The sequence below is a fragment of the Girardinichthys multiradiatus genome, chromosome Y (genome assembly GCF_021462225.1).
Source record: "Girardinichthys multiradiatus isolate DD_20200921_A chromosome Y, DD_fGirMul_XY1, whole genome shotgun sequence".
Taxonomy (NCBI): domain Eukaryota; kingdom Metazoa; phylum Chordata; class Actinopteri; order Cyprinodontiformes; family Goodeidae; genus Girardinichthys; species Girardinichthys multiradiatus.
In genome coordinates, this window is record NC_061818.1 from 9,941,357 (window position 1) to 10,085,535 (window position 144,179).

Consider the following 144,179-nt stretch of genomic DNA (forward strand, 5'->3'; position numbering starts at 1 on the left):
TAGCAACTGACTGCTGGAGATGGCCACCAGCCCCTGCGATCCTGCACAGAGACAGGGATTGGACAATGAAACTGAAACACCTGTCATTTTAGTGTGGGAGGTTTCATGGCTAAATTGGACCAGCCTGGTAGCCAGTCTTCATTGATTGCACATTGCACCAGTAAGAGCTGAGTGTGAAGGTTCAATTAGCAGGGTAAGAGCACAGTTTTGCTCAAAATATTGAAATGCACACAACATTATGGGTGACATACCAGAGTTCAAAAGAGGACAAATTGTTGGTGCACGTCTTGCTGGCGCATCTGTGACCAAGACAGCAAGTCTTTGTGATGTATCAAGAGCCACAGTATCCAGGGTAATGTCAGCATACCACCAAGAAGGACGAACCACATCCAACAGGATTAACTGTGGACGCAAGAGGAAGCTGTCTGAAAGGGATGTTCGGGTGCTAACCCGGATTGTATCCAAAAAATATAAAACCACGGCTGCCCAAATCACGGCAGAATTAAATGTGCACCTCAACTCTCCTGTTTCCACCAGAACTGTCCGTCGGGAGCTCCACAGGGTCAATATACACGGCCAGGCCGCTATAGCCAAACCTTTGGTCACTCATGCCAATGCCAAACGTCGGTTTCAATGGTGCAAGGAGCGCAAATTTTGGGCTGTGGACAATGTGAAACATGTATTGTTCTCTGATGAGTCCACCTTTACTGTTTTCCCCACATCCGGGAGAGTTACGGTGTGGAGAAGCCCCAAAGAAGCGTACCACCCAGACTGTTGCATGCCCAGAGTGAAGCATGGGGGTGGATCAGTGATGGTTTGGGCTGCCATATCATGGCCTTCCCTTGGCCCAATACTTGTGCTAGATGGGCGTGTCACTGCCAAGGACTACTGAACTATTCTTGAGGACCATGTGCATCCAATGGTTCAAACATTGTATCCTGAAGGTGGTGCCGTGTATCAGGATGACAATGCACCAATACACACAGCAAGACTGGTGAAAGATTGGTTTGATGAACATGAAAGTGAAGTTGAACATCTCCCATGGCCTGCACAGTCACCAGATCTAAATATCATTGAGCCACTTTGGGGTGTTTTGGAGGAGCGAGTCAGGAAACGTTTTTCTCCACCAGTATCACGTAGTGACCTGGCCACTATCCTGCAAGAAGAATGGCTTAAAATCCCTCTGACCACTGTGCAGGACTCGTATATGTCATTCCCAAGACGAATTGACGCTGTATTGGCCGCAAAAGGAGGCCCTACATCATACTAATAAGTTATTGAGGTCTAAAACCAGGTGTTTCAGTTTCATTGTCCAACCCCTGTACATGTTTTGCAACAATTTTTGTCAATATTAAGGGCGTGTAAATGCAAGTACAGATGATTTAGTTTTGTATTTAAACTGCTACAAATATTGCATAAACAGCATTTAAAGCTAATAGTTTTTTTTATTTAAACGACCGCTTCAATGTGTTATTTTGATTTTAGCTCTTATTGGCTATTTATCCGGAGTGTGTTTATTTTTTTGTTTTTAACTTATTTATTACTATCGGCAATACAAGTTTGCAGCAGTGACGCGGAGCCGGTGTGCTCTGTGCAGCAGAATAAGCACCCCTCTCCGAAATTCTCGGGCGCGTGGGTGTTTCTGAGTGGCTTCTCGCTGATTTCTTTGCCGTCATTGATTAAGAATGACGAGTTTCGTGTGAACCGGGATTGGGAGGGGGCTGTGGTCAAACCCACGGCGACCTAAACAGCCCCAGGAGGAGAGAAGAGGAGAGAGGGTAGAGAAGAGTTGTGTTCGCAGCAGCAGCCACAGCTAAAGCCTGTATGGGCTAGTCCGTTAGCTAGCTTAGCTTAGTCCGTTGCGCCTCTCCTGCCGCTGATAACTCCGGCTCGCTTGCTCCGCGTTTTCCTCTCCGTCCCACCCGGTCTAGCCTGCTCCCCACCAACCGCTTCGAATATGATGAAGTTCAGGTTTCGTCGGCAGGGCACCGACCCGCAGAGAGAGAAGATAAAACAGGAGCTCTTCGCTTTTAACAAGGTAAAGTAACGGGACAAGGAGGGGAGGGAGACGGGGGTTCCTCATCTTCTGCAGCTCCACCAAAAAACAACTACATGGGTCTGTTTTATTAGAAACGGGGTGCAGTTTAGATGGAGATTACCCTGCAGCATCTAACCTGGCTGCTCGTCTGTGTTGCTGGCAGTGTACATGGATTCCCACACAGAGGGACATCGCTGCTTCTGATTGATGGGGCTGATTGCAGACCGGACTCGGACGGGCTTTGTTGATGAGTGTTTAAGGGGTGTTTGGCCTCCCATCAAAGTGAACAACAGAAACAGTACAAAACTTTTTTTTTTTTTTAGCTAATATTCTTTAAATTATACACTTGTTTTTTTTGGTCACTAATCAGGATTATACGAGATTATAGATTAAAGGGGACAAATCTAAACCATAAGCAATTTCAGCAGTTTGATCCAGAAATAATATTATATTTTAATGATTTAATCTAAATTTGGAGACCCCCCCCCCCCCCCCCACACACACACACACACACTCACACAACACCCACAAAAAGCTGTCCACCAATTCTTGTAAACTCATACAGACATAATCTGGTGTGAGTCTCAGGGGAAACGTATGAAACTTTATATTGAAAGTTGATATTACCTGAAGTTGATCTTATTTTGTTAAAGAAACTATCTCATGAAGCAACATTAAAACACAGTTGTGTAATATAGTGTTGATTTTACTGCTGAATTGCCAAAAATACTCAAAAAGCTCACAGCTGAAGGGGAATAAAGCTGATTCTGCTTTGTGTGTTTGGGTCGATGACTTCACAAGAGCCACAAGAATCAGCTGCCCTTACTAAACATTTCATTGTATGAGCAACTTTTGACAGATTTCGACATGGATAATGAAGCCTTTGGGTTCAGCCCTAAATGACTAAGGCAGAGTTTGACTCGTATGTCGTCAAGCCTATGGACAGTCAAGCCGAAGCAAACCGTGATGTTGATGATGATCATCTTGACAATTTTAATTGTACTGATTGGTTTCTGTGCAAATTCACCACTGGTGAAATGAGTAAATGTATTTTTTGGGTTATACCACCTTAAATTGTTGTATTTGCTAGTTTAGTGGAACAAATAACTTGGTTAACAACTTCTCTCTTTCAAACTGACAAGCGATGGGTTTTTTTCCCCGTTACGTCCTCCTTCTGTGCTGAATAGAACAAAGGCGGGTGTATGGACCAGAGCCGGGCTACTTTTGTTTCCCAAAGGACCACATAAGCCACTGGGACTGTTGTCAAGAGCCAACACAAGTATATATTTGATAATAAACTGTAAAAATAAGTTTGATCACCTTCGGGAATATTTAAACTGAATAATAAAATGCCACCCCCCCACTTACTGATAACTGAAAAATATATTTATAGCATAACCCTAGATTTTGTTCTTTGCCTGTGTCATTTGGACACAGAAAAAATGCTCTTTTAAGTTTTGTCTTAGAAATATCATGTATCAACTTATTTTTTTTTCATCCAAAAGTAAATATGCATGAATAATTTTTTTTTTTGTAGTTTGGAACCCTTAAAAGCCATTGCTAGTGATTAGGGCATTTTTGTTCTTTATAAAAAAATTAAAATGAGTTTTTTCCCTTTCATCTTAAATATGGAAAATGGTAGATTTACAATACATGAAAAAATATCTTCACCTTGTCGAAAACTGGTTTCAATACCAGTGTCTATGTTTTTTTTTTTTTTAGAAATGAGCTTTCAATGGGAACATAAAATATACAACGGACACAGATTGCTTGGTATATGGCATATTTGAAGAAAAAGCATAAAATGAACCTCGAATTAAACACCCAACTTAACATAGGAAATATAAATGGATGTTTTTACAAGACCTCTGATCAGTTATGTCTTATTTGTTGTAACCAAATGCATGAGCTCATGGAAGCTTGTTTTGTTTGGAGGGTAGATATAATCTTGACTAAATAAGAGCTTGTGGCAGAGCAAATAGAGAAAACTGATTACGACGTGCTCTATATGTAACAGATTATATCTAAAGTAAGATTGATTGATCTCACAGAAAGGTCTGGCATGTAGCTTTAACACTTAATGGTAGTGGTCTTCCCTTTTTACCAGTTTTAAGTAGGCTACATGTTCAGTCAATAAAACTTTATTTATAGAGCACTTTTCATACAGTCATGTGTGACACTTTCCTGATGTTAAAAAAAAGGAAATAACAGGCAGAAAAAACACTGGAGAGATGCACATAAAAATGATTAAATTAAGTACCGTATTTTCCGCACTATTAGGCGCACCGGATTATAAGGCGCACCTTCAATGAATGGCCTATTTTAGAACTTTTTTCATACATAAGGCGCATAAAATAGAAGCTACTGCAGTCAAACGTTTGACTGGGGTTGCGTTATGCATCCACTAGATGGAGCTGTGCTAAAGAGAATGTCAACAAAACAGTCAGATAAGTCAGTCAGTCAAACTTTATTAATACACTACAAACCAGCGTTCTGATAACTCCATTCACTCGCATGGTAAGGTCTCCTCTACATAGAATTCTATTGAATAGAACCAACCGCACGTTAGGAATGCATTGGAGTCTATGATGTTGAAGTTGAAATCAAACGTTGGTTAAAACGTGAAAGGGAACTTTTCCCTGATTCAGTAAACACGTAAAAGAAACAGTTTGATGCACTAAATCAAACGTTAGTACATTCACAATATAGTAGCGTTAACAGTTGAATTCTCTCGCTGCTGCTCTATTCCCATGTTCGACTGCGTAGCTGACAGCCTTGAGTTTGAACTCAGCATCGTAAGCGTGTCTCTTGAAAGGTGCAATTTTGGGGTCGTTATACACACACAAGTGGTGTTGGACTAGGAGTAAGCACAGTACAGGTGTTTACCGCTATTACTTTGGCGACACCCCTGACTACGGTAGCCGTAATGCTGCAAGCGGTGCGGCTTTGTAGTTTACCAGTCGTACTGAAACATTTTGACAGAGCGCCGTGTACAACCAGTATGGATCAACCAATTAACCAATTGATCCATATATAAGGCGCTCCGGATTACAAGGCGCACTGTCATTTTTTGAGAAAATTAATGGTTTTTAAGTGCGCCTTATAGTGCGGAAAATACGGTAAACAGATAAAACAAATAATTATGTTGGTAGTAACACAATGATGAATAAAAGTGAGAGAAATAAATCCATTATAGAGGATAAGGAATATTTGAAATTTGATTGTGTATATAAGCACGTTTTCTATTAGGAGAAAAGTTAAAGAAAATCTAAAAAATAATAAGTTAAACTATATAAGAGAAATAAATAGCTATAAACTTAAACCTTGTGGGCTGCTGTGGACCTGTGGTGGCCGTAAAAGTAGTTTGCAGTACTTTGTGAATTAATGACTGTGTTTGGATGTCCTGCAGCTTGGCCAACAGAATCTCTGAACGGTACTGTCCAGAGATGAGCCACATTAACAGCGTTGTAGTGGTGAACTCAGGTTAGGTGAAAGTCTTCCAGAGAACAACCCCGTGCAAACATTTCATGATGCAACACTCAGTTAATCGATACTGTCTCTCCTGAATGGATGAAGAAGTGGATTACTATTGTCATGCAAACTAAACCCATACAGTTCAGATCAGAGAGAAATCTTGTGGAGACACAATATAAATGTGCATAAGTTAATGATTTTCACATTTTCTTTCTCGTTTTTTAATATTAAAACAGTCACAGTTGGAAAGCTCCTATTCACTCCATTTGTTTTTCATCCATTTTTTTCCCCTCCTTTGGCTGCTTGCCTCAGTCTATGAAGTTTCTATTCTGCAGTCATGATTGGTTTTAAATGCGAAACTGTGAACACTACAATCTTACTTGGCAGGTAAAATAAAATTCAAATAGAAATGTGGATCCAAAGTTAGTCCTTCTAAATCCAAGGTTTTCCCTCCATTTTAAACTGAGCCTCTTTGTGGGATTCCCAAGTTAAACCCTGTGTTTCTGTTTATCGCAATGGCTGCAACCCTTTCCTTACAGTAAGGTCACAAGCTAACTTATCAGCATGTCCAGAGGAGTTATCACATTAAATAATGAGTTTGGTAGAACATTCAGGTCTCTATTTGTTCATTACAACATCAGCAATTACCCAACAACTACTGTGTACAAGCAGAAATCGTACGTCTTGTTGTTATAGTGCCTTGCACATGATTCATACCCTTTCATCTTTTCTAAATTGTTGTTGACTTTTTATTGGGATCCTAATAAGATTTTTGAAAATCTATTTACTCCATTTTCACTTTACAATTATAACGAACTTTGTGTTCATCTGTCAGATCAAATCCCTATAAAATACATAGACATTTTCCATTGTAAAGCAACAAAATGTGGAAAGGTTCAAGGCCTATGAAGGCTTTTACAAGACACTTCACATATGCATCATAAGGTGAAGATTTTACATAAACGTATGTGCACATTTATTAAATGTCTTCTTTATGTTCTGTTTTGCAAAAAAAGCTGCTACAATATTACCTTGATTTCTCTGTACCCAAAGTAAGCATTAGACATGCACAATATAACGAGTTGTAATTGCCATCGCAATATTGGTGTGTGCAATAACGCAACAGCAATGGACTGCTAGGACGCAATATTTGCATTCCTTCTTTGCATATCAGTTATTATTTGACTAGTTGGACGGACTCTAACTGCCCTTATTGCTCATGTCTACGGTCTATTTTTAGTGGTTGAGATGGCCGTGCTTACAGAGGGTGGTGGAGACATTGTACAGAGGTAAAGAAACAAAAGCATTAGCACTACAATTTTCAGCAACGCCATCACATAACGCTACATATTTCCTATACTGTTGCCGTGCAGCCCTAGCAAGCAGCACAGACTCTCCTGCTGTAGCAAGCATGTCTGAACATCAGCTTAAGACAAAAGTTCAGACTTGATTTTTCTCACATCCAGATAATCTTTGGTGCTTTAGAAAAGCTCACGTTGCAAAAAGTTTCAGAGGAATACCAGCCAATACTGACAGGACCTAAAGTACCTTTTATGTTTTATTTTAGTTAGGCAAACGGATGTCATTGCCTCTGCCCTAAAGGGCATACAAGTATCTCACAACACGCTGTAGTCCAGGCTAATCACAGTTGCCCCAGAATCAGAAGTGGATTCATGCTAAAAGGAGCTCTTGTTTATTTCAGATGCGCTGAAGATGGTTTATAGCAGCTTGATTGTGGAAACAGAATCATAATAATTTATTCAATATTAAAATGATTTTTAATGTGATAACTTGCATGAGTTTGGAAATATATTGCATTTATTGCACTTAACAGAAAGCTATTTTTAATATTAGCTTTTTGTCAGTGACATTGTTTTGGAGATTTTATTAGCACAGCTGCCCTAAACTAGTCTAACCTTTGCCTCCATTGTTTGCCATAGAAAGACACAGTGATTGGCTGATTAACCAGTTCAATTAGCTTGGTTTCTTTTTCTTACAGATTAGATGCTCATCTCATTGAGAGTTAGTTGTACCTTTCTAAATATCTTGCTGTTCTTTAAAATTCTCAGATGCATCCCATTGGACTCTCATGAATTTCTCTTGGTTCCTGCTCTGTTCATCTAAACAAGATGTCTGCAGAGACACCCGCTAAGTAAATACCTTTGATAGTGGTTGTGTGTGGGTGGTGAGGCACCTCAGTGCTGTGTAGATTCAGCTCGTCTAGATGGTGTATCGTGTTTAAAGTCCACTGACTGTTTGTTTTGCTGGAACAGCACCCTTGTTTTACTGTTCGGTACCAGCTGCTGCGACTGTCACAGAGGTGGTCTGTCTACAGGAGGCTTACTTTGATGTGACTGTGTTTGTGTGTAATCAGTCTGGCCCTTTTAAAGACGGAAAGTATCGATGCTTTTTCTTTGTGTCGCAGTTCCAAGAGGAAGACCCCGGAAAAGTCCTCTCTGAAATATGCTCACCTCTTCTCTGCAGCTCTAAATGCATTCCCAGCTGTCTGCCATGTCGTGCCAAGGGTAGAAGGGGGGAATAAAGGCTGTGAATTGATGTTAATCCCAGTTAACAAGGTCTGCAGAGCGTGGCAATAAAGTGTCGGGCTGCCATTCAGTGGCCTTTGAAAAAAGTTTTGCCTGACTTTATTAAAGGAGTCCTCCCTTTTAGACGCCTCTTCTGACTTAGAAAAAGAGCTGGATGCTTTTTAAAGAAATATAGGTTAATAAAGTGTATTGTGTTTTTGTTTGTTGTGTCATCTGGTAAACGTGTATCATTTTTCTCCCTCCCACTCCTGTCGTTTGTCTTCTTCCTCCCAGACTGTGGAGCACGGGTTCCCCAATCAGCCCAGTGCCCTGGCCTTTGACCCCAAGCTGCAGCTGATGGCTATCGGCACAAAGTCAGGAGCCATTAAAATGTATCCTTTATTACTTGTGAGTTTTTGTTTACTTATTTGGTTGTCATCGCTCCTCAGCTAGAGGCTGCCAAGGTGCTGCCAAGGTTAGGTCCCACCCTATCCACATTTTGTCATGGTAAAAAGTTTTATTTCATGTAGTAGACCATCATAATGTAGGGAATATTTGTGAAGTGGAAGGAAAAGGATCTATGGTGTCAATATTATATTGAGTCTGCAAGTGTCATTGAGGATGTCTCTTCCAGCTTTGTACAGCTGGAAACTATAATGTTTTTCCATTTTTCTTTACAAATTACTGAATACCTGAAAACAATAACTTTCTTGTCAAAGATTCTTGATTTATGTCTGGACTTTGACTAAACCATTCTAACACATGAATGTGCTTTGATCTAAACCATCCTATTGTGGTCTGGCTGTAGGTTTTATGGTTGCTGACCTGCTGAAATGTGATGATGAAATTAGCTTAAATTAGCTTTCTGCTCCTTTTCGCACAGCACAATACTACCACCACCGTGTCTTACCATGGGGATGGTGTGTTCAGGTTTACATGCATTGTTGTAAGTCTTTCATACATAGTGTTTTACATGTAAACTCATGTGACCAGAGCTCCTTCTTCCACATGCTTGTCCTCTGCAGCTGTGCCTTTGTTCTTTGTTCTGTGATGTCGTTTACAAAACACCTGTGTTTACCCTGAGTAAATTATACACAGCTGGACTGTTTGCTAATTCTGAATGAAGGTGTTTGCTCTGGATTTTATTTTGGGGTATCAGTTTAAAACGCACTGAATACAAGTGCATGTCAGACTTTTCAGATTTTTATTTATTAAAAAAATACAATGAATCCTTTTTTTCCCTCTTTGCAGTTATGCAATACATTGTGTTGGTCTATTGTATAAAAAACCATAAAACACATTAAAGGTTTTGGTTATAGTGGGACCAATGCTTTAGTTATTAAGGTCCTGTCAGTTTATAAAGTACTAATATCCTCTGTAAGTAAAGCAGAACATTTTCATTCAGAATATGAAAACTGGAATGCTATAAGATAAGTAACATTTTAGGTCATACCATGCAGGATAGTTAAACCTCTCAGGCCTGAAACCATAAACAAAAACCCCAAACAGAGTGCGGAAACTGATTTCCTTCCTTTGCTGTCAGTTTGCAGCTCTCGAACAGCCTGTCTCTTATCTCTACATCAGCTCTGCAGTGCAGTTACAGACCTGTTTTCATTTGTAAGATTCTAGCACGTTTCTTTTGATTTTATGCTATCAAGCACAAGGTCGCCTGCCGACCTATTGAGCTATAAGATGTTTGATTTATTTGCGATTTTTGCTGCTCTGGGCTCTATAGTGCTTCATTGTTTAGATTTTTATTTTAATTGTCAAGAAATGGTGATGAGTTGTGATTGTAGAAGAGCTGTTTATATAACATTGGTCTGGAGAGCTGGCCTAAATGTGATCTCTTTGGAAAGTGGCACTGTCTAAGGTGGGGTAGAAGAGGACTCATCTGTCACTCTTTACCAAAGCTGCTAAGCAGTTACATGTATTTCTTGGTTATGAATGTATAACTCTGCTCTGTTGATGTGCATATAAAAATATTTGGTAGTTTATACCGATCCGAGTCAATAAGCATTGACTGATGCCAAGTCATTCATTACAGTTAATAAAACCAATAGCTTTAAAGTTTCTTATGATTTTCACTTTCTGGGTGGCAACAGAAATTTTGTCCCAGCTGGAGTTTGTGCTGGACAGCCTCAATGTTCTGCTAGGTTAACTAGGTAAAAAATAGTGACCATAAAGTTCTGACAATGCTTCTCTTAGAACTTGCATAGCTTTCAGATTTTGTTCTAAACATATATCTGACACACCAAATGTAGCTGATGACAACCCCCTCCTTATGTTTTCATCCGTTGCAGTTTGCTGAAGTGCTAAACTAACGTTAGCATGATAGCCCTCTGCTTTGATATGTCTTATTGATAATCTTGCTTGTAGCAAAAGTGTGGAATTCAGTTTCAGTGTTTTCAACGTTTAAATACATTTGGAAAAAGAAAACAAGTGTAGAAAATATTTGTATTTCTAGGCTTTCCTTTTTTTATCCCTTTTGTCTTATTGTTGTCCTTTTTTAGTGTCCTTACTTTATCCCTTCTGACCTGTTCTTCTTTCCTTTCTTGTTCTTGTTTTTCATTCCTTCCCTCTGTTCATCCATCATAGTGGTCTACCCGACTCTTTCTTCTCTACTTGTGTCCCACCTCCAGTTCTTTGTGGCCTTCCTTTCCTTTGTTTCTTTCCTTCTTTGTTTTCTTTCTTCCTTCGTGTCCATCTATTTTTCCTATCTTTCCTTCTATGTGTTGGGCTTCCAGTTCTTTCCTTCCTTCCTTCCTTTGCTGGTTCCAAATTTAAAGCCTGCCTGCTGTATATGTATCTGCTATAAATTCATAGTGAACCTTTCTATTTTGAAACTGAATAACAAAGCAAGAACCAAGTGAAAGAGTATTGTTAGGATGAGCCATCTCTAGCACAGGACATTAACGGATTCTGATCTTTCTGAGCAACACAGAATAAGTGGGATCACTGAGTGAAGCTTCACTGGGAAAAATCTTTGGTTTGGCTTGTCAAATGCATTGCAGCAAAACTATAATTTGGCCCAGGGTTTCAGTTATGTCAGAAATGCTAACAACTCAGAAGCTCATGCACTGTGTGCGCTTGGTGATATTTTCTTACTTGTTATCTTTGTTGCAGCTAAAACTGTCAGCATTTCAGTGACACTTCCAGGGCCAGTTCTGATGTTCTGCTGTGGTTTTGTGGAAGGCTTTGTTTACTGCTCAAACGATTCACTTACTGGTTAGTGCATCAGGAGGATCCGACCAAACAAAACCCTTGAAAGTTTTGAAGTTCTTGTTTAAAGTTGTTTGGCATGAACTATATTTACATGTTTTATATTTGTCTTGTGTGCATGTAAACATTTGACATCCAGAGTAGAGGAGGAGACCTGAGTGATCACAACAAACATTAAGTTTGATCTGCATTTGCATTCATAGCATCTGTTTGTAGATTCATAGTCAGTATGGCCACATTTATTGGTGCGCGAAAGGAGGGTGCAGCCTGCCCTTGCAGATGCATCCGAGTGGAGAATCGACTACTTGAGTCTCTCTCTTTCTCCTTAAGAGAGGAGAGAGAGAGGGAGGCTGTTGGTACCAGGCACTTGCACCCCAAAGACAGATAAACAGAGGCAGTAAAGATGGGGGAGGAGGAAGGAGATATGCCTTCACTATAAAGCTACACCTATGTTAAATTAGTGCCATAAAACACAATACTGATTTCTCACCATGTCTCTAATGAGGCCACGCAGAACCTGGACATTTAAAGAAAGGACCTTTTAGTATTCAAGGAAGACATTGTAGACTATTGTAGTAAAACCATTGACTCAATTATTTCCAGAAGTCAATATAGGCGCATAACGTTTAAGCAACCTGGGTACAAATAATGTTGAGAAGATTTATTTAGAAATGGAAACAATCAACTGCAAGGTTTGGAAAAATATTCAAGGTCAAAAGTCATACAAATGTAAACTTGTATTATAACATTTAATAAAAATGGAAGTGCATTCCTTATATAAACACATACATTTATAATGATCATTTTTAAATAAAATATTAAACTCAGAATTGCATAATAAAAAATAGAACAAATTATTTAACATGTTTGACATATTTTAAATGCATATATAATTTTTTAAGTAATTATTTTATTTATTTTTATTTCTGCAGCATATCATGAATTTCATTTTATCTATCCGCCATGGGATAAAGTCTGTGGGCGGGGTTAACAACGCTAATGACAAGGTGATTGGGCTGCGGCTGTTCAGGCTAACCAATCAAATGTTGAGGTCTAGTAAATAAGTCATAATGACAGTAGTTGTTTCATGGCAGATGAAAATTTTGAATAATTCAAAACATGAACAAAAAGATTTTTTTTATCTTGGCTTAATAAATGCAAAGTTAAATTTTTAGTCATTGACTTTTAAATGTTTGTTTTTATTTCAATTATTGACATTAAGTACACCTACCCTTTCATTCCATGTATTGCAGTTTCATTTAAATGATTAAATAAAAATTATTTATTTAAAACATTTTTTGGATCAGAGAACCTTGCACCCTTATTATATATAGAAAAGTGTAGCTAAATACCTAAACATGAACTCGTGAAACAGTGTTTTTTACGCCACAGTAAAAAGAACACATCACGTTATATATGAGCCTATTACCTACATAAGGAGTTGGTGGAAAAAACCCTATCCTGCATAATTAATGGTTTATAATTTTACACCGTAAGGGATGCTGTACAATTTAACTAAAGTGCAACATGAAGGAAATATCAAATGACAAGCAGAGACTGTAACCTGTAGAAAGGTTTGCCAAGGCTTTGAGAATAATTCTCTTTTTGATGATGTGTGGACAAAGCATGTGTAAGCACAGAAAAAGGGATTAATCCAATAATATAGGCTTTAATAAAATGCTCTAAGCAAAAATACAATATTGTGGTTATAAAATTGAGCTTTTTAAGGCAGAGCACAGCACCGTTCTCCTTTGATGAACCACCAATGATCCGTCCTAAGCGCATAACTCAGACAGTGGCTCTACTTTGGGCTTTTGAGTTTTCTTTTCATAGATACAGCAATTTAATTCCCTGCAGGGAGGTTAGGATGAAGTGAAGAGTCAGATGGTTCCAGCTAGTTGTCACCAAACCCCTGCTCACTGAGGCTTTTGGTAGCCCATTGTGCTCTCTGTAATTAACGCATTGGGGCTATTATTTGGGAGGTTGATGTGTGGTTACAAAGCATGCTGTTGTGGTGAATGCTGTAATTTCCAGAGATTGTGCTGGTAAAAATAGATCCAGAGTTCCTACGCAGTCTTAAAAGGTCTGGATAATTTTTCCAGGTTGGGAGAAGTATGAAAAGATTTTCTTTTTTTCACTTTCTAAAGGACAATCGTCTAAATAGGCAGTAGTTGTATCCAAAACGTCATGTATAAATCGACATGTTTTATCTTTCATTTGCAACCACATACCTTTATTTAAACATTGTATTCATCAATATGTTGTTTGGCTTACTGACTAAATGTGTGCTTATTCAAATTAAAATTTGGTCATCTTCACTGGTGTTAGGTCTTTTGACAACTTTAAATTCACGTTAATCTAGACCTGTTGTTCTTAAACTGGGTCTAAAACACAAAACTAAGCACTTCAGCTGTTATTCTTTGGAATTGTTGCAAAGGAAATTTAGTTATAAATATTCAAAACTAGAATCTCTACAATACTTCATTCTTTATGTCATAAGTCCAAGAGTTTGAGATATCTAACTTAGTCCAAAGACCACAAAACCAGTGAAATGTCGCTATATACCGCTCTAAAAATCAAAGGCCAATTTTAGCCTCATGACGTTTCATTATTTGTGCAACCTACAGGTAAGACCTGACCCGTTTTTATGATGTTGCAACCTCTGCTATAATTTGTTTTTCTTGACAGCCACGCATATATTGTCCCAACCAGAGTTTCTGTAGGTGAACCTTAATATGCTGCTCCAAACAGCTAAGTTAAGTTAAGCTCGTCTTAACTACCTTAAGAAAACTCCTACATACTTCTGCCAAGGTTTCACCCTAGGCATGCATAGCTTTATCATCTGACTCAACGTGTATAAGCTCCAGTCTTTAATAAACTTGAGTCTTTTGTTATGCAGCGCAGTTAGCTAGAGTGCTATGCTAGCGTTAGCATGTTTACTCATTAGGCTTGAAACATTTTTCAAAGCAGTTTCTGAAAAAGTTGTCCTGCTTCATAAACGTAGTGCTTTAGATGTTGTATAATCTAATGATTAGTGCTTCAGCTGCAGGACAGCAGGGGTTATCTGAGTACAGCGTGCAAAGCAGGTCACATGACGCAGGCAGACCAGGAGCTGCAGAGACAAATACAGTCTCTCCTTCAGCATAAACTCTTTGCATAGGGTTAAATGCACTTGGGATTGATTAAAGAGAAAACCCAGATTTGTTGGATTAATAAAATAATTTGCATTGTCTATAATGCAGTGCAAGCTATCAACCTGAAAACGGGCACTTATGAAGATTTGGCCACATGGCTTGTTAGTGGTCCAGCCGACTGATCATAGAAAGTAGAACCACAGTTATTAGGATTTTCATCAACTGTTCGGTGTTACTTTTTGTCGACATTGTCTAATCTGAAAAACAGATGTTGGTTTTACCCACATATGTCAGTACTCATTCACACAGGTGTGTATTACACCTTTCCAGTGTTCAGTGCCAGTGATATGGTGGGACTCCCTGCAACGGATGCCTGTGGCATATATTGAGTTGGCCATTTTGCAGAACCAGAAAGGTGATTGAGTGAGTTGGTGGTTGTTTGGTGTGAACCTCTGTTCTGCGTCCATGTTGTTTTCCCCTTCAATCAGTTTGTTCACTTGTGTTGTGTTTCTCATCTGTTTATTTCCTTGCTTTTCCTTTCACTCTTGATGTTATTAAGTCATATTATGTCCTGAAAGGTACTGCTTTGATCACAGATTGGGGCTCAACAAAGGGAAAGGGATAACATCTTTTCTTTTTCTTTTTTTTTTCCCCCTCCTCCCTCAGTGTGTGTCTGTTGAATGGGATTGTGTGCGGGGGTAGATGGGCGATCTTAAGAATTCTGTCTCCTGTCCTGGAATGCATGTTGCACTGCCCTGGGTTAACCACCCACCCCACTTTGTGTGTGTATGCATGCATGCTTGTGTGGCTTGGGAGAGTAAGAGCTTTGTTGCTGAGTCTAGTCTTAATAAAGGGAGCATTTAAAATGGTTTCCAAGACAACCAGGGCAGTTGCCTAGGATGAGGAGTGCTTGCAGCAGGGAGTATTGCGAAACTGCACCTCAGAAAATGAGATACCAGAGAGTTTTGCTCCAAATGTCAGTTATTGCTAGAAGCACATTTTTTTAAGTTGAAAATGATCACATGATAGTTTCAGCTCTTGCTGAATCACACCGAAACTGTGACTGTAAAGCTCCAGTATTAGCTAACACAACATGAGCTTATATTTGCACCCATGCAACACAGCTTTGAGGCCTGTTCTTTAAGAATTGCTGTGGTTTTTCGGATCTTCTGTTATGTTGTTGGTTATAGACAGCAGGTTATGATCAGCATGTTTTGGCCTCATTTGCTAAATCTTTAATTTCAGTCGTCAAATTAGCTGAAATGCCTTGGGTCCAGATTGTAACCTTGTTGCTCTCCTAATCTCTATTGTCCTGTTCCCGGTTTGACTATAACTGTGGTCACCACTGTTTATTGATGTGAAACGGCTTATGTTGAAATGCAGAAACTTCCAGGGAACTGTTTGCTTTCAGACTGGGATTTGAGAACTTATGCAACGTCATTCAGACAACTAATGTTCACTGGAAAAGGGTGCAATTACCTTCCCATTTCTTTAGTTACATTTATTTCTTGTTTAATCATCCACTTAAAGTAAACAAATTGATGTTCATTGTAGAGAACAGTTGATTTCTTATGTTTTTGTTTGCACAATCCTCTTCTCATTCAGTCACACAGCGGCTGCAACGTTTGTTGCGTCTTAGCAGTTTTAAATATTTCACACATCACATTAACCTGTGTAAGATCCAAGGAAAAATTAGAGCATATGCTAAGTTAATGGTTTTATTTTGTGGTAAGTGAAGGGGACAGTGTGTTTGCAACCAACTGAATTCCCTTAGTATATGGAACTAGATGGTCTAGCGAGGTCCTTCTGATTGTTGCTGGAGCACTAAGTAGACAATTAAACTTTACTTTCATGAGGAAGCAAGAGTTAAAAAGAAACTTTATGTGGTAACAAACCTGGCCCTATGCAGAAAATGAATTGTCTCCTGAACCTAATATCTGGTCAAACTAATAACTGGTTCTTGGCAGATACAATTGCCATCAAGCTTGATCATTGGCAATAAGTCTTCTTTGTTCAGCCACACTGTAGGGTTTTCATGCATCAACTGCCTGTTTAAGTACATGCAACTCCATGTCAATCAGATATAAGTCTGTACATCCATTAGGCAACTCCAAATCCCCATCCTTATATTTTTTTTAGCCATTTAGAGGTAGACATGCCGGTGTACTTTGGATCATTGACCTACTGCATAACCCAGAAACGAATGACTGGACGTTCTACTTCAAGATTTCCTGGAGGAGACCAGAATTCATGTTGTCATCAATTAGAGGAAGTTGTCCAGTTCCTGAAGTAGCAAAGCCGTTCAAGTCTGTCACACTGCCAGCACCTTTAGCTGTATGTTCTTTGTCATGTAATACTGTGCTACTTTTATGCCAGATGTAACCAGATGCACACCTTCCAAAAAGTTCACATTTTTGACAGAAGTGAGGTCTTTAGAGTTCGGATGGTTTTCTGGGTGCTGTTGTGACCTCCTGGATGAGTTGTCCATTTGCTCCTGAAGTAATTTGGGAAAGTTCACCACTTTGTGGCTAATGGCTCTCCCTGCGGTTCCCTGGAGTCCAAAAGTCTTAGAAATAGCTTTGTAACCCTTTCCACACTGATAGATGTCAAAGGCTTTTTTTCTTATCTGTTATTGAATTTGTTTAGACCAGAACATCATGTGTTGGTTTTTGACATCTTTTAGTCTCCTTCATGTTGTCAGACAAGTTTTGTTTAAGTTATTTGAAAGGAATTCATCTGTTCAAAAAATGTGGCTATTCATAGTCATTCTGTATTTAACAACAGGGCATTCTATTTTCGCATTGGTTGGTTTGGATGGCTTATTTCCCTTGATAAATGAATTCCTTGTTTGTAAACTGCCTTTTGTATTTTTTCAGAAATATATATGTCTCGATATGTTAAAATTTGTTTGATCTGAAACATTTAATCGAGACAAATAAGCAAAAAACAGAAGAAAATCTGTAAGGGACCGATTCTTGTTCACAGCATGGTACAGGTGTATTCAGGGTTAACTAAAGTATGGCCTCCTTCTTGTTCTAATCTTCACCTCTACAGGATCTTTTCCATTAGTCCCTGCTCGACTAGGTGGGGTCGTCAAAGCAAGGAAGGCTGAAAAGTAATGTGATGTGATTTGTATGCGGCTCAAATACAACGCTACAAGGGAGGACATTTTCCCGTTTCGAGTCGCTTCGTCTAGCTCCCTCTGTATTTTCTTATCAGCCACCAAGCACAAAAATGTCTACACTTCGTCGATAGACCACGGTATTGATTGTAGTGTTTTGACTCTTGTACGAACTCGCTCTCATGACTCCACCAGTGCACTAACGTACAGCCAATCAGTGACTAGGTACTAGGTACAAGTGGTAAAAAGGGCCTAATGAAAACTAATTATGGGCATTTTTCTGATGCTGATCCTCACACTGTCCTTACAAGTAATTTTATTTCATTATATTACAAAGTTTTGGATTAGTGTAAAAATCTATATTGTGACATCGACAGAAGGAGAGGACACTGATATTATTGGATATTATTTTTCTCTTGCAATGCCAGGCTCAACGAATAAACAACAAAATGTTATTTTAAATCGTTTTTCAATACATTGCAGCATCATTGTTTTTATGATTTGCTTCACATAGTGTAGTTTGTGTAGTTTGCTTAGAAAATACTAGAAAGTGTGTTGCAATGGTTTTAAATACTTCCATCATTAACCTATTTGTGGTTACATTACTTTTGTGGTTTTACTCCCAACTCACTTTGTATAAAGTAAAACATTTTTTTTTTTTTTTGTCTCTACGAGCAGTTTTGCTCTTACATTATTTTGCTTTTACATTGTTTTGTCCATTTTTTTTCTCTCTCCCTTTCACTTGGTCCCTTCCGTAAAACGCAGAGTAGTAAGATCATATTATACATTTTTACTTTAAATTTCTTCATAAATACTGTGCGAAATAATCATTTTAATAGGAAATATGTCTGTTGGAATCAGTTTCTTTTGAAACATTTTAAACAATCTATTTGTTTACTATCATCACAGCAGCAGAAAATCCATATAGCTCCAGGGAGAGTAGAAACTGCTTAACAAATGATAAACATCATAAAACGTTCCCTGCAGCCATCTGTAGAGTTTTAATAAAAGCTGATAGAAGGTTTTGATTTAACATTCAAGTGCATCTTTTTTTAACTGCTTTAGTGTCAGTATTCACTGAGCAGCCAGAGCTTAAGTGGCAACATTAATTCAGTTCTGGAAATAAGGGGGGTTTGTTTGTGCAGTTGGTGGGTGTAGTTGTTGCCCTTAACAGACATCACTCTTTTCTGTTCCAACAAATGTGCAAAGTGAATTTGAGGGGTGGGTTTTAGTACTTTTGGAACAAATCAGGTAATCTTTTCAGACGACCAGAAACTCTTTTGGAGATTCTCTTGAAACTAAATTCTCTTTCTGTGTGTGGGCAAGTTGTAGACTAATTCTTGGATCCAGGGGGTTTGTCCTCTCTTCTTGTCCATCCCCACATTCTGCCACATTTCTGTGGTAGAGGGTGTTGGCTGAGGGTCCAAAAGGGAGACAAAGCCTTCTGTTTGTCTGTATTCAGACCGTGAAATCGTTTTATCCCCGCTAACATCCCCCCTCCCCACCCCATCACCGGGCAATTGTACTTTGTGTTTGTGTGCATTGTTTTTTTTGTTTTATATCATGACAACTTAGAGTGTCTACATGGTGATCCCTAATGATACAAAGTAATATTTTTTTGAAGTGTAAAACTGAGTTTAATAATACTTTCTGGATGGGTTGACTTCAAGGAGTGAGGATTAAGACTTCAGTATTGATGGATAAGGTCTGGGTGACGGATTAGGATATACATGGAGTGTTTGGATGGGGATAAGGTTTTAAGTCTGTGGAAGAGACTCTTTTTGTCGGTTCATGTTTTTGTGCGTTGCATGGTTCGTTGTCACGTTGGGTCCTTGCAAATTAAAATCTATAATCTTGATGCAACAAGTTGATTTTCAGGCTGGTTTAGTCGTTTTTTTTTTCTAATTTTTGATTTCTAATTGTGAAACTTTTGTTTTGTATTTTTGTTGCTTTCAATTTCTGTTAAATACTTGAAAACTAAATGACATTACGGTTGACCTAAAATGCAAGTTCTGTTTTGTGTTAAATACACAAAATTATTAAGTGATTAATTAATGTTAATTGGTGTTTTATGTTTAGTTGCTTCTTTAAATGCTGATCATATTTTTGCCCAAAGCTAAAAAATTCAGGGGTAGAATTGATCAGAGATTACTAGAGACTGGAAGAAGATCGTCAAATTTGTAAATCTAGATTGCATCAAGATAAACAAGGGAGGCGAAGTGACTTGTCAACACTAAGGACTTGGATACACCCCTTGGTGAGGGAAGGAGCTAAAATGAGACAAACTGACACGTTTAATGAAGTGTTTGAACAACCGAGGCCTAATCTTTATGAGGAAGTGCTGACATCATAGCTGGGAATCCCTCCACCAGCTGTTCACTGATACATTACGACCAGGAAGCTGTGGATTATGTGTCAAACTTCAGCTTTCAGGGTTATCTGACTGGCAGTAAAAATATCTTTACCACCATTTGTGTGTGGTATAAAAAAGATTGAAAACAGAGATGCTAGCAGTCATGGCCTTATCAGAGGTGTCACAGGGTGGTTAGATGTCAATGTTATTACATACTCCCGAATAGTTATTAGTGCCGCCCCTTTGTTCTAGTCTAATGTGTGCACGGAGCCGTGTGGATTTGTGAGTTGTGGCTATCATAGCATTGCTGCACTACAAACCAACCACGTAGAGCCATCTGGTTTCTGTCAAACTGCCTAGAGAATAAGAAGAGACTAGACTCTTTTGGTTTTTGCTTTGTTCTTATTGACACGTCGCACTTACAAGTCTGTCATTTATGGATTTAGGCTGATAGTTTGGCTAAAATGGATGAAAGGACAAACCTTTCAGAGCTATTTCTCTTGTTTTTAGGCTTTTTATTAATGCCAGACGTCAAATTGTTTGCAGTTTGTAGAAGCAGTGCCTTATTAATGTATTCATACCGTTTTTCACATTTTGTTACATTTACAACCAGAAGCTTGAATTTATGCATTAGAAAAAGACAAAGTAATGTGAAGTACATATTTGTGAAGTAAAAGGAAAAAATATTTTTTTAACAAATACAAACCTGTGGCATCCATTTATTCAGCCTCCTTGAGTAAAATACTTTATAGAACCTGCTTCAACTGCAATTACAGCTGCAGGTTTTGTGGAGCATGTCTATTAGCTTTCCACATTTACAGTCTAAAATCTTTAAACATCATTTTTCACAAATTAGCTTGAGCTCAGTCAGGTTGGATGGAGAGTGCCTGTTATATTTAGTTTTCAAGTTATGCTGTCATTTGAATTTAGGTCTGGACTTTGACTGGTCCGTTTTACTACCTTAATATGCTTGTCCTGCTTGAAAATGAACCTCCACCCCCAGTCTCAAATAGGGCTCTTAGAGGTCGTCTTTCAGAATTGTCCTGGGAAGTGACAACACTCAGGAATGCCTGTCTAACACTCTGCTCGGCCTGCAGGGGATCAGCAGTGGGTCGGAGCGAATGAGGGTGGGGCTTTAATTTAAAAGAAAAAGACGACCAAGCTGGTGGAGATGAGGTGGAAACTAAGGGGTTGCTACGAATTAGAATAGGAGCTCAGGGTTTCACCACAAAACCCTTGTGGGCCCCTGCTTTCTTTGAATAAAAAGCAGTAAGAGAGTAGTGTAAGGTAAGGGTTAAAACACTGGGGATGGCAGTAAAAGCTTTGAGTTTATGGGTATGCACATAATGGAGGGAAGTAGAGGTTGATCTCTATTCAAAGGCACAGAACAGAAGCAGATAAGTCCAAAAATGAAGCTAATTATATTATTAATAATTCTTCTTTTCCCTAAACAATTCAGAATGGATTAGAAACAGTATCAGAATTGTGGGCAGCCTTAAAATGAGTAACTTCTGCTTGCTCAGATTCTCACACCCTTATAAGCAATGGGTTTAGAAGTGTGTGTATGTACTTTAGACACACACGCACATTTCTCAAAGTGTGTAGCTTTTAATTAGCTCAGTTTTGCTTACTCTGCCGCAGCCCTTGATTGTTGTCCTTTAGTTTATAATTTCTGCTTCATTTAATACACCAAGGAAACAAGGACTGTTAAAATAGCTGTTAATTACAGACACACTCTCAAACTTGTAGACGAGGGGTTTTAGGCATGTGCGTCACCTAATGTTGATAATTGCTATGATCTTTGTTTATAGTTTTCTAGTTTCTCCTCTATTATTGCACCAAAGCACTAGTTTACAGGTTAAGATTGTAGCCTTCAGTGTGTGGGGTTTATGTTTCTAGTTTTGTTTTTAAAGGAGTATTTAAGAAGGTTCCCTGATATTTTCTACATTTTTTTGTATATAAAGTATGTTTGAAGTACCATGATATTAATGACATGCATATCAGTGTGTTTATTTCTGCAGTTGATTTCAGATTTGTGTTTTGGAACCTCAGACATGTTATACTGGGATAACATTAACATTTGTTTATTTGTTTTTTTGTTTTTGTTGAAACAAAGCCTTTAGCAAAAACAGAAAGTGAAAATAGGCTAAAAATGTTTTAAATCAGTTTTTAGGTGTTTATTGTGCAGAATATTCTCTGATCTGTGTGTTGGTGAATAAAATAAGTGAGATTTTGTGACTGGCTGGGTTAATGAGACTTGGATTGTAAAAGCACTTTAAATGGTCAGTATTGGTAGAATAGCTTTATCTAACGTTAGTCCCTTTAACATTTCAGTCTGTTTACATACTTCATGCAGCTTTCTAGCTGTAGTTTTCAAACAGAAATGACTCAAAAAGGCTAATGGATGAAGTTAGTTTCAACGCCATGACTGGCATGGCAAATTTTAAAATATTTCGAAACAGCCAATTTTGTCTTTTTTTTTTTTTGGTAAATAAGTGCAATGTGTAGCAGCCTTTTTTCAGCCAGCTGACCGGCAGTGCACAGCAACCTGTAAGCTGTGGTTTACAGAACTGTGGCATCTATGGGAACAGTTTAAAGGATATTGTAGCAGTTTTGAAACCACGGTTTTTTTAAAACCTTGCTATGCCTTCATGCAGGTAACTGGCTCTCATGCCTAATTTTATAATAATAATAATAATAATAATAATTCATATTAACAGAGATTCTAATTGTTGTCTGAACTTGTTTTCAAAAGGTCCATCAGCTCACTGATGAAGCTTTTAACACCATTGTGTGGTGACCTTCATGAAAACCAAACCTCTACTCTGCATTTTGGTTTAATTCTGTTGTTTGATTTCATTTTGTTAATGTTTCTGCCTTGTTGTAAGTACACAAATGCAGAAATGTTTCCGGAGTTCCTTGACCACAACTTTGCAGCTACGGGGCTCCTGGTGTAGAGTTCACAGGACTACATAAAGACACCACAGCCGTCACACAGATCCACTTCCTCCCTGGTCAGGTGAGGTGAAAAATTCCCTCTTGCATCCTGTAAATAGTTATTTTTCTTATGCATTATTTATTCCGTGGTATTTCTGCTTAGGGTCGCCTCCTGTCGCTGTTGGATGACAACACAATTCATCTGTGGGAACTGGTAGTCGGGCCCCACAGAGAAGTAGGGGGGGCAAAGAAAGAGGGTGGAGTCTGTCTTAAACAAGTGGATAATTACAGTCTGCCTGGAAGGCCTGGGATTGAAAGCTGCAGGTAGGATGGTGACATCTTACAACTTCTACTGGTAAATCTGTAGCCTCTTACTTAACCCATTTTTTTTTTTCTGCTTACTGTGTCAGTGCTACGCGGGTGACTGTCCTCCTCTTGCTAAAGTCGTGTGACCTGCTCTGCATCGGAACAGAAGGAGGAGGCGTTTACTTTCTGGAGTTACCCCACCTCATGTTAAAGGAGAACCAGACGCTGCTCCAGGACCAGGTCACGCAGAGGTGAGGCGAACTGAGGAATGAAGAGGAAGTTCTGTTTATAATAAAAACTCACTATAAATTTTTTATGCTTTAGGTTTATATGAAACAAAACAGTGTCAGCAACATACAAGTGTATCTCAATAAATTAGGATGTGATTGAACAGTAAGTTTAAAAAGTGGAATCTATATTTTAGATAGATTTATTACACAGTGATATAATTCAAGTGTTTAATTCTGTTTACATAATGCAAAAATATTATCATACTCAAAAGTATGTATATTGTAACGTGTACTCAATACTTGGTTGGGGCTCCTTTTGCATGAATTACTGTATCAGTGTGGTGTGGCATGGTGGCAATTAGCCTGTGGTCCTGCTGAGGTGTTCAGGAAGCCCTGGTTGCTTTTCAAATCACCTGCATTGTTGGCTCTGGTGTCTCTCATCTTCCTCTGGATAATACTCCATTGACTCTGCATGAGGTTTAGATCTGGCCAGTTTGCTGTCCAATCAAGCACAACAACACTAATTAAACCAGGTACTGGTATCTTTAGCAATGTGGGCAGGTGCCAAGTCCTGCTGAGAAATTAAATCATCTTCATAAACTCTGGACCTTAAGCAACCTGGATTCTGGATCTTCCTAGCCTTCCTCCAAACATGATTTCTTGATTTCCAAATAAAATGCTAAATTTTCTTTCATCAGAAAAGAGGACTATGGACCACTGAGCAACAATCCAGTCCTTTTTCTCCTTTGAGCTGGTAAAATTCTTTTGACATCTCTGGCTTAAAGAATGGCGTAACAAAAACAAATGCGCCTGTTGTAGCCAATGTGCTGGACACGTCTGTGAGTGGTAGGTCTTGAATCTGCAGTCACAGTCCACGCCTTGTGAATTTCCCCTAAACCCTTGAGTGGACCTTGCTTTACAATCCTCCCGAGGTTGCAGTTGTCCCTGTGGCTTGTGCATATTTTTCTACCACACTTTTTCCTTCCACTAAACTTGTCAGTCAAATGCTTGGATCCAGCACTCTAAACAGTCAGCTTTTTGGCAATGACCTTTAGTGGCTTAGCCTCCCAGTGGAGGGTATCAAAGACTGTCTGCTGGAGAACTGTCAAGTCAGCAGTCTTCCCCATGATTATGTTGACAGACCCATAACAGTTCTGAATTAAAATATATATATTTTTATTGGTCTTTTGTAATTGAATTTAAGGATTTCATTAGCTGTGAGCCATAATCAGCCAATTTCACAGAAATAATTGCTTAAAATATCATTCTGTATGTGATAAGTTATATAATAAGATTATATTTTTACTATTATATTTATATTACAGAAAAATAAATAATTATTGTAAGCTATTAATACATTGTTCCTTATTTGTCTGTCGCAGTTGGTTTCTATTAAACCCTAAACAATCCAGGTTCTTCACTCATGTTCAGCTGGCGGGTTGCCTTCCAGAGGTCCATGGTGTTCAGTGGAACACAGACAATTACTTTCTTGTTTATTTTTTTTTATTTTTTACCAAAAATTTAAAACTTTGAGGAAAAAAATTTTTTTTTAAATCCCTTGGAGTCACACGCTAACTGATGAGGGTGAGGATGAGGTCACTGAGTCAGAATTAGGTCTTGGTTTGTCATCACTTCCCTGGCAATGATTCATCTCAACTTCTCATGAAATCATTTAGGATGGCATTGTTTTTTGAAATTATTGCTGCTGTAGCCATCCCTCATTAACTTAAGCTTTCAGAGGAGAGCCAGCAGAACTGAGGCGTAATGAAGGCCTTGATAAAGCTGGGGTGTGTGTGTGTGTGTGTGTGTGTGTGCGTGCGTGTGTGTGTGTGTGTGTGAGTGCAAACGATGGGAGATTTCAGACAGTGACGCTTTGTACCAGCTGCCACAACTCAGTGTTCCGGTCGGGGAAGTGTTTCAGTTGAATATCCAAACGTGCACCTCCAGAGGGAAACAAGTGCATGTGAATCAAAACACACACACACACACACACACACACACATAGGTCTATGGTTCATCGCCAGGATTCAGCAACAGGATGCTGGATTCCCTAAAAATACTTGTGAGCAGACAGACGGAGACAATGGTATGCTTTGTTAGGAATGTTTCTGCCTCTGTGCGTCCGGAGAGGATCTTCCACAGCGAGCTCCATCACAGCAGTCAGATGTTTTGTCGGTGTGTGGGAAGGGCTGACTCTGCTTCATCGATACTGAAGAGTCCAGAAAACCTCAGAGGTTTGGTTCTCATCCCCTCTCGTCTGCTTTGTTTCCTTTTCTTCTTCTTCTATCTTTTTTCCCTTGGCTAAGGGAATCCTCTGACATCTCGAGGGTGTGTCCTGCTCTACATTCCTCTGCTGCCTCAGAGGAATGTCTAATCCACAAGGACCAACTTTGCTTCATCTTAATGTTGACGGCCTGTGTTGTAGCCTTATCTCTTACAGTTTCATGGAAATTATCCTGAGATCAAAGTGAGAGCATAAAGCTTTACTGTTCAGTTTCTGTTTTCAGCAGTTTCATGCCCTCTGTAACCTTTGTTGTTCCCCCTCATTGCATGCAGTTCTGATCAAAAGTATACATACACTTCATTGGCTTGGATGCCATACTTTGGTCTTTTAATGATTTATTTACATAGATTTGGGGCATTTAGGGATGCTGCAAATTTTCATATGGTTTGGTTTTCTATAATTCAGGGTCAAAATATTTATATAAAGATAAATAATATAAAAGTTCCAGCCCTAAATATACGTATATCCTCCCTAATATTTTTGTAGAGATACGACACACTTTTTGTGTGCCCATTATTACAACAGTCCTAGTTATATCAGGGTTATTATAATCTATACTGTAATTGATTCTATAATGAGTCAGGAAGAGGAATTGCTTGGGGCCTTTCTAGAAGCAGATTTATCCATTATAAAACCAGCTTTTTTTTATTTAATCAATCAGTAAGTCTTTATTAAAATAATGAGCTAAACGAGGGACAATATGTGTAATAAAGAGAGATGGTGTTCTGTTTGAAGGAGTTAAACGTAGCTTTTAATGATGGTGAGGAGACACTTGAGATGGACAAAAAGAAGTACTAAAGAGTGTATATTCAAAAACTTTGGTAAAAGTATTAAAGATTATATGGATAATAAATGATAAAAAGATGGATAAAACAAAAAATATGAAATAAAATATTTACAGCAATAAAACAAACAAGTGTAGTAAATAAAAGAATAAAAATTCATTAAGCAAAACTAAAAATAGGATTAAACCTCAAATACAACGAAATAGAAGGTTAAATTAAATAAAGTTGAATACTAAAGGTTTTGATTTGTATTTTGGGTCAGTGTCTTGTTGAAACGCCGGTCTAGGTTCCAACCTTCTAGCTGCACATCCTCATTATTGCTGCCACCACCATGCTTGTCAGTTGCTCACCATGACTCCTACAAACATACTCCTTATCACTGTGGCCAAATGACTCATTATCTGATCATAAAGCTGTTCTCCAAAAGACTGTTAGCATATTTAACCCGAGCTGGAAGATGCTGAAATTGGAGCTGGGGCTTTTTAAAATTTATTTATTTGTTTATCTAAGTAAGAGCGTGGCAGGACATGAACCAAGTTAAATGAACACCAGTGTTGCCGAGACGACTGATCTAATATCCTGTCAGTTATGCCAGAAACTTGTTGATGGCTACAAAAAGCATGTACCGTCCTTCAAACAGCTAAGGGACCTTTACCCAAATAAAAATATATGTGAGACTGTATGTATAATAATGGTCCTGTGTTGATTAGAGGATATTGACAAGAAATCCTAGCCTGTTACCCAATTTCCGCCTTTAAAAGTGATTGAAGTGTTCTGTTGTATAATCAGCTGAAATAAATAAACAAAAGCCCAAAATAAATGGCATTCATGCCCACAATGAGTGTACACCTATGAATGGGACTAGATGTGTTCACCGTTGTTCAAGTCTTTGGATTTTGTCATTAGGTCACGAATGTTTCCGCGCCTTCTTGGGTCAAATAGCATTTCCAAATGAACCGAGCTGTCTACAGTTGTGCACACAGGCAAAAGAAATTCATTCTTCCAGTAGTGTTTTCAACATGTGACCAAAAGGGGTCACATTCGAGCGGGTGTTTATCAATTTCAGAAATATTTAAAAAAAAGTTTCACTGGTCAACATTTAGATTCCCCCTTGATTTACTTTAGTTTTAAAATCCTCATTTTAACCTGGAAGTAATCAGAGTTCATAGTTTCCTGGGTTCCTGTCAAATCTGTTATTTATGGTGAACATTAACAGATGTTTTCTATTTCTTTTTTTTTAAAATCCTTTTTCTCCCCAGCCTGCCAGATGACTACAGATGTGGAAAATCTTTGGGACCAGTGGAATCCTTACAAGAGCATCCTCAGCAGCCAGGGAAGATTCTGATTGGCTACAGCCGTGGCTTGGTGGTCCTGTGGGATCTGAGCGCTCGTCATGCTGACCAGCTGTTCCTCGGAAAGCAGGTACTTGGAGATCAAAGCTGGGTCACATTGTCTTTTCCTGTGTATTCATGTCTGAAGGTTGTGTGTGTCCATGTGAACCTCCTTGCAGCAGCTGGAGAGCCTGGTGTGGGAGCGCTCTGGAAGCCTGTTCGTCAGTTCCCATAACGATGGAGGCTATTCTGTGTGGCCGGTTACCAGCGGCAACTCTTACACTCCCCAGCCGGTGTCCTCCACCATCCCGTATGGTGAGAAATGTGTACACACTTGTCTCATCACTGTTGTTATTGCTTCCATGATGTATGAGACTTAAAGAAGAAGAAGGTAATCTGCATCAGGAGGAAGGAGAAAGATCGATGTCAAAATATTGACAGCTGCATAATACACCATGAGCTTTAGAGTTTTACTGAGAAATGTTCATATCAAGTCATTCTTGTTGTTCTGAGATGGACTGAAAGATCTAGCTTTAAGCTTGGCTTCATGTGGTTTTAATATTTTAACATTTTAGTTTCTTTTCATATTTGGACTAAACAACACTATTTTAGTTTTAGTGAGACCGGTCATGTTCTCACAATTGGTATGTTTCTCTTACAGGTCCGTTTCCTTGTAAAGCCATCAACAAGATCCTGTGGAGGACTTCACAGACGGGGTAAGTGCTTAAAGCTTCGTTTTAGCTGATTTGTTTGTGTTTAAACTCCCTAATTTCTGACAGAAGTAAACAGTTCTTCACTTTAGGAAACACAAAGAGTGAAGAAACGGCAACATACAAGAGATGTTGCTACTTTAAAACCTGTTTTGTTGCCAGGACGTGGGGCTTTTTGTAGTCAAATCAAAATGGCTTCTAAAAAAACAATGGCTTTAAATTACGGAAAACTCCCATTTTTCCAGGATTTCTAGTATGGAAAAGTTTGGAATTTTATTTATTTTTATTTTTTTAGGCCTAGATAAGAATAGAAAAATATATTTGAACTTTTAGAATATATTTATTTCCTTTATCCCATTAACTGATAGTTGTATCCGTCCTTCTTTCCTCAAATAAAGGCCTGGAAATTAGGTAAAAATATGGAATTTTAACATAAAAATGTGTAGGAACCTTGTTCAGGTTATTTTTTATTCTTTGTTTTTGTTTTCTATTTGAGAAATAATTTTGTATATTTTTAAATATACATTTTGATTTTAATATGGATTTCTTGTAGGGATACCCCAATCTAATCCCAGTTAGGAGGCAAGGCTCTTTAAAATGACTGAAATTGGTGCCCCTGCTGTTCCTCTCCCAAGACCTGATTTTGGTTGGTTAGCTATAGTTTTTTGTCGGCTGCACCAGCGAGATGTACAGCCTGTTTGTATAACCAGTTTTCAAACATTACTGTCCGTATTTGTGCGTGAGGGCACAATTGGGTTTATGATTCCATGAAATAAAGTGCTTGGTGAACAAAATCAGAAAGCTCAAAACATTGTTGGCAAGACCGAAGGCGTGAGTTTATTAGAAGCTGCATGTGAATCAGATGTTTAGGAACAAAAGGCTTTCTTGAAAAAACTATTTTTGGGACAGAATATCTGTTGCTGTCGGATGTTTTGCTTCATGTACACATGATTTTAGTGAAGTGAAATAGTACTATGTCTTGTCAAAGGGCTGTTCTTGAAGGCCTGGGATCCATGTCAGGGGACAAAAAAAATCCTGACTGCCCCCATGTACCTCCTCCAGCCTCGAGAGTAAGTTATAGTAGAGATTATATTAAAGCAGCTCTGTACTTTTGTGTCCCATTTTTCTTCTCACCAGTTCTCCAGTGCTGTTATACAGCGGGGGCATGCCCAGAGCCAGCTACGGTGACCGGCACTGTCTAACCATCCAGCAGGACAAAGAGCACGTCACTCTGGACTTCACATCTCGAGTGATCGATTTCTTCACCATCCACAACATAGAGCTGGACAAAGGTGAGGGTCCAGCCCACATCAGAGTTATCAACTTGTTTACATACATCTCAGTAAATGAAAATACAATCGAATAGTTATTTTATTCAGTAGTTTCATTCAGAAAGTGAAGCTTTCATATTGTATAAATGTATTTACATACAAATGTTATATTTTAAGGAATTTTGTCTGTTAATGTTGATTAAAACTTCTCAGAATATTAGAATTTTATCTTAGGCTATTAAACATTTATTTCTATATTAAGACCTTGCAAAAGGAGGGTAGGGTGCAAATGTTATCTTGTAAGGAAGCTGGCTGTTCAGAGTGCTGGATCCATGCATATTAATGGAAGGTTTAGTGGAAGGAAAAGTTGTGTTTTTAAAGAAAAATGGAACACAAGCAGTTGAGATAACTGCATCCTTTAGGAACTTGTAGCAAGGCCATTGCGGAGTTTGGGGGAGCTTCTTAAGGTGTGGACTACAGCTGGTATTAATGCTGTAAGAGACACCACACACATCCAGTACAGGGGCTACAGTTGTGGCATTCCTTGTGTTAAGTCACTCCTGAACCAGAGACAACAACGGACATTTCCATTTTTGAACTGAATTGCTAGAAAAAACATACTTTTTAATAATTTAGATGCACCTCCCGTGTTTTATTCCCATTTGTTCCAAGAATCCTACGCTCTATAACCTGTTTTTCCTCTCTTCCTACTCCCAGAGTTTGATGACCCAGCTGCTTTAGTCGTGCTGTTGGAAGAAGAGCTGGTTGTGATTGATCTGCAGACCCCAGGGTGGCCCACCCTTCCCACACCTTACCTCGCTCCCCTTCACTCATCAGCCATCACCTGCTCCTGCCACATCTCCAGCGTTCCTCCTAAACTCTGGGAGAGGTTAATTAACACGGGCAAAGCACAGCGGAGCCGACTGCGCACACACATGGTGAGGGACAGCTGAAGGAGAACTTCAACCAATGAGTTAAAGGAAGATTTATCTGTTGGCAACTCACTGTAAACATCAGGGTTGGTTTTTAAACTGGTTTAAATGTTTAATCCGGATTATCAGTTGGTGGGAATCCAAGGTAAACGGCTTAACCTGACATGTTGGAACGTAGCATGATTAGCTCTCCATGTTCGTGTTCATTTTCAAGTTTCAAAGCAGATTAAAGTGCTTCCTTGCTAAGGAGAAACAGAAATTTTGTATCTGATTAAAACATAAAACCTACAAGTCTTATTAGTCGAGTTGAACTCTAAGGTTCTGATCTTAATAAGAGGAGGAAACAAACATGAACGTGTCCTTAGCTTAAAGAGCAGGTGTAAGCAGTTAGTCTTTTAGCTTGGATCAGCTGTTTGGTCGGTGGCAGATTAGATTCGTCCAGACAGACACTAACAGCTGTTGCCTTCATAAATCACTGCTCTTTGTCTGCATGAGGCAAAGCCAGAGAGGACAGTATGACAAAGGCTGCAAAAGGAGTGAGAATATGTTTACTGCTGTAGCAAAAGCATTTTTCTGTTCAGGGAAATTTAGTAAGTGAACAATTACTGCTGCTTTTTTTAGGCTTCTAATTTACCCCAACTCTTTTCTTTTTTTCTTCTGTTTGTTCAGAGCTGGCCCATATGTGGAGGGAAGAATCTGGCGCCGCCACCCAAGCAGCAAGAGCTGCTTTTGACCGGGTTTGTGCTTTAACACACTTACTAACGCTCACTTTTATTTGCAGTATAGGAAGAGCATGTTTTTCACCCCATGTCTAATATGCAAGATGTAGACCAGAATAGATGCCTGAACCGTGATCTGGATTGACATTGATCCCAGGCAGTGGAGGGGTAAACCTGCCACTGCTGCCAGTAATTAGACTTGGGCCTGTATGAGTCGGATTCTAAACAAAAAAATCTTATTGCTTTCATTATAAAAAAAAACTGAAGCGCCACTTAGTTCCTGCTGCTGCTAAAATAATACAGATTATGGATAATTATAGTTATAATTTATTTATAACATGTATTTTTTTGCTTTGATTCAGATGCATCGACTTAAGCAAAAACATAGAATAAACACTTTCTAAACTTGTAGTAGTGGTTGGGTGCATAGTGCCTTGAATAGTGTATGTTTCTGCCTTTTCTGCTCTTTATACTGAATCACAAAGTGATATTAGCTTGTTTTTTGGGCTTGCTTAACACACATGCCGCTCTTAGCTGGCTAACTGTAGTTTTTAAGTAGCATCACCTTAACTGTTGTGCTCCTTTAGTTTCCACACACCTGAATTTTCTTACAAGCAAAGAAAAAGGGCAGTTAACCTTCTTTCAGCCAGCTGACTGGCAGTGCTTAGCAGTAGGTGAAGGCGTGAACAAAACAAGGTCTGAGCAGATAGATTGTGATTTCGTCCAACGATTTGTGCTCTGACAATGGTCATTTGTGTGAAATGCAACCTGATTGAATTAAGTTACAAATGGATGCTAGAATGGATCTACATTTTACCTCTCTGTTGGAAATGAACGTTTTTTAATTGGGAAGAACAATTAAATTAAATACCTGTTTGGAATATTGAGCAATGCAGCTACAAAATCCACCGCAAGAAAAAACTCAACACAAAACCCTCAACTACACAATAATGGTAGGTAATATTTTTGTTTAAAATAATTGGAAGAAAAGAGTAATTTCCATCTTTAGATCTCGTTATTGAATATGATTTTAAAAGCCTGTCTGTTAAATATTTACTGTATGTGATTCCATAAAACTACAAGAAACAGTCATGGACAAGAAAGTGGTCTCAGTATTACCTCCATTTTTAGTCTCAGTCTCAGCCTCAACTTCCTGATGTTCTAAGCTATAGTCATCAGTGTGAACGGCACCAGTCAGCACAGTCATGACTCCACTTGATTTCTCAAATTTATTGATGTCATGTATACAGGCACGAGGACGGTACGGTGCGCTTTTGGGACGCATCGGGCGTCGCTCTCACACCGCTCTACAAGCTTGGCACGGCCAACGTCTTCCACACAGACTGCGACGAGCCTCACGACTCGAGCAACGACCACAACATGCAGCAGGAGGAGGAGGAATGGCCTCCCTTCAGGAAGGTGCGAACTCAGAGAATCACTCAAACTAAACTTATCTCTTCAGGGTTCAGACGCTGGGTTGTGTTTTTCCAGCGGTGGAAACTAATTCAGCCTTTCTGTTTTACACACACACACACACACACACACACACACAGAGAGAGAGAGAGTCCCTAAACACTACATCTGTGGCCTCATTTTTCCATCAGATGCTTTTCATGTGTTCAGATTTCAGTCAGAACCTCCCCCATTGTTCTTGGAGTTAAAATTTGCCTTTGATTGAGCTGCAGTGTGATTGTAGTGTGAATAAGCCGACTTATATTTGGAAGCAACGTTGCATGATAAGGGAGTAAAGTAAAGATTGCAGATGAGTGGTTTTACTCTTGGCAGAGTGAGTTTGGGCGTGTCAGCAGGATTAGCACATATCATCTGGGATTTCAAGTTGATATGTGAATGGAATAATACATTAATAATCAGCCCTGCACATTCTGAAAGACGGCTTTATTTATTTTCCTTATGTTCTTTACTTATTTCCTCTGTCCAACTCTGTCTCAGCATTCTCATGGTTCCTGTGGGGTCTCACGGTAACAGGGCTGCATGTTAAGGAATGTGGCTCTCATATGGGATGAAGAGACCATCCCTCTTTTCTAAGCTGTAATGAAAACCAGACCTATGATCGCTCTCTCTCTCTTGCTCTTCGTGCATGTCTGTGTGTGTGTGTGTGCGTTTGCGTCCAGGTTCTCCTGCGTTTTGTTTTGCAGAGACTCTGCTTCCATGCGAGCAGGATTCTGTTGGAATTGCTGTGAGGACGATAGGAGGGCGACGGATTAATGTGCATGTTCGCTGGGCATGTTCGAGGTGAATGTGGGGATTGTCCTGGCATTTGGTGAAGAGTAAGGGTAGAGGGACTGCTAATAAAGCGGAAGGAAGGTTCAGGTTGTACCTAAACCCAGACTGAGACGAGGCTAATGTCCAAGTTTGCATCTTTGTTAGATGGCACCAAACCACGATTTAAAGAACAAGAGCAGCTTCATGGTTACTTTTCAGGAATGAATTAAATTCCCTTTTTCATTTTGTGCAGGTGGGGTGCTTTGACCCGTACAGCGACGATCCCAGACTCGGCATCCAGAAAATCAGTCTGTGCAAGTACAGCAACAAGCTGGTGGTGGCAGGAACAGCTGGTCAGGTAAACATCCGCTTCCATGTCATCTTTACACATATTTGAACCACTAATACTGTTCCCACTGGGTAGAATAAAGTACATATAGAGCAAAAAGAAGATGGTGCCTGTTATGTTAAGATGGTCCCTTGTCATTAGAATGCCTTTTCTTTGATCACTCAGGCAATTGCTGAGCAGCAGTCAGAGGGCTTCCCTGATAATTATAAATTGTGATGGATTTCACATTGCTATACTTGTTTTGACGTATTGATTTGGATTGTTTAAAATATGCAAACATAAAGATTCAGTCTCAGGCAGTGAAAGAAATGTTCCTTCAATGAAGCTAGATCACAGCAATACATTTCCATAGGGAGGCTCATACATAATTTTTACTGTCATGTTTACCTCTAACATTTCTCAACAACAGTTAATGTTAAGTAGGCACAAGGTTCACGTTGTCTCCTTACTTTTTCTCTGCAGGTGATCGTGCTGGCCTTTAATGATGAGCCGTCAGACCACTCTGTGGACGTGTCTGTGGTTGACCTGCTGCAGGACAGGGAGGGCTTCACCTGGAAGGGCCACGACCGGCTGGAGCCGCGTCTCAAACCCGCGCCCTTCCCGCCGGGCTTTCAGCCGCAGGTGCTGGTGCAGTGCCTGCCACCTGCGTCGGTTACAGCGGTGGCGCTGCACACAGAGTGGAACCTCATCGCCTTCGGGACGAGTCACGGATTCGGCCTCTTTGACTACCACAGACGAAACACGGTGCTAGCAAGGTAAGAAACTGTCTTTGATTATGGGACAAAGCAAGGACATTTTACTCTAGTCCTTTTATCATCCTTATCCTTGTCATTTTATTTCTTATTGAGAAAATGCTTTAATTTCGTAAGGATGCCGCTACCATATGACCCGTAAATATAAAAAAAATAATAATCAGTGACTGCTCCTCACGTTCTCTTAGGTGCACGCTGCATCCAAATGACTCATTGGCGATGGAAGGCCCACTGTCCAGAGTCAAGTCCTTAAAAAAATCCCTTCGACAAAGCTTCAGACGCATCCGCAAAAGCAGGGTGTCTGGGAAGAAACGCACCATCACCACCCCTACCAGCAAGGTGAGAGACTCTGTTCTGTAACATGTAGACCAAACATGTGGACCACACAGGGCTCGGCAGACAACTAATGATGTCTATCATGTAGGTGCATGAGGCCAATGCTGCTTTGGCAGAACAGGAAGAAGTGGCTCCTGTGCAGCGGAGGATTGAGCCCCGTTCAGCAGACAACTCATTGTCAGGAGTGGTCAGATGTCTGTGCTTCGCTGACACATTTCTGCACGATGGTTGGTTTGTTTACCAATTTTGCTCACCCTAAAATATACCTTCTGTTTTTTTTTTTCTTCACATTTGGTCTACAAGTGCCTTGCAAAGGTATTCTGACCTCTTGAACCATTTTCAATGTACTTTAATGGGATTTTACTCAAATGTCTTCAATCTAAGTATGAACACATTGGTGTGTGTTTCTATGCAGCCGTTTGATACTCAGTAGAACCACCTGTCGCTGCAATTATAGCAACAAGCCTTATGGGGTTCGACCAGCTTCGCATATCTAGGCGACTGAACTAATTAATCTGTTCTTTACAAAATAGCTCAAGCTAAGTCTGAGGGAGAGTGTTTGTGAACAGCAGTTTTTCAAATCATGATACAGATTCTTAAGGAGATTTAGGTCTGGTCTTTGACTAGGCCATTCTAACACATTAATATGCTTTCATCTAGACCATTTCAGTGTAGCTCTGGCTGTATCTTTAGAGTTTTTGCCTTGGTGGAACCTCTTCTCTAGTCAAGGTTTTGCAGGCTCTAACAGGTTCCAGGATTGTCCTGTGGTTCTCTCCATTCATATTCAAACCAACTATGAGCTTCCTTGTCCCTGCTAAAGAAAAGCCCTCAGCATGATGCTGCCACTGTCATGTTTCACCATAAGAATGTGCTTTATTTTCCCCTCACATGACATTTTGCATCAAGGCTAAAATTTCTGGTTTGCTGTTTTTTTTCTCCTCTTCTTGACCTCATCATGCTGCTACCTCCATTGTTTTACAGTGGGGTGGTGTGCAGTGTTGATTTCCACTCCACATGGCATTTTTCATGTAGGCCAAAAGCTTTACCATTTTACTTTCTTCCAGATGTTCACGTTTTCCCCTTCATGGCTTGTGGCAAACTATAAACTAGGTTTCTAATGCCGTTCATTCAACACTGGCCTTTTCACCACTCATCCATGAAGACAAGACCTGTGGAGTGCAAAATCTAAATGTCCTATTGACAGATTCTCCCACCTGAGCTGTGGATCCCTGCAGCACCTCCAGAGTTACCATGAGCGTCTTGTCTGCTTTTCTGGTTATTGCACTCCTTCCCTGAAATGTCACTTTTACTCCTTTTTATTTTCAGATGATTGAACAGAGCTCTGAGATGATCAAAGTTTGGGGTATTGCTTTAATCTCCTCCACAGCGTTCTGCCTGACCAGTCTGCTGTGGTTCTTGGTCTTTAATGAAGCTGTTTGTTCACTAATGTTTTCTAACAAACCACTAAAGTCTTCACAGAACAACTGGATTTATACTGGGATGAAATTAGACAATAATTACACAAAACTAATTAGGTGACCTTTTGGAAGTAATTGGTTTCACTTGATTTCATTTAGGGGTATCAGAAATAAGGAGACAAAGTAGGAATGCAGGCTACACTTTTCAGACTTCACATATCAGCATACATGTATAATTCTCTTTCCCCTATACATATACAGGAGTTGGACCATGAAACTGAAACACCTGGTTTTAGACCACAATAATTTATTAGTATGGTGTAGGGCCTCCTTTTGCGGCCAATACAGTATCAATTCATCTTGGGAATGACATATACAAGTCCTGCACAGTGGTCAGAGGGATTTTAAGCCATTCTTCTTGCAGGATAGTGGCCAGGTCACTACGTGATACTGGTGGAGGAAAACGTTTCCTGACTCACTCCTCCAAAACACCCCAAAGTGGCTCAATAATATTTAGATCTGGTGACTGTGCCGGCCATGGGAGATGTTCAACTTCACTTTCATGTTCATCAAACCAATCTTTCACCAGTCTTGCTGTGTGTATTGGTGCATTGTCATCCTGATACACGGCACCACCTTCAGGATACAATGTTTGAACCATTGGATGCACATGGTCCTCAAGAATAGTTCAGTAGTCCTTGGCAGTGACGCGACCATCTAGCACAAGTATTGGGCCAAGGGAATGCCATGATATGGCACCCAAAACCATCACTGATCCACCCCCATGCTTCACTCTGGGCATGCAACAGTCTGGGTGGTACGCTTCTTTGGGGCTTCTCCACACCGCAACTCTCCTGGATGTGGGGAAAACAGTAAAGATGGACTCATCAGAGAACAATACATGTTTCACATTGTCCACAGCCCAAGATTTGTGCTCCTTGCACCATTGAAACCGACGTTTGGCATTGGCATGAGTGACCAAAGGTTTGGCTATAGCAGCCCGGCCGTGTTTATTGACCCTGTGGAGCTCCCGACGGACAGTTCTGGTGGAAACAGGAGAGTTGAGGTGCACATTTAATTCTGCCGTGATTTGGGCAGCCGTGGTTTTATGTTTTTTGGATACAATCCGGGTTAGCACCCGAACATCCCTTTCAGACAGCTTCCTCTTGCAACCACAGTTAATCCTGTTGGATGTGGTTCGTCCTTCTTGGTGGTTTGCTGACATTACCCTAGATACCGTGACTCTTGATACATCACAAAGACTTGCTGTCTTGGTCACAGATGCGCCAGCAAGACGTGCACCAACAATTTGTCCTCTTTTGAACTCTGGTATGTCACCCATAATGTTGTGTGCATTTCAATATTTTGAGCAAAACTGTGCTCTTACCCTGCTAATTGAACATTCACACTCTGGTCTTACTGGTGCAATGTGCAATCAATGAAGACTGGCTACCAGGCTGGTCCAACTTAGCCATGAAACCTCCCACACTAAAATGACAGGTGTTTCAGTTTCATTGTCCAACCCCTGTATCTGATTCCTTTTTATTGGTCTGGCACAAAATATCCCAAGGCACTATGTATGTGTTTATCAGCAGTTTATCACTCACAACCCTGTGTATCCTGATTAGGTACACACCATGGCCCCACGCTTTGGGCTGGCACCAACTCGGGCAGTGTGTACGCCTATGCTCTGGAGGTCCCGGGTGTTGGATCAGGCTGCGTGTGTGAGCGGGCAGGAGCAAGCGAGGGCAGCGTGTGTGTTGAGGCGGTGCTGGGTAAAGAGATTCAGCTGATGCACAGAGCTCCTGTGGTGTCTATAAGTGTTCTGGACGGACGAGGGAAACCTTTACCAGATCCGTACGAAGCTTCTCAGGACCTCGCCATCGCACCAGACATGACCAATGCTCACTCTGTCCTCATCGCCTCAGAGGAGCAGCTCAAGGTACAACTGAAAGGATGAGCTGACCTCTGGTGTATTATTTAGACGGTTACAGTTTTACAGCCTTACCGTTTTCCACCTTCAGGTGTTCTCTCTCCCTAAAGTGAGCGCTAAGACGAAGTTCAAGTTGACTGCACATGAAGGCTGCCGGGTGAGGAAAGTCACCTTAGTTCTCTTCAACTCCGCTGCTCAGGAAGACTACAGTGAACATGCGCTTGTCTGTCTCACCAACCTTGGAGACATGCACCTCTTTACTATACCCGGCCTTCGACCACAGGTAACATCGGGATGAAGCCACACCGTGCATTGACATGTACTGGTTGAGGAGGAGTCTTTATGATGTACTTCTACGTCTGTGTTGTGTGTCTTCAGGTGCGTTACGATTGCATCCGTAAAGACGACATCAGTGGCATTGCATCTTGTGTCTTCACCAAGAATGGACAGGGTGAGGGGAACATGCTCATAGAAGTGATTAATTGCTTAATAATTGGACACATTTACACCTAAGAGTCCCAGAGTCCGGGTTTATATGGCCTAAAGTTTTAATATAAAAACAAAATCCTCCTTTGACTCTGATGGATCTACTTGCAGAACATGTCAGACGCTGATTTATATGTTGTTGTTTTCCACAGGGTTCTACCTGATCTCTCCTTCAGAATATGAAAGGTTTTCCCTGTCCGCCAAGGTTCTAACAGAACCGCTGTGCTCTGTTCAGCTGGACCGACCACTAGAGTCCACCGCTACCAGGTAACACTTAAAAACGTGCACTGTGGTACTATATCTGTTGATATGCAAACCCTGTTACAAACAAATGTAGATGTTTTTTTTTATAACCCATTTTTTTATTTAACTTTTTTTGAACAAAGTTATAACACAATATTATGACGTATTTTACACACACTATGCACCACACCGACTACTCTTCAAGTACAAACCTACTCACATCTGTACATTATGTGACAGAAAGCCAATTGGTAAAGGGAGACCAAATACAATGATATTGATGAAGTTTATCCAATAGTCCATGAGACACTTTTTCATAAGATGCCAATTTACTCATTCTCAGCAACCACTCCTCATAAGGAGGGGAGTGTTTTTACCGCCAGTGTCTCAAAAGAATCCGTTTAGCTGTAGTAAGAGCCAAAATAATCCATCTTCTTTCATGAGGGGAAAAGTAAGAAATTGGGAGTCCTGTGGTTGAACCGAGCACAGACAGTTTGGGGGGGGAAATGTGAAATCTCCTATCCAGAATACTAAAAATAATCCCAGAAATGTTTTTCCACCAGTCCTGGAGTGGTGGGCAGCTCCAATAGAATATGTAGAAATGAGGCAGCTTGGCCATCACATCTCCAGCAAGTACCCATAGGTAATAAATTCCATTTCTGTAGTTGTTGTGGTGTTCGATGCCATCTGTGGACTATCTTTAATTAAATAAACCTGCTGTCTATTTCTTTATACATGGTATTAATATTAGAGAAAAGTGATTCCCATTCATCTGAACCTCCTTTGCCAGGTATTCTGCCCAATATCTTTTTGCTTTAGAAAGAGGGTCAGTTATTTGTTCTTGCAGTAAATGGTTGATTTTAGAGGCGATACCTCTGCCCAAGAAAGACCTAGATAGTAGTGCTTCTACAGGACTATCCACAGGACAGCTGAGAGGGCTTCCTAGCCATTTATATAAAGAACAGCACAACTGGACATGTCTCCAGAATTGGTTATGTGGTAGGCTATATACAGTATTTCAACAATCCAATTGACGCTAAGAAAGTGTTGGGTCTCATCATTGAATAAGTGAGATATGACAGATACCAGCTTTACGCAACTGGGCCCCATCAACTGGTGTCCCTCCAATCAAGATTTTTTTTTTTATTATTCCACAAATGTGCTAAAGGTGATTTAATAAAGTCCCAGCCACCCGCCCTGTGTAATTTACACCATATCAATTTTGAGGTTGTAATTAAAGGGTGGTTATGTTTATGGTTGGGACCAAACAACTTCAGCCCAGGAGAGATGGCGTTATTCGCTTCTGTCTCTATTTGAAACCAAGTGGGTTTATCTGATGTACTAGGCAACCATGCTTTCTGCTAGTTTACATTCCTTGCCCAGTAATACCATTTAAAGTTAGGTAGAGAGAACCCCCATCCCTTTTGAATCTTCTTGAGACTCAGGTGGTGTGGAGAATTGCCCCACAGAAAATGCCAAATTAAAGCATCTAGGTCTTTAAATTAAGAAATAAGGTGATATTGGATATCAGGTAATAGAACACAGATGCATGCGGTCATCATCTTGATACAATTGATTTTACTCCATAGTGAGAGGCATATCCTGGACCATCTACCGAAATCTATTGTTAGTGTTTTTAAGTACTGGCCCAATGTTTGCTTTAACCATATTGTTATAATGAGAGGGTATTTATATACCTAAGTATTTAAGACCTCTTGAGGACCACCGAAATTTCCACTGTGTAAACAATGTAGAGGGATGGTGTCCTGACATGGGCATCGCCTCCGATTTGTCCCAATAACAAAATATCCTGATAAGACTGTAAAATCTTCTATACATTCATACCAGGCTGTGTGAGACATACCAACATGTCATCAGCATATAATAGAATTTTATGGTGCCTATCGCCAACAGTGAAGGCTGAACATATTATAGCAAATGTGCTGTTTAGCTTCATAAAGAAGTAACGAGCTTCCTTCTTTAAAATGTAAACAGTCTGGTCTTGTAACAGCATCTGTGCTAACGGTTCATGTAAGACCCTAAAGAGAAGTTAAAAACTGTAATTATTTGGTCTTGGTTTTATACTGATAGTAAACCAGTTTGACAGAGTCAAAATCAGCTTTGCTCCAAATGCAAATAATAATAATTCATGGCAGGAAAGCTAGGGAGAAAAAAAACATATAATGCTTTTTTTTATCTTCTAATATTATAGTTCTCATAGAAAACAATAGGAAATGGCAAAATTCACAATCAGTAGGTAAGAAGTGAAAACTGAAACTAGTCACAGAAGTCTGATCAGTGCATCTCTAGAGTTAAAAGGAGCATGTCCACATAATGGTTTGTTCTGCAGTGAAGGATCAGTTTCAGCTTTTATAAACAAAAAGTTAAGGAGAAAATTCCTATAAAACTGTTGAAAGGTTTTTGTTCTGTCAACATCTACATTAAAGTAAAACCAAGCCAGTGAGTTTTGCAAAAATTGTGTCTAAAGACCAAAGCTATGAACCACTAATGGTTGCCAATATGCCTCGTGGTTGGGAGTATATGTTTACTGCTGAGCAGCTGAAGTCAGCAGGAATGGAGACAGATTCCTCTTGCAAAACAGAAATAATTGCTTTGCTCCCTTTCCAAACAATTAAAAAATTTAATTAGCATTGGCACTGTTACACAACAGTAAACAATCCTCTTTCCCAACGTTTAGAACTGTGTTGCCTGTTTTTAAATACTAGATGAATTATCTTTATTCACTTGACGCTGATTGATGAAGACTTTAAAATGTTCATTTTCAGAGTTCTGTTTGTCTAATAAAGAGTTAACTACATGGCTGAAATGTTGGATCTTTTCAGTCCAGGCTGATCACAATAACTGAGTGCATTATGCCTTGTAAACCTTTGATTTTAGTGATGTAGAGGTTCACTACAAAAATACCTTTTGTTTTTTTTTTTCAAATTTTACAAGGATTTCTGAGGAACATATCAGGATCAATAGACAGAACAGACATGTGAAAAGCAGATACTATGAGAAAATTGGTCCGTCTTTACCACACCGACACACATTTAGAAGCTGTTTAAAATAAAATGTCACCATAAGTTTTAGGAATGGAATAAAATGTTTTCCTGCTATTGATCTTGAACAGTTTTCTTATCGGACACCTTTGGTAAATGTACTAAACTTGCTGTTTTTTTTATTATGCTTCCCTTTATTTACCAACAACTTGAAACTACTTGGCTATACTCTTTGACTGTATTAGCTGCCAAACTAAATGATGTGTACTCGTGTGTCTCCACAGTGATGGTACAGCAATGCACCCGCAGGCCAACGGAACCCACAGAAACCAAACGGGTCAGGCTGAGGGTACGTCTCATCACACTCCGAAGCTTTCAGAACTCTGATCATGCCTCTCAGGGGGGCCATGTCCTGTCCGGTTTCCGTGGTAACCATTGAGCATGCCCTGGTTGCCTCTCCCGCTCTGGCAGCGAGCGCTGGTTGTTGTGGAAACGGCTCAGTTTTTCACCCTGCACTGTGTCATTATTTCGCAGTTTTTCAGCATCTTTGTGTTGATGTTGAGACGTATGTAGGAACTACATTCCCTCAGTATTACATGTCGGTGTTCATGTTTGTTTACTCAGCAGCATCAGATGTTTTCCGCAGGATAAGCTGCTCCAGCAGGGGTTAACTTCTCTACAAAGTCCTCACAGTGTGTCAGCTAAAACACGCCCAGCTGGATCAGTTGTTTCTGAGCATACAGCGAAACATTTTTTACATAAAATGTAGAAAAAGTCTAACATTAAATCAGACTAAACTTCTGTTTAGGTCTGCTATGAAGACCAAAAGTATTACTTCTGGTTGTTAAATGGCAGAATATTGAGAGGCGACATTTAGGATTCCTTTTTTTAGTTGAGCTTTAACTACCTGGGTGATGTTGTTTCAGTATTACCATACCATGTTCTTTCCTCGTGATGCCATCTATGTTGTCAAGTGCCCCAACACAACATAATTCTGTCACCTTCAGTCAGCATCTTCACAAGGTCTTTGGCTTTTGTACCGAGGTTGAGACACACATTTCAAACCAAAACACGTCCATCTCTAGGTCACAGAACCTCCTATCAGCAGCAGTATGGCTGGACAATCCCATGGTGGTATACTTGCAGTGGTTTGAACAGGTGAAGGTGGCACCTTGAGACATTAGGAAATCGTACCCAAGGACAAACGAGACAAGTGGAAGTCCATAATTCTCTTCCTTCCCTCCAGTCAAGGAAGCAGTTTGAGGCGTTATCTTAAAATACGTCCAGAGGTGTGCCTCCATTGAACACCAGTCAAAAGCTTGAAAAGCAGGAAAAGTTTTAACGTCTGTGAAAAAAAAAATTATTATTTGCCCTTTTTACTTTGTATTAAAGTTCATCTGCCTGCAGCACACCATGATCAGCAGCCCAAAAGTAAAATAAATCAATCAACACATTGTGTCTGGATTTCTCCCTCTTAGGGCGAACAGAGGAGCCTCCGTACACCCTGTCTTCTCCCATCCTGGAGACACCGCTGGACTCCCCCCTCAGCTGTGCCGACCTCACCCTCGACACCACCGGAGACCTGACTGTGGAGGACGTCAAGGATTTCCTAAAGTAAGCACGCACATCAAGCGAAGTCTCTTGTTAATGTTCTTTAGAAAGCCAAAATATTTCGGTGTCTGTTTCAGGACTGTGGATGAAGCAGAAAATAACCTGAGGAACATGAAAGAGGAAGAGGGACGCTCCACCGGAATCCTCATCAACTGAAGAGGTGAAAAGTAACTTCTTAAATATCTAAACTTGTAGATCTGCTTGGGTTGACGCCTGCATGGGATGGTGTGTTGTTTTTTTTCCCCAAAGCAGCACAGCTGTTTGTAATTGAGGCGGTCCAGCTTGTGCAAACTTCAAAGCGTAGTTCTGTCTAAGTGAAGCATTCCTTCGTTCCGTTTCCATCCAGGCAGACGCTGCGTTGTCGGCGTTTTTATTCAGAAGCTTACACATTTCTTTAGTCTTCCCTTCTTGCTGAGTTGTCTTGAGCATAAATGTAACCCTTGACCTCAGCATTTTCTGTAGAAACTGGACTCTATGGAGCTTTACTTGCCTCCCATATTTCTATCCACAAGTGTGTTTTAAGACAAGGCATAAACAAAGTAATTTGGTTTCATAGCAGGAAGTTAAGACGCAAGTTTTTGGGTAAGAAGAACTGGCCTTAAATGCGTCTTTATTTTGGCTCTCTACTGCCCTCTTGTGATTCTACTGAAGCACACACTGCAGAGGCATGCAAAATTAAATGAGCTTTTATTTTCTGGAAGTATTATTTTTTTATCACCTCACATTTTTCAAGACAAAGTCTCAACTTCCAAAAACATGTGTTCTTCAAAGTAATGATCTCGGAGATGATCTGAGGAGAAAGAAATGCAGATACTGATGTTTCACCTGAAGTGGGGCCCTGAGATGCTCATGTGTGTATAAGGGAAGAAAGAAAAGAAAAAGTTTGCCTCATCATATCGCCGCACTTAAAGCTGATAAATGTGTTAACTGTAGTTTAAACTTAAGTAAACTTTTTAAACTTGCCTTGTTGCAATCACAAACCTTAATGATATACTGGGATTTTAGGAGACAGACCAACACAAAGTGGAGGGCAAAGGATGCCTAAAGTTTTTACTTTACAAATAGAGATCTGAGAATCAGGTATCGGGTAGATCGGGTATGTTTCCATCAGCTTTGCATTTAAACTGACATATTTGCCCTTTCTTCCTTGTCAGTGGAAAATTTGTGGAAAACAGAGATTCAAGTCCTGCCTCACGTTCTTAATTGTATTTAGGTCTGCACTTTGACTGGACCCCTGTAATACATGAATAGGCTCCACTTCAGCTCTGGCTGTATGTCGTCCAGCCTCAGGTCTGCAGCTTCTAACGGGTTTTCTGCCGGTTTGTAGCTCCACCCATCTTCCCGTTAGGGATAATGTACAGTGTTGGTTTTCCACCACATGTAGCGTTTTGCATGTAGAAATCTAATTTTCTTCACCTTCTTCCACATGTTTGCTGTCCTCCTGACGTAACTTGTGGGAAACTACAGACAGGAAAAACAAAGGCTTTCTTCTTGCCACTCTTCCATAAAAGCCAGGATTCATGTAGCCCCTGACCGGTCTGCTGTCTTCATGATGCCCCTTTCACAAACCTGAGGCCTTCACTGAACAGCTGGACATTTGACACACAGGTCTTCTGAAGGCAATTAGTTGCACTTTATTTAGAAATGTTCAAGGGGGATGAATAGAAATGCACACTACACTTTTCAGACTATTATTCTAGAAAAATATATAAATCTACTTTATTGTTTTCTTTTGTGTCGGTCAGTCTTAAAATCCGGAATAAAATCCACAGAAGTTGGTAGTTGCAGCGTGACAAAATGTGAGAGTTCAAACTTTTCCATCAGTGAAACGTTGTTTGAGGATAGTAGTTGCAGTAGGTGAGGAATTACAGGCCGGTAAGATGACCGGTTGACACTTATACTGATAAGTTGGTTTTAAGCAGCTATTTTGCCATGAAAGACTTGGACCAATAGAAATGCAAGGAATCTGTTTCTTATTGTCACAAATCTGTTTATCCATCAGTGATTGCTGTTACATTTCTCTGGCTGCTGATTGTTGACATTTGTTCATTGTTTGTCTTTGGTTTCTTTGAAGAGCTTCCAGGAGCAACTCGAGTGGTTTCCACTGGATTTCAGTGCTGGACCACAAACATCTGGCAAGGAGCCACTGAGGAGCACTCTCCTTTTAACCTGGTACAAGCTGGGAAAGAAGTCTTACAGATTCCTCCTGCTAGATGAACAAATTCCTTACCTGTAACCACTTTGGAAACACGACAGTCCCCCCTGCCCACATGGAGACTCAGAAGGACCAGCGTAGCACCTGGACAGACAGTTCCTCCTTCCACCTTCTCGCTGCTCGGCCCACTGGATGTGACTCAGCTCTCTGGAGGCTTTCTCTCTCTGAGGTTACTGTATGGTTGGAACTGGACTCGGTGCTCTGTCGCTAAACGTGCCTCTGGATGTGATGGAATCGCAGTAAAACAGAAGGTTTGCGGTTTTCAGTACAGCAACAAAAAAAAGGCAAATTAAGTATTTTTTCGAAAGTTGCAGCATCTCCATTCTGGATTCCAACAAGAACAGCAGATTTTTTTCGCTATCCTGTGTCGAGGTGGTGCATTAATCTGCATTAATCATCGCGAGGATGCAAGAAGGTGCCTGGTATTGAAGGACCGAGTACTGGAACAATGTAGGTGTTTTATACAGCAAAGATTGTTGCTCTGTTGAATGTTTTTAGTTATGTGAGAAAGTATAGATATTTTAATAAATAGTTGGCTGTAGGAGAAGGAGGGAAATCCCACACTGTGATTTAATAAGGGGACCAGCTGGGAGGGGCTGGCAGTAAAAGCATCACTTTCCCCTCTTACTGATAGGAATTATTGGAAATCAGAGTTATTGCTGAAGATGTACACAGTTTCTGTTTACGTAGCAAATAAAGCTTGACTTTTTATCACCTGCTCAAAACTAGGATTTAAACAAATCGCATATTTGTTGTTCAGATAGAAAATAGAAATAAAAAGTGCATAAAGGTGAGGGAAATAAAAGTAGTTCTCTAAATCTGTAGAGGGTGCTGTTGCAAAGTAATCAGTCAGTAAAGGTGTTGTGTCCTCTGAAATGGTGCATTGTGGTTCATTTAGCCAGCGAGCAAAGCTTTGATCAGCATCGTTTTAAACGCTGTTACAGTTTTACAGTCTGTCAGCTTTAAAACCGAGTCGGAGCCCAAACAAACAAAAGGGCTCTGTGTATAACCTGGAGAACAACCTCACTGACTAACGCAGCTCAGCTGGTCGGATCATTCAGTCACTTTTGTTGCAGTTTTTTGTAAATGTTCTGAATGGGACATGTCATTAACCCTTTCATGCTACATCCAGCACACTTTAGCTTTTTAATCCCACCACTGAGACAGGTTGCTCAGTTCCATCTGTAGGAATTAAGTTGTTTAGCATTTTGGTTGATAAACAATTGTGAATGTTAATAAAATGTATTTACTCTCAGACTTTATCCTGTTTCTTTGTAATTTAACTGCTGAAATGCAAAATAAGAGCTGTACCAGTAACTATTTGTCTGAAGAGAAAGGAACCACGGTAAAAATGTTTTTCTGCTACAGACATTTGTATTGGGAGCAGAAGTGATGTCACACTGTGTGAGAGAGCAGTTGCTGCAAAGGTGGGTTTTACTCTTCGTTTAACCCCTTCCTCCCTGAATTTACTTTCACTTATATTTAAAAAGCTGATTGTGCTGTCAAGCAGATCCTAAATTAGAGATCGCTACCTTGAATACAGGTCCTTCTCAAAATATTAGCATATTGTGATAAAGTTCATTATTTTCCATAATGTCATGATGAAAATTTAACATATATTTTAGATTCATTGCACACTAACTGAAATATTTCAGGTCTTTTATTGTCTTAATACGGATGATTTTGGCATACAGCTCATGAAAACCCAAAATTCCTATCTCACAAAATTAGCATATTTCATCCGACCAATAAAAGAAAAGTGTTTTTAATACAAAAACCGTCAACCTTCAAATAATCATGTAAAGTTATGCACTCAATACTTGGTCGGGAATCCTTTTGCAGAAATGACTGCTTCAATGCGGCGTGGCATGGAGGCAATCCGCCTGTGGCACTGCTGAGGTCTTATGGAGGCCCAGGATGCTTCGATAGCGGCCTTTAGCTCATCCAGAGTGTTGAGTCTTGAGTCTCTCAACGTTCTCTTCACAATATCCCACAGATTCTCTATGGGGTTCAGGTCAGGAGAGTTGGCAGGCCAACTGAGCACAGTGATACCATGGTCAGTAAACCATTTACCAGTGGTTTTGGCACTGTGAGCAGGTGCCAGGTCATGCTGAAAAATGAAATCTTCATCTCCATAAAGCTTTTCAACAGATGGAAGCAAGAAGTGCTCCAAAATCTCCTGATAGTTAGCTGCATTGACCCTGCCCTTGATAAAACACAGTGGACCAACACCAGCAGCTGACACGGCACCCCAGACCATCACTGACTGTGGGTACTTGACACTGGACTTCTGGCATTTTGGCATTTCCTTCTCCCCAGTCTTCCTCCAGACTCTGGCACCTTGATTTCCGAATGACATGCAGAATTTGCTTTCATCCGAAAAAAGTACTTTAGACCACTGAGCAACAGTCCAGTGCTGCTTCTCTGTAGCCCAGGACTGGGGAATGCGGCACCTGTAGCCCATTTCCTGCACACGCCTGTGCACGGTGGCTCTGGATGTTTCTACTCCAGACTCAGTCCACTGCTTCCGCAGGTCCCCCAAGGTCTGGAATCGACCCTTCTCCACAATCTTCCTCAGGGTCCGGTCACCTCTTATCGTTGTGCAGCGTTTTCTGCCACACTTTTTCCTTCCCACAGACTTCCCACTGAGGTGCCTTGATACAGCACTCTGGGAACAGCCTATTTGTTCAGAAATTTCTTTCTGTGTCTTACCCTCTTGCTTGAGGGTGTCAATAGTGGCCTTCTGGACAGCAGTCAGGTCGGCAGTCTTACCCATGATTGGGGTTTTGAGTGATGAACCAGGCTGGGAGTTTTAAAGGCCTCAGGAATCTTTTGCAGGTGTTTAGAGTTAACTCGTTGATTCAGATGATTAGGTTCATAGCTCGTTTAGAGACCCTTTTAATGATATGCTAATTTTGTGAGATAGGAATTTTGGGTTTTCATGAGCTGTATGCCAAAATCATCCGTATTAAGACAATAAAAGACCTGAAATATTTCAGTTAGTGTGCAATGAATCTAAAATATATGAATGTTAAATTTTAATCATTACATTATGGAAAATAATGAATTTTATCACAATATGCTAATATTTTGAGAAGGACCTGTATAGCTCATAGTTGGCCATCCTCTGCTTTCCTCATGAGTTCCAGGATTTGAGATTCATACTCAACTCAGAATATTGTGGAACTGATCAAATTTACTGATTCTTCCAATCCTTAACATGACGCTAACAAAAAGTACAGTGAGAGACCCTATTGGTCGCTGCAGCATCTGGTACGTCTGTGTGATGTGGCCCGCTCTTCCAACCGCTCACATTTATGTGAGACATTTGATATACTTCTTATCATAAATAGTTTTAACTGACCGGTAACTTAGTGCAAAAAATTGTATTAGATTTTGAAAAAATCAAAAATATTTGGGGGCAAAAAATATTCAAGTGCAACAAATGGTGTTTAAAGTTTAAATGGAGTATTTTTTCCCCTCAAATAACCATAGGTTTACATTTCTTTAGCATCTTGGATTCACTGTAAGTGTGGCTAGCTTTAGTAGAACCGTATTCTGACAACGTTAGACGCTTTACTAAATTCAGATTTTCAAATCTACCATGATCCATGTCAATGAGAAAACAAGACTTTAAGCAGGTAACTTGATGCTAACCAAGAACCAGAAACAAAAGGTAATGTGACATTTTTATTTGATATAAAATACATAAATAAAGCATTTGCAGGAGCATGTGCGCGTATTTAGAGACACAAATATGTGTAGGATTCACTCCAACAGGCATACAAATCAAACCTCATAAAAATATAAAGTATGAGACATACTGCAGTCAACTGAGCTTCCCTGGACCAAAACCTGAACACAGGTCCCATGATCACAAACTACAGCCATCTGGAGAACTGAGCCAGAAGTCCCTCTCTACACGGAGATAAGTGTGATATGATGAATGCAAACCTGGCTGCTGTAAATATAACTAGAGAGAAGCTTCCAATAGAAGAATACAGTAAGGTCGTTTAGTTTCAGGCTCTACTGATTGCACATTGAAAGAAGAAAAAAAAATATTGTTGCCAGACATCCAGAACATTTCTTTGGCCAAGTAGATGTAAAATTAGACGTTCAAAATTAAAAGAAACTAATGAGCAACAAACAGATAAGTGGGAAATTAAAGCGAGAAAACTGACAAAACCTAATTTTTTCCCGAAGAGAAGATCAAAGACAAACGGCATAGAAATATGTAATAAGTATTAGGCTGACATTCCTCAGAAAAACAATTTTCTGTTTTTTCCCTCAAAAAAGTATAAACAAACAAAACTAGTTTGTGCCTTAAACTACTTTGATAAGCTGAATGAATGGCATCTCCCCTGAACACAAGCCACATGAAAGCACCGCAATACAACAATATGTGAGGATAAACCTTCCCTTAGTTTTTATAAATCCTCTGTACATTTTAAAAGTTATTTCTCTTATTTAACAGTAATATTCAAGCTTGTGTAAATAAAGTTCATAGAAAAAAATTGCATTACTTTGCCCTCATTCTCAAAACATCTACAGTCTCTTTCTCCACAAGATTTTAGGATATTTGGGGTAATCCTGGCTGCAAGATGGAGGGAAAGACAGGAACCTCATATTACTGATTTTAAATAAAACCACACATGGCAGCAGATTGATTCAGTGAGTGTGTGTGTTTGGCCTATGAGGGTGGAGTTTTGAAAGCTCCCCAGGCGTGGAAGCAGCGCGTGAAGCAGTGAGGCTCGTTTCCCTTCCTCACCAGGCGCAGCTTCCTCGGATGTTCAGAGTCTTTAGCGCGCATGTGCTGAATGTAGACCTGGACAGAGAGAGGTAGGAGTTTACCCACACCCATCATGAACAAAAATGTCATTCCTGTAAGTCAGGTCAAAATTCCGTATTGCTCCAGGTTTCACTTCCCAGAGTTCCTGAGTACTTTAAATTAAAAACAGAAACTGTCAAAGTTCAATGAATTACTACAGAGGGCAAAATGAAAAAAAAAGACAAGAAATAAACAAAACGACAGACAGAAAAAAGAAAAGCAGGAAGAACACAATGTAGCAAAGACACAGAAACAATGGAGAAAGAAAAAAGCAAATACATTTGGAAGGACAGAGGGAAACAAGGGAGGACACAAGCAAGCAAAGACTTGGGAAATGAAAGAAAGAAATAAAGGATACAGGAAATGCCAGGACACCAAGGCAAGACAAAAGGAATCACAGAAAAAAGGAAAATAGGATAAAAGGACAGAAGGAAGAAAACAATAAAGGACCATGGTAGGACACAAGGATGATAGGACAGAAAGAAGGAAGAAAAGAAAGACAAAGAGGGAAAGAATAATGAAAGGAACAAAAGAGGTAAGGACATTAGGAAGGAAAGACAGATGGCCAAACATGAAGGAGGGATTAGTAATAAAGTGAGAATAAAAGAAGGAAATGACCCTGGTCATAATTTTGTGCTCAACTTTGAATTTATTGGAAATTGTTTCTTACTGACACAGGTTCAAACCTTTACAAAGCAACTCAAATATATACAAATACCCTCACTAATATTTGGTTAAATGTGCCTGAAAAAGCCCACACCTTTGACAGTCATTCAGAGATGAGTGAAGAAGACAGTAACACAGAATTATAACAGAGGTTTGTTCAGTTTGTCAAAAAGCATAGTTTCTCAGTAACCTAACGATGGACATTTATCTAAATGGGGTTCCTCAAGGGTCCAGTCTCGGGCCACTTTATTTTACATCTCCTCCCACATGTAAGCTGATGACGCACAACTTTACATCTCCGTGTCACTGCATGATCGTAGTCCACTGCACTCACTGAGTCAGTGTGCCCATAATATAAATGAGAGGATGGGTCAGAATATCCACAAGCTTAATGCAGATAAGACAGAAACCAATGTGTTTGGTCCCAGAAATGTAAGGATCTTTCATACCTTTAATATTGGTATTTTAATATTTTTTTCTTTTATGCAATGCTTGTATGCCCATACTTTATTTTCTGTCTGCCTTTCCTTGAAACCTGGGCATGAAACTCTGGAAAAAAGTTGTTGAGTATCATAAAAAATAAGAATTGCTCAAACAAATAATTCAAAGCCCCAAATGAACATGATGAGTGTAAGTGAACTCATTGTAAGGGAAGTGACGGCTGCGGCTCACCTGACAGGCTTTGAGGCTGAGTTTGATCTCTACCTGGCTGGTCTGAGAGCCGACCCACATGTAAACCTGCAAGGAAAAAAGATCCAGAGAGGTGTAGAAACAGCCACAAATAATCGATGCGATGACGAACCAACATTTAGGTCTTCTACCTCCTTGCCGTTATCCAGCAGCATGATGTCATCATTGGCCAAGTCGTCCTGGCAGAAGTCGGAACATTTCTCAGACACGGAGAAATAGCCCTTCTCATTTGAGCACCTGAGTGAAGAAAGTTGTGGAACGGGTCAATAAAGCCACTGGGAGATTTATTTTATTTAGTAAAGGGGCAATGTGGAGTGACACGGGCGCTGTGCTCTCACCTGAAGAGCCGAGCATATTTCATGTATTCTGCATCTTCATCATACTGTTTCTGAGATCCAATTCCAACCCAGAAGAAGTTCTCTGGCTCCTCCCCCTCATTAATTACCTACAAGACATTTTTTATTTTTTTATTAACAAAATAAAACATTCTAATGAACAAAAACAGTTTCTTACACTGATTTTACTCCACTTATCTGGAGTTTCTGCCAATTTTTGACATGTAAATATGAAATCTCATTATTAATCTAAAAAATATTCACAGTGAACAGGATATAAAGATGGAAAAATTTTAATAAGGGAATGGATTGACAGAGGGAAGAATTGATGGTTTGTCCATGTTTAGATAAGGTTAAAACAGCTGGTTGGATTATGAGACCAATGGCTGTATGGATGGACAGACAAGCGAACAGACTGATGGATGGACAAACGCATGGATAACCTGACAAATTAATGGACTCTGGTGATTTATGGCTAATCTGATGGATGAATGGGTAGATTAGTGGAAGAATGGATGGACAGACAGACACACGGATGGACAAACAAACTGAAGATAGACTGATAGATGGACACTTTTAGACAATTGGATTGAAAATACAATTATTTCCCAAACTCCATGTTCTTATTCCACACTTCTCCAAACCTGGAAAATACTGAATCCAAATCCAAACTTTTCCAGGAACCCTTTAAAGATGAACTCTCCTAAATCCCTGAAAAGTTTAGTCTTTGTTAACTACAAAATTTAACCCTGACTGTAAATACACCTAAACTTGGATACCATATAAATACTTTAATAACTGGTGAATTACAACATCTAAAAGAGATGAGGCCTCTCTCTGACCTGCTTGCTGTAGGTGTCATCAAACATGGAGTTCATGATGTCCTCGGCCAGTTTGGCCTCGTCGGGGTCAGCGGCTCTGCCCACCCAGGTATACACGATGCCCTGGTTGTCAGTGCTCTCGAATGGTACCTGCAGGAATACGTCCCGTCAATCAAATCCCTCTTCCCATTTCATCGGGAATCTGACATCTTTTTTTTTTTATCTCCAAGCATCCAAACCTTGAGGATGAAGCAGAACTCTGAGTTGAGGTTGCCTGAATCTGTACCAATCTGGATAGTCCTGAGCAACAGATGGAGAGGAAAACAAAGTGATTTCAGAGACGTGGGGAACACAAACATTAAGATACTGAACAGGAAACCGGGTCAGTACCTGGTGCAAAGTGCGCTGCCATTGGTGCGTATGTGGTAAAGGGAGGGCTGGGAGTCAGCATTTTGTTTCCGCTTCCCTTTGTGGATAATAAACTTCCTCTTGAAGTGCGACAAGAATTTGAGGTTCTCCTGTTGCTGGGTCATGCGCACAACCTAAATCGTCAAAATAGGATGCAAGGTCAGCACAGCTTTGAACTGGAACTGACCCAATGGGGATCTGTTCCAGCAGAATGAACCAAAACCAAGCTGGGATATCAAATCCTTCTTGCCTTGAGTTTTCCTGGGAAAAGACTCTCAAACTTCTTCTGCAGGGAGAAGGTGAAGGTGAGCCAGCCCATGTTAGACGCCTGTCTGCCCTGCCAGAAGTACACCACACATTGGAAGTCCTCCTCAGGCTGTTTGTCCTCTTCGTCCGCATCCCCCTTGCCTCGTCCACCTTCGCCACCCTGTCCTTCCTTCTCCTTCGCGTCGTCCTTGTACTCCACAGGAACCCAGTATCTGAAACAGCCCAGCGAGACTAAGGTGAGGCCGCAATGAAAAGGCAGAAAGCTTCAAAGGTGTCTCGGTAACCCAGGTGTACCTGCAGAGGAAGACGTAGCAGTCCTGGGTGTAGAAGTGTCCAAACTCCTCCTCAGGAAGGCGGGTGAACTTCTTACCCTCCAAAACAAATCCCTCCATGCCGTCCAGGTCCTCGTTCCATTCTTCCATGAGCTGTTCAGCCTAGAAAGGAAGGACATAGAGCACTGTAGCAATGATCTTTCCAGAGTCAGAGCAGCAGCCTACGACAGACACAGCAGCGTGTTTACCTCAGTGAGGGGCATGGGGGGCTGCCGGGGGAGGAACAGGGCTGTGAGGTCAGCCTTCATCAGTTCCTTCTGCTCTGCGTCCTTCTTCACCTGCGAACAAACGTGCATATTAGGTCTTGTTTTACACCTCGTGGCAGCTAATACCTACAGCTCCTACAGTTTTACAGCTCCTGGCAAAAGTATTCACACCCTAATACTTGGCTATGAAGTTTCTAAAATGAGGTTTTATTTTTTCCAATTAAACCTGAAGAATGTTGTGCACTTCTATTCAGACCTCCTGAGTCGATACATAGGGTCTTTCTGCAAGTAGAGCTGCAAGGATCTTTGGTTACGTGTCCAACAGCTTCTAGAGATCAACGTTTCTGCCACGTTCTTCGAAAAACAGCTTTAGCTCAGTCAGGACAGATACAGAGAGTCTGTGAACATCTTTTTCAAGTTTTGTGGTAGATTCTAAATTGACTGCCTCCCTGTCCCTCCTGAAGACAAGCATTCCCACAGCATGATGCTTCCACCACCATGTTTCACAGTGGTTATGGTTTGTTCAGGTACATGTGCAGAGTAAGTTTTCCTCCCAGAATAGTGCTTTGCATATAAGCCAAGAAGTAAAAGTTTGTACTCATCTAAACAGAGCACCTTCTAACATGTTTTCTGTCCCCTACGTGGCATGTGGCAAACAGCAAGAGAGACTTCTTACACCAATAGCTTTCTCCTTGCCATGCATGAATAAAGGCCAGATTTGTGGTGTGCAAAACTAATAGTTGTCCTGTCAACAAATTTTCCAACCTGATGTGTACATTTCTGCTGCTCCTCCTTCTGCTGAATATCTGTTTAATGCTCTTCTTTCCTGTCCGGTCAATTTAGCTGGACAGCCATGTCTTTGCAGGTTCCTATTGTGTTATACTCTTTATTTTCAGACTCTGTGAGATGATCAAAAGCTTGGGATATTGTCTTTACAACCTACCTCTGCTTTAAACCTCTCAAAAAGTATCCCTGACGCATCTGCTGTGTTCTTTGGTCTTCGTGATGCCTTTTGTTCAATAATATTCTCCATCAAACCTCTGAGGTCAGAAATTACACGCGGGTAGATATGACTAATTTGGTGCCTTCTGAAGGCAACTGTTGCCCTGGGTTTTATTTGGCGGTATCAGAGTAGGGAGGAGTGAACACAAATGCATGCTACACTTTTTAAGGGAGCAAATGCAAAAATAAACATAAATTTATGCACAACTTAGTGTTTGTCTAGCATATAAAAAACTGGGAAAACACACTAAAGTTTGTTGTTGTAACGTAATAAAAGGTGAAAAGGTTAAAGGAGTGTAAATACTTTGCAGGCCACTGTGTTAAACTTTGAGAACAAAGCACAGGTATCTCTCACCTTGCCCTGCAGGTTATCATTCTGCTGCACAGTCTCAGCAGCCCTGGAGTAGTCCACCTTCAAAACATCATCCCAGTTCTTAAACTTGGATTTAAATACCTAATGGACAAGGAAGAAGAGAAGAGACATGTAAAGAGTCAATTCAATTTTTTGAAATAAGCATGTCTGTGGCTGCAGCACCACCATAAATCTTCACCTGACACTCTGTGCCCTCCAGGTTGCGGGTGACGGAGGAGTGTTTGGGTCTGTGCAGCATGGAGCAGAGCTCCTGACCCAGTTTTAAGGCTGCAGCTCGGACCAGTCGGGGAGACTTCCTCCCGATCCAGATGAAGACATCCGACCAGCAGTCCAGGATGTACACGCATTTTGTGTCCAGGAGAGACTGTACCTGAGGAGAGGGATAGGGAGAAAGGTGGTAAGACATGACAGAAAGAGATGAGAAAGTTTGGGATTAACTGTGTTTATTGTCCTCCTTTCCCTCTGATGATCCAGTAGATAAACCTACCAGTCTGAGCTCAGGCAGGGTGTCCAGCTTGATCTTGTGATCTTTATGTTCCACAGAGAGCTTATAGTTAACCTGAGGCAGCTCCAGATAGCCAAGACCCAGGCCCACCTGCAGGAGAGAAAGACTTTCTGTTAAATCTACATTATCCACACTAAGCAGTATTTACAAAGACAACATCTCCACTGTTGCGAGGTGATAAATTATTTACTTTGTATAGTTTAGGTCTGATAGGGGAAAAATCATCCGGCACGTGTTTCTTGATCTCTTTTGGTTGTCCTCCTAGAGCCTCCCAGAACTCTGGAGGCTCCTGGTTCTGCATCAGGGTCACTATCTCTGCCTTTCCTCTCCGTTCATTCTTGTTGATCTTTTCGGCAAACAGCCTGGAGGATTTCACCACAGACCCTTGCATTACTACATCTCCAGACCATAAGAACTTTTTTTCTTGTGCAGCATTTTCATCTGATATGGAAGGCAGCTTAGACTTGTTACCTGGCCTTTGTGGTGGCGCCAAGAGTAGCGTTGACTCCCCTCCAGATGAAGATTTCCAGCCCTGTGTCTAACAAGAACACAAAGCTGCAAAAAACAGAAGTAAGATTATAAGTTTCAATGAGAGAATCAGCTGATTCTCAGTTTGATCAGCTAGATGGAAACTCAACAATGTGCATAAGCACATGATATTTTACTATCAGCGAGGTGCTTAAACATAAAGTCAAAGGAAGCACAGATGTGAAAAGATATTTAAAAAGGTAACTATTGTCTGGCATGTTAGTCATTAAGGCTGCTGCAACAGAGACTTTGTCTGGTTCTGGTCAGTTTGCTCCTCCTAGACCAGTGTTAAAGAAATCAAATGTGTTTATGAAGGAGAAATGCACAGTGTGGGGGGGTGTGGCCTCAACACCCCTACAGGAAGCTTGGGACTGAGAAACAGCACTGATACAGGTCCTTCTCAAAATATTAGCATATTGTGATAAAGTTCATTATTTTCCATAATGTCATGATGAAAATTTAACATTCATATATTTTAGATTCATTGCACACTAACTGAAATATTTCAGGTCTTTTATTGTCTTAATACGGATGATTTTGGCATACAGCTCATAAAAACCCAAAATTCCTATCTCACAAAATTAGCATATCATTAAAAGGGTCTCTAAACGAGCTATGAACCTAATCATCTGAATCAACGAGTTAACTCTAAACACCTGCAAAAGATTCCTGAGGCCTTTAAAACTCCCAGCCTGGTTCATCACTCAAAACCCCAATCATGGGTAAGACTGCTGACCTGACTGCTGTCCAGAAGACCACTATTGACACCCTCAAGCAAGAGGGTAAGACACAGAAAGAAATTTCTGAACGAATAGGCTGTTCCCAGAGTGCTGTATCAAGGCACCTCAGTGGGAAGTCTGTGGGAAGGAAAAAGTGTGGCAGAAAACGCTGCACAACGAGAAGAGGTGACCGGACCCTGAGGAAGATTGTGGAGAAGGGCCGATTCCAGACCTTGGGGGACCTGCGGAAGCAGTGGACTGAGTCTGGAGTAGAAACATCCAGAGCCACCGTGCACAGGCGTGTGCAGGAAATGGGCTACAGGTGCCACATTCCCCAGGTCAAGCCACTTTTGAACCAGAAACAGCGGCAGAAGCGCCTGACCTGGGCTACAGAGAAGCAGCACTGGACTGTTGCTCAGTGGTCCAAAGTACTTTTTTCAGATGAAAGCAAATTCTGCATGTCATTCGGAAATCAAGGTGCCAGAGTCTGGAGGAAGACTGGGGAGAAGGAAATGCCAAAATGCCAGAAGTCCAGTGTCAAGTACCCACAGTCAGTGATGGTCTGGGGTGCCGTGTCAGCTGCTGGTGTTGGTCCACTGTGTTTTATCAAGGGCAGGGTCAATGCAGCTAGCTATCAGGAGATTTTGGAGCACTTCTTGCTTCCATCTGCTGAAAAGCTTTATGGAGATGAAGATTTCATTTTTCAGCACGACCTGGCACCTGCTCACAGTGCCAAAACCACTGGTAAATGATTTACTGACCATGGTATCACTGTGCTCAATTGGCCTGCCAACTCTCCTGACCTGAAGCCCATAGAGAATCTGTGGGATATTGTGAAGAGAACGTTGAGAGACTCAAGACCCAACACTCTGGATGAGCTAAAGGCCGCTATCGAAGCATCCTGGGCCTCCATAAGACCTCAGCTGTGCCACAGGCTGATTGCCTCCATGCCACGCCGCATTGAAGCAGTCATTTCTGCAAAAGGATTCCCGACCAAGTATTGAGTGCATAACTGTACATGATTATTTGAAGGTTGACGTTTTTTATATTAAAAACACTTTTCTTTTATTGGTCGGATGAAATATGCTAATTTTGTGAGATAGGAATTTTGGGTTTTCATGAGCTGTATGCCAAAATCATCCGTATTAAGACAATAAAAGACCTGAAATATTTCAGTTAGTGTGCAATTAATCTAAAATATATGAATGTTAAATTTTCATCATGACATTATGGAAAATAATGAACTTTATCACAATATGCTAATATTTTGAGAAGGACCTGTATAATGAAATCTGGTTGTTTAGGTCAAGGTTATGTTAAAACATATTTTTCCCCCAACTCTATTTAAAATCCATGGTGAGGTTTAACCTTCCTTTTTTTTTTATTCTAGGTTTATTTACAGCTAATTCACATGGAAAGTCTCCTGAATTTCCAGAATTCTGCCACCCTACTTGGGAATATTTTGTGTAATGTTTCCAAGCGGTCGAGGGGCCGACTTTATCAGATAACAGGAAGGCTGGACACAGTCCAGCAAAGTTTCTGTTTTATCCTGTGGAGATTTTTAAACTCTGTTATGACAAAGACTGAGGTTCACCATTACTAACGCTAACCACACTAAATCATACTAATCACTAATGTAAGATTGAAAAGCTGGTTTAAAAGATCCCCTCTTAAATCAAATTACCCTTTCACAGAGACATGGTGTCACCTAATATAAATATTAATTGTTCACGACAGGAAGGCTAAAATAAATCATATTTTCATCACTGTTATTCTAATTTCTCAAAGAGAAACCCAAATTTGTATTGGTAGATTGCAGTTTTACAAAAATCTGATCAGTGCATCTTTCGTTCAAGTAAAGTGATCTATGGGGGCAGGTCGTGTGTTAAAAATCACCGAGGGTCGAGGGAGGAGCCCTTCACGGGCACAGACTCCAGTTTGATGTTCTTCTTGCCGTAGACTCTGTACAACCTGACGTAAAGACAAGAGATTAAACATCAGAACAATGTTACAAACCAGCTCTGCACTACAGATCTGTGGTTGCCCAACTGATTCAAAGTGAGAGCAAAAAGTTGAATCAATAATTTCCAATACTTCACCCAAACTGAAGGAATAAAGAAGAAATATGGGTTTTAACCCACCTGATGGTATAATTTGAGTCCTCCACAGTGTAAAACCCACTGGCTGTTCCTCCTTCGATGTAGGAGATCTCATTGTTAAATACCTGCACACAAAACCAAAATCCTCTCAACAGCATGTAGCAGCCATGGTAACAGATATGCTGTACAGTTACTGCCGCTGCATGTTTTTATCCTGTATGTCTGGGTATTATCGTAAATTTGCTTGTATTGGCTTTCTGTTTCTACATACTGCGCTGAACTCCTCGCTCTCGTCTCCCATCTCCTCTCGAATGGTCCTGCACTCTGCTCCTAAGAAGTTTCTCAGGTTGACAGCATGGATGGCAGAGCCGGCTTTCTTGTCTAATGTTGCCTCCTGACCGATCCAGTAGAAGATGTGCCAGTTTAAGGCTCCGTTGTCATCCAAGAAGGTCTTCACATGCATTAGCAAAAACACAGGATGTCAAAACCCCAACAGAAATCATCTTCAGACTGTTTATGTTCCTTTTTAACGCAAGAATAGATGTGAACTGTTACCTTGAGGATGATGTAGCAGTCCGCCTCATAGAACTTCCCATGGAAAGCTTCATCTACCTGTAGGGGGACAAAGTTCTCTATCTGAAACACAGTTACTCCTGGAACCTGTGGAAGACAAAAAATAAAAAATAAAACATCTGATTTTAAAACATTGTCACCCAAGATTACACAACCTGCAGGTGAGAGAAGCCTTTCTTCTCACTTGCTGCTTATGTTTGAAGGCATTTTGTAAGACTGAACCCTACCTGTCCCACGTCCTCCATAAAGAACTCGGAGTAATCAAGCTGAGGCTTCTCCAGGCTCTTATCCCAGCGGCGGACTTTTAGGTCTCCGTACTTCAAGTCTCCGTTTTCCTACAAAATCCATAGTTTTTTAAGTAAGAGACATTATTTTTCAAAATAGCTCCATGTTTTAGAAAAAAAAAAAAAAAGTTTAGGTAAGTAGTCTGACTGAGGTATACATTGAGTAACAGCGGATTTAGAATATAAATAACAAACAATAGTGCTTTTAAATCATCAGTGGTATCACTCAGAACCAATTACTGTAACAGGAGAAATGTTTTTTACCTCTTCAGTTTACAGACCATAAACGACAAAATCCTACGGAGCGTTTCAAGCAAAGAAACATAAAAGGTGCATATCAGTAGTTAAGAATGTCATTGAAAAAGCTTGTTTTCTTCAGTATCCCAATTCAAAACGTGACACTTCCATACCATATTGATTCACTAGACATAGTTGTATATTTCAGGCTTAAATTTGAAATATTGTGGCCGACAAAAAAAAAATAAAAAAATCGATTAGGATACAACGTGAGACCGATGACATTCTTTTAAAGACAGACGTCTTTTTTTTCCAGGGAAAGCAGCTAAAGTACATCTGTGGGTCTTTACAGGGTATAGAAAATGGGTGGATGTAAAAAGTGTAGAAGGACAAGATTCCCACACAACAGCGATAACCATAGCTTTGTCAAAGTTACAGCTATGGTAGGATCATGAGGACAGCCGACACATCGCGTTAAGCAGCTTCTGAATCAGAGAAAACATCAACAGGAGGCTTATCTGCTCAAAGGAGAAAAAGAACAGGACTTTTTCTCAGTGGTCCAACGTCCTCTTTTCAGATAAAAGCTAATTTTGTATTATATTTGAGTCTGGAGTAGAGAGGCACAGAATCCATGCAGGTACACTGTGAAGTTTCCACAGTCAGTGAAGATCTGTGGAACCATTTTGTCTGCTGGTATTGGTCCATTTTGTTTTATCAAGTCCAATGTCAGATGCTGATTACATTTTTCAGCAGGACTTGGCATCTGCCCACACACACATACACACACATCTACCTGCTTCAATGACCACAGTGTCCCTTTGCTTCACTGATCTGCAAGCCGGCCTCGCCTGAAATCCTATATAGAGTACTGTCCAGATGAAGATGAGACACCAGAACCAACAATGCAGTTGAGCTACAGGCGACTACAAAAGCAGCCTGAGGTTATTTAACACCTCAGCAGAGCCGCAGCTTGATTTCCTCCATGCCACGCTGCGTTGATGCAGTAATTCATGCAACAGGAGCCCCAGTTTAATAGGATTTACCTTAATTTACAACTTTGCATGAGTATTGAAAGAAATTAGATTAAGATGAAGGTTCAGCTTTTCACAGACGCAGTCTTCTAACCTGTTCATCCTGCCTCTTAAACGTCGTTTTTCTTACCTCCATATTCTTTTTCTCCTGAGCGACGTCACTCATGCCTTTCAGGACCTGCTTCGCCTGATCGTCCCGCGAAGAGTCCTTCTTCCTTCTCAGCCTCATCTTCCTCGCCAGGTGATCTCTGGGGCTAGCTCCTGAACACATGTGCAAATGGATAAAAAACTGAAGCATTCAACACGCACACAGCTTTACCTTAAGTGGAGAAGACAAAAAGAGCTTAACTCAGCAAAACAAAGTCACAAACCTCCCCCTGCAGCGGCTACAATCACAGGAGAAGCTCCGGCCAGACGCAGCTGGTTCTGAAGGGAGAAGTCAATGTTGTACCACTCTGCTGCTCGGTCCACGGGCTTTGGTGGCATCACCAAGTTGGGGTTCTCCCGCACATCTAAGATCTGTGGCAAGAAACACGTATTGCTGACAGAGCACAGAGCTTTGACCTCATTATGGTACCCCTGGTAAACCTGTGTAAAATGCTCTAAAATAAATGCACCTTTTGTTGCAGAAACATGAATGAACAGTGAAACAAAGAAAAATGAAACCTTTCATTCAGGACATTTATTCAGCGGGAAAAACATAATTTTAAGATCAAGCATTTTTTTTAAATAATACTTTTTCAAGCTGATTAGTTTTTAGGAGCCTAATTAGCATTATGGACCCATGACTTCTTTCCAACATTTGTTTAATTGTTAGGTACAACAAAAATGATTCATGTTTTGTGAACTGCATGCCTTAGTTTTAATTTCATAGAAGATGAGATCACAAATATTCAGTGACCTTTACTCTGAAGCAGTCTCGGGCGCACCCAAGAAAGAGTTACATTCTTGCATTTTAAATTTAAATCAAATTGTTGTGGTCCCCGAGTGCTTTATGATTTTTGGCCTACATGGGAAAAAAGTTTAGAAACCACTCATGCATGGCATCACGGAGTCATAAAAACCTACTAGCCTCTACTAATAAACTTTATTATGGGTCTTCATTTGGACTTTCAACGGGATTATGATCCAAAATATTCAGCCAAATCAACACAGAACTGCTTCGGTATATACAAAAAGATCTAAGTCCTACAGAAAACCAGTTGGGTGAGATGAAGAGAGCATAAGAGAGGCATCTGGAGGACCTGGAGCAGGGGTCAGCAACCTTTACAACCCATGGAGACAAACCTGTCTTTGTTTTTACTACATCAAATTTGTCTGAAGCAACAAAAGCATTATGACCCTTAAGAAAAATAGCTTATTACATTTTAAAAATACAGACTAAATTAAATATGACATGACAACAAATGTGGCCCAGCTAACTAATGGAAACTTTAATCTGTAATTATACAGTTATTTCTGAATGAACAACCTGCTGCCCTAAGTTAGACACGTGTCCAAATTCATTAGCAGCTAGCTGGTCTAAATTAGCTAATCAAAGCCCACATTAATGTAACACTTAGCCAATGACCTTTTTATTTATGAAGAGGTCCTTTACATGGGTCATTTAAAAGGCACATATAACAGGGTTGTACCTCCAAGTCAGGCAAGAAGTGGATGGTTTCAGGCAGCGTTACCAGACGGTTCTTATTTAGCACCAACGTCTTCAGTTTATCACACCTAAACAACAGAAACAGAAATGGTTTTATTATTTTGGAGGGACGACAGCTTATGCCACAGGTTAAATTCCAGCTGATGTGTTTGTCTTTGTTTGCAGCGTACCTGCAGAGGCCCTCTGGGATGAGCTCCAGGTTGTTGTTAGCAGCCATAAACTCGGTGAGGTTAGCAAGTTTGCTCACACCCGGAGGAAGCCCATCAAAGTCCAGTTTGTTAGAATTTACATACAGTTTCTTGAGCTTGGACAGCTTACAGATTGCAGACTGGTTGGAGACACAAAACAAACATTTCAGGATCATTTGGTCTGTGCTTTTAATCCAGAGTAGGTCATAAAAACAAGGTTGTCGTCCTTACAGGCAGCGAGGTGAACTGGTTTCGACTCAAGTTTAGTGTCTCCAGCTGGGTCCACTGGTCGATGCACAGGGAGAGTTCAGAGATCTGGTTGCTGCTCAGGTTGAGTCTTTTCAGGCTGCTCAGGGAGTACAGGCCCTCTGGTACCCGAGTCAGGTCGTTACAGGACAGGTCAACGTCTGGTTCAATGAGAGATGATGAAGGTCAAAAAAACAGCAAACATTTCCACAACATGACCTGGAATGTTCTCCCATCTAAATGTATTTTCCCAGAACCTTTGCGGTGTTTTGTGTATCTTGACGTCTAAGAAGACTTGTTGAGCCTCAGCGTGTTAAAAAAGGCTCTCATCACCAAACTAAACGCCTTCATTTTCTGCACTAAAACTAGAACTAGATAATAGCAAAGGATATAAAATAAGGAAGCTGAAAGAGTTGTTCATACTTATCCAGATGTGGAAATTTAAAATCAAATCCCGGTCTTTTCCAGGGTATCTAGGAACCCTAGAAATAACCTCACAATGGTTACACTCTGAAACAAGTTTAAAGTCCCTTTAAAGTCTGAGGAACAAACTCCTAGGGGGAGTTTCATTTATTTTTTAGAACATAAACACTGTAAAAATGTTCTAAAATTACCATTTTCAATAAAATAAATGTTATATAACATGAGTGTTTCCTCCCTCCACTTCCACAGATGGTATACAGATATCCTGGCTTTATTTAATTAAGGTTAACTGAACTTATTGATGTATTTTAATGTGGTCACAGGAATTATTCATGAGTACATCCAAATATACCACCTCTCTACCAAGTTTCGTGGATCACATTTCTACACCGGAAATCTGATTTGGCCGTTTCTGGACCCATTCTTTAACAGGGGTAAAAATGGATCCAGAAAAGGTGGCTGCGGTGGAAACGCACCTTGTTTGTTACCGTAGTTACCTGCTAAATTAGTTAGTCCCTCCAAGCTGGTGGGCATGTTGCTCTGCGTCCTCTGGGTGTTCCTCAAGTGAAGCGTCTGTAACGCCACCATGGCTGGCAGCTGACTGCTCAGAAACACACAACAGAGCAGCTTGCAGCTTATTCTAAAGGTCCACATGCAAGTAAGAAAATGGCAGAGAAAATAGGTGTGTTGTACCGCAGCTGTGCATGCATCAGCGGGTTGTTGTTCAGAATGAGGGTCTGCAGGTGCACCAGGCGTCTCATCTGGGGCGGCAGACTGTCCAGCTTGTTGTCGCTTAGGTCCAGGTAGAGCAGGTCTGTAAGGTTGATGAAGAGCTGGTTGTGGATCGAATCGATGCCATTGTGGCTCAGATTCAACACCAGCATGTTCTTGCTGTTTTCCAGCTCCCTGGGGATCTCAGTGAGCTGATTGTAGCTCAGATCCTGTGGGGGGGGGAGGGATAACCAGAGAAATTTCCATTTGTATTAGTACATTGCTTTGGGGACAGAAACATTTAAAATAACTGAAAGGTTGTGCTGAGGTGTTTAGTGGGATGTGTGATGGTTTCGCACCAGCACAGAAAGGTCCTCGAGCTGAAAGATGTCATCTGGGACTCCGGAGTTCTTCAGGCTGTTGGCTCTGGCTACCACTGCCTACATTAAAAAACATGTAAAGGACAAATCAAAAAGAGACTCCACAGAGGCTCAAACAGAAACACACGACTGGTCTTCAGCCACATTCCTATAATAATAACGAGGTGTGTGTGTGTGTGTGTGTTTGCGTGTTAGTTACCCGCAGGTTTGGTAAGCTGGAAAGTTCTCCATGTAAGGTGGTCAGACTGTTGTGACTCACTGAAATATGTTCCTGAGGATAGAAAAATAAAGGTTGTATTTACTAATATATGGTTAATAATATAAACAAGACACCGGCCCAGTCCATAGGTTCCCCCTTGAACATGTCTCTGATCGGCTTGTCATTTAAGAAAGAAGCAATAGTCAAAGTTACTTTGGTCAATATGCCAACATGGATGTAAGTAGGTTCTTTTTTTTAAAGGAAGAGAGGGAGACTGCAGCAGATAACAGGAAGGCAAAAATATTACAGTAAAGCTGCACTGGTTTATCCTTTTGAGCTTTCAGCCTCCATCTGTTATGGGACATGCAGGATTTGGAAATGTTGGCAGGCTTTTGGAAATCTCAGTTAATGTAAACATCTACTTTCTCAAGGGAATAGACACAGACTTTTGTTTTGATAAATCTAATTTCAGATGCTAAAGAGCTTGAAACAAACTTAAAAAAAAAAAAAAAAAAAAAAAGATTATGCTTGTCAACAAAACTTTACTGCATTTTAAGATTTTTTCCAAACTCCTATTTACTCTGATTATGCTTACATAAACCGACTGACATCCTTCAATCCTTGTGGTTTTTTTATCTAACAATGGCCACCAGTGGGCTCTAGATGGACCAACCTTATCAGTTTATTATTTTACTTAGTACCCCTACAAATAGTCCTTTCTAAAATAGCCAAACTAACAGTAGTTTATTCTTACTTCCCCAACAACCCAACACCATTCCAGACCCTTTGTGAAGTGCCTTGAGACGACATGTGTTGTGAAGTGGCGCTATATAAATAAACTGAATTGAATTGACATCCATCTACTAGATGTTTGATCGGCACGCTGATATAAGACTTCATTAGAAAAAATGACCCAGTAATATAATACACTGCAAAGATTAATCACAACATTTCTTTTTAAAAATTCAAAGAGTTTAAATCTGGATCACAAATTTTACAATAATTTACAATTTTACAGCGACTTCCTCCAGTTGCTTTTTACCATCCCCGGAGAAGCAGAGGAAGTGAAGTTTAGTATTTTAGAAATAATATTCTTTTTCTAAATCTATTATGCGGCATTTGTGATTGTTTGGGGTAGAAAATCAAAATTGTATTGACAACACCTCCCTATGCTCCCTATGCAAAGCTGTGAGTAAACAATTATGTTATGGTAAACTAGGGAGATAAGGACTAAAAATACCATAGTGATATTTAATGCAATAACAATAAACAATATTAAAAATTATTCCTAACTCAAATGCATCTGTCATAGCATGCAGTAAAAGCCCCACAAACATAAATACTACCAAATAGGTTCCTTCAGTTCACCAGGTACATTAAGGAGCCAAACTGTACTGCTAAAGAGCTAGCAATCATTACATTCAATCATATTTATTGATATTTATTGATGTCCTCATGGAACCAACAATCGAAAAAAAATTGTTCAAACACAAAAAGTAAATACTGTCAGTTTCCAAATAGTACCAATTAAAGTTCCCCATTATCAAGAAAAATCATAATTCTCATCAGATCTCCAGGTCAACACACAGATCGTCTGCATACAAGGGAAGTCTTTCTTAAACTTATACACCCAAATTTCCCAATACCTTTTAATAAAATCCAATACAACCACTTGCCATCAGAAGTCTCATGGGATATGCAATAATGTTATTGAATGTCGTGATGATGACGTAACTTGGGATAAATTAAGAATTCTTTATAAAACAATATAACTGTCGCCCTGTTTTGGTTCACTGCAAACCTACGTCCCAGATAGTCAGTAGTTTATTCAGCTACATCAGTTGTTTTGGGAATGAAAAACAAAATGTTGTGGTTCCTTATGACTTTACCAGAATGTTAATGTCCTCTATTTCTGCTGCATAAAACAAACATCATCAAATATATCACTGGCATACAGAACCTAAATGCGGTTGTCTAACTAGCAATATGAGAACATCTTAACAGAATGACATGTATACATTAACTCCAAAAATCTGGCCTTTGTGAAAGACTTGCAATACATCGCTGAAAGCCTTTGTTGATAAAAAACACATGAAGTCCTGTTTGCCACAAGCCATGTAGAAGACACAGCAAATGTGGAAAAAGGCACTCTGGTAAGACGGACCAAATTTGAACTTTTAGGCCTACGTACAAAATACTATCCATGATGGAAAACTAAGTCTCCGTCGCCACAGTGAAACATGATGGTGGCTGCATTATGCTGTGGGGCGGGGATTTTCGTCAGCAAGGAAAGGGAAGCTGGTTAGAGTTGACGGGAAGATGGATGGAGCTAAATACAAGGGGATCCTGGAAGAAAACATACTGAAGTCTAAAAAAGACAGATCTTTTAGACCCAATCGGACTCAGCTTGAGCAATTTGACAAACATTGCCAAAAAACAATTTACATTTTTCAGGTTTTGTTTGCAAAATCAAATTAGAAATCATGTTTCCTTTTCCTACCACTTCCCAATTATGAACTACTTTGTGTTGGACTCTTTTTTAAAATGTTTTAATTAACCCATTTGAAGACATTGTACAGGAAGTGTTTGTAACTTGTAACGTGGACTACTTCAAGGACTACAAACACTTTTACTAAGCATTGTAATATTGCATCGATTGAGCAACATAGAAACCAATACAAACACATTGATCAGAAACCAAAATCACTAACTAGATCTGTTGAGCACTCAAGTGCTTTTCCCTAAACACAAGTGGTTAAATGTTTAATATGGTAACCCTGCAGATATGCTCCCAGTGCACATTAGGTGTAAAATAACCGCACTAAGCTATAGAAGTAAAGGCTTTCACAGAAAGAGGAAGGAGCTCCAAACCGCTTCAGCTGAGCTTTGAAGAAAGAAGGTGAAAAATAGTTGCAAGTTATGTTGTTAGTTGTCAAACTGAGCTGTCTGGAGAACGTACAGTGGGATTCTGTTAAAAATAGAAACATTAGATTTATTTTTTCATATCTTTGTGATAAAGAGCAAACACAAAAAGAAAAAAATCTATTGGACCTTGACTTGAGGTAGAAAAACAACTGAACTCTCAAACCATCGGCTCTTCCTGCTTTATTCTATACAGTTGGGGCTGCAGATCAGAAAGTTCCCAAGTTTCCCAAAAAGAGATAACATTATAAGCTAGTATACAAAAGCAATATATTGGCTGTTGATGCTGTCCATTTTATTCCTGTCTAACTGTCTTTGTAGATATGTTTGTACATTGATCTGATAGTCAGGATCACGAGTCTCTTCTACTGGTTTTGTGGGTTGGAAGCTAAAACGTTTGGAACCATCTGCTGTAGAGGAATGGTGTGATGCTGGAGGCTATTTTAGGTCACACTGGAGTGTGGGTGAGGTACAACTCGGACAAATCCCCACTCCAAAAACAGCCAACAAAAGCAAAGAAAAAAACTACACCCCCTCCCTCACAGTTATGGAACATACGGGAAGACATGGCAGCCATAGAAAATGAACACAAGCACAGGAAGAACATCCAGTTTATTGAAAAAAGGCCCAACAGGATTAAAGACAAGAATTTCTAAATCTGAGTCCATAGTGTAGGGATAGGTCCGTATTTGGTACTTCTACAGGCATTGCCCAAATTCCGTCGGTACAATCGAGTACCGATTCAAGTAAAATCAAACGGTACCTAAACGCATCATTGTGACACTGAGGGAGTGGAAGAGTGGGTGATTTTTCATGCCAGACATGAAGACAGCATTGCATGCACAAGAGCGTAATGACGTCAGTACCGCCGGTACCGTCAACAAAGCATGGCTGATAAAATTAACCCAAAAGTATGGGTCCACTTTTCAAAATGCGATGCAGATTACTCTCGCTGCAATATTTGTGTTGTGAAGTGCAAAGCCAGCAGCTGGAATACTTCTAATCTGAGGAAACACCTGGTTAAGCACAAGATTTTTCTCAAGGCTGGAGAGTGCACAATTTTCATCAGCCTCAGATCTACGGCTACAACTCCAGCATTTGGCACCGTTAGCACGCCTGCATCTGTTATCGACTCGTCGTCTGCAGCCAGCAACATGGGAGAAGAAATGTTTGAAACAACTGAGATGTTATAATACAAACAGCTGGATGTTGTTTTGATATATTCAATAAAGTTTATATATTGAGAAATTAATGTTTAACTGAAAAATTTAGAAATGTTATTATTAAACGAATTAACATTTATTACCACATAAACCCACACAAAAGTACCACAAACAGGTACCTCTCAGTACCAATACCAATTCCCAGGTACTGGATATCGGTACCGCATCGGTTCAAACGTGAAAGGTACCAATCCCTACCATAGCGTCAACCAAATCAGTTGAAAGAACTCACTAGCTTCTGGAGAGAGGCCAGCTCCTCTGGGAGGTAACAAAGTCCCGTCCTGTTCAGCTTCAGCCATCGCAGGCTGCTCATACACTTGACATGCTCAGGGAAGTATCCTCCCTGCAGGGACAGACAGAGATTCAGTACATCACACTTTCATCTTGATCAGACAGAATTAGTGAAAGCAGTAAATGAACACCCGGCTTAATCCTTGACAATGTGTTTATATTACAGAGGTCACATCTGTGTACCGTTTTAACAACAGCTACATGATTTAACCAAAAACAACCCTGCTTACCTGGGGAGTTTAGTTTTAGTTTGTAACAGAGAAGTTACAAGACATTTCAGTGGGAGAAAACCCAGATGTTCACAAACAAGAGAAGGAAAAAAGTATTTGATCCTGTCAATTTTCCAACCTTGCCTACTTACAAAGTAATAGACCGTTTGTAGTTTTGGTACCAACCTCTTAACAGAAACTTAAATCCTTTGGGTTTCTTAGGGTAGTTGTCTGTTTAAATGTTTAGCCCTGCCTGCTCTATGACCATTGTTGACTTCGTTTTTATTTACCATGCTGGAAGACCCATGCACAATCCATCTTCAGCGTTCTGTTTGAGAGAAGACAGTTTTTGGCCAAGACATTTTGGTTACATTAACCCAGTAATTGATTCCTGGTAAAACAGCCTCAAGGCACTATGTTTCCACTTTCTTGCTTGAGTGCAGGGAGGATGTTCTTTCTCTTCTTCCAAACACATTAGGTTAATACCAAAGCTCAGTTTTGTTCTTATCTGACCGCAGTACTTTCTCAAAATCATTTTGATTTTTACAACCAAACTTACACATGACATGTATATAAGCATTTAGGAACAGTTGCCGGTTGGTGTCCTGTAACTTTTGGTTGTGTCCCTGGTCCAACGCACGTCAGTCAAATGGCTGAATTGCCTCCTCAACATGCGGTCAGGTTCTACAGAATCCTGCTGCAGGACATCATGCCTCAATCACTGGAGTTTGACACCCATACCTCACAAGCACAGTGTTGTAAACAGCCTTCCAATTGTACCAAGTTGACCCATTCCCTTTCTCGTGATAATCCTCACCCTATGAGGCAAGATTTTGGATGGAGCTCCAGACTGATTGTAACTGAGAGCACATCATTCCCAGATCTGCCGAACTCCACAATATATTAGAAACAATGTTACAGACATCTGTCAGTCTGTAAAGAGCTAAAAATCCATTTCCCAAGTCTTTGGGACACAGCGCACAGCTATTATTCACCAACACATGGAACATTGGTGAACCTTCCCAGGAGTGTCTAGCCAACATTACTTCAACAGAGCACCTACTACTCATCCAGGAGATCACAAAACAATCCAGAATAACATCTAAAGCACTGGAGATCCCAGGTTCCTCAGTTGAGGTCAGCGGTAATGATTAAAAAATAAGAACTGGGCAATAGAGGGATTAATGAAAGAGTTCCAATGTGAAACTACTTCAGACCAAACAAAAAACAAAGAACTGTCACATTTACCAAAAAGCATGTTGATGGTTCCAAAGACATTTGGGATGTGGACTGTGGAAACCATTTCAGAAAAAAGATAATCAAACATGGTGGTGGCAGTGTGATAATCTGGACCTGCTTTGCTACTTGAGAACCTTAACAACTTGCTGCAATTCATGGAAACATAACTTCTTTTCTCTACCAGAAAATCCTGAAGGAGAACGTCCGACCATCAGTTTTTGACCTTAAGTTCACGCACACTTGGGTTACGAGGCTCAACAACGATCAAAAGCCCACGAACAAGTCCACCTCTTAACGACTTAAAAGAATGAAAGCTTTGGAGTGACCTAGTCAAAGTCCAGACTTGAATACAATTCAGACGCTAGGCATGACCCTAAACAGGCCGGTGCTGCTCAAAAACCCTCAAAGAAGAGTGGGTCAATATCCCTCTGCAGCAAAGTTAAAGAGTCACTGACAGTTGTTGCTGCTGAGTGTGGCAACATATTAGGCTATTACTTTTTCACGTAGGGTCAGGTTGGTTTAGCTTTTTTCTTAATAAATAAAGTTTATTTAAAACTGAATTAATCATGTTCTCCTTGTCAAATATTTAAATGTGTTTTATGATCTGAGTGTGACCAAAAAAAACAAAAAACAGAAATCTCTTCCACATTATGTTAGTATGGATCTGGTCCCTGCCAGTGTGTTTTTGACCAGATCCAACTCAAACTGAGCCGTATTTCGTTTCCCAGCAAACATAAAAACTCGTCTGTAAATACAACTAAGTTATTGGCCTCATTTGAACGTTAAAGTTGGAGGAATGAGGTGTAGAGTTATGATATTTTCGCCAATCATTTTACTTGAACAAAGGCTGACAGAACATGCCGTAGTCATGACAACAGTAGTTGATTTCAATCACTTAACACAGCTCTAACAGGTTTAGCAAACTATACGATGTTATCTGCCATAAATTGAAACCGCAGTCTTTATTTGACCTAGAGTGTGACAAAAGTAAAAATGATGTATCGGTGCGTAACAAGTGATCCTGAACCAAGACAGCTAAAGTTAGCTAAAAGTAAAGCTAAATTAGCAAGCTAACGTGATGGTGGAAGTAGCTACCTTGACCCAAACTATATTCAGTTGCTAAAAAAGAAGAAAAACTAAAAGAAATCTCTTCACAAATTATTATTTCAAAGCACATTTTCGAGAAAAACAAAGAGGCCCACAGTGGCCGACACCGGACAGCTACTTTGTCATTTTGACAACTGGCTAACGCCCAATGCTCCTAATGTTAAGCTACGCTTCTGCTTCTACCATTTGATGACGATTCTCACATTTGAATTAGCTTTAGCTAAGGCAGTGGGTAAACAGACACTAATATAAAATTGACCAAATTCAAACAAATATCCTTACTTTAAAGTCATTTCCACTGAGGTCTACCCCCCTAATAAAGGGAAGAACTCCGGTGGCAGCCATTTCTGACTAGTTGATGTTAGCTCCTCCACTCCACCCTTAACTGATATTTTGGTCCGAAAGGAAGGAGGGTTGTGGCTGTTCTTCTTTCTGGTTTTGACATTGTCTGAACACCACACATTCGAGCTCATTACTGCCCCCTTTGGTTCAGGATGTGCTCGATTCCAAATTACAGAGCAGATGTTGCCCCGTCTCCCAGTGGTGAACAGCGAACATAACGCATCCGCATGGAAAATTAAAATACAAAAAGTGTGGCATCCACCCCAGCCACCCCAATTTACAGTCGTACCCTTAAATGAAAGAAACCAAGCAACCAGTTGATTTCAGGATCCAGTTATTAAATGGGAGCATCTTGTGTGTTACTTAATCTGTGCAAAAAATACCACTGTTCTATGAAGGCCTGAAGTTTGGAGAATGTTAACATACAGCCTGATGAAGATGAAGGAACAGACCAGGTCAGGCATGAAGCTTAAACCAACCTACCAATATATGACTTTCTAACTAAACCAGGGGTACGCAACCTTTGCTCTATAAAGAACCTTTTTGCCTTTGCACCAACTAAATAAAATGTATATAGTCACAACACCTACATGATCTTTCATCAAAAGATGTATACCTGCTATAGAAAGGTTTATTTATAGTTAAATTAACCACAATCTCACATTTATTTTGGGGTTTTAGAAGAGAGAAAATCATAAAGGGTTTTCAACAAAAGAATATGCAAATTTTCTTGAATGGAACATTGCATATTTATGAAAAATTAAATGAACTAAGCACATAGTTTGCGACCCAATGATAAAGGAAATGACTAAACAAAAAAAAATATTTATTGTACCATCTGCTGAAATTGTATGAAATGATATGCAGACATAACACATAATTGCAATACTTTGCATATCTTGCATATTTACTTTTAGATTTGAAAATACACCACATTTTTATACAATTTTCGGCCAAAGTTATTATGGCCATTGTGACGAGCCAGAAGCTGCAGATTCCTGACCTAAACTTAAATGCTGGGCACGGAGAGCATTAATCATGGAAGTTGTCAAGAGGCCTATAGTACTATGGAGGAGCTGCAGAGATTCAGAGCTCCGAGGGGGCATACGGAAACCCAAACAAAAAAGACCTGTGCCCAGTTTTTCATAAACCATCTTAGTGACACAGCAATACGCTAGTGTAAACTCTCAGTCATCCAGGACATGGCAATCCTCAATTACTTACAATAAAAATATATATTTTTTTTGCATTTTTCACCATGTTTATTTTGTATCAATGAATAAAAAACATCGTGTTATGTGAAACAATGGGACAATTTTTAAAATGGGAACCTTTCTTTCTTTTTCATAAAGATTTGTGGTCTATCCTAAAGGAGATAACATTACCTCTATCCCTTCTGAGCGCTGATTTAATTAAGATTTTTTAGATAAAAGACATGCTCTGTCCTCTGATGGAATATCGATTTATTTTTTATGTACTATCATTTGACAATTTGTTGGATTTAAAATATTGTAAAGCCACAAACATGGTGGAAGTCAAACAGGAATATGTGTAATTGACCTCCATAAAGTTAGTATGTGACTTCTCTCCTTTCTCGGTAGTGTTTAGCTTTATTCTGTAACAAAAACGGAAGTCCGTGGAGTAATGACATCACCTCCTTGTTAGCTCCTCCCACTCATCAGTACCGTTTAAAGGTCTGCAGTATAGCTATCCCGCAGACTGAAAAACAGGTCATTTAGAGTTGGAATAATGGATAAAAATATACCTCTATTCAATGTTCAGCTTTATATTTATGACCTGTCAAGAGGAAAGGCTCGCAGCTTTAGTCCTATCATGTTAGGTAAGTCGGTTTTACATGAAAAATCTGATGCTGAATGGCAGAAAAGGGACAGATAATGTTGAAAAAAGCGGTTGTTGCAAATAATTGTAAATGATTTTATTGCAACTTTACAGGTCTGGGTGTTGTTTTTGCTGTTTATACCTCTGATACATAAAAAATCCTGACTGTTGGTTTGCCGTTATGAATTGCCATTCATGTAAACGCCCAGCTGGCATTTTAACATTGAGTCACTGTTGAATCAACATCAGGTCGTTATGGTAAATGGACTGAACTTATATAGCGTTTCCAGTCATACAGACCGCTCAAAGAGCTTTACACTAGCGCCACATTCACCCAATCGCACTCACTAACGCTCACACATTCATACACCGATACACAGATCGGTATGATCATCAACATATGGCAGGAGGAAGCTGGAATTGAACCCACAACCGTCTGATTGCAAGACGACTACTGAACCACAGTCGCCTCTAGTTGAGTTGGATAACTGTTGAATTTTGTTTTGATTTTGCATATTTAACCAACGTTGAAATATCAAAGTCATTTCTGTATCATGTATCATCATGTCTGGATGTTGGAACAATGTGATTTTTCAACTGACATATTTCAGCAACATTTTTAAAAGTCATGTTTGTAAAAGTAATGTTGATTAGACATACAGCTTAAAAACCGTTGATATTTCAATGCTGAATCCATGGTGAGTTAACAACACCAATTCAACTGTTTGGTGTTCAACATTGTTTTGTGGTAGAATTAATGTTTTTTCTTAAACTGGCATGATTTCAACAACATTTAAACGTTTAATGTCAGTTGAATGCTAGCTGGGCGGGTTCTTCAGAAACCGTTAAAAGGGTTCTGCTGCCTCCAGTCGTCACTAATCATCACCGTGTTGTTGCAGGTAAACAGCTGGATGGGATATGGTAAGTTTGACTTCCTAAACCCTAGAAATGCTGCCTTTTACGTCCTGGAATATAATATACTGATTCTTGAGACTCTGGCAAAATCACATACCACTAAAGAAAGCGCAAATTATTTGTAAAAATTCGTAAAGCATAGTTTGGGATACTTATCTAAGAGATTTTTTGCACAAATATAATGTTATTGTGTATTTTTATTCTTAATGTTAATCAATTATATGATTCTCTAATATGCAGGCATGTACAAAATCACAGAGTATAATCTCTATTTGATGGAAAACTGTTTCAAAATCCTTTCAAAGTATAAAATATCTTGGAAAGATAAAAGGGAAATATGAAAAATCTAAGTCAAGCTTGAAGTATGTCTTAAATGTAGCTTTGAGCAACATTTGTATTAATTTCTGGTTGCTTAAGTTTCTCCTAAGTCAACATTGTCAGATTTTTATTAAATAAAAGCAATAAAATCAGGCAAACACATGGTTAGGTACATTACCAAGGACCCTCCTCCAATCCCCCACAGCAGTGAAATGCCACATGGTTAGTGAGTTTACTGTTATAATTTTTTTAAATAAACTTAAACTGTCAATATGGCAACCATGATGTGTCCACACTGTCTAGTTTTTAAAGAAAGATTTATTTAAATTCATTGCATAAATACACTTCCCATACAAAATTAAGGATATTCAGCTTTTGGGTGAAATTTCAGGATGAACCTAAAATGCACCATAACCTTTACAGGTGAACTTGATGTGACCTTCTCTAAACATTTGAATACACATGTCAGTGTTTCAGTATTTTTTGCACAACTTGCTGTTCTCTAACAAGGAGCTTATTGGTAAACATCACAACAAGTGTTTTATCCGTTAATCAGTCAGATCAACAGTTCCTCGCCAGTGTGGGGCTAGAAACAGGATGTTCTCAGACGGAAGTGGCCGCTGAGCTTAGCATGTCGCAGAGAGTCATTAGCAGGTTGCAACAGAGATATAGAGAGACTCATAGACTCACAGAAAGGCATAGAAATTGACATCTTTTGGTCACATCCCAGACTGATGATGTCATTGTGATCAGTGCCCTGCGGAACCGGATGATGAACGCCACTTGACTCCAGTTACGTTTCAGGGAGATGAGAGGCATCCAAGTGTCACGTCAGACCATTCGAAACCTTCTACATCAGCGTGTTCTGGGTTCTAGAGGACCTGCAAGCTTCTAGTTAAATGCCCTACTTTCATGTTGTAATAAACTCTTGAATAAAAACAGGTTTTCTCAAAAATTACAAGAGCTTGACTCTCAGACAAGGTTTCTAAAAAAAATAACACCTAATGCACAATACATAGATGTTTGGGCTGACATTTAATACACTGCAAAAGAGGAGGACAACTGGCAGTAAACGCCCGTCACATTCCAACAATAACCCATGTGGCTCAGCAGAATGGACCTGAGGGACTATGACAAGAATACATACTGTTGGACATTGACCGCATTGATGGTTAGCAGAGTCATTGTGCTTATTGTCAAGATGTCCAAGTGGAGTTTTTCCACCCTCATGGGCCAAACGTCCACTTCCATCCAGAACAAGGTCATATTATTGGTGATATTATTGAGATGTTTTATATTTAAAACCTTTATTTTTCAAAATAAAAACATGCTTTTGCCAGATTCTCAAGACTCGCTAAATTAGGAGATGTAGGCCAGCAACGTGGAGAGCATTAAAAGCTGGGGCAGATTGTTCCTCCGTTATGTGACTTGGATTTACTCTGGGCCATTCCTTGCAGGCACACAGCTATAGTGGCATATGGTGAGGAGTTCTTCTACGGAGGGGATGGCATCTCCAGCTGTTCACCGGTAACTATCATTTGCTGTTGTTAACAGTGAGCTTCAGAAGGTTTCTAACCTCCCTTAAACCCGGGTCCTCATACAGGTTTGTTTGTCACAGTTTGGGTCATCTTGAACTTTTGAATTATTGATCTCACTGTAGGTATGAACAAGCCTATGAAGATCAACACACATCTGCCTTACATGAAAGACATGTTCTCTTGTCTTTTGCATTTTAAGGAATCTCTTAGAGAAATGTTACATTCATAAAGGAAAGAAAAAGCAAACAATGGATTCATAATTACCTGTTCCTTGAAACTTTCAAGTCAATTTAAAGTACTATGAATTAAAAAATGCTTCAGGTACTTTTCATTGACATAGATTTAAGGGTTGCCAGTAATTGAAGCATTTATGATTGTTCTAAACAATTTTTTTATAAATGATATTTTTCCTCCACCAAATAAACTTATTCAAATTAAAAGTTGGATTTATTTCCTTGTTTGTAGTTTGAATTATTTTTTGGACGAAAAAGCTGAAATTATTTATGCATCTCTACCCAGGAAGCGAATAAATAGGACCAGGCAACAATCTAAGGCGCTGTCTGCATGGAGTTGAATGTAGGTGTATCCTCAAAGACATTTTGTTGTTTAGGCGTTATGTCCACACAGATCTGGGTTTTTGGGAGACCCAAAATAATAATTTTTGAGACCGGGTCACATAGTGAAGTTTCAATCACCTGTTCCGTGTTTCCGTGTGTACACCCAAAACGCGTTACTTTCTAAAACAATGACACCTTAGCTTCAACCTGCATGAGCTTTTATGCCACCATGTTGCAGTGTTTACCTAACATGAGTTCTCTTTCAACATTCGTTTCGGTATCTCACTATGGGACACGCCTCCAGCGCCTGTCCCCCAGAAGCTCTATTACATTACGCCAGTCTTGACTGGCAGGCGGAAGAGACGTCCGCTCCCGTGACGTCGGCTTTTATACTGGGAGGAATCCCAGTATAAAAGCCGACGTCACGTAGGTGATCTTCAGTCTAACACCTCTTCTCGCTCCCAGAAGCACCTCTCAGACGGTCATTACAGTAACTTGAGCTAGCTTAACTGTTCACAGAGCGAGCTAACAACTCGGTCGCCGAGTGCTTCTCAATAACTGTGCTCGACTGTTCTGAGTCTTTTTCAACGCTGGTCTGTCACCAAACAGCAGCGCTGCAACTGGTCACCAAACTAGCTGCAACCTTAACGGAGCTTACGAAGTTGAGTAACTTGCACTCGTTCTCACCATGAACACAGTCAAACCACCATCTAGAACCTGCACATGTGGCAATCTCATAACTGGGGCAGATACCCACTCTGTCCGCGCTTCGTGTCTGGGGCTGCAACATGCCCAGGACGCGTTGGCGTCACCGGCGAGCTGCGAGCACTGTGCATGGCTCTCCTTTAAGTCTCGTCGGCGCAGGCTAGCACGCCAAGCATAGGTTGATCCTATGATGGGGGTAGCCAATCCCCCGCCACCGGATCTTCCTGGTACTGATGAGAGAGAGCCCACTTTGGCTGGAGCCAGTTGGGGTGATCAGCTCGACGCTGTCGTGCCACTGACTGACCCAGAGGAAGACGAGGCCACACTTCCAGTTTTCAGCACTCTTGCTAACGCTGAATCCGAATCTGAAGTGGAGTCCATCAGTCTCAGGTCTGACGACGACGAGCCTTATGCCATCCCGTCGGTTGCAAAGCCCTCGGTGGCGGATGACACCAGTCGCTGCGGTTCCCCAAACCCGACTGCAATGGACCTGCATGATGTCTGCAGAAGGGCAGCAAAGAAGCTGGGCATTGAGTGGCCGGAAACCCTCACCGAAATTACCACATCCCGATATGAGGGGAAGCGGCTTCCGAGAGCCAAATCTTCCAGCAGACAGTGGTTGCCGGTCTTTCCCGAGTGCCTCGAGGAAGCAACCCGGTCCTGGAGCAATCCTCTCACCGCCAAAAACCCCGCCCTGGGAGGGTCGGCGCTGGACTGGACAGGCATGGAGGCCGGCGGTTTTTTACATCTGCCTCCCATAGAACCTCTGCTGGCATCTCACCTGCACCCATCGCAGAAGTCAGCCATGACAGCGGCAGGACCTACCCTTCCCTTCAAAGCTGACTCTTTTCAGTCCGCTCTGAATGAGAAAGGCTACAAAGCGGTGGCTGCATCTGTTAAAGCCTTAAACGCTTCATCTCTTCTCCTCGCTTACCAAGCGGAATTACAGGAGCAGATGACTGGTACACCGATGGCCGATTTGTGGGACGAGTTGTGCGTGGTGACAGACCTATGCCTGCGTCTCCACAGAAGCGCTGTCCAAGCCTCCGGGAGAGCCATGGCCCTGATGGTCACTCAGGAGAGAGCTAGATGGCTGAACCTGTCTAGCCTGTCTCAAAGAGAGAAGAACCAGCTCCTCGACACCCCCGTGGACCCGAAGAGCTTATTCGGCCCCACCGTGGCAGCCATGCAAAAACACTGTGAGGAAAAAAAGAGGGAAGGTGAAGTGCTAAAGCTGTGTCTGCCCAGGAAAGCGCAGCCTCCTCCCCCTCCAGCACCCTGTGTGCCGTTCGCTCAAGCGGTGGCTCGACTGTAGCGGAACAGCAGATCCCTCAGCCGGTGTTGCGCAGTGTTTACATGGAAGCACCTTTAGGTCCACTGGCAAACAACACTCAGCTGTGGCGAGCGTGTGGAGCGTCAGATTGGGTGATAAAGACTGTATCCAAGGGATACAGGCTCCAATTTGTGACAGCCCCACCCCGTTTCAAGGGCATAGTACAGTCATACGCCCGGGGAGAGTCCGCTCGCGTCCTGCAAGAGGAAATAATTTCCCTGCAGCACAAAAGAGCTGTCCGGCTAGTACCGCAGGAGCAAAGCAGAGACGGGTTTTACTCCAGATACTTTCTCGTGCCGAAAAGGGTCTGCGACCGATATTGGATGTGCGGGCTCTGAACACATATCTGAGACGGTATTCGTTCAGGATGCTAACACAAGCAGCTCTGATAAAGTTTGTGCGTCAAGGAGACTGGTTTGTCTCCATAGACTTGAAAGACTCATATTTCCATATCCCTATATACCCCCCTCACAGAAAATATCTCAGATTTGCGTTTCAGGGAAAGATGTACGAGTACCTGGTACTTCCTTTTGGCCTCTCACTGAGCCCACGTGTGTTCGTGAAATGCACCGAGGCAGCCATCGCGCCTCTGAGGGAAAGGGGGATGCGTCTGGCGACGTATATAGACGATTGGCTGATTGCAGCTCAGTCTTTAGAGGAGCTCATGACGCATGCCGAGATGCTTACTTTACATCTGACAGCTCTGGGATTCACAATAAACTGGGAAAAGAGCATTTTAACCCCAGTACAATCACCTTCATTGGCCTGTCCCTGAATTCAGTCGAGTTCAGAGCGCGCCTTTCAGCAGACTGAGTAAAAGCCTTTCAGGCTTGTCTGGCACTCTTTCGCAGAGGCACACAGGTGAAATTCAGGTTATGCCTCAGACTGCTGGGTCTGATGGCATCTGCGCTGGCGGTCATCACACTTGGTCGTCTACACATGCGCCCATTTCAAAGGTGGGTGGCGTCACTCAGCTTGAGCCCCACACGCCATGCTCACCGCAGTGTCCTGGTTTCTCTCATATGTGCACGCGCGCTGAGCCCGTGGAAGTGCCCCGGTTTTCTCAACACCGGTGTTACCATGGGAACCATCCTGGTGAGGAAGGTAATTACCACAGACGCCTCGCTGACAGGTTGGGGAGCCACTCACGAGGGGATGATGGTAAACGGCGTTTGGAGTCCACAAACACAGACAGCTCACATAAATTGTCTAGAACTCCTGGCCGTGATGCTGGCACTGAGACACTTTCTTCCCTTTATCAAAGGGCACCGTGTTTTGGTCAGAATGGACAACACAACAATGGTTGCTTACATCAACAGACAGGGGGGTCTGCGCTCACGTCATTTACACGAGCTGGCATACAGACCGATAATCTGGACCAGCTCACACTTGCTGTTGCTAAGAGTGACTCACGTGCCAGGGGTAATGAACAGAGGTGCGGATGTGCTGTCAAGGGGCAATCCCCGCTACAAAGAGTGGAAACTCCACAGCGAGGTAATGTCCCAGATATGGAAGAGGTACGGCCGAGCGGAGGTCGACCTCTTTGCATCAGGGGAAAATGCTCAGTGTCCGATGTTTTTCTCACTGACAGAGCGACAGGCTCCGCTTGGACTGGATGCGCTAGCGCACAAATGGCCGCCGGTCCTACTGTACGTCTTTCCCCCGCTGGAACTGATCATTCCTACTCTCGCCAGGGTGCGAGAGGGAAAACATTCACTCATTCTGATAGCTCCCCGCTGGCCAGGGAAACACTGGCTAGCGGAGATTTTTCAGATGCTACACGGTGAGCCATGGCGGCTTCCCCTCCACAGAGATCTCCTGACGCAGGCACGCGGATAAATATTTCATCCATATCCGGAGCACATGGCCCTATGGGCCTGGCCTGTGAGGGGTTAAATCTGGCTGCCAGTGGGCTTCCCCAGAACGTTATTGACACAATTCAAAATGCAAGGGCCGTTTCCACGCGTAACGTGTATGAGGATAAATGGCAGGCATTCGTGGGTTGGTGCGCAAAACCTATGGTGAGCGTAATGCAAAGCCCTGTGTCGGACATTTTAACTTTTCTGCAGGCACTGTTGGATAAAGGATTGGCTTTTTCCACTGTGAAGGTGTACCTGGCTGCTATTTCAGCCTGTCACGTTGGCTTTGGTGACATAACAGTGGGGCAGCACCCCCTGGTGTGTCAATTCATGAAAGGTGCACGACGGCTCCGTCCAGTGTCAAGGAGCCTCACTCCTTCATGGGATTTACCTATGGTACTCGATGCGTTGTCACGTGCACCGTTCGAACCGTTGCAGCAGGTTGAGCTCAAAGTGCTTTCCTTTAAAACGGCCTTATTGATTGCTCTGGTTTCTGCTAAGCGTGTGAGTGACATTCAAGCTCTCTCAGTTAACCCGTCCTGCATGCAGTTTCTGGGTGAGTCAAGGGTTTTACTGAAACCTAATCCTGCCTTTATACCTAAGGTTGCTACGGCTCTGCCATGCCGTGCCCTTGAATTAATGGCTTTCTACCCACCACCATTCTCTTCTCAGGAGCATGAACGACTGCATACGCTCTGCCCAGTACAAGCTCCGCGGTTATATGTGAAAAAAACAGCAGATTTTTGTAAATCAGAGCAACTGTTTGTGTCGTGGGCTTCATCACATAAAGGAAGGCCTCTCACAAAGCAACGTCTTTCGCATTGGGTAGTGGGGGCTATTATTATGGCTTATGAGAGCAGAGGCCTTGCACACCCTGCAGGTCTGCGGGCTCATTCCACTCATGGTGTGGCCTCATCCTGGGCATTGTTCCAGGGTATACCTGTGGAGGAAATATGTGAGGCTGCCAACTGGGCGACCCCTCACACCTTCACTAGGTTCTATAGACTGGATGTCACCAGGCCCACACTGGCTCACACGGTTCTGGGTGTGGGTTCCACATTGCCATGAATGCAAGATGCATATGTTGGTCTTCGAGTGAGCTTATCTCGCAATACGGGAGCAGAAATATCCCATAGTGAGATACCGAAACGAATGTTGAAAGAGAACTTTAGGTTAAGCATTTAACCCAGGTTCTCTGAAACATGAGTGAGGTATCTCACCAGATCACCCTCCTTGCAGGGAGCGAGGAAGAGGTGCGCTTATTAAACTGAAGATCACCTACGTGACGTCGGCTTTTAGACTGGGAGGAAGTCCCTCCCATGGGAGCGAACGTCACTTCCGCCCACCAGTCAAGACTGGCGTAATGTAATAGAGCTTCTGAGATACCTCACTCATGTTTCAGAGAAGTAGGTGTCAGTATTGCCCTGAAGACAAATGAACTAGTATAGTGTTTTTCCTGTGAGATTTCACTTTTAAGGCATTTTTCTCTCTGTTTTCCAAGGGAGGGACCATGCTGGGGCCTCCAGATACAGTGGTGGAGCTTGGCGAGACTGAATTGACCGAGAAGATGTTTATGGACCATCTCTCCTCTCTTGGAGAGACCACATACAGGTCCTTGGGGCGTTTGTCCTCTTTTTTTTTTTTCCCCTTGTACTGAAGCTCTTCTTGTTTCAGCAATGGCTTCAACATCAGGACACAGAGCACAGCAAATACAAATTGCACTTTTTTGTTTCTTTGTTCAGAGGTGACAGGTGTCGTCTGTTTGAGCACAACTGCAACACTTTTACTAACGAGGTGGCTCAGTTCCTGACTGGCAGGACCATACCGTCTTACATCACAGACCTTCCATCAGAGGTCCTCTCCACGTGAGTGAAAAACTCTGTTTCCTTAGTGTGTCTACAGGACTCGAAACGTCTCCTGCAGGGTTGAATAAATGTAATTGCACTGTAAAATGTAAAAAAAAAAAGTGTTTATTCATCTGCAAATTGTTTAAACTAAATTGAAAACTGAAACTTTGAAACCACCTCATTTTCCAACACTATAAAAAAAATATATATATTCTTACAATATTTTTTCTGCAGCTTGCTAACCAGAGCGAGTTTAACAAAAGCATCCCAGAAGGTGTGTTTTGACATCAAGAACCATTTCTGGGTTCCAGGGTAGCTATAGACATGTTTCAACTGCACAACACTTTTCCAGGGATTAGGGTCATTTTCTGGAAGAGATCTTTAGCCTCCATTGGTTTCACTGCAGGGATCAAATCAGATTACCAGGGTAGAATTAGGTAGTGCTTTTAAATCTACCCTGATTAACTGTGGTGTTTTATTGTTGGAGAACGCTAAAAAAATCTTTTACTGCTTGAATAGTCCAGTTTTATTTTAGTCATCTCCGTTTAAATTCCCTTACAGTTCAGATTTTCTTTTCACTTAAAACGAACAACATGGGTATTTGGTATTGTTGCTTAACAAAAGCCAACATTTAAACCAGCTCAACAAACATGATTTAAACATGCTAAATGTTAGTTTTAATGTGCTTACACTCAAAGTGTAAATAAATTACACACTCATGTCTGCTTTCATCGCCTGTGGGGGTGGAGAGAGAAAACACCAAAGTCAAACAAATTTGTAGAGATTTATATTGGTATTATTAGAAAATGTTGCAGTTTTTTTATTCCGAGAAACATAATTAAACCCGTTACAACAGTCAATGAACGGTGATCAGTAGCAGATTTTAGGTTTGAAAGAAACAAAACAGGGGCTTGCACCATGGAGCAGTATTTGCACCATGAAGGTAACCGGCTCGAATCTTGGCCCGAGCCCTTTCTGGTTTTGGAGATTTGCACCTGTGACCCTGCAAGGTTAAGAGGGGGTAGATAATCGATGGATGGAAGAAAGAAACTAAATTAACAGCTGTGTGTGTGTGGTCAATGGTCCTTTGGTACTCATAGTGCAGCATCTGTGAATGTTACACATTTTCACATTTCTGTCTGCTTTCCTCAGCTTCAAAACAGTAAACAGGGAGTTAACGTTTCCAAAATGTGTTTAAAGTTTCTCAGTTACACTTTTCAAAGGAGTGACTTGCTTTAAATAATCATGTGTAATTTCTGTGTTACAGTTAACTGTTTCAAAAAAAGATTGGAGACTTAATTTAAGTTTTGAACTGTAAACGCTATGGTGCAATCTGAGATTAATGCTGCATTGCAGTGGCGTCCAGCTGTGGTCCTCTGTTTACTTCTCAGCATTCAAGCAAATTCTACAGGAATCTGCTAATGTCCCGTTGGGTTGAATCAGCCATGTGACATCCAGAACATGTAGCACAATGGGCCCCGAACACCAAGGACGGGGACCTATGGTGTATTGGACTGATCTTGATTTTTACCTCCTGGTTTGAAAACCTTTCCAAAGCATCGACACTCCTGCTGTAGGAGGAGTGACGCTTTTCAGCATCGGCGGACTTAATTGACATGAACAGAAAACGTTTGCGACCCACATTCAAATCGCATAAAAGAAAAGGTCAGAGTAAAAAAGAATTTTCTAGGAAGTTAGATTCTGAGAAAAAGGTTCTAGGTCACACAGCTGAAACACTCTGGAGGTCTGTAATTTCTCCAGATCTTAAGCTGCCGAAAGTGGAGTTGATGCCTTTGTTCAGACTATATCAATAATGGTCGTTTTAGCTGTAAAAGCCTTTTTGTTCCTGCAGTTGAAGACTCCACCAAGAGAGAAAAAAGGAAGCCTATTAAATACGCTCTTATAAATGAGATCTAGAAGTGTAGCTCCCATCTGTTGGCTATTATAAGATACATTTAGAACGAGAATCAATGTCTAATGCATTACAGAGGAGATGGACCCCCCGCCCCCCCAAGGTAGGAGTTTAAAGTGAACATTCATGATAGCATGGAGATGCATTAGGTAGACATAATGTGGGTTTTTAATGACAAAATTCCAATCTTTTCCAGAGCTGTAAGTACTTTTTCGAGTAGCTTTGAAGTATAAATTGAGAAATTCCGAAAATACAGAAAGTTTATTGCAGGTTTTGGTAAAATTGGTCAAACTGTAAATATTTAACCTGCTAAGATCTATAGATGGGTTTTTTTTTCATTTTTTTTTTTCAAACGAGATAGTTCATGCCCTGTTTCTGTACTAAAGAGTCTACAGTGGTGACCCACAATCATTTGCAGATTTTTTTTTATGTTTGCAGTTTTTTTGTTGTTTTTAGTTTATTGCCAAATGTCAAAATAAAATCTCTCTGTCCCATCTCCAGACCTTTCGGACAAATCCTTCGACCGATCCTTGACTCCATGCAAATCGCCCCTCCAGGAAGTAATATCATTAACGGTGGAATAAATATCTGACCGGATGGAGCTGCTTTAGGTTCTCCAGGTCTTTTAATTCTCTGTTTTCTGTCTTTTATTTCTCATTCTTTCCATAAAATAAATGACCACTGAGTTTAGAGGGAAATTTTTTCACATCTCATGAGAATTTGCATTGTTTTGATGACTTGACAGTAAATGCAGAACTTTTTTCCAGCACTGTGAGAAAGATTTCTTGTTTTAGCTTTTTTTTCCCACACACTTCATTGTATCAGATCATCAAACATCAGACAAAGATTACCAAAAAAAGCTATCAAATAATTCCTCGCAGGATTGTTTCATTTTAGACACAGTAGAAGGTTTTTACGCATCAACTGCCTGTTTAAGGTCACATCACAGCATTTCAATCAACTTTAAACCTGGATTTTGAACAGGCCACTTCAAGCTTTCATTTTGGCTTTTTTTTTTTCCAATTAAATTAAATTTTATTCAGGTTATCCTTGTCTGATACTAAAATTTGTTTAATGGTCTGAAACATTTAAGTGAAACTACAAAGATAAAAACAGCAGAAATCTGTAAGGGGGTAAATTCTCCATGGCGCTGTATGTTTTAAAATGAAAAAATATATTTATCCAGTTACTGTAGAGAGCAGATTTACACTTGATTAATTAGATATTTACTCTCAGTATAAATAAAGAATAATATATTAAAATCTTCAGACTTCATCATTGGTCAATCAACCAAAAGCTCTGCACTTTTTGCACTGAAACACAGATTCAATATTCTTTTTTCCATTAAAAGTCGAGTCTTACTTTGTTCATCACTGGAGATTGTTCTAGGAATGATTTAATTTATTATATTTGATAAACTCTGTGTCCGTTGGTGGAATAGAAGAGAATCACATTTTTATATCTGCACCTTGTTATTGTTCCAGTCAGCATTTCTTCTGTGTTTTCTTTTTGTCTCCAGTATTTGTTTCTTCATACAACGATCTGTTTTGATTTACATTTTTCTGACGCACCACAATGTGCAACCCAACAACAGTTTACTTTAAGTTTTCAGTGTCCTTAAGCACAGACAATAATCACTAGCAGAGGGGATTAGAGAATTAGACAAAAACAATCTTTCTGACTTCTTTAAAGCAGCGTCCTGCTCTCTCAACACTAACCTGCTTCAATAATTTAACAGCCACCAGAGTGTGTTTAAAATATAGCGCACCTCTGTGCCTTCACCCCCCTCTGCCTAACTATAGTCTAGACCCTAAAATGGTTCTCATATATATAAATAAATAGGCTGTAAGAATATTAATTACACATCTAGTGCACAAAGCAACACTTCCTGTAATCTTATTGTATTAAACATTAAATGCATCACAGGACATGGGATTTACTGCTTTTCATACATCACAGCACCCCCCACTCTTATAAATACCCTGGGTGAAGATGTGTAAAAAGATTTGAAATAAATTAATCTCTTACTGCAGAAATTTATTCTCATACTGAAAAGGGTTAGAAAAATCAACATCCTGTTGTTTTTAAATGTGATCTATAAATAACCCAGTGTTGATCCAGGTTCAGTTTTCTGGCAGAAGTCACCATATTTTCATTTAAACTCTCCAGACCCACAGTGCCACACATCCTCCACTGCCCTTAACAGTTGCCATCTATTGTTCGTGTGCACATTCAGTCGTTTCACGCCGAACCCACCAGGGGTATTTGTTTTAATTTAGTTTTAATTATAATCCTATTTGAATCCCAGCTGAAGTGCTTAGCAAACTCCACATCTTTACATTTGTAATGGTAGGACAGGTGCGCCTCCAAAGTAACTGATTAGGATGTAGATGGTACCTGATGGTAGTTATGGAGACGTGGTTACGCTGAAATGCCACTCTATTATTTCCCTTACCATCCTCCTTACTGTCTGTTGTGGCAGTTCTTCATCTAAGCTTCATTATTACACTTCTAGTTTTTTTTTTAATCTTAATTATTGCTCAGAGAATACATAAACTAATTTACTTGACTTTTTAAGTCAACACATACCTGCCTTTTTTAAATGTGTTCTCTTGTGTTTCCTTTTTTGAAGAGAAATCGGCCTCTGGGTCATGTCATGTTTTTATACTGTAGGGGAATAAGATGTCATGCTAATGAAAGTTCGTGTATTGTAATCAATGAAAGATGAATTTATTTTCAGTCTTTTTACACAACCTTAGTAGGGGCCGTGTACATTCATTAGATAAAAGACCTTAGGCTCTTTTACAGAGTTTTTCTGCTTCAACATATCAGACGATGAGCACAATAACAAAAAACAAGAATATCCAAGTGTCTAAACCAGCATTAAACTTAATCATATTCTTGTGCAATAAATAAATCCTGGACACTCTCTGCTTTCCCATCAGTCCCTGGGATTGGCTATTCCAAGTCTTGCTGTCATGCATCAGGACATGAATGCTCCAAGCGTAGCACTCAGGAGAACCTAAAAGCTCACCTACTTCTTTCCAGCTTAGTGACACACTAACCCGACCGCTGAAATGTACCACTGCACAGGTTGCCCTTTATTGCTCCGATGTACGTTGTTGCTTGCTGCTAGTCTTCATGTGAAAACAGCAGATTGCACCAGATATTTATAGGTATTGTTTATCAGTTTATTTAAGAAAACAGTGTTATATATTTCTGCACTTTGTATTGTTTGTATATTTGTTGTCATTTCTTTGTAAATCTACCAATAATTAAAAATCATTGAAACTCTTTGTGGCGTTTCTCCTCAAATGCTTATTCAGGACAAGTACTATGACAAATAAAGATATTCCTTTTAAATTGGACAATGATACATACACTCACTGGCCACTTTATTAGGTACACCTTGCTAGTACCGGGTTGGACCCCCTTTTGACAACAGAACTGCCTTAATTGTTCGTGGCATGGATTCGACAAGGTACTGGAAACATTCCTCAGAGAGTTTGGTCCATACTGACATGATAGCATCACACAGATGCTGCAGATTTGTTGGCTGCACATCCATGATGCAAATCTCCTGTTCCTCCACATCCCAAAGGTGCTCTATTGGATTGAGATCTGGTGACTGTGGAGGCCATCCGAGTACAGTGAACTCATCGTCATGTTCAAGAAACCAGTCTGAGATGATTCGTGCTTTATGACATGGCGCGTTATTCTGCTGGAAGTAACCATCAGAAGATGGGTACACTGTGGTCATAAAGGGATGGACATGGTCAGCAACAATACTCAGGTAGGCTGTGGCGTTGACACGATGCTCAATTGGTACTAAGGGGCCCAAAGTGTGCCAAGAAAACATCCCCCACACCATTACACCACCAGCCTGAACCGTCGATACACGGCAGGATGGATCCATGCTTTCATGTTGTTGATGCCATATTCTGACCCTACCATCTGAATGTCGCAGCAGAAATCAAGACTCATCAGACCAGGCAACGTTTTTCCAATCTTCTATAATGTTATTTTGGTGAGCCTGTGTGAACTGTAGCCTCAGTTTCCTGTTCTTAGCCGACAGGAGTGGTACCCGTTGTGGTCTTCTGCTGCTGTAGCCCATCCGCCCCAAGGTTCGATGTGTTGTGTGTTCAGAGATGCTCTTCTGCATGCTTTGGTTGTAACGAGTGGTTATTTGAGTTACTGTTGCCTTTCTATCTGCTTGAACTAGTCTGGCCATTCTCCTCTGACCTCTGGGATCAACAAGACATTTGCGCCAACAGAACTGCCGCTCACTGGATATTTTCTCATTTTCGGACCAATCTCTGTAAACCCTAGAGATGGTAGTGCGTGAAAGTCCCAGTAGATCAGCAGTTTCTGAAATACTCAGACCAGCCCGTCTGGCACTAACAACCATGCCACGTTCAAAGTCACTTAAAACACTTTCTTCCCCATTCTGATGCTCGGTTTGAACTGCAGCAGATTGTCTTGACCATGTCTACATGTCTAAATGCATTGATTTGCTGCCATGTGATTGGCTGATTAGAAATTAGAAATTGATGGGCAGTTGGACTGGTGTACCTAATAAAGTGGCCGGTGAGTGTATGTTTCTATCTTATGAACTACTAAGCATTTCCATCCTTCCTTGATGGCAGCAACTATCATCAAGTGTTTGCAAATGAGTCTTTTACATCACACTCTTCCCACCCTAATTTGCACAATTGTTTTATTTTTGGCCACAGCAAATATTTTATTTTAAATATATACATGAACAGCCAGTTTAAGGCCATGGTACAACATTTCAATGTGATTTGAGTCAGGACCCTGACTAGGCAACTCATACTGCTTCCTTTTTTGGTTTCTAAATTGTTCAGAAGACCTGCTGTGCTTAAGCTTGAGATGATGGCCACTCTTAATCCTTCATTTTTTAGTCGTCATCTGACTGATAAATTTGTACAATAACACAATTTTCATCCAAATTTATAACCTCTCTGCAAACTATGTCAGAGAGATTCATGTAGGAAAGCTGAACTCTATTTTAGGTTATTCAGCTTCACTCTAACTGTTGTTAGATGCGTACTTAATGCTGACATTATATCAGAAGTTGTTTCAACAAGGTTTTAGGTTCAGGGTTTGCACACTAATGCAGGCTGGTATTATTTTATTATTTCCATTTCTTCTCCCAACGGAACTACTGTTACATTAAGTGGAAGAAAAAGTGAAATTATTTATCATGTTCCCATTTTGTATTGAAACCTGGCATTTTAGCAGGAGCTAGAGAAAGCCCACTTTGGTCCTCCTTTTCTGCTTCTGCTCCTTCAAAATGAAGAATTAAAACATCATATTGCTGTCTACTTAATTTACGCCCTGTTTAAAGAAGCTGGACTCCCAATTTATTGCTATACATCAGTAATGGGACAGTCACTGTAAGGAAATATTGAAGAAGACCTGAACAGAGTTACAATAGTCACAGAATGGAAAAGGTTGTACAACATTTGTCCATTTAGATAAAGTGTAGGGAAATGGAAAAAAAGACTTTCCAGCCCATGTGTTTTGTTTGTTTCATCTGTCCACCAGGTGGCAGCGTTCATCTTTTGTTCGGTTACAATCAATCCAAACTGCTGCGAGGTGTTCCACAAAATACAGATTTTAAAAATAATATCACTGAATATATTTTTCTGACAGGATAAATAGACAATCATAAGAGTTATCTTATTAATGGATATCTCTTTCACAAAACACTTTATTTTGCTTGGGAAATTCAGTGAAACATCCCCTTCCCCTCTACTGTCCGTCCAACCTCTTCTTGACAGGAGCCTAACTCTGAAATGTGAGGAGCTGCGCACAGGAAAGTTTCCCTCTTGACACCTTTTGTTTCTATGGTTCACAGGGGGGTTGTGATTCTGCAGGGAATCGGGAAGATTTGATAAAGCTGGGTGTTTCCTGCATTAGTTTAGGTGTCACTCCTGTGAAAGTGGAAACCAGCTTGCTCCCCTCCATCTCCTTATAGGTAAAAGTCACCCCTATGTGTCACTGAAGCATGTGTCTCCACAGCAGGAGGGTTTTCTCAGAGAGGTGCTCCAATGCTAACAGCTCTGACCCGGTCTGACAGTTCTCTTTAAGTAGGAGAATGGTAACATTTGTCAAATGCTGCAAGGACATTCATAATTTTCCTTCTAAATGAGCTGATTCAACTTCTCAGCCATATGGAGCAAGAACAATGTAGGCCTTTGTGAATTTATTTTCTTCTTTCGTTGGCAGGATCATCTGAAGGATAGGATCAAATCATCTGCCTGGTCAAGAGTTTTTTGCCACGATGGGAATAAAATTCATTTGTGAAATAAATTTGTGTTTAGATTATTATTTGATTATTATTATGATAGAACAATTAAAATGTTTATTTCATTGTTTTGCTTTGTTTTAATGCCTAAATTATGCAAGTAGATTGAGCTGAGGCTATCCGTTACTCTAACTTTATTTCAGTGAGTGGTTTGAGCACCAATAGTCTGGTAACATGAACTTATTCCATTTTATCTGTTTTCCTTTCCTCCTATCTCACTAACCTGCATAAAATATGTCCACATGGTGCTTATAAACATGCTAAATAGTGTCTATGTTATCCCAGCTGCTAAAGTTAAAGCTCTGCTATTGCTAAGACTTTAGCCACCATTAATTCTGCTGTGTTTACTATGCAGTTCACTCTGTTTGCGCTGTAATCATCTGTAGCACGCTGCCAGCACCATACACAGATTAATATTTGCATATCTGGTATTTAAAGGTACATGTGAGACTAAAAGGGGTTGATAAAACGTGTTGCACCCACTACTTTAATGTTAGATTAGCTGTTAATCCCACATCCCAGAAGACCAGTGCATGTATTCACTCCTTCATCTATTCTTCTATAATACCACACCTCACCAGGCAGGTATTCATAAAACAATAACTAACAGAGACTGAGAGCTATTTAGCTATTGTTTCCTGTAAATTAGATAAAGATTAGTAACTTTTTAAATAATTGCCTTTGGCACTTATTAATAGTTTTTCATAGCCAAATCAACCTATTGTTGCACTACACTTGCAAAACAAAATACAACTGCAACTTTTTTCATATCTTGCATTCTCATGCAACATAATCGGGCCATGACCTTTATTGATTTTAGATTTGTTTCACATGACCTTCCTTGTTTGCTGATATGCTTTGCAGTGTGAGACTTAGAAGCATGGACTGTATGGGCTGTACCATATGCTGGCCATGCTAGCCATGAGGTAAAGTCCATATTTGATCACCCAGGAATCTATCTAGATTGTTATGAGGCTAAGCAGTGCCATCAGGCAAATTTTTAAATTCAAAGTCTTTACTAAAGCATGTGGTAATTACATCAGATAACACACAACAAACATAACAGCTAACGGCAAACTCAGATGGCGCATTGATAAACACCCAAATTCCTCTGAGAGAAGAGGGGGGGCTATCCCCAGTGCTCAATGGGCAAGAGGTAAGGTTCATGCTGGACAGGTCACCAGTTCATCACAGGTTAACAGAGAGACACACGAATTCCTCTTAACCAACAAACTCATCAGTTCTCTATAGCTGTTTTATGCTGTTCAACATTTAGGAAGGTGAAATATTTCCAAGATGAACTTTTATAAACTCATCGTCCGATTTATTAGATACATAGTCAATTGCTTGTAAACACAAATGGCAAATCTGCCAATCGAATGGCAGCAACTTAATGCATTTAGGTATCTAAACATGCTGAAGATGACTTGCTAGAGTTCAAAAGAACTATCCGAATGGGGAGGAAAGGGGACTTGAGGGACTTTCACTTGGCAGAGTTGTTGGCACCAAAAGGGCTGGTCTGAGTATTTCAGAAACAGCTGATCTACTGGGATATCAACACCCAACCATCTCAGGTTTACAAAGAATGATAGATAAAAGAGAACATTTAAGTTTTATTTGTTTAAATCCGGTACAGTGCATATTAATAAACAAATACACAGTATTTCTAAATACAGACCAAATTACACCAGGGGAAACACAACTGACAGAGCATGACAAAGTTGTTGAAGCCCAGAATGGCAATAAAAGTGATCATATTGAACATTTAATAAATATATGTCAATACCTGTTGCACTTTTAATGGATTATTGACAAACTAATGCCCAAAGAGTTATTGCAAATATAAAACATTATTAGGACGGCTAGGTCCAAAAACATTTTGCACATATTAAACATGACTGAAATGCTTCTGGCCAAAGTTCTATTGCACATGCTCAACATTATCCATGATCACAAGACTGGTGAGCTCAGCCCCCCCTTTAACTGTCCATCAAAATGTAGTGCTGTCTTCAAAATGTAGTGCTTTCCCTTATAGTTGAAATACTATCTTTAATGTTAAATACTTTTTAAAGATTTTCTTTGACACTAGTGGCCTTTATTTTTGTTATTTGAAAGCAGGCAGACAGGAAGTGAGGTGAGTAGAGGAGAAAGACATCACGGGTGATCACAGGAAGACAGCACAGGTCTCCGGGGTCAGGACTCGAACCCAAAACAGCTGCACCGAGGACTGAAGCCTCCATATATGGATTCCGCGCTCTCCCAATTTGCCACAAGCCACGCCCCACACCCCAATGCAACATACTTTCACCTTGATCTTTCTTTCTAACATCCCTAACTTCTAACTATTGGCGTCACTCTGACTATCCCTCCAGCTGAGAGAGAAGCTGAGGCAGCAGAACCACGGAGCAGAAACGCCAGTGGTCCAAAGAAGCAAACAGACTCCTCTGATCCACCATTGGTCCTACCCTTACTGTTTAATCATTGATCTTCGTGTCCAGTTTGGGATTATTCTCCCAGAAGTTGTCCTTTCAAAATTAATGTTAGATATAAAATTCTAAATCAAATGAAAGGGCCTTTCTCTAAACTCCAGAGAGATACCAAGAAAACTTTTGATTAAAGTTAAACCTTTATTCAGGTTTGATAATATCTTGAACAGTCTGTTCTTATTCATAAAACCTCCATCTTCTAAGTTTTAGCAGTAAAAGGGTAGAAATTGAAATAGACCTTAATGTGATTAATAATGTCCATAATACCTGATTACATGTAATTAATATGATTGGTTAATAAAATATCTGGTTTATTAAATAAGATTGTATATGAATAATTAACAGATTAATGTGCAATTATTGAAAGTTCCCATGCCATTTTATGAAAGGAATAATTAAGACTATGCAGGATGTGGTAGAAGTTGACTTTGAGGTGACTGTTGCTTTCATGTTAAAGTCTAAATTTGAAGCTTAACATGTTGAAACCAGTCAGTTTGTTTGAATTGCATAACCCTACTAAATTATCCAGAGCTAATCCAGATTTCTCTGCACACATTTTGTCAAGGCAGAGAAACATATTTGTTCAAATATTCCATATAAACACACATCTTCTCAGAGTAACAGGCTTTTTCTTGTGCTGTCACAATGGTTGTCTCTACATCTAATTAGGTTCACTCTCAGAGGAGTCTGGCTAAATGTTCGAAGCTACATCAGTAAGTGTGATGATTATTCTTGTCCAGTCATGCTTGCTCCGACATGGATTTATCTCTGCTGCGTCAGTTTGAATGAGTATCAATTTGTTGCGGTAGGCTTTTTGCGCTTTATCTCTTCCTTTCTCTCGACAGCTCATCTCCATTTAGATCTTTTCCGTTCCTATATAAATCTCCTGCGCCATTCAGCCTCTCTTGCCTCAGTCTTGGCAAGCAAGCTCCTGTTTTTTTTACTTTCCTTTCATTTCTGCTTTCCCCTTGCATATCCTGCCATTCCTTTCCTCTATTTGACTGATTTGCTCTCTTCTGTTTCAAGCGTTCTTGATTACCTACTGTTTTTGATATAAGCTGGAACTCTCTTGCTTTTCAAACCTCCTCAAATTTATTTCTCAAATAAATAAAATTCAAAATTGTTTTTTGATGCAAAAGGGGAAATCCCATGTTGTTAATTATATTATGCAAGTTTCTTAAAAGAGTTGCTGTAAATGCAGATGGCTGTAGGCAGGATCTTCTGTAGCGATCAGTATTACAGTGTATCTGAAAAAGCCTCTGGCTGAAGACACTCTGTTGTTGTATGACTCTCAAAGAGATCACACTCTCCACAACAGACTTATAGAAGATATGCAGCATCTTGCTGCAAACATCGAAGGACCTAAGCCCCGTTAAGAAATACAGACTGCTCTGTCCCTTCTTGTAGATGGCTTCACAGTTGCCTCTCCACTGTAGTCTGTTGTCCAGGTGAATACCGAGGTTTATACTCCACCACTTTCGTTTCCTCTCACATGATGGAAATCGTTTTTGACTTATTCCTGTTCCTTCTGAAATCTACAATCATCTCCTTTGTTTTAGTCACGTTCAAAATGAGATGATTGTTTCCACACCATGCCACAAAGCGGTCCACCACCTTCCTGTACTCAGCTTCTTGTCCATCTCTGATCCACCCTACGACTGCAGAATCATCCGAGTATTTCTGCAGATGACAGGAGTCTGTCTTGTACTGGAAGTCTGAGGTGTACAGAGTGAAAAGGAATGGTGAGAGTACAGTCCCCTGTGGTGCTCCTGTGCTGCTGACTACCTGGTTAGACTCACAACCCTTCAGTCTCACAAACTGTGGTCTGTTTGTCAGGTAGTCTTTGATCCAGGAGATTGTTGAGGCCTCCACCTGAGTCTCCCGGAGTTCCTAACCAAGAAAATCAGGTTGAATTGTGTTAAATGCACTGGAGAAATCAAAGAACATGATCCTCAAATTGCCGCTGGCTTTGTCCAGATGACAGTGGGTTTGTTGAAGCAGGTGCATGATGGCATCTTCAACTCCAACTCCACAGCAATAAGCAAACTGAAGGGGGTCCTGATGGTTTACTGTTTGCTTATTCAGGTGGGCCAACAGGAGTCTTTCTAGGACCTTTATGATGTGCGATGTCAGGGCAACAGCTCTGTAGTCATAGAAGACTAATTGATGAGTTTTCTTTGGTACCAGAACAAGACAGGAGGTCTTCTTCAACAATGGAACCTTCTTCTGGCTAAGGTTGAAGAGGTGCAGCAGAATCCCTCAGAGCTACTCTGCACAGGCCTTCAGGACTCTAGGGCTGACATTATCTGGACCTGCAGCCTTGTTCCGGTTCAGTCTCTCCAGCTACCTTTTCACCTGACTTCTGGAGACACAAATTTCATGTAAAAATGCCCGACCAGATATTCCAGCAGAATTTATACAATGTATCATTTGATCTAAGGAAGGGTGGATAAATATATCTATAAACCTGAACATGATCTGAAGATTCCCAAAGATCACTGTGGTCTACAAAGATCCAAAGAGCAGAAACCTAAACGGGAAGGATTAAATTGGGTTTTATTCTTACTAAAAGGTGTAACTTAAATAAGATAAAAGCATTAAAAACCTTTAAAACAAGCTACAAACCAATGACTGGTCCATTAAAAAATTATTACGATAAAATATCCAAACAGCCAAATGTGTGAAAAAGATTATTAAGTCTATAATGAGAAAAAGCTGATTAACAAACTTATAGTTATAAAGTTTAGGTATGTGTTCATGTTCTTGCTAATTTATTCTGAAAAAAGTGATTGAAACAACACCTTTAACTAAACACTGAACCTCACAAGGTGTTTGATTAATTCAGTTTTTTTTATTCTATTCTCTATTCTATTTGTACATATACTATTATAATCACAGATTAATTTGCTTTAATGTTTCAGCAAAGAAAAATAAATGCCATGGTGATGTTATGCTTTCTTTTTTCATCCAGCTCTGATGCTGATCATCCACCCCTTTCCTTGAACACTTCTACATGTCTTTCTGCATTTTTTGACATCCCAACTTGTCATCTCCCTTCACAGGCAACCCGAGACGAACCACCAGCTGTCCGGGTCAATGGTATCTATGCACAGCTCGTCTCATTTGGGACAAGTGTCACGTCCTTGCATAAATACACAGGTGCATAGGCATGTGAACTGTCTTCAAGAACGTCTGCCACGTTACTCATCATTCCCACATGCATGACCTTCCCTTGGCTTGTGCCATCTGGATGATGTGTGTGTACACTGAAGAGGATATGTATGTACCTGAAAGTACCTGAAGTGTTATTTTTTGTGCACTAGTACAATGCTTGACCTCAAGCTGTTTAAATTTTTGGTTAATCAAATGTTTACTTTAAATGTGCAATACCTTATTTATTACTTAATTTAGCTTTTTTTCTTTTTTCTTTTTGCAATATAGTTTACCTAAAAATAGGATGCAAACATTCATGAAGAGGTTATGCTTTTTTCTGGGTTATCTTCTCCATGCCTTCAACAAACGTTTTCATAAAAACTGTCTAGGACATATCCTGTTTGTAACACATTGTTTCTTTTTATTTCACAGCTTTCATAAAGACTGCTATATTCTTTTAGCAAGGGTCCTGGTAGGCAATTCTGTTACCATGTCCTCTGTTTGACATGGGTGTTGTTCAGTGGATCTGAAAAGATTTCTTTGTGTGGATAAAAACTGTGAGAACAACTTTCAGACCTTGTAGAAAGGTGTGACACGCCGAGCACTGAATGCATGACGAGGAGTGCACACAGTAGACTTAGCTGCAAAGAGGCTTTGTTTGTTAAGAAAAGAAGTTTGCTGACAGTAGAAATTGTTCTGTTAGAAGATGATGTGCACCTCCGGGTAATAATAGACACAGGACCAAAGTGGAAAACTGGAACAGAGATAAAAGCTATTATGACATAGTTCTTAGTTGCTAATCGCAACTGTTGAACATTTCCTGTGAAATAAATCTGATTTAAGAAAAGATTTTGTTGACACGTTCACACAAAATGAAGGCATCTCACTCAAACTAACTGTAATATGTGATAAGCAAACAGACTGCTTTGTGCTAAAAAACATGTTACCTAGCTAGCAGGCTAGCATTCAAAAATAAGATTACAAACAGAGCTGCCCATATAATAAATTTATATGGGTCACATTTGGTGAGTAGTATATCCAAAAACAGCTGAATAATTTAATGAATACAGAAGCAATTAAGGCCATCACCTATGTGACTAGCTTAGTATTCTGTTATGTGATTTTACACCTCCTTTCCATATTAATACACTACATAAAAGAATGTAGTAACTAGTAAGTATTTCAGAGGGTTTGCATTTTGTACCAGGAAATTTGAAATGTTAATTAGTTCAGAAAATGCCAGCTTTCTTTATGTAAAGTTTTAGTTCACATTTAAAACAATTTTTAGCTAACATTGGTAATGATAGAATGGTGTTCTAGAAGCTTAATTTGTTCACTTGTTAAACATATGTAGATTTTAGAAGTCATAAAATACAAACAAGGATGGTAGCACATCTTATCACCTCTTCTGTTAATTAAAATGGATAATTCCAATGCTACAGGCTCCTATGTATAGCTAACTGGTTAAATTAGGTAGAATGATTTCTTTTAGACCACTTGTATAACTTTCTATTCGAAAGACAATTTGAGATTATACTAGCATTAAAAAAGCAAACGCTAAAGTAGAATGTGGCACTTTGTACTTTAATCTGAGCCATGTTATTAATAGCCGGTGTGTATTTCCTTTCAACAACAATAATATGATGATAAAACATTTGGTAATTTCACAACTTTACAACATTTACTATAAAATCCACAACTTTAACTAAGAGACTTGGTTTTTATAGCTTTTGCCAGGAAACTGGGCTATTGACACCATTTATTCATTCGTCAGTTGTTTTCTGCTTGTGCAAGATGTGTCACAGAGCCTACAGGTCAAGGAGGGAAACCTAGACTTACCTCTCCCAAGCGACACTCTTCAACTCATTTTAAGAGATTGTAAGGAGTTCCCAGACCAGAATGACTATATTCCAGTGAGTTCTGTGTCTTCTCTAAGTGGGACATGTCCTGAAAACTTCGAGATATCAAGGAGGCCACTTGATCAAATACCCGAACCATCTCACCTGTTTCCTATAGAGAACAAAGGAGCAGCTGCTGTACTCTAAACCTCCTCCAGATAATAGTTTTTAAGGCTTAGCCCAGGCACTCTAAAGAGGAAGTTCATTAAAGCTGCTTGTATCAGGGATCTCACTTTTTCCGAATATGATCCATACCTAATGATAACAGGTAAGGGTAGGAACTTAGGAAGTGAGAACCATGGCCTCAGACCTAGAGGACATGATTCTTATCCTGGCTGCTCCACACTCTGCAGCAAACAACTTCACAGCATACAAAATTGAAACTATTGCTCTGAACTAAGCCTCTAAGTCCTGTCTATGAACACCTCAAACAGATATGGGACAATGGCAGGCCCCAACAGAGTCCATCCTGCAATGGAACTAGCTTGACTTTGGGCCAAGTATGCGGATGCCCTTAAAAGCATCCCTATCACTCCATACTCCTGCAGCATCCTCCACAAGTACAGACAGGTACACAGAATCTATCCTGAGCTCTTAAGTAAAGGGCACCTGGACTTTGTGTGTTTTGAAGATTTTTTCATTCCAGTGTATACTGGATGACGGAAACTCTGAAATTCTGATTCTGATTCCACAGCAACATAGATAAACACACAAACTCTCTCTGACAGATTGGTTTGTCCACTTTTATAGGCAGGTAAGCTGTGGAATATTTTCATCTGCAACCCAAAGACATGATATACAACTTCCTGACAGCAGGATTTCCTTAGACTGAGTTAAAAGAATGAAGACTGCTGTGAACCTGGCATGTCATAAAGCTAAGGCTACATGCTGATATGTTGGTACTGTCCACACACACCGAAGATTACAAGTTACTGTTCAGACAAGTCGTGTTCTTTGACCTTTAGGAAAAGATCAAAAATGCAAGTCTAGTTGTTAAGTTAAAAGGTTAAAAGAGTTCAGAAAGCAAGACCATTTTTACTTGGAATGTCTTTTGAAATGAATCTGTTTTTTATAGCTGCAGTCCTTTCATACCCAGCTTTTTGTGTATGAAACTGAGTCATATGCCATAAGGCTGTTTCGTACTGACAACGGGCCGCTCCGTACAATGTGTGGGGACGTTTCACACCTGTTTGGACAACCAAAAGTATTTTCTTACAATCTACTCATAGTATGTAGGTCAAAATCCACAATGAGTGGAAATTAAATTACCGTATATGTGAGATTTGAGTAGTGTTATGATTCTTTACTTCTTTATTTCATAAACATACAGGGGTTGGACAATGAAACTGAAACACCTGTCATTTAGTGTTGGAGGTTTCATGGCTAAATTGGACCAGCCTGGTAGCCAGTCTTCATTGATTGCACATTGCACCAGTAAGAGCAGAGTGTGAAGGTTCAATTAGCAGGGTAAGAGCACAGTTTTGCTCAAAATATTGAAATGCACACAACATTATGGGTGATATACCAGAAAAGAGGACAAATTGTTGGTGCACGTCTTGCTGGCGCATCTGTGACCAAGACAGCAAGTCTTTGTGATGTATCAAGAGCCACGGTATCCAGGGTAATGTCAGCATACCATCAAGAAGGATGAACCACATCCAACAGGATTAACTGTGGTTGCAAGAGGAAGCTGTCTGAAAGGGATGTTCGGGTGCTAACCCGGATTGTATCCAGAAAACATAAAACCACGGCTGCCCAAATCACGGCAGAATTAAATGTGCACCTCAACTCTCCTGTTTCCACCAGAACTGTCCGTCGGGAGCTCCACAGGGTCAATATACACGGCTGTGCTGCTATAGCCAAACCTTTGGTCACTCATGCCAATACCAAACGTCGGTTTCAATGGTGCTGATGAGTCCACCTTTACTGTTTTCCCCACATCTGGGAGAGTTACGGTGTGGAGAGCCCCAAAGAAGCGTACCACCCAGACTGTTGCATGCCCAGAGTGAAGCATGGAGGTGGATCAGTGATGGTTTGGGCTGCCATATTATGGCATTCTCTTGGCCCAATACTTGTGCTAGATGGGCGCGTCACTGCCAAGGACTACTGAACCATTCTTGAGGACCATGTGCATCCAATGGTTCAAACATTGTATCCTGAAGGTGGTGCCGTGTATCAGGATGACAATGCACCAATACCAGAATCAGAATCAGAATCAGAAAAGCTTTATTGCCAAGTACGTTTTTGGACATACAAGGAATTTGTTTTGGCGTAGTCAGTGCAATACAATACAAATTAAACAGTATAAATATATCTACAATATAATATAAATATATGTGCACAGTTTTAAGTGAGTGAGAGTAAATATAGAGCAGTATAAGATGCAAGAGCAATACAACAGTGCAGGTGATCATTGTGCAAGTATGGCAGTGCAAGTAAAGCAGGAGTCCAAGCTGAGCGTTAATGTAACGCATAGAGTTACAGTTTACAAGTGTCCTGTCAGCAAAAAAAAAGGGGGGGGAGGGGGGGGGGGGTGTCAGTGTGGTTTCCGGGCTTTGTTAACAAGGCTGGTGGCAGATGGGAAAGAACTGTTCTTGTGGCGTGAGGTTTTGGTCCGGATGGACCGCAGCCTCCTGCCAGAGGGGAGAGTTTCAAAGAGTCTGTGACCGGGGTGGGAGGGATCAGCCAGAATCTTCCCTGCCCGCTTCAGGGTCCTGGAGGTGTACAGTTCCTGGAGCGACAGTAGACTGCAGCCAATCACCTTCTCAGCAGACCGAATGACACGCTGCAGCCTGCCCTTATCCTTGGCTGTAGCAACGGCGTACCAGATGGTGATGGAGGAGGTGAGGATGGACTCAATGATGGCTGTGTAGAAGTGCACCATCATAGTCCTTGGCAGGTTGAATTTTTTCAGCTGCCGCAGGAAGAACATCCTCTGCTGGGCTTTCTTGATGAAGGAGCTGATGTTTGGCTCCCACTTGAGATCCTGGGAGATGATGGTTCCCAGGAAGCGGAAAGATTCCACAGTGTCAATTGTGGAGTCACAGAGGGTGATGGGGGCAGGTGGGGCTGGGTTCTGCCTGAAGTCCACAACCATCTCCACTGTCTTTAGAGCGTTGAGCTCAAGGTTGTTCTGGCTGCACCAGTCCAACAGATGGTCCACCTCCCATCTGTACTCGTCACCATCAGAGATGAGTCCGATCAGGGTGGTGTCGTCTGCAAACTTCAGAAGCTTGACAGACTGGTGACTGGAGGTGCAGCTGTTGGTGTACAGGGAGAAGAGCAGAGGAGAGAGAACACAGCCTTGGGGGGAACCGGTGCTGATGGTCAGGGAGTCAGAGACGTGCTTCCCCAGCCTCACGCACTGCTTCCTGTCAGACAGGAAGTCAGTTATCCACCTACAGGTGGAGTCGGGCACACTCAGCTGGGAGAGCTTCTCCTGGAGCAGAGCTGGGACGATGGTGTTGAAGGCAGAGCTGAAATCCACAAACAGGATCCTGGCATAGGTTCCTGTGGAGTCCAGGTGCCGGAGGATGAAGTGAAGGGCTAGGTTGACTGCATCATCTACAGACCTGTTGGCTCTGTAGGCAAACTGCAGGGGGTCCAGGAGGGAGTCGGTGATGTCTTTTAGGTGTGAGAGCACAAGGCGCTCAAAGGACTTCATCACCACAGAGGTCAGGGCGACGGGTCTGAAGTCATTAAGCCCTGTGGTCCTTGGCTTTTGGGAACAGGGACGATGGTGGAGGACTTGAAGCAGGCTGGCACATGACATGTCTCCAGTGAGGTGTTAAAAATGTCTGTGAAGACTGGAGACAGCTGATCAGCGCAGTGCTTCAGGCTGGCTGGTGAGACAGAATCCGGACCAGCAGCTTTCCGGGGGTTCTGTCTCCTGAAGAGTTTGTGTATGTCCCTCTCCTGGATGGAAAGAGCCGTCCTCGGCATGGGTAGGGGGCTGGTGGGGGGGAACTTCAGGGTGGGGGTTGGAGGTGCCAAGGCCCCTCTTGAGGTTGGAGAGATGGGGGTGGTGGATTGTGGCTGCAGCTGTTGGGGGGCGTCGTGGGGGATGGTTGCAGGACTGTCCCTTTGTCTTTCAAAGCGGCAGTAGAACTCGTTCAGGTCGTTGGCGAGGCGTCGGTCGTTGATGGAGTGGGGGGCTTTCGGCTTGTAGTTGGTGATTTGTTTGAGCCCTTTCCAGACAGACGCAGAGTCGTTGGCTGAGAACTGGTTTTGGAGCTTCTCAGAGTACAGTCGTTTGGCCTCTTTCACTGCCTTGCCAAACTTGTACTTTGCCTCTCTGTATATGTCTTTGTCCCCACTCCTGAAGGCCTCTTCCTTATCCAGTCTTAACCTTCTGAGTTTAGCTGTGAACCAGGGTTTGTCGTTGTTGTAACTCACCCTGGTGCATGATGGTACACAGCTGTCCTCACAGAAGCTGATGTAGGAAGTCACAGCCTCTGTGTACTCGTCCAGACTGTTGGTAGTAGTCCTGAACACATCCCAGTCTGTACAGCCTAAACACGCCTGGAGATTCTCCACAGCCTCACTGCTCCACTTGGGCTGTGGGCTTACACACAGCAAGACTGGTGAAAGATTGGTTTGATGAACATGAAAGTGAAGTTGAACATCTCCCATGGCCTGCACAGTCACCAGATCTAAATATTATTGAGCCACTTTGGGGTGTTTTGGAGGAGCGAGTCAGGAAACGTTTTCCTCCACCAGTATCACGTAGTGACCTGGCCACTATCCTGCAAGAAGAATGGCTTAAAATCCCTCTGACCACTGTGCAGGACTTGTATATGTCATTCCCAAGACAAATTGACGCTGTATTGGCCGCAAAAGGATGCCCTACACCATACTAATAAATTATTGTGGTCTAAAACCAGGTGTTTCAGTTTCATTGTCCAACCCCTGTATACTTAGCTAATAAGAAAAATAAACTGTTAAGCCAAAGTTTAGTTTATATGGGTATAAAATTGTTACACTTGGTTACAAAATAGGGCCTCCAAGTGAGAAAAGAGATAAACTGACCAAATGCCACTGATGATAAATATCAAATGTGAAAAAGAAACAGGAGACAATATGTAACTTAAAATAGTTTTGAATAGGAAGTCCAGTTTTTTTCAATTCCGTGTACACACTTGTGATGGAAATTCTTGCAATAAGCATTCCACAGTGTATGACCTTTGGGTTACCTTACTCCTATGAACATCTGTGTTAGTGAAGGAAGCTGTAAAAGCCATTATCAGAAGTTTAATGGTTAAAACCCACAGTTAGGATGATGTGTTGGGAAGGACAAATGGGTTCCTAGATAACTTCGTCACCTCTGAACCCGAGAAGGGTCTGGGGTCATAAAACACAGACTCTTTGAAGTTGAGATAACACTGTCATGTTCTGGTATAAATACTGTGTGTAAATGTTGATCGGGGCTCTGCTCAACTGACTTGCTCGGTGACAGAGCCATTCAAACGCTGAATGCCTTTGAATAAAACTTATAAAGACAAAGTCCGGATTTTCTCTTGTTATGAGTCAACTTCTACCCACTTTGATAAGAAAATTCCACAACACACTTTAAATGAATTTAGAAAAAATATTTTAGAATAAGGCAGATAACAAACAATCATCCGTCTTTTTTTCTCTTCAGTGCGCTGCTCTTAATAAGTTCGGAACACGGATGACTTCTTTCAGTGTTTTGTTGAGATCAGCAGACATTCCTTTTGCATGCCAGCATGTGTTGATGAATAAAACAGTGATCCCACATTATGTCCTCACCAGCTGCCTCTTAAAATTGCTTAGCATTTTCGCAGTTACTGCCTCTCATATTTGCAGCCCTATCAGCAGTTTTGCCTTTACAGTTGCTCCAGTCCAGCCCGCTTTTTGTGATCACCTAGTGGTTTAATGCACAAAATAACTGCTTACCTGTCATGCCAGTAGAAACAGTTGAGCAGCATAACAGGTTCTCTATAAACTCTTTTCCCCACACACCCTCAAAGCTGAGCAGTCTTTCTTCACCCAGTTCCTCTATGTTGTGTTTGCCCTGTCTTTTTAGAGGTTGCACATCCATGATCATCTAAGTTTTTGATATCCTTATTTATTGTTGATGCTTTTTGATCAAACTTTAGGCTTGCTTAAGGCATTGTAGTTTGGCTACCATCAATTGTACCCTGGTCTTTTAGTTAGTTTACAGTCTTAACAGCTTAATTAATAACTAGGTTATTAGTGATATATTAGTCATTTATTAAGGGAGCCTTCTTGTAAAGTGGTACCAATATTATCTTATTAACCCTAAAAAGAGGATGCTGGCAGAAAAGGTAGAGATTATTTGAGTCAGGAATGTGTTCAAGCGACCATATCTTGGTGAGACAAATATTCTCCAATTCTTTCCCACCTCGAAGAAAAAAAATCTGATTTAAACTTTCTCTTCCACAACTTCTGTTTTGGCCTTGCCCTACATCTGTGCGGTCCCGTCTTCAACTCTTGCGGGGATTTAGGTTCTTCTCTTCCGCATTAGTTGGGGTTGGCAAACTCAATTGGCTGCTTTTCCACATAAACAACTCTCCCACTGGCGTGATTACTCATCATAACAGAGGATAAAAAGCCCCCGACATCCCAGCAGATATCAGTTAGTCAACATGGCATCTGAAACCAGCATTGGAAAAGGCAACAAGTTCTGCCTCAGGGAGAGGTTGTAATACCAAAAGCAATCAAAAACATTTTGGAGCTGATCTTAGGAATAAAATATTCAGTCTAAAACTGAGCTAGAGTTTCTTCTGTAATTAAATTTTCATTTATGTTGATCCAAAGCAATTTTTCAGATCCTTAAACATGTCAGTGGCAGCACAAGGAACATTGTGTGCCCCTCATTTATACCTTTACAGCAATAATAGATTGAGAAAACTTTCTTCAAGCACTACCAATCAGTCAACAATTAGATGAGTAAATTTAAAAAGAACACTTTTTCGTTTTTAGTAGCATGTTTTTAGTTGTTTGATCTACCCCTGACAATTTATATCATTTACAATATACATATGCAACTAAAGTATTGTTTTTTTAGGATGATCAAAGCAATGCTTGACTTCCTGTTTCCTCTGGCATTAAAAAGATATTTCAATTATTCTAAATATAAAAGACAAGAGAACATGCTGCTGTTGTAAGGATGACATGAGTTGATAACACGAGTCGGAAAATTGCTATGAGCAAATTGCTACCATGCCCACATTTTTGCGTACAGTTTCTTGTTAACACAAATAGTGAAAAGTGGCAGCACAAGGAACATTGTGTGCCCCTCATTTATACCTTTACAGCAATAATAGATTGAGAAAACTTTCTCCAAGCACTACCAATCAGTCAACAATTAGATGAGTAAATCTAAAAAGAACACTTTTTTCGTTTTTAGTAGCATGTTTTTAGTTGTTTGATCTACCCCTGACAATTTATATCATTTACAATATACATATGCAACTAAAGTATTGTTTTTTTAGGATGATCAAAGCAATGCTTGACTTCCTGTTTCCTCTGGCATTAAAAAGATATTTCAATTATTCTAAATATAAAAGACAAGAGAACATGCTGCTGTTGTAAGGATGACATGAGTTGATAACACGAGTCGGAAAATTGCTATGAGCAAATTGCTACCATGCCCACATTTTTGCGTACAGTTTCTTGTTAACACAAATAGTGAACAAACAAATCCATGGCGACATCTTCAGTCATCTAGAGGGGGCGATGATGTAGTTCAAAATGCGCATCATAATTGAGAAAAAAGTAGAGTTGAGTGACTTTGAACGGGGCATTGTTGTTGGTACAAGACAGGCTGGTCGAAGTATCCCAGCAACTGCTGATCTACTGGGATTTTTATGCACAACCATCTCTCAGGTTTAAAGAATGAAACAGAATTTCAAATGACCCGTATGTTGCAACCCAGGTATTCACAATAGCATCTTTAAATGCACAAAACAACAAGCAGATGAGCTACAGCAGCAGAAATCCACAGGATATGGCACTCTTTTATTCAAAGAACAGAAAACTGAGGCTACAATTGACACAGGCTCACCAACATTGAACAATAAAAGATTAAAATTGTTGTCTGGTCCAATGAGTCTGGAATAAGGTCAAAATTTGGCTCAAACAAGCTGTGCGGTGTCAATGGTTTAGACTCGTGGTGGTGCTGTAACAATATGGGAGATATTTTCTCTGGACATGTTTGGGCCAGAGAAAAATAAATTAAGGCAGTTCTGAAGGCAAAAAGAGGTTCAACCCAGTACAATTAAGGGGTACCTAATACAGTGGCCAGTGAGTGTATAGTTCATATGAATTCAGAGACAAACCAAGGTGACGTTAAGCTTCAATGTTTAAATTATGTGTTTCATAAAAACTGCGTTTATGACTGATGTGTAAAGAAAGTTTTAGCTAGTGTGTCTCTGGTGAACTTGGCTTTACTTAAGGACTTGAGAGACCTGATAAAAACTATATGAGGCTCCCTTTTGTGCTTGACTCTAAACTACAATCTGACAATCCTTGTTCACTGCAGTGGGTTTGGAAAATGTTCTGAGAGCTTAATAACCAAAATTGTGGTGCAGTTGTTTAAAATGGATACATTTAGCAGCTGGGTGCATGAGAAGTTTGCATATCTTCTCAAATGTGAGCAAAGAGCCAGGAAACTACAAAGAGCTGAGCCTGTGCTGAGCAGTTGATTTTACTTATGAGCTGAAAAGCCCTGAGCAACTCAGTGACAACACACTGAGCAAAAGATACAGAGAGGCACACAAAAAAAGAGAGATGATTCAAGAGAACGGGAAGACTGGGACACAAACAGAGAAGAGAAACATAAGGAAACAGACCTAAGGGGACGGATACTTACTTACATAAAGAAACGCATCAAGTATTGAAGAGATTCAGATCTTTGCACTGTGCTTTCTGCCCATCGCTGAACCCCATTTTATTGTTCTACACATTTTCATGCTTATTCATTAATTTGCTGCATTCACTGCTGCTATTCGTCATACCTTTTTGAAGCCATGAACAAAATGCACGGTTTTACACGTCTCGCAGAGAGACAGGGGGTGGGAAGAAAAACAAAGCAAATCTGAGACAGCAACACTTTGAGTTGCAACTATCTCTGACTGTGTATTCTACAGCTGTCAAGTGTTGTTGTTTTAATTGGAGCCCAACTCGGCTTGTTGCAGCAGTCAGATCCTCTCAACCCGATCTCAAAAACAACAGCCACTCAGCCTCTCAGCTTATCCGACCGCACACTACGGCACACAGAAGGAGACATCTGCAGGGAGGGAAATTGAGACTAAGATGCAATGACAGATTATTTGGAGTGCATAAAATACATAGAATGAAGAGTTGAGTAAATTGGTTAAACAATTGGAAAGTGGTACAAAAAATAATAAACTTTTGCATGAAGAAAAGTTGGTTTGCTGGCAGGGATTCTTCACTTCAGCTCTCCATATCTTAAAACTGGACATCAGTTCATTTAACCACTGTCTTCCACTTATCCGAGATAGGATTGCGCGGGTTATAGGCCCAGGAGGGAAACCCAGACATCCTTCTCCCTGGTAGGATGTGGGGATCCCAAGGTGTTCCCAAGCCAGAAAGGATATATGGTCCCTCCACAGAGTTGCGGATCTGCCCTGTGGTCTTCTCCCACTATAATGTGCCCATGAAATGTTTATGTTGGGCCTGTTTCCTCCCCGCCACACTCCCTGTCGGTGGCTGGTGTCTCTGTTCACTGGTGTATTGGCGGTCCTGATGTTCAGAGCTGGGTGCTTTGGTGTGTGCCAGCTCACTCCCAGTGGCTGCTTGCTGGGACCTAGGCCCCCTGGTTCTGTTGGGCCTCTGCTTGGGGGCTCATGTGACATGGGGTCTTGGGTCTTTGGGTCTCTGGGCCCGTGGCTGGATCTTCCCCGGCATAGATGGCTGCCGGCTGGGCCAGTGGGCTCGTCGCTGCAGGTCCCTGGGGATTCTGCACTGTGGCTGCTGGGTGGTTCCCCTGGGACTCTCCCCTGCTCTTCTCTGGGGGGTGGGCGGTAGTCCTAGCAGTGGTCCTCCTGGTATTCCCTGCTCTATGCTCTGGGGGCGCTCTGGATGTCTGTGGCTCAGATCTCCTCTCTGTCTGTCTCAGGTCCAGGGGGGCAGGTCTTTGGCTCCTCACACTTGCTATTGCATAGTTTTATGGAGAAATCTTATATACACAAGCATGCTCACACTTACACCCACAGGTGTTTGGATTCAGGTGTTAACAGATACACTGATGTTCTATATTGAGCTGCAGTTACCACTAAATACATCTTGCATTCATTAGCACTTTTCGATAACATTGCTGTTGTTATATATGTTTTTGCAGGTGTAGAAACAGTCTTCTAAGGGGTAGGGGATTATGATCATGATTACTGATTATAAATATTTATCAAAATTTATAAATAAAAATTTACTGGTCGGTCTACGTTCCTACCCTCACCTATGGCCATGAACTTTGGGTCATGACCGAAAGAACGAGATCCTGGATACAAGCGGCTGAAATGAGTTTCCTCCGTAGGGTGGCCGGGCACTCCCTTAGAGATAGGGTGAGGAGCTCGGCCATCCGGGAGGGGCTCGGAGTAGAGCCGCTGCTCCTCCACATCGAGAGGAGCCAGTTGAGGTGGCTCGGGCATCTATACCGGATGCCTCCTGGACGCCTTCCTCGGGAGGTGTTCCAGGCACGTCCCACCGGGAGGAGGCCCAGGGGACGGCCCAGGACACGCTGGAGGGACTATGTCTGTCGGCTGGCCTGGGAACGCCTTGGGCTCCCCCTGGAGGAACTGGAGGAGGTGTCTGGAGAGAGGGACGTCTGGGCGTCTCTGTTGAGTCTGCTGCCCCCGCGACCCGGTCCCGGATAAGCGGAAGACGACGAGTACGAGTACGAGTACGAGTACGAGTATAAATAAAAATAATAATTCCGAAGAAATAAATTCTAACCAAAAACAATTTTATATGAATAGAGATCAGAGATACACTCTGGTGGTGTGATTATTGGGCTCACAGCACGTAATAATTAAAATTAGTTAACTATCATTACAAATTGATAATTATTAACCAAAACCATGCCTAATGTCACCGTATTATCAACCAAATTGTGTGGAACACTAACCTTATCTTTACAGATAATCACTCTTACACAAAATAAACACAAACGCTGTCTCTTTATTTATGTGAAAATCAATTAAACCAATTGTCCCTCTTACAAATGACTATTCTGGTCAACAACTTCCACCTAATTAAGCATGCCCTATTCTACAAAAGAGTTGCATTACTAACTAAAAATAATAAAAAACCGAGAAAATATATATGCAGAGTGTCTATGAAGATCAAACCAGCAGTTTATAGACAAATGAGCATAACAATTTGGATTAAATTAGAAAGTGGAACAATACCAGTACACGGTGAAGCCTTCCTTTGTTGATGCATCTCGATTGCAACTGTCTTATGGTAGAACCCTAGGAACACACCCCAGACGCAGAACATCTAGCAGCTGGCCCCTTAGCCACTAGCAGCTTATAGCCCCAAATCTCAAACAAAGGGTCGTAAAACTCTGTGGCGGGAGCTTGGTGGAAAGCCCCCAAGGCTTATAAAATGATGGAACAATGAAATGACCAGGCCACAAGGCCTAGACCACAGACTGCAGTTTGCCTTGAATGAAAAGCTTCTAAAAGTTCAACTTTAACCCCTGGCTGATTAGTAATCAGCAGGATGGAAACACACCCAAACCTGTTGAGCACAACCATGCTTCGCAGTCCAACAGTATTCAGACAGCAAATCAAAACTATTCCAGAATTGCACTTGTCAAAATAAGGTGAGATCTATCCATGTAATCCATGCAACATTTATTAACTGCTCACAGTTAAATCCATAAAAATTACAATAAATATCCTTATGTGTAATCCTTCCAACAATTATTAAAATACACAGTTGAAGCAGTAGAGAGTGAAACAAGCATATTCTCATTTTCTGGGACTGAGAGACTGGCGAGGCCTGTGTGGAGCCACATTTTGAAGTGTAACCAAGGAAATTATGTATAATGATTTTCCATTTTCTCCAAGTATTAAATGAAATAAGTAATCTTTGATTATCAAGTTAAAAGACGTATGATTGAAATATGATTGCGAACTGATAATTAAAGTAAAAAACATTAAGGTTTAAAATTCTCAATCAGCTCTATATGAAAGAGATATAATGTTGATCATTTGTGATGTATGAATAAAAAGAATGAAGTGATGGTTTTGTAACTGTGTTTTAAAGTAAATGCAGAAAGCTGAGAATGGAATGTGTAATGCTGTGTAAAGTTTAAGACTGAGCAGATTAGGGAGAGAACTGTAGGATGACTAGGAGTGACGAGAGCCAGTTGTATGCTGACAGTGAACCTTTTGAAGACCAGCGCAAGGAAGGGAGGATGAGACTACAGCCAGCTACGTGGCTATTACTGGAATCTTCAAGGCCAAAAAACTACACCAGAAAGTCACGATGACCATGACTAAGTATTGAGCAATAACTGAGAAGACTAACAAATGGCTGACCAGTGAGAGCATCTGCACTATAAAAGCAATGCCAAAAAAGGGAACTGCGGTTGTTTCCTTGCAGAAGACCAGCGAACAAGATCGGACGGAGAAAAGAAGCTTAGATGGAAAAGGAACAGAGAGACAGCCCAGCTGATCGACTGCATTAAAAGGAGGATCAACCCGTGCACCCTGGAAGGACTGTGCCTCAAAATTAGGAATATGATTTCATCTAAAGCCTTTTTATCCAGACAACAAAGTGAACTTGATCGGTGAACTGCTGATTGCTCTAAGTTTCAGGCTTCTGGAAGTCCTGAATCAACCTCATTTATGTTTCCAGGGTTTCCTTAAACTCTTCAGCCTCTGGAAGCTACTGTCTTCTGAAACATATGACAACAAAGTTCCTGTTTAACCATCGAAACCTGGAGCATCAGTGCCTGCCACTTAAAGGAAGAAAACAGAAGATTAAGTTGTATTTCCTTCAAGAAATCACTCGTTGTTACCAGAAGAAACATCTCCATCAGGTGCATGGATGAGCCTCCGTCTTCAAAGCCACTCCAAACTCACTAGTTTCAGCATCAGGGAAAGACAGGTTGAGTTGATTGATTCATTTCTATTATTGAAATTATTTTGTGTGGCTGAATTTAAGCTGTTACTGACCTCTGCATAAGCGTTACTAATTAAAGAAAGCATATAAAATTCTAGATAAATCGTGGGCATTCAATTATTTGAGTCACCTTATTTTTGATTCTTCGTTGGTGGTAAAAAGTCTTGTTGCCTGGTTCTAAGAACTTTTAGGAGGTTTTTATAGGTTGCCTTGGCCAAGTTTGTTAAAACAGCGCCCTTGGGGCTCATGCCGAGTCACTAAAATTAACCTAGCCCATATACCAAGAGCCAGTTGTAAAATTAGGGAATGAGCAACCGTTAACAGAAGTGACTGTCGAAGTGTGAATGACTGCTGTGGGCTACTCAGTTGTCCAGACCTCCAGTTGAAGAAGGGCGAGACTTTTGTATGAAGGCTGTCAGAGGCTAGGTGAGTCATTTCCCGACACCAGCTTAAACAGAACTTTCAGTTGACCTGCTTAGTAAGACCTTTCAGGATTAGGGAAGTCCGGACTCGTTGGATGGAAAGCTGGATTGAGCAATCCCCTTAGAAATAGGGAAGTAGGAGGGAGGTGTTAGCTCATCGGACAACAAAACACTGCTCAAGGTGGCAGCAGGTTGGACTAGCTCTGTTACTTTTTATTCTGATTATTTCTTTTTAACAGCACACATTCCTCTTGTGGTGGATTAAATTGACATTTTTTGGATGATTTTCCTCTCCGGTTATAGATGCTGTGCAGCTGGAAGTATTTTTGGTGATACTTTTTAACTTTTGAACATTTGTTATGGTGCGTCACAAAGGTAACGGGGTTGTTTTTTTTACAACCTGGAGCAGCTGATTAATATCTCAAAAGCTCAAATAATACATTGACTACAACCCCAAATCCCTGATGAGTTGGAAGGGAGACGCCGTGGATGCAGAGCAGAAGCAGAGACAAGGAGGAACTTTAAACCATCTCTTCCATCGATTATGATGGGCAATGTGAGATCGTTGGCAAACACGTTGGATGAACTCCAAGTCCTACAATGGACCCTGCCAGAGTACCGGGTATGTAGTATTTTGTGTTTTTCTGAGACATGGTTGCAGGATCTTATCCCCGACTCCAGAGTCTCTCTGCCAGGCTTTTTAACCATACGAGCAGACAGTGATTTAAAGAGGAGCGGCAAACGTAAAGGAGGTAGACCGGCAGTACTTGTGAACAACAGATGGTGTCATCCAGGACATGTTACTGTGAAGTGTCATCTCTGCAGTCCATATAATGAACTGTTAGCAGTAAGTTTTTGTCCATATTATTTACCCGTAGAGTCCTCAGTGTTATTTTTCGCAACAGTATACATTCCACCTTCCGCTGTTGCCGACACTGCATGTGATGCCTTCAGCTCAGTTGTTGCCAAGTTACAGACACAACACCCCAATGTGTTTGTGGCAATATCCGGTGATTTTAACCACGCTTCACTCTCTGCAACACTTCCAGTATTGCAACCGTTTGTCAGCTGCTCTACCAGAGACAACAAAATGTTGGATTTGTTTTATATGCAAATGTCAAGGACTCATACATCTCTACAGCAAGACATCCTCTAGGCAAATCAGATCTTGTTCAGAGGCAACCTGTAATAAAAAGAACTGTGAGAAGATGGTCACAGGAAGAAGAAGCTCTGCAAGGTTGCTTTGAGGATACAAACTGGGATGCACTGTGCCAGCCACATGGAGAGGACATCAATGCCATCATTTGTCGTTGACTATATAAACATCTGTGTGGATACCACCATCCCCACCAGAACGGTGAGATGCTTCCCCAATAACAAACCTTGGACCACCAGTGACCTGAAGGACTTGCTTAACAAGTAAAAAAGAGCCTTCAGAGAGGGAGAATGCGAATTATTGAGGAGTATACAGAAGAAACTTCAAGTCAAGATAAGAGACAGCAAGCCGGTGTACAAGAAGAAGCTGGAGAGCAAGCTCCAGCAAAATAATATCAGAGATGTGTGGTCAGGGATGAAGAAGATCACAGGCTTCATGCAGAAGGATGATCAGACCGATGGAGGTCTGGACAGAGCCAAGGAACTGAACATGTTCTTCAATAGGTTCAATTCAGAAACAAGCTGAGCATCCTCCTCTCCTGCTCACAGCCAATCAGACACCCCACCCTCATATGACCCCCAGCTTTCCTGTCACATCTCAAATGTTTTATCTTCCACCTCACCCATGGAGCGTTCTGCTTCTACATGCTTGCCTTCAACCAAATCAGAAGAGTCCGATGCTCCCTTTGCTTCCACCTTCCACCTGTGTGTCTCAAGACGTCTGGTCAAGCGACAACTGCAAAGACTGGACCAAATAAGGCTGCAGGTCCACATGGTGTCAGCCCTAGAGTCCTGAAGGCATGTGCAGAGCAGCTCTTCAACCTTAGCCTGGCACAGAAGAAGGTTCCAGTGTTGTGGAAGACGTCCTGTCTTGTTCCGTTTCCAAAGAAAACTCACCTATGAGTCCTCAATGGCTATGATCCATTGCCCTGACATCCCACATCATGAAGGTCCTAGAGAGAGTCATATTGGCCCATCTGAATAGCAGCACTGTAAGGATCATGTTCTTTGATTTCTCCAGAACATTTAACACAATTCAACCTGATTTTCTTTGTCAGAAACTCCAGAAGCCTGAGGTGGAGGCCTCAACAATCTCCTGGATCAAATGCTACCTGACAAACACACCACAGTTTGTCAGACTAACCAGGTAGTCAGCAGCACAGGAGCACCACAGGGGATGGTACTCTCACCATTCCTTTTCACTCTGTACTCCTCAGACTTCCAGTACAAGACAGACTCCTGTCATCTGCAGAAATACTCGGATGATTCTGCAGTTGTGGGGTGGATCACAGATGGACAAGAAGCTGAGTACAGGGAGCTGGTGGACCGCTTTGTGGCATGTTGTGGAAACAATCATCTCATCTTGAATGTGAATAAAGCAAAGGAGATGAATGTAGATTTTACAAGAAACAAGAACAGGTCAAACACTATTTCCATCATGGGAGAAGAAGTGGAGATGGTGGAGGAGTATAAATACCTTGGTGTTCACCTAGACAACAGACTGGAGTGGAGATGCAACTGTGAAGCCATCTACAAGAAAGGACAGAGCAGACTGTACTTCTTGAGGAAGCTTAGGTCCTTCAGTGTTTGCAGCAAGATGGTGCATATCTTCTATAAGTCTGTTGTGGAGAGTGTGGTCTCTTCTGCCATCATCTGCTGGGATAGCAGGGACTTGAAAAAAACTCAACAAGCTAATAAAGAAGGCTGGCTCTGTTCTGGGGACTCATATGGAACCTCTGGAGATCATTGTGGAAAGATGGATTCTTTATAAAATGAAGAACATTATGGAGAACCCTGAGCATCCTCTTCATGAGACTGTCCTACAACAACAGAGTGTCTTCAGTCAGAGGCTTCTCCAGATCTGCTGTGAGACAAACCGCTACAGGGGACCCTTCCTGCCCACAGCCATCAGCATCTACAACGGCTCTTTGAAGAAACCTTTATAATACGAGCTACAACAACATTTAATTTCCCTTCGGGATTATTAAAGTATTTTTGAATTGAATTGAATTGAAAACAGCTCAGCATCAACACATCAATCAGTATTGCATGCAACAAGTTAATACCATGGATTAACTAATGGTGATCCTGTATCACCTTAACTATGCCTCACCCTGCTTAGATCCCTAAATACACCTATCCAATTTAATACGAAAATAACAAAATTACTTTGACGTCAATTTCTTCTCTTCATCGGCTTGAGGATGGGTTGTGGGTCTGAAGAAAACTGTAAAAACTGGAGTTGTCACCAGTCCGTGATCAACTCAAAACTGTCTACCTCCATCTAAAATGGGAAAAATGTGAAGAACCTTTGCAGTCAACTGGAAAAACAAGGAGGAAACTCGTCTCCTTGGAAACAAAACCTCTGTGGGTTTTCACCAGGCCTGGGTTGCCTCTGACGACTTCGATCCGGATGTGGATCTTCTGATCTTCTTGTATCATATTTCCAGCTTTCAATCTCTTCCGGGAATGGCCAGGGTGGAGGAAAAGTAAACCTGCTCGCGAGCTTCTATTTCTCCAGAGATGTGCCTCCGAACGCAGTCTCGTGACACTACGGCTGAAAATGGTGGTTAAACATTTGTTTCTGCTGGTTTTTATAAACTCTGGTGACGTCACAGCTACGATTCCTGCTGAGCTGCAATGTCTGTTGCTGCGACGCATGCTGAGCTGTGATGCATGTTGGGAGGTGTAGTAGCAGCTAGCCTCTCGTCAAAATGGATGATGGCCCAACAAGGGTGTTATCTTGTATTTTTTCATCTTTCGTTCTCCCCTCTATTATTTTCTCCTCCTCTCCTTTTTTCCTTTTTGCCTGACCTCTCTCTCTCTCTCTCTTTTTTTTTTTTTTCCTTTTTGTTTCTGTTTCTGTGTCCATTGCAATTGAAAAAATCCCAAAGCAGTTTGTAATAAAGTTTTTTTTTATATACACTACCAGCCAAAAGTGTGAGATACACTTTCTCCCTTAATGGGTCTCTTTATTTTCATGACTAGTGACATTTTAGATTCTCACCAAAGCCATCAAAACTGTGAATGAACACACATGGGATTATGTAGTATTCAAAAGGTGTGAAATAACTCCAAATAATTCTTATATTTTAGATTCTTCAAAATAGCCACCCTTTGCTTGGATTACTGCTTTGTGCTCTTGGCATTCTTTCCATGAGCTTCATGAGGCGGTCACCTGTAATGTTTTTTGAGAGTCTTGAAAGAACTTCCCAGAGGTTCACTGAGAGATGACCAAAGTATAATATTTCAGTCATCACAGCAGAGGGTGGCTACTTTAAGGAATCTAAAATATAAAACATAATTAAAGTTATTTTACAATTTTACGTTAGTTCCATAATTTCATATGTGTTCATTCAGTTTTGAGTGAGAATCTACGTACAATGTAAATAGTGATAAACATGAAGAAAACCATTAAATGAGAGTGTTTCCAAAACATTTGACTGGTAGTGTATTTCAAGCAGGACATTATAGCGTTAGCCAAATGCATCAAGGATCTCAGTCCAGTACCAGCATCTTAACACCACAGACTACAATACACCATAAGCACAATAAAGGTATTAAAATCTATTTAAATGTACTCCATCGGGACCATTATAGGATACATTTTCACCAGTACAGGAGTCTTAGATCATTTTCCTCTTTTATTACAGAAAGGTTCCTAATCTATCTTTAGGATTCCAAGACTACTGGGGAAAAATAAACTGAGAATTTAAATTAATATATTTAACAATATCAAGTATCGAGTGTTAGAAATCTGTTCCTTTTTGGTTTGTTTTATGGTACGATAGCACTGATGAATGTAGACCACTGAGATGGATTTGAGGCAGCTAGCCTTTTGTTAGTTGTCCTTGTCTGTGACATGAGTTGCCCTGCTTCTGACACCAAGAATGTGGAAGGAATATAGTTATTTACTAAGAACCTCTGTGAAATGATCACATGTTAATATTATGCCTATCTGTTCATTTAAACTGCGCAGGGAGTGTCATCACTCGGCCATAACACCCAAATGACTTTCTTCCAGCTAAGTACTTTATATTTTTCAGGTTGTGGTGACTATACAATACTTTCTTGAATACCAGGAACTGTCTACATAGAAACTGGTTGTTGCCTCCTGGTTTAGAGCTTGAATCTTTATGTAGATAGGAAAAAAGAGAATTTATTATCTTAGGAACTTAAAATGACCAACAACGTTTGGTTCGAGCAGGTACAGTTTCTGTCATGCTATGAAGAGTTCCATATACACAACCCCTTGAAGTATGTGTGTGGAACAGCTCTCCCTTGGAATCCTTATATTATCCATAGTTTTTTGCTTCCCTTCCATTGTCATGCTAAGTGATTTGTTCTTTGCACTACAGTGTCAGATCCAGAAAACTACAGAACTTGTAAGGAAAGTCTGTGTTTGATCAACTCAGAAGTCTGATGTGAGGCTAAACAGAGACATTAGGTAAACACCCATGCTGAACAGCTGTAGAAGGTCATCAGTCTTCCCCTGATCGTGTAGACAACATTTCTGTATAGGATTACTGAAATAAATAAACTTTTTAATGATATTCTGACCTATTAAGATTTACCTGTACAGCTTTCATGGTGGGGCTAATGTAATATTTAGAGAGTAGGTTGAGGGCATATAGCACATTTAAAATAATCATTCAATTAATTCATTAGAGAATGCCAGGATTGGAAGATCCCTAATGTCTTCATAAGCCCCTGCTTTAAAAAGAAAATCTCTGAGGAATGTCCCTACTGTCTTTGGATCTATACTTTTTACCTTATGGTGCTTGTGGAAATTGCCATTTACACCTACTGTACCATTGAAGGAAGTTTAGTTTTTTTTCAGAACAATTATACTGCCATTTATCTTTTTTGTCCTATTGTCTCAGATACATTTGTTTGGAATCCTTCCATCATGATGATCAATCCATGACAAAATATGAGCAAATGCAATATTTATCAATGAGATTTTTGCAGATACACTCTGCCAGAGGAACAAGCCGCCCTATCAACATTAATAAATAACTGCCTTAAGCTGTGTTAGCATTTGTGCTGAGTTCAATTTTTGAGTGGGAACGCACTACTCATTTCTAGTTATGATTTTGGTCACTGCTTTCTCTTGAGGGAAATATTCAATAATCATTACTGAATGATGACTGTTGAATGCATGGCAATTTCTGCAGGAGACTGAGATAAATGAATAAACTATGTTGAAAGGTAAATACAAATGGTTTTTTATAATGGGTAGTTACCCTTTTTTACGTAGCTTAAATGAAATGTTGATTTAAAATGACCTAAAAAACACTTTTTACAATAAATAGTATTGAAATGTTAATCCAGTATTAGCATATGTGTTGAGTTTTATTTCTAGCCATCCTATTTGATAAGCATCCCTGTTCATTTATATTACTGTCCTCAAGCAAATGATCATATAATATACAGGGGTTGGACAATGAAACTGAAACACCTGTCATTTTAGTGTGGGTGGTTTCATGGCTAAATTGGACCAGCCTGGTAGCCAGTCTTCATTGATTGCACATTGCACCAGTAAGAGCAGAGTGTGAAGGTTCAATTAGCAGGGTAAGAGCACAGTTTTGCTCAAAATATTGAAATGCACACAACATTATGGGTGATATACCAGAGTTCAAAAGAGGACAAATTGGTGGTACATGTCTTGCTGGCGCATCTGTGACCAAGACAGCAAGTCTTTGTGATGTATCAAGAGCCACGGTATCCAGGGTAATGTCAGCATACCATCAAGAAGGATGAACCACATCCAACAGGATTAACTGTGGACGCAAGAGGAAGCTGTCTGAAAGGGATGTTCGGGTGCTAACCCGGATTGTATCCAGAAAACATAAAACCACGGCTGCCCAAATCACGGCAGAATTAAATGTGCACCTCAACTCTCCTGTTTCCACCAGAACTGTCCGTCGGGAGCTCCACAGGGTCAATATACACGGCTGGGCTGCTATAGACAAACCTTTGGTCACTCATGCCAATGCCAAATGTCGGTTTCAATGGTGCAAGGAACGCAAATCTTGGGCTGTGGACAATGTGAAACATGTATTGTTCTCTGATGAGTCCACCTTTACTGTTTTCCCCACATCCGGGAGAGTTACGGTGTGGAGAAGCCCCAAAGAAGCATACCACCCAGACTGTTGCATGCCCAGAGTGAAGCATGGGGGTGGATCAGTGATGGTTTGGGGTGCCATATCATGGCATTCCCTTGGCCCAATACTTGTGCTAGATGGGCGCGTCACTGCCAAGGACTACCGAACCATTCTTGAGGACCATGTGCATCCAATGGTTCAAACATTGTATCCTGAAGGTGGTGCCGTGTATCAGGATGACAATGCACCAATACACACAGCTAGACTGGTGAAAGATTGGTTTGATGAACATGAAAGTGAAGTTGAACATCTCCCATGGCCTGCACAGTCACCAGATCTAAATATTATTGAGCCACTTTGGGGTGTTTTGGAGGAGCGAGTCAGGAAACGTTTTCCTCCACCAGTATCACGTAATGACCTGGCCACTATCCTGCAAGAAGAATGGCTTAAAATCCCTCTGACCACTGTGCAGGACTTGTATATGTCATTCCCAAGACGAATTGACACTGTATTGGCCACAAAAGGAGGCCCTACACCATACTAATAAATTATTGTGGTCTAAAACCAGGTGTTTCAGTTTCATTGTCCAACCCCTGTATGTGGGACGTTGATTTGTGGAAAGGAAGTTCAAATAATTAATAAATAATGTGTTTATGGTTTTCTTATTTTTATCATTGCTCTGCTCAAACATGAGGAACTTGGTGTGTTTTGTAAGTGTTACTGAAGTATCTGTACTTGACCTTCAAGAACTGTCGGATCATATGGCATGTAGGAATCATTTGATGTTTCTAAGTATGCAGTCATAAGTCTGTCACTTTGCCCTTTATGTTGGATCTGTTTAAATAAACCACTGGGGGGGAAGCAGGTTAGTTACTGGGAATAAACAACATAGAAACCTCAGATGAGTCAGATAAATGGTTATAATTGAGTGTAAAAATTGCTGCTCCAGCTATGGTGAGATATTTTAATAGTGGTATATTAGTCCAAATTGACACTGAGAGAGCAGAGATGAAGAATGGCAGGGTTTAATTATGATTAACATGAGCTTGCACAACAATTATTTGTGCTGTGCTGTGAAATATATAGTGCTGGTTAACTTTGTCAGAGAAAATGTTTAAAGTGAATTTAAAATAAACAAATGTAATGAATAAAGTCAGTTGGTTCTAATATTACATATTTTATACTACGTTAATACTAAGTATAGGAAACTTTTAGACCTAATGCACATCAACTGCAAATCTGCCAAGATGTGGTCATTCACCTAAACTGACACACTGAAAGTACTGATCACAGGAGAAGCCAAGAGGTCCATGATAATTTTGGAGAAGCTGCTGCGATCCAGAGCTCAGATTGGCGACTCTGTTAACAGGACTGTTCTTATTGCGACACAAGGATTTATAGCAAAAGACAAGCCGTTGCTGAAAGCCATAAGTCCTTTTTTGCAGTTTGCCAATAACTTTACAGAGGGCACAGCAAACAGAAGGTGGAATGAGAAGGTGCTGCTGTCAGATGAAACCACAACCAGACGTTTATACCAGACAACTAACACTGTGCAGCACTCTGAACATACCATCCCAACAGTGAAATATGGCGGGGGCAGCATAATGCTGTCAGGATGCTTTTTTTTCATTAGACGAGATGGAGAAGTTTGCAAAATATGGTGGGAAGATGGATGGAGTTAAATACAGGGCAATCCTCGAAGACGACCTGTTAAAGGCTTGGAAACAACCCTACATTAACAGCAAGTGCTACAATAAAATGGTTTAGATCAAGGCATATTCATGACAACGGCCCAGTCAAAGTCTAGACCTAAATGAAGAAAGAAGACTTCAAAAATAATGTTTAAAGATGCTCACAATCCAACCTGAGTGAGCTTGAGCTTTTTTACAAAGTAGAAAGGACAATTGGATCAGACTCTAGATGTGTTCAGCTTGTAAAAACAAAACTAAAAAGACTTGCAGCTATAATTGCAACAGGTAGCACTACAAAGTAATCGATTCAAGGGCCATAAAATAAGATTTTTTTTGGTAAAAAAGTTTGAGTATCCTTTCTTCTTCTACTTCATGACTATACAGAATTTTGTGTTGATATATTACATGGAATCCCAGTAAAATACAGTGATGTTTCAGACTGCAGCCTGATAAAGTGTGGAAAGCTGGAAGTGCTAATAGCTTTCAAAGACACTGTATCAGTCTAATTGTCAGGTTTGGAACTAGAGCTAAATGACAAAAATTACATTGTGTCCTAAATTTAATTTGGATGAATTTGTGGAAACTATTATGATTCATTATGTTGAATTGATAAACACATTTGTCAGTAAAAGTTTTTTTTTTCCCACCTCCGGGAGAGCTTCGACCAGATCCCGGGGGATGTTGGAGACATAGAGTCCGAGTGGACCATGTTCTCCGCATCTATTGTTGATGCTGCTGCCCGTAGCTGCGGGCGTAAGGTCTGCGGTGCCTGTCGCGGCGGCAATCCCAGAACCCGGTGGTGGACACCGGCAGTAAGGGATGCTGTCAAGTTGAAGAAGGAGTCCTATCGGCTGTGGTTGGCTTGTGGGACTCCTGAGGCGGCTGACGGGTACCGTGAGGCCAAGCGTGCTGCGGCTGTGGCAGAGGCAAAAACTCGGGCCTGGGAGGAGTTTGGTGAGGCCATGGAGAAGGACTACCGGTTGGCCTTGAAGAGATTCTGGCAAACCGTCCGGCGCCTCAGGAGGGGGAAACAGTGCTTCGCCAACACTGTTTATAGTGGGGGTGGGAGACTGCTGACCTCGACTGAGGACATTATAGGGCGGTGGAAGGAGTACTTCGAGGATCTCCTCAATCCTGCCATCACGCATTCCGTGGTGGAAACAGAGGCTGGGGACTCGGGGTTGGACTCTTTCATCACCCAGGCTGAAGTCACCGAGGTGGTTAAAAAGCTCCGTGGTGGCAAGGCTTCGGGGGTGGATGAGATCCGCCCTGAGTACCTCAAGTCTCTGGATGTTGTAGGGCTGTCATGGTTGACACGCCTCTTCAACATTGCGTGGCGGTCGGGGACAGTGCCTCTGGACTGGCAGACTGGGGTGGTGGTCCCCCTTCATAAGAAGGGGGACCGGAGGGTGTGTTCCAACTACAAGGGGATCACACTCCTCAGCCTCCCTGGTAAGTCCTACTCCAGGGTATTGGAGAGGAGAGTCCGACCGATAGTCGAACCTCGGCTTCAGGAGGAGCAGTGTGGTTTTCGTCCCGGCCGTGGAACACTGGACCAGCTCTATACCCTCTAAAGGGTGCTCGAGGGTTCATGGGAGTTTGCCCAACCGGTTCACATGTGTTTTGTGGACCTGGAGAAGGCATTCGACTGTGTCCCTCGTGATGCCCTGTGAGGTGTGCTCCAGGAGTATGGAATCGGGGGCCCTTTATCAGGGGCCATCCGGTCCCTGTACGAGCGGAGCAGGAGTTTGGTCCGCATTGCCGGCACTAAGTCGGACCTGTTCCCGGTGCATGTTGGACTCTGGCAGGGCTGCCCTTTGTCACCGGTCCTGTTCATAACTTTTATGGACAGGATTTCTAGACGCAGCCACGGGCCGGAGGGGGTCTGGTTTGGGGACCAGTGGATTTCGTCTCTTCTTTTTGCAGATGACGTGGTCCTGCTGGCCCCCTCTATCCAAGACCTACAGCATGCGCTGTGGCGGTTCGTAGCCGAGTGTGAAGCGGCTGGGATGAGGATCAGCTCCTCCAAGTCTCAGGCCATGGTACTCGACCGGAAAAGGGTGGCTTGTCCTCTTCAGGTTGGAGGGGAGTTCCTGCCTCAAGTGGAGGAGTTTAAGTATCTTGGGGTCTTGTTCACGAGTGAGGGAAGAATGGAGTGGGAGATCGACAGACGGATCGGTGCGGCTGCCACAGTAATGGGGGCGCTGTGCCGGTCCGTTGTGGTGAAGAGAGAGCTGAGCCGAAAAGCAAAGCTCTCGATTTACCGCTCGGTCTACATTCCTACCCTCACCTATGGCCATGAACTTTGGGTCATGACCGAAAGAACGAGATCACGGATACAAGCGGCTGAAATGAGCTTCCTCTGTAGGGTGGCCGGGAACTCCCTTAGAGATAGGGTGAGGAGCTCGGCCATCCGGGAGGGGCTCGGAGTAAAGCCGCTGCTCCTCTACATCGAGAGGAGCCAGTTGAGGTGGCTCGGGCATCTATACCGGATGCCTCCTGGACGCCTTCCTCGGGAGGTGTTCCAGGCACGTCCCACCGGGAGGAGGCCCAGGGGACGGCCCAGGACACGCTGGAGGGACTATGTCTCTCGGCTGGCCTGGGAACGCCTTGGGCTCCTCCTGGAGGAGCAGGAGGAGGTGTCTGGAGAGAGGGACGTCTGGGTGTCTCTGCTGAGTCTGCTGCCCCCGCGACCCGGTCCCGGATAAGCGGAAGACGACGAGTACGAGTACGAGTACAAGTTTTTTTTTAATATTCGTGAAAATTATTGGCTGTATGGAAAAAAGTAAAAAAAAGCTAAAAACAAAAAGGAGATATGGAGGATACGTCGGGAGTCTCTACCAAGCTCTAACATGTAAACAGCAGACTCCCAGAAGGTCACCTCAGACTGAATGTAAAGAAAGGCTTTGCTGCAAAAGCACAGTCAGCAAAGCTCAAAGGAAATGCGGTTAAAGCTAACGTACAAAGAAAAAACAACCCTGCAGCAGACTGTCTAGGACTGTGATTTATCTTCAGCAGACAGTGGCCTACTTCAGTTCACAATGACTGGTTTACTGGCTCAGTTAGTGATTGGAAATCAAGCATATTACGTCCAAAGACTTAATTTAAAAGAGCACATATGAGAAGAGCACAAACCCACTCAACATTTAATTCTCAGTTGCACACCACCGATTTTAGTATGTTGCATTGATAAGGGCTCTCCAACACACACACGAACCAAGAATCATTATAAATGCATGCAATCACCATAACACCATTTTTCCTGTGTTCAATTAATTTTGTTCTGGATGACCAGACTATCCATCCATCAGAATTTATATGCAGCGTGTCACCCACCTCCCTATCTGTAAGGGGATGTATTGATTTGCCCATGTCAACATTTAATGAAGCAGTTTTCTCACTTTTTGTTCCTCTTAAATCTTGGCTGAGATTTGAAAAAAAACCTAGGAGTTCTTTAAATCTGCAGTTTTTCTATGAATGAAAACTATTACAGGAAGTAAGATTAAGTACAGGTGCAATGAAAGCTGGATCTCTTTTAAAAGAAACTTCTGATCAACGAGGCTGACAGAGAATGCTAAATCAATGATTGATGAGTAGCACTGATGTTTTTTTAATTTTCTTTGTTATGTTGCCTCTAACTACTGAGGCAGGGTGCACTACTGAAGAGGAAACCAGCAGAAAACTAGTGACACCAGGCAGTAGATTTCCTGCCAGATAACAGCAGAAGCGATGGAGAAAGAGATTTAGATGGATAGAAGGGGTATGAGAGTGTTCCTCCCCGGGAGGCTTCCACTTTAATTGAATTTATGAAGCAGATTGATTGAGGACATCCATCTAGCAGTGCCGTGATCTCTATGGGACACCGCCTTCATTCTCCTTCTCAATCTTTCACCTGATCTCGCTCTTCCACCTTTATTCCTCATCTATTCATCTCACTTACTGTCTTAGATTTCTTCTGACTCTTGCCTTCTTTCTGTCTATTTCTCTTCATTCCAAAGACCCCTCCATCTCCCTGAGCCTCTTTTCAACTTTAACCCTCCAAAAAATTTAACCAAATCTAAATAAGTCCAATGCAGTGCTGGGGTCTGGGGGTTGTGGTATGAGTGTGTGTGTGTGTTTGTGTGTATATGCGGGGTTATATTGGTTCAGAGCAGCACCAGTTGAGTCTAATCAGAACAACTTAGTTAAGTTACTGATCTATGTGTCTCTAGAACTTCCTGCTAAACATCACATCAGAGGTTGAGATAGCAGAGCTGGGCAGCATATTCTGCTACTGCTACTACTGCTCTACATTTACTCTCGCTCACTTAAAACTGTGCACATATATTTATATTATATTGTAGATATGTTTATACTGTTTAATTTGTACTGTATTGCACCGACTACGCCAAAACAAATTCCTTGTATGTCCAAAAACGTACTTGGCAATAAAGCTTTTCTGATTCTGATTCTGATTCTGATTCTGAGAAAGTTTTAAACACCAACAGGGTTGTGCAAGTCCACACTCCATCTCACTAGTTTTAAAACTTTGTTCACACAGATTAAAACTGCAACTGTTTTGCAAATCTCATTTGTGGTTGCTTTCTTTGAAAACAAAAAGATAGATCTAGGACATAAACAAGTATAGGTCAATTCCTGATTTTCTTATTTATGCACTCTTGACACTGTATTTTGGCCAGATTTGAAAAAACTCATTTTAATCTGAAGACATGCGTAACCTTGCTGTGCTTTTTATGCTTGGCCATCCTATCTCGAAGCAATTGCTACTGGTATCACATCTGAATTATTAATCTGCAGAATTCCAGCTTAAATATGGGAGATTTTGGCACCTCCAACATTAGTTAAAGGCTGAGTATGGACAAGGAAAACAACCAGTTTTTCCTTTGCAGCCAGTGAGGAAGCAAATGAGTTGGGTTTACTGGACATAGTGCAGGACACTACTGAGTCTGTCATTTGTTCAATACAGTAATTTACACCTTCCACAGCACTCTGTGCGCATATCTGTGCGGAGAGCTCAGTCTAAAAAATCTATTGCACACAAAATCCAGAAATCTTTCTCGCTTCATGAGAGCGGATCACTCTGAAGCGTTGAACCTGAAGTTGTTTTTTATAATTTGTGATGCAACTATTAAAAAATTATTATATTAACATTAAACACCCTTTCTTCTCCTCCTCTTTGCCCCCCCTCGGCCAACACATGATGCCTGGGCTTCTATTTGAAAGCGTGACAAATAAATTTTGCATGTCATCTGCAGCCTGAAAAACTTCCTTTGGTCTCCTGGTGACCTGGGTTGTAGATGTTTAATTTGGCCCGAGGTCTTTCTGCATGGAGTTTGCATGTTCTCCCCGTGCATGCGTGGGTTCTCACCGGGTACTCCGGCTTCCTCCCACAGTCCATAGACATGCCAGTTAGGTAAATTGGTCACTCTAAATTGCCCTTAGTTGTATGAATGAGTGTGTGCATGGTTGTTTGTGTGTTGCCCTGCGATGGACTGGCGACCTGTCCAGGGTGTACCCTGCCTTTCGCCCATAGACTGCTGGAGATAGGCACCAGCTCCCCCGCGACCCACTATGGAATAAGCGGTAGAAAATGACTGACTGACTGACTATATATATAATATACTATTATGACATTTCATCTTATTCATCTACTATAATTTGTGATTTGCCAGCTGCTATATGTTATTTGTGCAGCAGATTTACACAATTACACACACCTTCGCCCACACAAATTTAAACCTATTTTACCAGCTTGTTACCCTCAAGACTGCGTGCTGACAGCTGGTTTCAGACATGACCAGATTGATGGAGCTGTTGATGGCCAGGCCTGCAGAGCTGCAGATGGATGCATGTGTGCTGTGTGTGTGCGTGTGTGTGGATGAGCCGGCTGGGCTGTATGGAGAGTTTTTTTTTGATTGCAGATTACAGACCAAGAGGAGGAGAGATATCCTAATTACTTTTATCAGTTCCAGTTTCAGCTGTTTATATCTGTGTTTAGTCCAGCTGTAATTCACATAATTAACCATTCCAACAAGTAATTCAATTGTTGTCTCACACTAAATATAATACAGGAAAATCACACCTGGTCTAACCAAAATAACGAAATTCAGAATCCAAAACAAAGTAATAAACATATGCCTAAACTTCATACCTTCTGCATTAAGACAATACCAAATTTCCAACTGGCATATTATAATTGGAATGCTGAATGGGTTTTCATCTGAATAGCTTGTGATAACAGAAAGAGAAAGTGAGAAAAATCCTTTTTGGTATGATTTTGGACATTTGTATCACTAATGCGGAAAAAATGGCTTCACAATAATGGAGACAAAAAGCTTTTCATCTGAATAGCTTGTGATAACAGAAAGAGAAAGTGAGAAAAATCCTTTTTGGTATGATTTTGGACATTTGTATCACTAATGCGGAAAAAATGGCTTCACAATAATGGAGACAAAAAGCTTTATTCTTTCAAAGAGTAATTGCACTGCCATTTTGTGCAGTTGGTATGAGATAATGACCAAGGTTGCCAGTGTGACTCTTGGTCATGTCTACATTTTATATGGCAGGATAATGGGGGGTTTTCATCGATGTCACTGAAGTCGCAGCCTCATTTTGAGTTCGCCATCTTGGGTGTCTCCGTATCGCTTCACACTTTTCACAACAATGCAACACCGAATACTTTTTCAACCATGGATAAGTATCTAGAGTCGTTACAGCCTCCTGATGAGGCTATGTACCTAATAAAAATTGTGGTAATCAACAATGTGGATCCATATGTTGGTTTGTTTAGTGCAAATCTGGACGATTGGCCGCACATAATTTTTAGACAAGTAAGTATGCAACTATTTGTTTATTACCACAACATAGGCAAACATTCATGGTAAGTTCAATATTGCCTTTTGTCAGATAATTAAATAATAGTTATATTACTAGATAATACATTTACAGCATAACAGTAAAGGTAAATGGCAGCCTGAGTGCTGGGTGGCAGTGCCCAGCTCAGTATCACCTGATCAGCTCACAGTCTTAGCAGACTACTTTCCAGAATATTATTACAATACATGTAGATGAATATTTTTGTTTACCTGTAACAAAATGTGTACTTCACACTTGGATGTGTGTGAGGTTCAGGCCGTCCAAATCCACCATGGATTTCCAATTCAGCCACTGTAGTCGACGTTGTGTACTCAATGCTTTTGTTTTCTCACACTGATTTACTATCACGGCCAACAAACGATAGAATAAATGTTGGTCTTGACCACCACGTGCAGCACAACCCACAATTAAGAAAGTTTTCCCCATGGTTAAATGAATGGTCCAGAGTTTTGCTTCACTGATTACGGTAAAACAATGAAAACAGACTGCAGCTGCCACCCAAGATGACGTGACCGCGACATCATTTAGAAATCCCCTATTGTTCAATACAAGTTTTTTATTTTTATTTAAGATTGCCTTGCAAAATAATTCCGACTTCAATATTTTTTCACATTTTGGGATGTTTCAGTGTTACAACCACAAACTATTTTGTATTTTAAAGAGGTGAATGTGATAGACCCACACATAGTAGAGTATCAATTGTGAAGTTGAAAGAAAAGTATACATTGGTTTTTAAAACCATTGTTTTTTACAACCACCTTTTCATTCAACTGCAACTAAACGTTCTTTAGAGTATGTCTCGACCAGCTTTGAACATCTAGAAAATATTTTGCTCATCCCTCTTTCAAAAATAACTCAAGCTCAGTCAGATTGGATGAGCATTTGTGAACATCGATTTTGCCACAGAAGGATTTAGGTCTGGACTTTCACTAGACCATTTCAAAACCTGTTGCAGCTCTGGCTGTACATTTAAGTCCTGCTGCAAGGTTTACCTCTGCCCAAGTTTCAGATCTTTCAGATCAGCTACCCATCGGGTTTTTGTTTTTCTAGCTCCGCCCATCTTCCCATCAACTTCCCTTTCCCTGCTGAAGAAAAGCATCCACACCGCATGGTGCTGCGACTACCATGCTTTACAATGGGAACTCTTAGGGTAATGTCCATTGTAGTGCTACAAAACTCAGTTTTGGTCTCAGAGCACCTTCTTCCACAGAACATTTCTTTTCCTTTTCTTCGTAAGGAAACCAAATTTTATTTAGGAGTATCATGGTAAAAAGAGTTGATTACAGATGCATGCCAACATTTTCAGGTTTGTATTTTTATTTCTGAAATTGTTTTAAAAATTTTGAATGTCATGTATCTTTTTTTATTACACTTCGCAGTTACGTTCCACCTTGTGTTGGTTTATCAAATGATGTCCAGAATCCCAATAGAACACATTGAGTTTTGTGGCAAAAAAATAAGAATAACTGTGCGTTGACCTAACATTTAAAGGGCTTTATAGAGTTTTAGAGCAACTTATTTTACATTCACGTTAGGAAAGAAATCAACGTATATTTTTGACATGCCATTTGCCTGCTGATCCACCGACTCAACACTTTTTTTGCTCTCCACAGCTTCACTTCCTGCTGTGAGCTCCCCAGCAAACCACTTAATTAACTGGATCAACTTCCGCACTTCTGCAGCTCACACTCTGTGTCCACCTTTCTCCAACAGCAGAAGACTTAAATCCCTATTTTTTCCCCCTGATTCCTCAACACTATCTCTTATTTCCTCTTCCCACAGCTACTGTTGCATTCTAATAGGTCTGCAGCGGTGCATCAGCCTCCCCCTCCTCATGCGGATTGAAATGTCATCTCCTTTTTCTCTCAGACATCTATTGTCCCCCACATTCTTCTCTGGGTATTATCAGGCATTGCGGCGTTCTTCTGATCATTCTCCTTGTGACTGTATTTCTTCAGAGAGGGAGTGTTTCCAGCACTCTTTCCTCCTCCTCTCGCCCCCTCTCCTCCTGTTTTTGCCTTTTGTTGTGTCCCCCCCCACTTCTCTCAGTTCTGTTATTATCTTCTGCAGTGAGCGGCAGCTGTTGTCTTATCAGGCTTTGTCAGGTGCTGGTTAAAATCCCTTCTCTGGGTGGGAGGCATAAAGGGGGGCATATAAAAGGCAAGCGTTCCATCCACATTGTAATAGGAGGAATAATGGATGGATTGAGGACATTTCACTGGACACACCGTCTGAAACAAAATTAGCCCGAGATCCACCTTGTGCTCAGTGTATCTTTATAGGGCCATCTATGTAAGTATCTATTGACAGGGGGGGAAATAAATATGGCATTTTACTGTATCTGTTCAGCAAACACAAGCACTTTGTAACTGCATTAACTAATAGCTTTTTTCAGAAAACATGAAGTAAGCACAGTTTTGTTACTGGCATTAGTTTGACTGCTGGATTATTCCTTCAACCCAAATGTTGGGTTTATAGTGCTGGGAAAGCAGGTAAGCTAAACGTCTACAAAAACTCCACATATTTATGACCAAAGGACTTGTTTCTACTGTCATAGTGTTGTCACTGCATTTTAAGGAATGCTATGTTAGGATTGGGAATCAAGTTTAACCAGCAACAAAGTCTACAGTAAAGATTGGCGCTCTTGGATGGTTGTCTAAGGGGACAACCATTTGGCAGTCTCTAGGAGTAACATTGAAATGTGAATTTATTTTATTTCATTGGCTGTATAGTTGCAAATAGCCATGTTATACGTTTCTGTATAAAGGTTATGCATTCTCATTATAAGGCAACATACCTGTGGGACAGGGACCAGATATATCCTTGAAAAATTATTAATTCACAGTGTTTTTCTGTAACAAATGTGTGGTCTTATGTTCATATAACCTACATCTGGTGTTAAGCACATACCCCTGGCAGATTTAGGTTTAAAGTCATTTTCAAATTTAGGTACATGTTTCCACTTATTGGAAGTAATGTTCAAGTTTTGGATTGGCCCAGGTGGACACTCGACTTGACTCTAAAGAGGTGATGGTAAGGAGGCCTTCCAACCTCAGAGACATGAAGTTCATTGCCAAACATAAATTGTGGAAACAGCAGCTGAAAAGGCAAACAGCTCGTCAGCAAATATAAGAAGGCTTTGACTGCTGTAACGCCCTACATTTTTCCATTGATTATTGAGAATAGTGTAAATAATTTTTGACATGTTTTTTTATAAAATGTAAATTAAAACATAAAGGTTATTTTCTTGAAATGGACACTTTTACATAGTTTTATTTTCTTTGGAGACATGCCTCTCTCATTTCCTCTCAGAAAAAAACCTCTTGGCTGAATGAAAATACTTTTAAATTTACATTTGCGCGGGGTTTGAATAATTTATGGCTAAGCTCTGAACAACCCAGAGTTTGTTGGTCCATAATCAGTTCACATTGTTCTGTAAGATCAGACAGCTTCAGCTATACTTTGTCAACAATGCAGCTGTTTTTATAACGTTTATTATCTGTTAGTTGGTCTGTTTGTGTTGAGAGCCTTAAATTAGATAAATATATTAAATATTAAGTGTTTCTTGTGCCATGGTCTCTCGTGAAATAATTTCTGACAAACAGGCCACCACATCTAATTGACCTGAATTTACTTTGATGGACTGATTATAAATTTATAATATACATCAGATCTAACAATTTAAAAAAGTGACACAATTCAAGACATGAATATAATCTTATTTTAAATTCATAAAAAAATGATAATAATTAAAAAGCAAGTAAGGAAAATTGCCATGTGTTATTTCTTTTATATCATGAATTTGTTTTTAACATTATCCATGAACATCAATAAACAGGGCTAATCACACTGTGATTGGTCTACTGGTTAGTTGCTGGGCAGGTCAACCAATCAGAGGCTAAAGTCTATTGTATAAACTATAGTGATGAAATGTAGCACAGGAAATGTGAAACGATTAAACGAATATTAAAATAAGGATATATAATTTCAACATGTTAGGACATAAAATGTCATTGAATTATTTTGATTTTAAATTACATGTTTTTTAATAAATTAGCAATATATCTGAATAATTGTACATTACTTTTCTATTTCTTGAAATTTCATTAAATGATTGCATGCATAGATATTTATTTAACAAATTATTTATTGGTCTGTGGCAGTTTTGATCCTAAGATTGTTTGATCTCTATTAACACTCTTCAGGTGTTAAATCCCTCAAAGTGCCTGCTAGGTATTTTTTATTCCTGTTGGTGTGGGCTTTGCTCTGCGAGGGGATGAATCTCATGAAAGAAGAAAGCATCATTCCGAGCTATATGGTTGTGTACTAAGCCAAAACAATGAGCTGACAGACAACACAATGGTCTGTGGACAGGGAATGTGGAGAAAATAAATCTACATTTCTCAGAGGGTTTCTTTTATATTTCACATGATAATGCAATGCATGATTCATTTCAAACCTTTAAAACACACTATAAAAACATTTTTGCAGCTCATTTTTTGCACATTTTATGACTATTTTTACAATCTATCTAGAGTGTTTAACATGGAACAACAGCAGAAGGCACAACTGGTACTGTAGATGAAATCAATTATAGCTGAACCCTTTCTATACGCTCGTATGCTGGGTGAGTGCCTCAGCGTCACGGCTCACTGGGAGGATGCCCAATCAGTTTTCCAACTAGAGCTGGTGGGAATGTCTGCTGTAAAAACAGGGTTGCTGAGAGTTCCCACTTCTACTGCATCAGTGCAGAGCCCCAGCATGAGTATTAGCAGGATGACTGAGTACACAATGGTAAAAGGAAAGTTCCAGTCTCCTGTGACCCGAATAAAAAAAAACCAAAAACATTTATTCACTGGCACCGGACCCCGGGGTGGCTGATGTGCAGGAGAGGAACAAAGATGGAGATGCAATTAATGTGGACATGGTTTGTGGCATTTGGCTTATTGCTCCCTGTGATGGATTTGGTCCAAACCCTGGAGACACAGATGAACTGTGACATCAGTGGCAGCTTGAGATAAGGCCCACGGACCTGCCAGAACACATAGAATACACACAAAAAAAGCTGTGTATGTTTTATCCTTGGACTGCTGTTGATGGTTTTTAGGGGATTTGTGTCTACATCATGGGGCCAAACGCATCATATATGCCACCATATTGGATATCAACTACTGTAACCAGTTGAGTGATAACCAGTGCAATCAGATAAACTATAAAGTTTAGACAGGAAATGCCTTCTTTGTCGCTGAAAGATGTTCTAGTCATTTGCAAAGAACAGATCTGTTTGTTATGCACACAGTTAAAATCTAGTAGCAACTGGATGGTTTATTCAGGCCTCCAACAGGCCCTGCTGGAGTCTGGTACAGGCCTGACAAAGAATAAAGAAGATGATCAACTTGACTACCTCAAGGACATAAAAGTTCATGCCGGAGATCTTTCTCGTATGATTAACAGAAGTTGTCAGTACAGGCGTCTGAATCCCCACGGTGTAATGCTTCCCACATCGCACCTCCGTTCATCAGACAATGGATCTCACTTATGACCTTTAGCAATGACTATTTCTCATGCTCCTAATATGTGAATTTAACAAATGAAAAAAAAAATTGTGGAATGGACCCTTAATACGATGAATTTTTATCAAGACATGTTGCAATGTAGAAATTCCATGTTTTTATTTGACTTCAGCATTTGTCCTACTGTTGTGAATGTACCAAAGAAGAACATCCTAAAAGGGCAGATGCCTTAGAGGAGTGTATCTACTCATTATTGTTCAACTTTTTGAAGAAATGTTATTGGGAAGCATGAGGGGCACCTGCTGGTTTTAAGAACTGTGGTATGGTGATTATAAATGCTGCCTCATGATATAAAGATCCTGAGTTCAGAAGCTGGATCTCTGTGTCACTTAGTTTTCTTTTTACTTAAGTATTAGACTTCTTAACCGGGACCTGAGTCCGAATATCGTACCTATTGGGCTATTTTGAAGACTAGATTAAAGATATTTTGAGTTATTTCACAGTTTATTCTTTGCTACATAATTCTATATATTTTTGCCTAATAGTTTTGATGTCTTCACTATCTGTCTACAATGTAGAAAGTAATGAAAATAAGGAAAAGTCATCGAATGACAAAAGTGTGTCCAAACCTTTGAACAGTAGTGTATCTTTCTCACACACTGCATGGTCCAAAAGAAGCAGGTGTAGTACTCAACGCAAGTACGATATATACGATATTTCTTGAACGATTTATTCAAACATGACACATGGGCAAATATAACATGAGTACCTAAAAACACTTCAGTAAGTCAGTTGAAAACTTTATTTATACAGCATTTTTGTATGCATGAAAATTCTTATCATATCCCTTCATCTCTAAATAAAAAAACAAACAAAACAAACCCTCCAGATATTTTGTTTTAATTACAGAGACTGATGCCTGTCTGGTTTTAAATCTATAAAAAGCCCTTATATAATCTGAGTAGTGAACAACTTTCACAGCAGACAAATGGTACCGCATTCATATATATACACAAGTAGTACATAGCAGTCCAAAGCAGCCTAATGCTGCCCAGTACAAATTATCATGAAACAAAGCAAATTTTTTTCTTCAGTTTTTTGGAGGTGCAAAAACTATACAAGAAATAATTAAATCTTCCCTTTTTCTTTTTTTTTAGCTAACGTGTTAACAAAGCACTTAGATACAATGCAATATCTTTAACAATAAATACACAAGGGCATGTCTATACCAAACAATGTAACTCACAAAGATCACAAGCTTCATACTGTATACATGACATAAAATGAAATTTGAAAGATCATCTGTGACCTTTGGAGTTATATTGTGTGACGTATGATAAGTGGGTGCCTAGATCTAGAAGAGTGTGCAGCCATGAGTCTAAAATCTGGAAGCGCTTCATCAATTTTTTTATTGGTCAAACTAACGTTTTAATGCTTCAAACAGGTGCTCAGTCCTGGAAGGACACCGTACGAAAACCGACAGAGGACCAGGAAACAACTGAAAAGCACACAATAGTCTACATATTGCTAAGGATCATGGAGTCCAAGTATGTCTACCAGGTTGCATTCACAAAACCATTGGTACAATACTTGCATTGTGTATTTTCTGGAGGGGAACGTTCACAAACAACAGTCAGTTTGCTCGTAGATGAGCGAGCGGTGCCATAGTCTGTCATTCATCAGGAGAGATTGAGTAAACTCACTCTAAGCTGACAAAACAGTCTCAGCATTCCCACTGTTTTGAGTGTTAAAGCATCAGTTAGGTGTACTCAGTTTCTCCTGATTCAAGGCTTTTGGTCCTGTTTCATTCCACAAAACTGTGGTCTTTGTATGTAGATGTGAGCTCTTTGTCTGTACGTGCATGGATGCTTGTGCGTGTGTTGTACATTGTTCACAACAGAGGCAAAACTGTGGCTCATCAGAGGCTTTTTCCAGTCCAATTATCTTAGCTTCACCAGCTGTTTTTTAATTTAGTCTTCGCCTGAAGGTAGCCAAAGATGTCCAGCTTGAATTGAAGACACACACACACACACACACACACACACACACACACACACACACACACACACACACACACACACACACACACACACACACAACACACACACACACACACATACACAAAATAATAACAAAAACATCCAGAGCTTTTGGACCACAGGGAAATCAACACTAAAATGTGTCAGTTTCTTTCCAGTGTGTCAGCATTGGATTGCTTCTTGAAATTTTGGCACCTTGGAAGCAAAATTTCCCAAAGTGCAGGATGAAGTTAAAGTCAGCCAGCGCTTATACTCTCAGCTAATTCTTGTGACAAATGGGCAGCAAGACAAATTTAGAAAAGTTGTCTTTTTGACTTTGCTGGTAGCTTATCCTCAGGCTCTGTCTGTCCTGAAGGACTTGTTTCTCTCCCCTAATTGTAAATCCTGCAGCAGGTGTCACACCTCCAGTGCTGTTTGTTCATTCTTAAGATTGCAGTGTTTGAGATCTGTCAGTGTGTGAAGAGAATAAAAAGGGTCCAGGTCCTGCTGTGAGCATTTGCAGATCAGAGTACGGTCCGGCTTCTCCTTGCAGCTGCAGTGGTAGAATCCTTTATAAAGCTGGCTGCTTGAATACATCAAAGAGAAAGAAGTCAGGATGAATGTTTCAAGATACTGCAGACAAATCCGAATAAAAAAAAAAACAACCAGTGCAATATGGTATGTCCATGCAAGCCTAACAATCTTTTTCACTCTGGTTTCCATCCCCTCTCAGACCCTCTGTAGAGTCTCCTCTTCTGCTCAGTGTTCCCCTCTGTTTAAACTCCACATGCTCAATGGCATTAACCCTTAAACTGTAAGAAGAGATCTGGATGGGCAAACAGACACAGAGTTGAGGAGAGGGTGATGTGTGGTGAGTGCTTATTGCTCTACCGATTCATATTGCTTGATTATTTGCTGTCCTTTGTTTTACAACCTCTAATGCCAAAGTTTTCAGACTGTTACAAATACCACAGGTAATACTTTGGTAGCCTGTCTTTGGGTACTCAAATAAATAAAACAATAAACAAATAAATGAGGATAAAACAACATGCTTAATCTAAAAGCTAACAATAAGTTACTTAGATGAAGGACCACTAGTCAGGCTCTCTCAGAGTCAAGGGTGAAGAAAGAGATTATGTAGAGGGGGTAGCAAAGTACAGGGTAGGTACTAGGGTAGAAGATGCTCTTTGAAGAGCTTTATGCAACCAAGTGTTGTCGGCAAACCTGACTATGATAGTTAGCCAATTCTGTCATCAACAGCAGGGCAATAATTCATTAAAGTGAAAAATAAAAGTGTAGATAAACAGGTTATTACTTTAACTATGACTGTTTCAAACACACCGCAGCGAGATTGAATGTTTAGGTTAACATTAGTGAGAAATACGTGGTCCAAAATCTAACAATATTACAGAGCCACAATATATCTAGTCAAAGTTCATTCTTTTTAAGAGCTATACAGCTGCTGTCAGCATCTGGTGAAGTAATGTAACCTACTGTTATTAGCTTGAGATATGAAGGTGAGTGGTTGAACCTTGACAACACATATGTTTGAGTCTCTTATTTTGAAATAAGAAATTTAGTAGACCTTGTGGTGCCTCGTTGTGTTGACTGTGCTGTTGCAACTTAGCAGTTTTGTTGTTATATTTTGCAACTTTTCAGAAACAAAAATGTTGCTCATCGACCTGGCTGACAACTCCCAGTTGCATAAATATTTTTAAACTGTTTATGTGGCGGCATTTTGGGTACTTGGCACAAAAAGTAAAACTAAGATAAAGGTAGTAAAAATGGAAACTGGTGATAAGTGTTATCTGCTAATGATGGTAAAATTAGCACGTTTCAGAAACTCCTATTAGTGCTAAAATAAAGACACATGTCATTTTTTTTTTTATCGAATCTGTATTTGTTTATTCCAAGTTCAAAATCTAAATTATTTAAATTGCTTAAACCTTAACAAGATGATTCTACACTGAGGAGAGGTTCTTTAAAGCACAGTTTGAGATTAATAAAACATTTATTATATTTGCTAAGACACTGAAATATGTTTTCAAAGTTTTTGGGCATAAAGGCCAGCTTAGAATTAGACATAAGCTTCCAAATCTCAATATATGGTCTAATCAAACCTGGGCTGATTCAATTTTTGAACCCAGTTTATTTTGCAAAAACTTTTATGTATGAAAGCAAAAAATAAGAAAAGAACTGCAGATAAATTGTATCCTTCAACCAAACATAGAGCAGATACAAATTGTATTTTTTAAATGTTCTTCTTAAACCCCAAAAGTCAATTTCTGTAACAGTTGCGAAATGTCTGTCAGCATGTCTGCACTTTGAAGCCTAATACTGAGACGGTACTTGTTAGAAAAAGTTTCAGAACCACTGGTCTAATGCATCAGGAGTGATTTGAGACAGTTCGGTTAGGGTTTCAAAGGCCAGAAAGCTTTTTCACATGAAGAGACCCACTAAAAGTGTTTGCAGCTCATGGGACAAAAAGTCAAAAGGAAAGAGGGATGCCATGGAGGAGAACCGTGGCTACAACACAGCACATTAAATACGCTGCAGAGCAAGAAAAAGCACAAGCACAGATGCGTTTGATGCATATTCACACCATGCATATCCCATTGGTGCTTTTGTATTCATGATCCCCACTCTCAGCTGATCCCTTATTACAAAGGCGTGCCAGCGGGCCCCAAGCAGCACTCCAGCAGCTTGCCTAACAGGTTTTTGACATCTTGGAGAGGTAAACTGGAGAAGCCACTGGAGCAGTTTGAGTGTGCATTATATTGCTAATTTATTATCACTTGTTAAAGTTTTACTTAATTGCTTGTTTTATCTGCTTGTGTTCATTTGCATCTCTATTAAGCTTAAACGCAAACTGGGTTGACTAAAATTTCATCCAGACAAATAAATGGTTCCCACTTCCATGTGAGTGTAATTTCATTTATCCAGATTTGAAGAATATGTTGCAAATTTCAATTGCACTCTGCATTTGTGCAAATCTAATCATGTTTGCGTCTTACTGTTCAGCAGGGAGTGAATCTGGAGCTTGCAATACGTTCTCTGACACTGTCGTCTATCATAGCTGACTCCCAATACACAGTCACTTGCACACTAGGAGGACCCAGAGAGATTCACATGGTTCATCACAGCTTGAAAGCAGTGGGCACCAAACACCAGACAAGCTCTTGGTACCCATCACTCAGGCTTTCATGGATATGGAAGCACAGAGGGGGGTGCAGGCGGCAGAACAAAGTCTGTCAGGGGGGAAAAAAAGGCGTGGGAGAGAAAGGCAGACAGAATGATGGAAAGAGAGAGGAGAGGGAAAGATAAAAAAGAGCTAAGTAGTGTGTGACTATGGTAAATGTTGCAGTTTGATGAAGTTCCATCACCTGCCTGATGTGCTGTAGCATGTGCCAGACCTATCCACTGTGGCATATCTGGTGTGCTTATGATAACAATGAATTCAATCAGTAAGTGGGACTAGCTGTTAGAAAAATAAATTTTTGGAGGAATATTAGTATGAGGAGGAATCACTTTGCTAAATATGTTCACTAAATATTTCATAAGCTATTTATGTAATTACTCCTCAGAAAGAAATTGTTCTGTTTTTTAAAGCAGGGTTGTGTGGGGTACTTGTGAGTAGTCAGTAACTACTCATAATTAGTAAAAGCTGTTCTACTTTATAAAGTTAGGGTTACAACTAGAAGGTGAATACAATCCCTACTTAAAGCTATGCCTATTTAAAAACAATCCACCATCAAGGGTAACACATACCAAGAGCACTGTGTTTGAACATCAATAGATGGGTCTGGACTTCACATGTGGATAGATTTAGTCAAAGACGACATCTTGCATTGAATAGGTTCAAAATGGTACCTGGGTGCCACGAACTGGAGTATCGGCTTCAGGCCAGATGCTGCCAGTGTGTGTTTGTTAATAGAAAATAACACAGTTGTGTGTCTGATACCGCCAGTGCATGTTGTCCTTCAGACACAACCTAAATCTCTGGAATTTCATAATAGTTAGAGTTGTTCTTTTATACCCCACAATCACTGCATTAGATATGGATATGTACCCTTTACACCATCTCTGTGTTAAAATAATCTTACAGTTAAGCTGTTATTTTATGTAGCCAAAGATGCTACCTGATTCAAAACAGCTTTGGAAAATCTGCAGCTTCAATGGCTGCGAACCCTTGTATGATTCTGTAAACTGAGATCACTCTGCCTACTGTCTACTGAAGATAAAATACTGAATTCTCAAGCATACACCAAAGTCTCCTCTTCACTAACTGAAGCATTTTGACTTTATAACATGTGAAAACCTAATTCATTACTTCAAACTCTCTATTGTTACATAAACAAGTGGATTTAGGTCCTCTTTTTTGTTAACTTGTGAAACTCTTTGGACCTTCACAAAGGGTCTTTGTTTAACAAGATGATCGAAGCACAAAACACAACTGCTTTCTTTCTGTGCTTTAAAAACATCTTTTCAACTAAAGTAAATGTGAAACTAAGCTGCTAATCCTTTGTCCATTCCAGCAGATGGTGGTAACACACCAAAGCTCTGCATGACACAAAGTGTGTCAAAATGTGGAAATCACAGAGTTTAGTTTTCACCAGAGATTCATCCAGCCCAATTCACCTGAAAGATATACTCATACAAAATCCTCCACATTTCCTAGTCCCTGTGATAAATGTGTGCAAAGTCTTAAAGTGAATTACAGTTTTACTCCAGCAGCATAATCACACGCTATAAAAATGAAAAAAACAAAAACAAAACTACAAACCTTTAGGTACATTTATTCAGTGGTGGAAAATCCTGATTGTATTTTAAAGAATTCAAAGTGTACTGCATTTTAAAGGGTTCAAAGGGCCTTTGGCAGAGTAGAGATGCAGGCCCACAGAACTGCAGATCCTCCGTCATACTTAACAGATATTGCAGATATTCGAAATTTGTCATACACCAAACCCCCATTGAGTGTCTGCTGCCAGTAAGCTCCATCTCATGTCCCTGTCACACTGTTGCTCATCTGCCCTTCATTTAAATTCCACCAAAGGAAAATAACACTTGCGCATTGCTTTACTATTGGAAGCTGCAGCATCCGCCAGATAAGCCAGGCTGCCACTGCTTTTTGTTTTGACATGTCAAAAGCCGTCCCGCGCTCACACCATGTATACTGCACATGTGCACCACTGCAACAAAAATGACTCAAATATCGCAGCAGAGACCTAATAATAACAATATGTAATCCCACCGTACGCAATGAAGGCTCTTCACTCACCCAGGCATGCTGAACGCATGAAGCTGAAAATGAAATTGATGGAATGACTAATAATTTTCAAATCACTTGGGTGAACTCGTAAAGCATTAACATTTCCTGTCAGTTAATCCTTAAATATAAGGAAAAACATGCAACGAGATGATGACATCACAGCTAAGGTATCGAGCACAGAACCCTGAAGCCCCCACCCTTGATCCTTATATGCATGCACTATTTAGAACGCACACTTCAAAGAGGTGGCAAGACATGATGTTCCAAAAAGTTTCCTTGTGCTTAGACCTGCATAAACCACATTCTTCAGTATTGCAACATACAGCATACATGACAAGATATGTAATAGCAGTGTGACTCCAGCTTAAGTCTCGTCTGACAAAAGCACTCGGCTCCAGTTTAAGTCCCAGTAGAGTTTAGCAAACTACACGTTTCTGTTTGTGACAGGGCTTTTTTTCCTGGCATACCTCTAAAACTAACAGTTGGCTTGTCGATGTAGCATCAAACGGTGAACCCAAGATGCCACTTATGCAGCGGCAGCTCTTTAACAGTGAGCTTTCTTCACTTTCCATACCAACCTGCTCACTGTGCATGGTGGCAAGGTAAGTATTAGTTCTCATCAAGCTGAGTGGCCAGTGTCTAAAAGAAATTGCCTTTGTGTCATGGCATGTTTATACCCCAGAGAAGCTCTAATTATCTTAAAAACTAAGGAATACATTGTAAATGCTATAGTAATATTAAAACAATTGATAGGGGCATTAGGAATTTTGTTGTCAACATGTTTTTTTTCTGCACTGAATGAATGCACCCAGATTAAATGTTGGATTTTTCCATGCAAGATCATGCTTCTGCAATATCTGTACCAAAGATACCAATACATGTGGAGGGCTCTGTGTCTAAATTGTTTTATTACAACTAAATGCAACCAACTGCAATTATTGCAATTATTAAGTAAAAAAGGAGAACATGTTAAACAAGCCTTGTTCCAATTTATTGATAGTAGTAGATAATGTTATTTTTCAAGATTCACATCTTCAAACCAAAGAAGGGTATCCAAACCTTCAACTGCCTCTGCAGCATCCTGACAAGCAAATGAACTGTTCTCATTCAAAGAGCTGCTGGTGTAATTCACTACTAGGCACACTGAAAAGCAGCCCTAAGGCATTTCTGAGGCCTTCAAATGTGACGCCAAGGGCCTGTGATCAAGCGTCAGCGTGTGACATGCTGAGAATGTGAATGTGTTGCATGCACAACAGCTCTGCAGTAAAGATTTTGAAATAAAGAGATAGTAAAGAAAGATTTCAAACTGACAAAATATTGAGAGAAACTATATTCCTAAAATATTTTGCCAGTAGGAACATAAAAACAAAAATTCAGATTTTAGGTCACACTGAACACTGTAAATCCGAACATCTCCTAAATTGTTGGATAGGTATTAGAATGGAGAAACGTCCTGATTTTGTTGTTCCTCCATTTGGATGAAAGCATAGCCTCCGACTAAGTAGCACTCTTGATGTGTAAGCTGTATGCATCTGAGGCATGAATTACATTAGTGATTTATGTAAGTGCTAGCAGTCAATCACTTGTAGTGCTGAGACACTTCATTAAGAGGGAGTGAAGCAAACTGCAGCACAAGCAGCTGCACTAAACACTCGCATTAAAAGGCTCTATTCAGGCCTCCCTGGAAAAGGTGCTCATGTGTGCACCAGGGCTCTTTACTCCTTAGATCCAGAAATACTCAACGTTGTTAATAATCTGGTAGGATGCCTGTCTGAATAGAGAGCCTCACAAAAAGTGTTCATACTCTTTGAGCTTTTTCACATTTGTCATGTTACAATCCAAAACTTCTGTTTTTTGGGGGTTTTATATGACAGAACAACATCAAGTTGGGAATTAGAAAGTGAAACTTAATTGTTTTCTAAATGTTTCAGAGATAAAAATCTGAAAAGTGGGGTTTCTATTTTTATTAAGCCTCCTAGAATACATACTGTGTCACATTTTGCTGCAGATACCACTCCAAGGGGTGTGTTTGTACCAGTTTTGCATATCTAGAGATTGACATTTTCACCTATTTTTCAGTTTGGATGGAAAGCGACTTTAAAAAACAGTTTGGCGACAAGTTCCCAATTGGATTTAGATCTTTACTATAACTGGGCCCTTCTAACAATTAAATATGCCTTGATTTAAACCCTTCAAGTGTATCCCTGGCAGTATGTTTAGAGTTGTCCTGAAGGATAGTAAACGTCGTTCCAAGTCTTTTGCAGCATCTAATAGGATTTCTTTCAGAAGTGCCCTTTGTTCGGCTTCACTGTCCATGCTAAAGAA

The 144,179-nt window shown here is 40.7% G+C and overlaps 3 protein-coding genes across 4 annotated transcripts; 2 read left to right on the forward strand and 1 right to left on the reverse strand.

The window, feature by feature from the left end:
* Positions 1-1,624: 1,624 nt before the first annotated feature.
* Positions 1,625-47,192, forward strand: LOC124865058 (lethal(2) giant larvae protein homolog 1-like). 2 transcript variants are annotated; one of them, XM_047360066.1, is made up of 25 exons: positions 1,626-2,038; positions 2,202-2,336; positions 8,332-8,429; positions 22,802-22,883; positions 22,965-23,125; positions 23,212-23,358; positions 27,666-27,828; positions 27,917-28,052; positions 28,399-28,453; positions 29,585-29,739; positions 30,436-30,656; positions 31,320-31,387; positions 32,620-32,788; positions 33,846-33,950; positions 34,404-34,696; positions 34,882-35,032; positions 35,118-35,256; positions 38,076-38,389; positions 38,472-38,663; positions 38,759-38,831; positions 39,019-39,133; positions 42,396-42,460; positions 43,590-43,725; positions 43,800-43,882; positions 45,797-47,192. In XM_047360066.1, the coding sequence occupies exons 3-24, from the start codon at positions 8,395-8,397 to the stop codon at positions 43,876-43,878; spliced, it is 3,054 nt and encodes a 1,017-aa protein (XP_047216022.1). In that variant the 5' UTR covers positions 1,626-2,038; positions 2,202-2,336; positions 8,332-8,394; the 3' UTR covers positions 43,879-43,882; positions 45,797-47,192. The 2 variants fall into 2 exon arrangements, with proteins under 2 accessions (XP_047216021.1, XP_047216022.1); XM_047360065.1 differs by lacking the exon at positions 2,202-2,336 and having other exon boundaries at positions 1,625-2,038.
* Positions 47,193-49,614: 2,422 nt separating this feature from the next.
* LOC124865010 (protein flightless-1 homolog) lies at positions 49,615-73,051 on the reverse strand. The gene is made up of 31 exons (XM_047359997.1): positions 72,913-73,051; positions 70,017-70,127; positions 65,640-65,711; positions 65,420-65,500; positions 65,043-65,290; positions 64,847-64,950; positions 63,912-64,087; positions 63,663-63,820; positions 63,476-63,560; positions 62,213-62,360; positions 61,972-62,102; positions 60,517-60,624; positions 60,272-60,376; positions 59,988-60,167; positions 59,759-59,841; positions 59,514-59,588; positions 56,842-56,925; positions 56,561-56,732; positions 56,353-56,460; positions 56,044-56,235; positions 55,848-55,946; positions 54,473-54,562; positions 54,247-54,386; positions 53,936-54,164; positions 53,668-53,819; positions 53,517-53,577; positions 53,299-53,427; positions 52,460-52,566; positions 52,253-52,358; positions 52,104-52,169; positions 49,615-50,762 (listed from the first exon to the last, which is right to left on the reverse strand). Exons 1-31 carry the CDS (start codon positions 72,973-72,975, stop codon positions 50,628-50,630), a joined length of 3,798 nt encoding a protein of 1,265 aa, XP_047215953.1. The 5' UTR covers positions 72,976-73,051; the 3' UTR covers positions 49,615-50,627.
* Positions 73,052-74,721: 1,670 nt separating this feature from the next.
* Positions 74,722-86,387, forward strand: LOC124864727 (desumoylating isopeptidase 1-like). The gene is made up of 6 exons (XM_047359602.1): positions 74,722-74,812; positions 75,711-75,732; positions 77,502-77,571; positions 83,538-83,647; positions 83,779-83,901; positions 86,297-86,387. The coding sequence occupies exons 1-6, from the start codon at positions 74,722-74,724 to the stop codon at positions 86,385-86,387; spliced, it is 507 nt and encodes a 168-aa protein (XP_047215558.1).
* The last annotated feature ends 57,792 nt before the right edge of the window (positions 86,388-144,179 follow it).

Coding starts and splice junctions, on each gene's coding strand:
- LOC124865058 (XM_047360065.1), top strand. CDS start 1,958: ATGATGAAGTTCAGGTTTCGTCGGCAGGGCACCGACCCGCAGAGAGAG. Junction 23,359..27,665: donor CAGGACCAGGTCACGCAGAG/GTGAGGCGAACT, acceptor TTTTCTCCCCAG/CCTGCCAGATGACTACAGAT. Junction 43,726..43,799: donor GACGTCAAGGATTTCCTAAA/GTAAGCACGCAC, acceptor TGTCTGTTTCAG/GACTGTGGATGAAGCAGAAA.
- LOC124865010 (XM_047359997.1), bottom strand. CDS start 72,975: ATGGCTGCCACCGGAGTTCTTCCCTTTATTAGGGGGGTAGACCTCAGT. Junction 65,291..65,419: donor TCGAGGACCTTTCTGTGCTG/GTGCGAAACCAT, acceptor CCCCCCCCACAG/GATCTGAGCTACAATCAGCT. Junction 63,821..63,911: donor ACCAGTTCACCTCGCTGCCT/GTAAGGACGACA, acceptor GTCTCCAACCAG/TCTGCAATCTGTAAGCTGTC.
- LOC124864727 (XM_047359602.1), top strand. CDS start 74,722: ATGGATAAAAATATACCTCTATTCAATGTTCAGCTTTATATTTATGAC. Junction 77,572..83,537: donor GCATCTCCAGCTGTTCACCG/GTAACTATCATT, acceptor CTGTTTTCCAAG/GGAGGGACCATGCTGGGGCC. Junction 83,902..86,296: donor CCATCAGAGGTCCTCTCCAC/GTGAGTGAAAAA, acceptor TCCCATCTCCAG/ACCTTTCGGACAAATCCTTC.